Below are 115,254 nucleotides of genomic sequence, written 5' to 3' on the forward strand. Positions count from 1 at the left end.
ATATATTTGTAATTTTATAGAGCTCCTTATTGTCTTATTTTGTGAATATATATTTTTGTATCTTCTGTAAATAATAATTGTTCCAAATGGTATTTGCCTTGGTATTAACAGAACATTCAGATTAAGTTTTGACTCTTGTTGACTGGAATAAAGTTGGTTACATGCTTAAATGTGAACTGAAAACTTAATCCACCCTGAAAAAACTGGAAAGCAATATGTGTATTTAATACTGCCAATGCCTGCCAGAGTTAATATTAAAGGAATAAATATTTTCTTTTACTAACATATGCTTCTTGTCTTTATTTTGTGGCAGTGAGGTATTCCAATGTGCAGTTCTGTTTAGCTTCATATACCCTGTAGTTATTTTTGCGTTATCTCTCTCTCGCCATTAAAGCCTGCACATATGTGCATTCTGCCATTCACAGTATAGGAAAATGTCTGAAATTGAAAAAAATCTGTAATTCACACTGCATTTCCAGAAACTCCTCAAATCTATACAAAAATTGAACCAAATAAGAGGGTATTGATATCCCCTACAGGCCATGGATCTAACCCTAACTCAGTAGGTGTAGAGCCGCTGACTGGCTCAATTGGAGGGCTAACACAGTAGGTCTTTTTGAATGACAGCTGGCTCCTCTCAGCTCCTCTCCTCTCACTTTATAACCCAACAATGCTACCACCCTGGTCTGCCCTTCTCCCTTTCTCTCTGTGTGGTTCAATGAGCTGCAGGGCTTCCTCTGAAGTTTTAGCTTCCTTTCCAGGACCAAGGCTGACTTGGTGCTGACGGCACAGGCAGCCAAACCCAATAAGTTCAACATTTATTTTCTAGGCACAGTATATTTATTTCCTGGAATATGGATGTCGTTATGTACTCTAACCCACCGAAAATAGACTACATGTAATACAGTCTGAAGAGGTTGGACCTTCACTTCCTCTCAAGATCATAAACTCAAACATGTAACAACCCACTGATACTGAAATAGATATTACTTGTCTCTCACCGTCTGTGCCCATTAATCAATCACTCAACAAAGCAGGGCCTTATGTAACTAATGGAGCAACAGGGTCTATTTCCAGAGGTGGAGGGAGACGGGGTGTGTGACCCCGTCCTGGCCCAGCAGCAGGTGTGGCTGAAGTAATCAAATGTCAGAGGCACCCCTCTGTCTGCTGACCACCAGGGGTCAAATGTCACTGACTACAGGCAGATAAAATTCCATATTGGTACTATCATACCAGTGCAGTACAGGCAGTGCAGCAGGTGAAAAAAGATGATGGACCATGATCAAATTAATTCTATCCTCTTTTTTGTACTTGAATTTAGTATTTGGGCTTCATGAAGTTTGGGTACTGAGAGAGAAAAAATAATCAATATCTGTGCAAAAGAGATAAAGATATCCTGACTGTGTCTACACTATAAGAAATGTTGGGCTGTTTTAACAAAAAATTTACGTTGAACTGCTAAATCAAAATTTTAGTCGACTGAACTTGAGAAATTAAATCAACATCCCGCTGGCAAACACCACAAATGAATTTGATTTCCTTTTAGCATTTTCTCAGTTTGAAGTGTCAAGTCTTCATTTCACAATAGTGAAGCTGCAGTTGGTCCTTTTGGAGCAACTTTGTTCCAGCACTGGTACAAATACAATATATTAAACTGCCACCAGTGATTATTCTAATGCAGGAATACACCAGGAGGTAAAGACTGAATTCAGTGCTAACCTTTGTGATGGTGAACATTTTCATTTTTGTGACAACAAGCAACCCTGGCTTATCTTAAAATGTATGAAAGACACTTAGTTTCCATCAGATATGTTTTCTTAAAAAACTATGAAAAGCAATGCATGCTAGAAAGTCAAGTCAATTTTATTTAAATAGTGCCAACTCAAAACAAACGTTATCTCATGACAGAGACCCAACATCCCCTCATGAGCAAGCACTTGGCAAAAGTGGTGAGAAAAAAATGCCTGTTATTTTCTAAATGTTTAATTATGTAGACATTTTAATTATTTCACTTTAATTAATCTTAAAATGTCATTTTTCAGTCCACTTCAACTTCAGGTTTTTCTAACTTGACTTGAAATGATGAGTTGCATGAATATCCTGTAAAGTTTAGCGTTCAGCCAGCAATCAAAAATGCTGGATTCTAAAGTCTTTCTTCATATTCAGTAAAGGCAGTCTTTCAAACACTGTGGCAGGTTTTTCTGCCATGAATCCTAGTCTCCAAGTCGAGACAACTCTGCTTCCATCACTATGACATCATGGGGATTAAATTTCAGACTTCAGAAAGCTCCTGTATGAGCCACAAGACATTACACAACATATTTGAGAGGCTTTGTGGTACTTCACAGTAAACTGATTTTCATGTGTGAAATAAGTAAAGAGTTGTGTGATACTCTGTCAGTCTGTACCTAACTATGTAAAGGAAGACATTCTGCCCCTGCTTTCCTTCAGTCTATGACTGATTGCATCTGAACTGATTTGTGCTGCAGCCTTTGATATAGTTTCCTCTGAAGTCTCATGGTTTGAAGTGCTCAAACGAGACCTCAGTCCACAAACTGAGAGTGCCTTACAGCTGTGCATGGCTGCTGATCACAGTCTGTGGATCCAGCCAGCCTACTATCAGTGCATACCAGACTGTGTTAATCTGATGGCAGGAAGCTGGCATGGAGACACTAGTCTTGTTGATGTTTCTTCAGTACAGTTGGCAGAGGGAAGCTGTGGGCACTATTCCACTGTCCACCTATCTGCGCTCTTCTGCTCCATGGGTATGGTGTTTGGTGGGTTTACGACTGGTCTGCTGGCACGGACCTGAGAAACAGTGTTGACACAACACATGATCCCCTGAGGGTGTACGGTGGGTTGCCCTTTCTTCTGAAACAACCGTGCCACTTGGCAGAGGTGGGCATCTATTTGGCAGCATGGGTCAGTCCCTTCCCAGCGGACAGCCTGTATACATACAGGGTTGAAAGTGTGGGAATGTAGGAGACACAGGCAAGAGATCAGAGTGGAGTGGGATGGATGGAGGATTAAGGGAACACAGTAAGGAACCATTACAGATTACAAACCAAGGTGAACGAAGGAATGGGTAGATAGATGGAGAAATGGACTGAGAAAGACAAACATACTAAATCCTAAAACCATGGTTCAGTCTTTACATCAGGATGGATTCCAATGGGAGGCCCCTCAAGACTGCTGAAGTGGTCATTCTATGAATAGGCTGGGCAGAGACACACAGATGTGTGTCCACATCACAAAAAGACATAAATACACCGAGCCAAATATCAGGTTCAGCTTTCCACAGGGTCCTCCATCACTGGTGTCCAGATGTCCCTAATAGCAGCGCAAAGAGAGGAGAACATTTATGTGTTTGCATGGAGTCATGTTGGTCCCTTCAGATGTCTGCATCGGATAATGCTATTGTGTTAAATATATATTTACAGCATATACGTGTATTTGCATATGTGTGTGCATACATGTATTGTCTATTGAGGTGTACAGAGAGGTTTGTATGAATACATTTGTGTATGAGTGTGTCTGGACCTGTTCACAATGTTTACATGTGTGCATGTATGTGTGTGTGTGCGTGTGTGTGTGTGTGTGTGTGTGTGTGTGTGTGTGTGTGTGTGTGTGTGTGTGTGTGTGATGTAGCAGCTTCCTCTTGTGTTCATGTATCTTTCCTTTAGGTGTCCTGATTTCCTCCCACAGTCACAAGACAGCAAAGTCAAGTCCTAGTGAGTGTTATCTGCACCGACTGAGGCTTTGTCAGTGCTGTGAAGTGGTTAAAATCACACCAGGCTTCAAACATGTCCCAAAACATTAATGTTTTGGGATTTTGGAATTGCGAGAAAAATGAAAGATGGTCTGAGGACACCATCTCAAATAATATTCACAAAACTGAATACAGTTCTTGTGTTTATATGTTAAGTATGTTTAAAAGAAATACTGTCAATGCGAATCTTACACCATCATGACAGATGAGTCAAGAAAGAAAGAAATTAGGATGGGGGATAATTATTGTCTTTCCTTGACCTCATGCAGTCATCTAAAAGGCACCCTCATTCTGATTTTCATTCATTCGTCTGCGTCAGGTTGACTTAATCTTTGCCCTGACTGACAACGTGTGTGAGTTCTCATAATAAAAACAATGTAAAAACAACAGGATGGAGGATGAAGTATAGAGGGTTAATGCTTGTTAAGGATAATGAAGACACCTTCCTGTGTCCATGTTGATATCACACAACTTCTGACTCACTTCTGAGCATGATGAAATTTTGCCTCACATCCAACTTGTGAGTCAGGTCCCACTGGTCTATGCAGGCAGATGCCTCACACACACACATACCCACACATACACTGAACAATGTGTGGGTGTGTTGCAGCTGACAGAGCAGTGAATTTACTGCTGTGGTCTTCCATGCAGCTGAATAGAGAGCTCAATAGCAGGTGCTAGATGGTTTTCAAAAGGCTCACTTCATGAACACATGGATTGTGACTTGTCTGGTAACTAAGAAACAATGCTGAATGTGTAAACTGAAAAACATGATTCAAAACTGGACTAAACACACACAATAACACAGAGTGTTATGACAACGGAATTATGTCAGACTGTTATGTAATAGCCTTAAAGTGAAACTCTCACCAAAATGCAACCTAGGCTTTTTTTGTAAATATATATGAGTCAAACCTTCGTGTAAACGCATAATTACGATGAAAGAGGCACTTTTAAGATTTACGGTAGTTTTGTTTTTGGCTCAAACTCATTTTCAATGGGAGTACATGGGGCACTTTTACACTAGCATCAAAATTGCTATTTTAAAACACTGAGATCGCTTGACACAACCTAAGACTTTGCTCTGCTTTGTAGTATCACCAGGGTCTCTACACACGAACACGAGCATTGAGAACATTGTTTGCATACACAGAGTTTACTAAAAAGAGAGTTTTTAAACAATTCACGTTAGCAGTAGCTTCTTCCTCTAGTCATCATCATGGCAGCCCAGACATACTTGGGGGTTGGACACGTCTAGGTAGAGTGTATATAGTTCAGTTGAGCTTCAGTTGAGACCCTGGTGATACTACAAGCAAAGTTTCACGTTGAGTTGAGCCTTCTTAGAGTTTTAAAAATAGCTTTTGATGCTAGCATAAAAGTGCCCCATGCACTCCATTGAAAATGAGCTTGAGCCGAAAAACAAAAATACAGTCAATCTTAAAAGTGCCACTTTCGCTGTACTTATGTGTTTACACAAAGGTTTAAATCATATACATTCACAAAAAAGCCTAAGTTGCATTTTGGTGAGAGTTTCACTTTAATCATTCTGCTGTATAAAGCTGTGTTACATCTCTATTCCACTTGAGGCATTGGAATAGTTTGAGAAGCACTGGGATAGCCAATTTGAGAAAGCAGGGAAGTTGAATCAAAGTGAGACTTAGCATATCTCATGTTTGAGGGGGCAGGAATATATATTTTGGAGGGGGGCAGATCACAAAAAGAAGCAGTGGCTACGTATTCTTGAAGAGATGAAGGAGTACCACTTGCAGCAGCAATACATAAATTAAAGGAATTCAAACCAACAGTTCTCTCAACACAAAATTAGCCTATATGCTGATGATTTATTATTATACTTACAAACCCCACCCACTTCACTCAAAGAAACCTTCAGGCCTGGGGTTGGGCTCACAGGCGAGCACCTGGTGGCCAGGTCTTAGCCCACGGGACATGGCCAGGCTCAGCCCGAAAGAGTGACATGGGCCCGCCCTCCAGTAGGTTCACCACCCGCAGGAGGGTTCAGAAGGGGCAGGTGCTGTGTGATTTGGGTGGCAGTCGTGGGTGGGGGCCCTGACAACCCAATCCCCGGATGGTGACTCCATGGGGACATGGAATGTCACGTCGTTGGGGGGGGATAGAGCCTGATCTAGTGCGGGAGGTTGAGCAGTACCGGCTAGAGATAGTAGGACTCACCTCCACACACAGTCTGGGCTCTGGAACTCCTTGAGAGAGGCTGGACTCTCCTCCTATTTGGAGTTGCCTGTGGTGAGAGGCGGTGAGCTGGTGTGGGCTTGCTTATAGCTCCCCAGCTCAGCCGCCATGTGTTGGAGTTTTCCCCGGTGAACAAGAGGGTCGTTTCCCTGCGCCTTCGGGTCAGGGACAGGTCTCTCACTGTTGTTTTGGCTTACGAGCCGAACAGCAGTGCAGAGTACTCGGCCTTCTTGGAGGCCCTGGGAGGGGTATCGGAGAGTGCTCCAACCGGGGACTTTGTCATTCTACTGGGGGACTTCAATGCTCACGTGGGCAGCGATATTGTTACCTGGAGGGATGTGACTGGGAGGAATGGCCTCCCCGATCTGAACCCGAGTGGTGTTTAGTTACTGGATCTCTGTGCTAGTCACAGTTTGTCCATAACAAACACCATGTTCAAGCATACGAGTGTCCATCAGTGCACATGGCACCCTAGGCCAGAGGTCAATGATCGACTTTGTGGTCATGTCATCTGACCTCCGGCCGTATGTCTTGGACACTCGGATGAAGAGAGGGGCTGAGCTGTCAACTGATCACTACCTGGTGGTGAGTTGGATCTGCTGGCAGGGAAGGAAGCTGGACAGACTCGGCAGATCCAAATGTATCGTGAGGGTCTGCTGGGAACATCTGGCAGAACCCTCTGTCAGGGAGGTCTTCAACTCCCACCTCCGGGAGAGCTTTGACCAGATCCCGAGGGAGGCTGGGGACATTGAGTCTGAATGGATGTGGACGTGGCTGTTTGGAGCTGTGGCCGTAAGGTCTCTGGCGCCTGTCGTGGTGGCAATCCCCGAACCGGAAGTAAGGGATGCTGTCAAGCTGAAGAAGGAGTCCTATCGACCATGGTTGGCTCTGGGGACTCCTGAGGCAGCTGATGGGTACTGGCTGGCCACGCATGTGGCAGCACGGGTGGTCGCGGAAGCAAAAACTCGGATCTGGGAAAAGTTCGGGGAGGCCATAGAGGAGGACTACCGGTCAGCCTCGAGGAAATTCTGGCAAACCATCCAGCGCCTCAGGAGGGGGAAGCAGCCCTCCACCAACACTGTTTACGGTGGAGGTGGGGAGCTGTTGCAGAGTGGCGGGGCACTCCCTTAGAGATAGGGTGAGGACCTCTGTCACCCGGGAGGAGCTCGAAGTATGCCCCCTCGGACGCCTTCCTCAGGCAGTGTTCCTGGCATGCCCCCCCAGGAGGAGACCCCAAGAAAGACTCAGGATGCACTGCAGTGACTATGTCACCCGACTAGCCTGGGAATCCCTTGGGATCCTCCTGGAGGAGCTAGAGGAAGTGTCCAGGGTGAGGGAAGTCTGGGCGTCCCTGCTCAGATAGCCGTCCCTGCAACCCGGCCCCGGATAAGTAGAAGAAAATGGATGGATGGATGGATGGATGGATGGATGGGTTACTGGTTTGATCTCAGATTCCAATGTGTGATTTTAAAGATATAATATGAATTCTGCATTAAAATGTTTTAAAACAACTTGATCTTTGTTATATCTTTTGTAGAGATGTGTACTTAGATTACACAATGCAATGGACTTAGCCAGAAAATTTGAATGATACAGCTCCCAGGTCCCTCCCTCTTCCTCTCTCCTACCTGCAGCCCTGCCTTCAAAGCCCCTCCCCACAGAGGAGCCTGCTGTGCACCAGCATCGCTGTAAACAGTGTTACCACGTAATAATTACCCGGTGCAACATTTTTACCATGCTGCCTTTCTGAAGCCTGAGTAACGATATTTCTCTAAAACCAATTCAACCACTTCAGAGCGTACTGAACACAAACGTTTTAACTGGCTGGTCACTTGAAAGACACTTTTGCTAACCAGTAGCCATAGAGACAAAGCTAAACACAGGAGTTAGCATACAAGCTAACAAGCTAGTTTTACCGACAAGCTGAGTAGCTCGACTGCAACATCATAAGGCAATATACACTACTGTGAGTATTACTGTCCTTATATGTTCATCAGAAAAGCCTCAAACTCTGCGTTGCTCTTGAGTCTTTACAAATCCAGCATCTCCCTCCTCCTCTGAAATGACTCTCCGATATTTATCCTAGTTATCTCTCTGGCTCGGTCCATTTCTTTGTTTTTACACCACTTCTTTTCATCGTCTTCATATTTTTTCTCTTCGATGTTGGCAATGGTGGGACATTTTTTGGCTCTGGTGTTGTTGTCTGTTCTCCGCCATTGTTTACAGTTTGAGCTTGAACCTATCTGACCAGGTAAGAGCAGACACTGCTCGGGGGAGGGGCAGTGCCCAGTACACGTTTCCTGATGGAGGGGGGCTGACAGCAGCTTATGCATGACACTCCCCTTGGCTCTGATTGGTTGTGTTGATCTGAGTACAGCTTTAACTTAGAGTTACAATCCATTTCACTGGGTCATCTGTCGCTAAAACTTCAGGAAGACAGTCTGAAGGAAGTCAGTGAAGTGAGATACAGCATAACATGAATAAAATTAAAACTTTACCTAATCCATGAACACATCTGCATGAGACATAGATAGAATTTCATCAGCAATGGTGATTGTTCAATAACATGATTACCACCGACGAGGAAATGTTTTGCCTGGTGTTATGAGTTTGACTGTAGGATCAATAGTTAATTCAAGTTACTTGTGCAAGTGTTTATTTGCCCAAAACAGATTGCAGATCTATGTTATGTTTGGATGAATTAATCTGGCAAAACATTTTAATATTGTTTCTTAACGAAGAAAAAATGTTTTTTTGCTTTCTACAGCATGAGTCATACTGTCCTTGTGTAGTTACATTCAAGTACTTACACAATCTCAAAACGGATGTGTGACTGCTAAGTCATGTGGGAATTTTCAAAGACTAGTACTGACAGTATTGAATAATATCCAAAAATACATTTGGACATATTAAGATTGTTGCAAGTTGAGACATGAGATATGTTTGTTTGGTTTTCAAGGACTTCAAAATACAGTGTTTAGCAGAATATATTGGAGTTCCCAGAAAAGGTTTTTTTAGTCAAAATCATTGAGTTTCAACGTGCTTTTTTCATTATACAACATATAAGTGTAGCTCCTTCATGTTATATATACACATACTGTATATAAGTTTAACCTCATGCATTTTTATATTTGCATGGCTGAATGTATACAGCAACAATCAGATGATGATAATACAGTTTGGCATCAGGTAAACACTGTCCATTTAAGTTAACTGCATTTGAGCACAAAACATCATTGGCGTCCACCCGTGGTCGTCCTGCTGTAGTCCTACACTCTGTAGGCTTAAACAAGGTCCACCTGTCGAGTGCTACAGCTACTATTCTTTCAGCCATTGTCTTATTACTTATATCAACCCTACAGGTTTTCCATGTGGCTGTAGCAGAGTATGACAGATGGAACATGAGATGAGGAGATGTTGGCGTATGCTTCATGAATATAGAGATGGTGATGTGACTCGGCTGTAAGCCTGCTGCCTCCCCAGCCAGTGTTTGGAAACAGCTGTCTCCCTTGGCTACTCTCAACTCAGTATTGACTTCCTCTGAGCTTGGCTGACTCACACTGGAAGGGTTTCAAAGAGGAGAAACTGGAACACTGGTGTGCTCTAATACAACTTTAATTTTGATACAAAAAATGTTGAACATACCTGATTTACTGGCCAGTTAACAGTCGAGAGAGAAACACCTGGAGGAGAGAGGGGGTTGTCATCTACATGGTCACAGATAACCACAAATAGGCACCTAAAGTGGTTTAATTCTGCTATCATGCACCTGAACATGTACAGTAAATCCATTGTTGGCTTTGATAAAAAACAGACTCATTCTTCATTTTTGTGAATCATGCAGGATGTCTACGTGGCAGTGACCAGTTTGCAGACAAACTCTGAGTCAGAGTGCATGGTCTGTCAGTATAAAGGGGAGTGTGACCCTGTGTTTCCAAATCAATGAGTCACTGCAGTGCTGCACATATGATGAATGTGGTAGCCCCGCAACAAAATGTGGAGAGTGCAATCAGTTTGTCTGTGAACTTAGCAAACATCCAAATTGTGCATTCATCAGACACAGACTTCACACAGAGGTCATTTGTAAAAACGGATCACTGAAGAAGTGAGGGGTAAGTAAAACAACAGACACATCTTTATCCAGAAGTTGTTGTGAAGCACGCCCCACTTGACTTCCTCCGTGTGATAGTTCATAGTGCCACACAGTATAATCCCTCTGACCTACACTATCCCTCTCTCACTGTGTGTGTGTGTGTGTGTGTGTGTGTGTGTGTGTGTGTGTGTGTGTGTGTGTGTGTGTGTGTGTGTGTGTGTGTGTTGGACCAGGCAGGTCCCAGATGGCTCTCTGCTGTCATGGTTCTCCTTGCTGTTGTCAGACTGGTCTGTCTGGCTCCCATCTGTTGCTCACTCTGGTTCCTCCCATTTATCCCTCTGTGCTTTTTCATTACTCCTGATAAACAGCTCTATAATATCCAGTGTTAAATGCATCCCTTTAACTGTGCACTCCCCCCTCCTTCATCCTCCAAATCTCTCTACTGCTTCTTTTAAAATACTGTGAGCTAAAAACTGACCCTCCAGACTGTCCCTGGGAACCCATCTTTCATATTTGATCATTGGAGGTGTTCCACCAGTGTGCTTTTAATCTGTCTGAGAGCTGTGAGTTGGCACTGAAGGGAACTGACCTAGTTTATCTGAGCATGACTTCAAACATACTACACGGAACTTCTAAATGGTAATGAATATCAGTTTAATACTGAGGGCTCTATATGACCAGCATAAGCAAGCGAGACCACCAGCAAGAAAACTGTCTATTTCTGTGTAATTATTATAGTAATTCTTGTCTGTCATAGGGACATTTTTTGATGTATCCTACTTGAATGAGTAAAAAGACAAATGTAAACTATTTTTTAATGGTGTTAGTGCTGAGGATGAACTGAAGAGCTTCCCAACCTGTGGAAAGAAGCTGCCCAGTAGTGGTATGCATGTGCTGCATGAAACAATGTTGACTTTGTTTCATCCTTGTGCGTCACGCTTTGAGTGTGGCAGTCACGCACTCGACGTTCTCCTGCTTGCTAGAAGATGGACGGTAGGTAACTACCCAATTTTGTTCACTGTTGATTCACTGTTTCTTCTTGAGTTTCCTAGTTAATATGTACTGTTTTAAGGCTGCTATAAGTCTATCACTGTCCTGTATTTGTTGCAGACCTGTGTAACATTTATTTGCCTCTTCTCTTGGCCAGTTCACACTTGTGTCTGTGTCTTATCAATTTAGACCCCCTAAAGGAACCCATAGAATCCCTGGAATCCACTTTGAGAACCACTGTAAAACAATATTCAATCAAACAGTAACATGGAGCTATCTTTTGAAAGATGCTAGGTAAGAGGAAGAGACAGCAGAGAGATCTGCTGTCATTCTGGACATTCTTGTTACAATTTTCTTTTCTAATTTCTGATTAATTAAGACTAGCATTAGGGGGTCACAATGCAGGGAGAGCTGCTGAGTTTCTCCCACTGGCTCTGCCCTCTGTCCATTGAGTTTACATTGTGATGATGCCTCTTTTAAATCACTTTCCTTGGCTCGAGAGGGGGGAAAACGGGATCAAAGCTGCAAAACCGTGAGTGGCCACTGGGCAAGATGGCCTCTAAATGACAATATGAATTGGGAGCAAGCAAAAGAAAGGAAAAGTCAAAACAAGAGGAGGATCGTACAGAGCCCTGGAGGTGATATGGATGTTTTTTTTTAAATCTCGCGAGTGTGACTTACTGTATATCGCACACTCAAGATAGTAAGTTGCACTCGCAAAATAGTAAATAAGATGCAGTGGCACTCTGGCTCAAATGATTGAATGAAGTGAACATTGTGGTATTAACAACGATGGGACGATGGAATCATGAACAAGTGCCATTTACTTCAACAACTTATACTGCAACATTATTCTCAGTAGCAGTGTTGTATCGTACATAGTCACCATCTTGTTGCACTCTGACCTCTCTGCATGCAGTGTGTTAAAGTGAAACTCTCACCAGATAGAAACCTAGGCTATATTTGTGATTGAATATGAGTCAAACCTTTGTGTAAAAGCATAGTTATGTCGAAAGAGGCACTTTTCACAGATTTACTGTAGTTTTGTTTTCGAGCAAGCTAATTTTCGATGGAGTGCAGGGGCGCTGGCACACTAGCATCAAAATCACTATTTGTAAAACACCAGCATTGAGAACATTGTTTGTGTACACAGAGTTTACTGAAAAGAGAATTTTTTAACAACTCACCGTAGGAGCTTGATCTCCGGCGCGTCGGCCTCATGGCAGACAAAAAGTGTGCGAGCAAAGTTTAGTATATATAAGATAATCTTTTATTTGACCCACAATGGGGAAATTTAAAGTGTTGCAGCAGCAAACAGCAGTGTAGGAATATAGAACCTAAGTACAAAATTTTAAAATAAGCATATAAAAATATTGAAATATTGAAATATCCTCAAATCAAATTCTAATGAATATTATTATCAGTTGTAGTCGTATTTGCATTAATTGCATTTTAATCTTTGTGAGGCTAGTATTTACATTAATTTCATTGTGTAATTTACCATTAAGACCAAAACAAAACTTAATGATCTGCTTGTATGATGGATTTCTTGTCATAGTGGGTTCAATGCTCAAGTTTGTTACTAAGGGTGACAGGGAGCCAGCGCCCAGCACGTCACCAGGGCCATCGAGCACCATGTCATCTGTGTAAAATGCTCAATCCATTGTTGACAGAGGCTGTTCATTTGATTTGTTCCTACTAATAAAGGTTGTAAACCTAAATGGCATTTCATGATACAGTCATTTTGTATATACCCTAACCCTCAAAATAAAATTCTGCTTGGGGCCCTAATTTGGCCAGGGGCGACCCTGACCAGGGCAGTTGGTTTAAGTTTGGGGATGTGGGGGATGACAGCCACTCTGGAAGTATTCTTTAAATGTACTTAATGTACTTGATAAGGTCTGAGCATTCCATACTGTAGCCTCAGTAAGATTTACATGCTGTGTGACACACGCCCTCAAGGAATGTTATCCAGTGATGCAATTTGTCCCCTTGTAGTCTCGTAGTAATTTCCTAAATGGGCCTGTGTACAGCCACAGTGAGTTCCAACTTCCAAAATCCCTGCCCCGTTTGTTGGAACACACTAGTTCTAACATCAGGGTAATGATTTTCTTCAATGGCTTTAACTAGACCAGTATCAATATACAATATCTGGATATCGGATAGTGGCGGTTGTAGGGGTTGTGACATATCGCTGAAGCACTGAAAGACAAGCTGTCCTCAACAGTTTTGTTTAATTACCCTCAAACCTTTCAAACCCCAATCTCTGGGAAGACACTGAGTCTCTCACAGTGCTGTTAAACAACTCAGTCTCACAGAGCCCTTCATTCACAGCTGTTGATGCTGTGGAAATGCTGTGCAAGTTTGACAGTAATCTTCAACATCTTTATATTTTGAAAAAATCAGAAATATCAGAGGGGAATCTGCTGTCAGAGTCACGCTGCATGAAGCTTTAATTGACCTACATGTTTCTGCATGGCGGAGACTAGTATCTGACATAAACAGACAGAATAAATGCAATAGATGTAATGTATGTTTCTGCAAACCATTGATATGTTGCAACATTTCTTTAGGTCCGATTTTCAATTACAAGCTGTGGAAATGCAGCGGTTAGGGTACATGGTTAGGTTGAGACACAAAAAAAAATGAGTCACACCGTTTCAAACTGCAGCCACTGGCCCAGCAGCCTTCTCACTGAGCTGAACTCTACCACCATCAGCTCCAATTCCTGATATGAAAGCCAGCTCATACTGCATACTCATGCAGTGTGAAAGTACCCAAAAGTCTTAAGCCCCCCACACACCGCCCAGACGTCCGACTGCCTTATCGGACCACTCTCTGACCACTCCGTTGCCTCTTGTCTGACCCTTTTGGCAGAAAAGTTGCATTGAACACACCGCTTCGACGTGCTGCCTGCTGCACAGTAGCGTGTAGGTTCTGCAGTAAGCAGGTGGCGCTCGTGTTGTGAGTTGTAAACGAGAGGCTTATGCACGCAACTCTCTTTACTTTCGATCAAAACGAAATAACATTATTTCAGATAAAAACAGCTGCATACTAAACATGCAGCGAGGCATTACCAAACGAACACAGATTAATTCGTCCTGAATGGACATAACGACTAGTCTCATGCTGGTACTGCAATGCATGAAAACGGGGAATGACGGAACGGAGTGCATAGAAAAACAATGCGCACACAGTATTCTGCCCCTCCCACACACCGTGCTGATTCGCTAGCACACCGCCAATCAGAGAATCCAATGGTTCAGCCGTCCGACGGCCCTCCTCCATAGACTTCGCATGTTCAGTCGGAGCCGAAAACATCCGCGCGTCTCCGAAAGCTTCCGATGCAGCTGAACACACTGAACATATTTGTTCCCGACCTCGTCCGAGACTCTCCAAACGCTTCAGATGTCCAACAGTTGAGCCGGTGTGCTCCTGCCTTTACTTGAGTCAAAGTAAAGATACCGTATGAGTTTTTTATGTCAGTAAAAGTGAAACCCATATAAATAATACCTCAGTAAAAGTTTGATATGGTATGTAAAAATGTATCAATAGCACAATTAAATTTAAATTAAACTTACTAGTGCATTGCCCCTAGGAAGTATGTATTCCTATAGAAAAGTGGAAGGTGAAGCAGCTTTTTCATGGATGGCCAAATGAGGTTGTGTTTGAAGGTGGGACATCAGGGTGCATTAGTCATTAGTTGTAATGCAAATATAAATTGTTGTTTGCTAAATTTGTGCACAAGTTTTTGAAATTTACAAAGTTATATGTAACTATTTACATTTAAATGCAGGCAATGCCTCAGGCTCAGGGCTCCTCAGCTCATTCCTGCCTGCTCAGCATTCAGCAGTCTCCTCCTTGTTTTGACTCACAACAAAAAAACCCACTACACTACACACTAAACACACTACACTAAACACACTACACTAAACACTACATAACACACTAACTATACACTCCAAACACGCTATATGTCACAAATCTCTCAACTCTCAAAACTCGCCATCTCCTGCGCTGAACACCCGAATACCCCCACAGCAGCAGAGGAGAGCGACAGTGGAAACAGGCAGTGAACAACCCAGAGGTTGTGGTGGAGGGAGGACCAGCGGAGCAGCGATGGACAGCCCACAGAGCATCGAGTACGTCTGCGTATAAGTTAGCATTGCTATGCTAACAGCTGATTGGTGAGGCTAACAGCTGATCAGTAGAGAAAGGTGAGTCCACGGAGCCAATTCTTCAGGTGTGCAGGCTTCAAAGGTAGTAGCACAGCCTCAGAGCTTGTGAAGACAGCTTGGCTTTCTTTTTTGAACAGAAAAAAAAAACGTTTTGTCACGGATCGAGAAGCGGCAATATTCACGCCAGCGTCCTCTCGCATCCAGATTGAAACTCTCAGATCAGTCTGATGCTGATCTGTAGAGATTTTTGAGGCACACACACACAGACAGACAGAGATTCCTTGCTTTTATAGAGAGATATTTATATTTATGTATATACCATACATACTATGGGCTGACAAGTTATTGGCCTGGCTGATCATTGGATCTGATATTTAGCATTTCCGATCATCAGGACCAGTGATTCTATTTTCATCAGATTGTTAATTAGATAAATGATTTTAAAAAAGGGTTACCCTTTGGCTCTGATGCAGCATGTAATATGCAAAGTAACTAGTAACTAAAGTTATCAAATAAATGTGCTGATTAAAATGTACAATGTTAACTTCCATGTATTGCAGAAATGTCAATATGGTACATAGCCGATGAAACAAACAAATATGAACCTAATAGTGGATCTCATTTATTTGACATGCAAACATTTTCAGTTAGTGTTTGATGTCCAGGTAGCCATGTTGGTATCAAAGTCTTTATACAAATCAGCCTGCAGTCATTTAAAACTTCTTCATAATAATTATTTACCACTTGTTTGTTAGTGTACGCTTTATTTCAGTTATCATCAATGGTTTTATTTTTTTGTAAAACAATTGAAAAGATACAAATAAAGAGGGGAAAAAAAAGAAAAACTGAATCCTCAAACACAACAGTGCCCAACAGGAACTACTGCCATGCCACAACGTTATGGCAATGTTAATGAAAGATTAAGACATTTACATGTTCCTGCAAGTGATCATCACACTGTCCTGACCTAGAGTTATGCTTAAGAAAATACTTGGTCATAATGGGTTCAAGGATGACGGTTCAGCTTTATTGAAGTTTGAGTGTCCAGTATTCTAAATGCATTATCATGAAATATTAATCGACAGCTGCCGTGTAAATCCTGATCCATGTGAGTGAGTTGACATTATTTTAGCAGACACAGGCCATTGTTAATAATTAAGTTCCAACAGATGTTGACTTCTGTCAGGCCTCCTCCTGCTTTCACTTCTCCTCCCATCCTCTTGTTTTAGCTTTCATCCTCCTCTTCTCCAGCACCCTACTAAGCTCTTCCTCTCCACCCTCTTCTTTGTCTGAGCGTGTCTCCTCTTCACAAACAAACTGTCTATTGTCTTTTATAGCTTTATCTATCTTTCTTGTCCACACTCCTCACCTCACATTCTTTAAAATAGAGCTGGCTTACTTTTTCTGCTTCTCTTGACCTCTTTCCATGTTTGTCTCCTCCTTCCTCAGTGAAGCCTGCCTCAAGGCCAGGTTATAAAGGTGGGTCAGGGTTTAGCTTCAGGCCAGCAACAGCACCCTGTCATTAAGGCTGAGTTTACACGTGACCATACTTTTCATGGGAACTGGGGCCTGAAGGGGGAGACCTCACCTCAGCTCACCTACTTGATGGTGAGAACTTTCTTTTTCAATTCATTTTCTTACACACTTGCAAACACACAGTAGTTATTGTTTTCAGCGCGTGTTATGGATCGTGTACAGGTATGGGGGAAATCTCAACCTGGCATGGCAGATTTGTATCAGCAGCGGTTGTTGTTACAAGCAAAGGGAGTTTCTTGGCAAGACCTTTTGTGTTTTTCTCAAAACACAAATATAGAATTTGCTTGAGCGTTTATTTGCCTCAAACAGCCAGATCACTTTACGGTACATTAGCGGTAAACCAGTAAGCCATGGCACACACCAGTTCAACATCTCACTGAATTCAGCACTCACCAGAGACTGTGGTTCTCTCTCCTATTCCTCCCCTCTCCTCTCTACATTCATGAAGTAAAATACATAGAAACACCTAACAGTGGAGTCAGCTCTGTGGACTGCTGCTGCAGTCAGGTTGATAAACAGGAGTGAAGATTATCCTAAATCAAGGCTTTCATCAGTAGATTACAAAGAAATTATACTGAGGTTGTATTTTAATACAACAAACCTTGACTGTCTTTCACTACTGGAAATGTTTTTGGCAAACCAGCTTTGTTTGGTACTGCTGCTGGAGACATGAGTTGATGACACTGGTAAGACTGAACAATATGGAACATGCGCCGAGCAGAAACAATGTGCTGGAATTGTCTGAAAACACTGTACAGCTGCAGAGTTAGCTGATGATTCTGTTACAGTTTAATCATGGTTAACGTGCCTTCTGCATTACATTTGATCATTTCAACTTTGAACCAATAATACCAATAATACTGAACCATAATGTGTTCCACAAACTATTTGCTCCAAACATTCATTTCAACAGAGAGGTGGGCATTTTTAAAGCGCTTTGCATTTAGACAGAGTTACTACTGCAAGTGCCACCTCAGGGCAAGTTCTCCCCTTTTAGCTTCCACAGCAGAACCTAAAAGAATCTGTTTCATTTTCAGCTGAGCCTGCAGGGCATCAGTGAAATCTCCTTGCATAATTACTGCCCAGCATAGGCAGTGAAAACAAGTCAAACACTGTCCTCTGACAAACGACAGGGGTGTTCAAACTCATTTGTTTTAGCCCCCCTGGTGTGTGTGTGTGTGTCTTTAACAGAAAATTAAAAAAAAGTGAAGAAGATATTGTTTAATGCTTTCTTTCACCACTTTGTCCATTGCCCATATTTTTTTTAGCGAGAGTGGGACAATAAATCCGAGAAGGAAGAGCCTTAAAAATGTGAATCAGCCTTAATCAGGAGGATTATAGGTGTGTGAGCCAAAGCTTCATTCATAATTAACCGTGTTCCCCCCTTAAAACCCAAAACCCCTCAATAATACAACGGAGAGGAAACCAGAATTTGTCCTAAAATCCATCAGTTTTCCTTGTGCAAATGTATCGATCATCAGCTGAATCTTTGTAGCGGAAGGATGATAAATGACTGTCAAATTAAAATATTTGATTATCCCTCCTGTGAAAGCTGAGATCTCTATCTATCATCCCGTCCTCCCTTACACCATAAATAAACAGACAGAGAAAGTTTTACAAGATGCCTTAACAAGACACTGCATGCCTCCCGTCCTCCCGAGCTCGGCTGAACACATTCATCATCGATGGTAAGTTCTGTAGAGTTCAACTCAGAGAGCTGTAAGTCAGTTCATGACTGGAAGTCACTAATTCATGATGAATAGTGTTGGCTTAGGTAGAACAGCACTGTTAAATTACCTCACTACTGAATTGCAACTATTGAACTAGTGAAATACTTACTTCATGTAAAACTTCCCACAAAATAGCCATTATAAGTTATAGCGGTGAAATCACTCACACTGTGGATCACTTTCCAACATTTGTCAGATGACGATCTGAGCACCAAAACATTGTAAACTAGAGTTCATCTTATGATGGGATCACATTAACTGCGCTTCCCGTCAACATGTTCATGTCATTACCCATGAATACATGAGTAGCAATCACTACATTATAACAAGACCACGTCCATCTTTGACCTCAGTCTTCATTCTGATCCCAACGACACACCTGTGAAGTTTAATGAGCCCATCTTACACCATTCAAAAATGGTTTCTGTGTTAGTCTCCACTGTGAATGTTGTCTCCAGGAATACTTTTTGCCATGATGACATGCACACAGACTCACAAACTGAAAACATTACTAGCTGACGCTGTTGTAGCTAGTGATGCTCAGGCACGTACTGCAGAGAAGGTCAGAACCTAAAATGCAGTTTTTATACACAATATTTGCATTCCAAAGTAGAGTTGCTTTGCAAAGTGCAGCATAATGTAATATTCTTCTCTGAATGTTCATATCTACAGTATCAAAAACACATATTTGTGAGTTTCTGTTATTACCAATAGAAACACAGAAATATGTATTCTTTCCATAATTGAGTAAACAAGTTTTTCTCAGAGGGAAATAAGGTCATTCACACATATGAACGAAGTCGAACCTTTAAAACTGTGCTGTCCTTTAAGATCACTTTGTTTATTCAGTCATGAAGACAGAGAATGTGCTTGTTAGTTTAGTTTGTTTAGTCAGAAAATATCAGTCAGGGAAGGATTATCTTTCTTTTCTAATTTCTTTCCAAAACTACAAAGTGCACCTTTGATGAGAAACTGTGCCCATCAGCAACCAGTGAGTCTGCGGTGTGATCTTGTGCTGAGTTGCCTTCAGGAGCTTTGCTCAGGCTGTGTCAGTTGACAGAGAGGGAAACTCGTTCAGAGAGGCATTTCCTGACTGTTGAGGTAATTAGGAGCATCAAGCCTTAGACACACAAGATTCACCAAGTTTAACTGTGGTGCTGCTAATTAGACCTCTTTTATCCACTCTATCGCTCTCCCTCTCTTTGAAGAACTGCAGGTTGCCTACATTTATTTGGTAAAAGGGGGTTAACAGGAAACATATTAGTGTTACTCCAGCACCTTTAATTCCCCTTCTCATTAGGCAGTAAATGAATATTAGTGACTGTTATTCGATGAGAAGTAATCATCAGTAGGAGTCATTGTGGCTCTGATAAATGCAGGGAGGCAGGGAGAAGACAGGGCAGGGGGAAAAAATCCTCCCTTGTTATTCCAAAACAGATCTGCCTGTTGATGAACTTCCTGGCCTTTCTGGAGTAAAGGTCAGGAAAGACACATATACGTACACACAATCCTCCACTGTTGCAGTGCTTACTCTAAGATGTATGGGTGTGGGTGTGTGGTAAATTCAATGTTGTTTTCATTTCGATCGGGATAAATGCTCACAGGTAAGCCTCACTTGAGGAAAACCGCACCGTTTGACCTTTGTTTCTCAAACAAACTTCAGAAATCCACCTGTCACCATTTCACTGCATCATTCGTCATCATTATGGTCATTACTGCTTGTCTCCTCAGGGCGGTTGTTGGGGGATAAGCTCTGGCTTAGACAGTCTGCAGGACACTACAGCTCTGAGGTCAACAGCTACAGCTCCACCCTTGTTTTGTGCGCGTGGGGAGAAAAAGAAATGAAAGGCAAATGAAGCATGAACATACAAGAACACAAAGATGCAGCACGTAGGCTGAGTGAAGCAGTCTGTGTCTGAGAGCACAATGCCTTTCTACATCATTCATCATGATAGTAATGAGACATTCATTGGCATTGGTCTGATCTAGCAGAATGATTGCATGTTATCTCTGACATGCATCGGAAGAGAGATATGGAGATGGGGAGAGAAAGATGGAGGCCTGGTTTCTTACCAGAACAGCTTGTTTTGACATGGTGGTATGTTAGAAAGAAGCAGGAAGGAAAGAATGACAGTGGAGGAGGGACAGAGAGAGGGAGGAGAAGGAAACAGGAGAAATCTGCTAAACAAATCAGCGCCGCATCTGTTGCATACCCCCACCCCCCACCCCCCACCACCACACACACACACACACACACACACACACACACACACACACACACTCAAAGTGGAACAACTTCCAACTTCCAAACTGCAATGAACAACGAAAAAAGGTTTCTGCTGTCAGTCACAGCCTGTATCCAGGACAACACATCACTGTCCAACATGTGCAACATGAATGCACAGTCAGCAAGTTTGCAATTTTAATTCTCATGTGGCCGTGAGCTGATCAACTGTTTAAACCACTGGACTCAACTCCCGTGCCTTTTGACCTAAACACAATTGGCACATTTTTTCACCATGAGCAAACAAGGATCCATATGTGGCTCCACTGTAGCTAGCAGCATGTCAAAGTGGACCGCCGAGATTGTGAAATACATGTCAGGATCACTCACTCGTCACAGCTCCTTCATCAGTAGGTACTCTCCTCGCTCTTGTTTGCAGGATTGGATAGACACAGTGTTTCCTTTTTATTTGTTCAAGAAGTGAGGGGAACACAACGTCATCTTCACTGCTTGACCACTCCTATTTTGTCTCGTATTGGGAAGTTTCGCAATGACCAGAATACAGTTTTTACCCATTGTTTGAACACTATAGACACATGCTTGAACCAAAGTAACATAACTTGGAGCTGTTGTTACTGTTACTATACCTTAAACACAATGTAACCATACCTTAAACAAAAGCACTGCTTTGCACTTTAGTTGCAATTCTGTAACACTTGCACACTTGCTCCTTTCTGCAACACACTTGCTCCTGCACATTACACACTATTTCATACATAAGACACTTCAAAAAGTGAAATCTCAGGGTACCACTAGGAACACACTTTTATTCAAAATACAACACGCATTGGTTAATTGGAAATACTTAGACACACACCTGAAAATACTTACTTAGAAAACTTAGAACACCTATTAGCCAGCTACAAAGTTAAGCCATTTTAAGAACTTTGCTGTACAGGATAGTCCAGAGCAGCCTAAGTTTGTTGTAGTCCGGGATAATTTTAGTTTCCATCAGGCTGCTCTGGTCCAGAACTGGTTCACTAACTATGATCAATTTGAAGTTGTGTACTTGCCCCCTTACTCCCCATTTCTAAATCCTGTAGAGTCATTTTTTTCTGCTTGGAGATGGCGCATATATGACCGCCACCACATCCATCCTGTGGCCAGACCCCTACAGATGGCATGATCCACAAGCTCACTTTGCTTTAACTGAATTTACTGTACTGTAAAATACACTACTGTAATGACATGATTTTGAATTGAGTATTTCATTTTTTGGTTGTTGCGAAAATGTGCCTTCTGTGGAACGGAATCAAAACATTGAAAACGAAAGACGGCAGTGTTTTACATGAAGTAGACTAGTGTGTTGCTGCTGATCTGAAAGTGTATTCATATGATGCAAGTGGGTATCATTTTGTCATCAGAGTGACATTTTCACAAAGGATTGTTAGGTGTTGATAGCAGAGTTTCAGTTTGACGTAGATGAGAGCGGTTTATTTCCCAGTGTTGTGTCTTATTTGCTTGTGTGTAGAGTTTTGACACAATGAGCCAAGTTTTGCAAAACTGTAATAAGCCCATTGGACTCAGTGTGTAAGGTTACTGTGGGGTTTTTGGGGTTCTTGTTTTTTGTGTTTAAGACAGATGAAAAAAAACTTGCAAATAAATCAGATTTGTTGTGAAAAGGCCCTTACCCTGTCACCCAGCTGATGGCCACAGCTTGTCTGTTTACCCTGATCACATGTACCTTGTAGATGGCCATGAGAAGGCAATGTTCTGTGCACACAGATATAAAACAAGAAATAACATTATGCTTGCAACTTATTTTCACTGGAAGAAATTGGAATCACCAAGCCAGTTGACATAATTTCAAAATCTGTCAAAACCTGGCCTGGCCTATCAGGCTGGTTCTGGTCTAGTAGCCATGCTCTACAAATGTATTTTGGGTTACATTTAAGTGTGAGTTTTGAGACCCTTTTCACAGCCCTGATTCACACATACGTGTTGTGTTTCAGTGCAGGTGGGGAACATGGACGCCTGGATATCCAGCACATTCATGTGGATTTTCAGAATGGGACAGCTGACTCTTATTTTTCTGTGCACTGGAAAAATGCATTTGTGAAGACCATAAATGACTCACTATTACATCACACATATCTGTAAATCCTGTTTTCATTTGTGCATTGTGAGACATGCATTTGTTATACGAATTATTTGTAATAATAATTGGTTGAAGCTCCAGTGCCAAGTGGTGAACCTCCCTTTCCCACCAAACACGTTTCTTTTGAGTTTCTCTTTATCTCATTCTTTGGTCTAAAGATCAAATATGAATACAATCGACCTGTCTTGATTTTAACTTCAACTTGGTTCAACTGCAAAAGGAGTCTGAGGCAGAGGAAGAGGATGTTAGCCCTGCAGAGAAGGTCCAAGAATCTAAAAGAGCTGTGATGTTCCCCCCACAGCTCCAGGCGTGTCCTCTCTGTGCGTCTGCTCTCCGCCTGCCCCCGTAAATCAACATTTGTTAGAAGACACACACATATCCACACAAGGGTTGAAAACAGAGCACATAAAAAAATGCACCAGACTCTTAAAGTAGAAAGAATTGCTGTCTTTTGAACAAGCTAGTGGATTTTGTGGATGCGATTACATTTATAAATGTCATGGCAGGGCACATGTACTTTTTTGATATTCATTTGCATCATACATTCTTTGACATTTGTTCTTGGGACAATACTGATTCTGACAAAAAAAACACACAAAAAAATCCCCATATCACATGTTTGTAAAAAACCTAGAGTGTAACTAACAACACAGTCACAAGCACATAAACAAAACAATGTTTACCAGTTGTCAAGGAAAAACAGCATTATCATATCTGTTCTGAGAGCTGATCACAGCAACGGTCTGCAATACCACATCCTCTCCATGATGTAAGACTCATCACATGACAATGAAAGCTTGAACTATCTGAATGGGAGGCATTAGTAATGGAGCATTCACCGTGCTGGTGTCTGATTCCACAGGGAGTGTAACGGTGAATGATAGAAAAATATCCTTATTTGGCTTTAGAGAAATTGACAGCTTGTCAGGTTACACTTTTTTTTTTCACATTTCATTGCATTGCATTTTTTCAGTTTGCGAAATGAAACAGCAGTCTATGAATATGACTTGAATGGAAGACTAGAGGCAGACGTGGACAATTCAAGTAGGTGTAGGTTGTAAGTGGGTAGAATGTGGACAATGCCAATACAAAGTGGAAAGGTTTCCCATCCTTGTGCCTCCGTTTCCATTAGGAGGATATTATATTCATGGCCACACACACACACACACACACACACACGCATGCACAAACACACACATGCATGCACAAACACACACATTGCGTCTGCGTTTGTCCTTGTCATTGCCAGGCAGTTAAAGTTTCAGCAGATTAACACACACAGCCTCAATGGAAAAGTCATTTTGTCAACTGAAACCACGTGCTTAGTTGCTGATTAGCTCATGTAAGCCTTGCCTGGCCAAAGTGGAACGTGTATAAAGATAAGAGCCAGTCCAGTTGGCTTAGTGTGTTAAACTCTACCTAAACTACAAGCCTACACTTAAAACAACACTTAGTAATTGAACATCAACTTTGTTAACCATAAAATGTGTGAAGTTCACACTCATTTCATGTCTGTGTTCCCAGGAGAGGTGGAATATGTAATCTTCCTGAGTGAACCTGATCAGATGCTGGAACAAGTCTCCTGCTGTCCAAAAGGATAAACACAGACACCCTGCAAAGGAAGTTCTTTTTGTCCACATGTGCAAATATGTCATTTCATTATTTGTGATGCAACACGACTAAAAAATAGACAGCTCAAATGACATCAGAGGAAAAGAATGATTCACTTCAGAGGTGGCAAAATCAGATGCTATTCACACTCTTGCTGTGTCTAGAACTAGTGTCCATGAAAACTACACACAAGCTCAATGACAGGTAACTTTTTGACTGCAGCATTGCTCTCCACCAGGGAGATGGGCAAGGCTTCCTAATCCCTCTGACTCTACTTCTTCTCCAAAGGAACGGTGTCAGCTTAAATTCCTCAGAGAGCTCCAGCTGTTTTGGGACCAACCAAGAAATCCGTGACTAAGCTAATTCATTACTTCCTCGGGTGGTAGAGTGGGTAATCCTCTAACTGGAAGGTCAGAGTTTCATTCTCCAGGATCCTTGCATGTGGAAGAGACGAGATATTGGAGCCCAAATAGTTCCTGATGGCTGTTATATCAGTGTATGAGTGTGTGCGAATGGCTGAGTATAGACACGTCGTTAGGAAGTGCTGTATTGCTCCTGATAAACAGTGTGTGAATGTGTGCATGAATAGGTGACTGTTCTGTAAAGTGCTTTAAGTGGTTAGTGCTCTAGAGAATAATCAAACAAAGCTGCTGCCTTGTTTCTTGGTACATCTCCTATTATTCAAGAGTTTTCTGGGCTTATCAAGTCCAAATATCCCCATTATTTGATTGGACCACTGTAGCATCTGTAAATAAAGTTTTCAACATGGCCGACACAGAACAATCTGCAAAGCCACAGTATCCAGAAGAGAGCATGGCTATATCTACTATCCCCACTATAGAGGTGACATTACATGTGCCAAGACCCAGTTTGTAGAGCCAGGGATCAGTATAACAAGACCCCATATCTGATTGCCATCCAGCTGGCAGCAAGAGCTCCTCCCAGGCTGTGATCCAGAAGAGGCCTTGGTGTCCCTTGATTTGGAAGGTGCTCTTTCCTGAAGAAAAACTGATCCAAAGACATCTTTGAAACACTCTGGCCCCTCACCTCAGACCAAATTGCCTTAGGAGACGATAAAAGAAGCTGTTGCCTCTGACAACACAACTCCATGGGTTGTGGGGGCATGCAACCCCCACCACCACCACCACCAAAATAGGGTGGAAATTCTCACAGGGTGACATATAATAACCTATTTAATGTCTGGTAAAAGAGTGTATTGGGCTAACTGAAAAACAAAAGTTTTATTGAGACAGTGCTACAAACACTGTGTAACAACACATTCAAATAACATCGTATAACATATAACACTGACATATTATTAAGTTGTAGATTGTCTGCATGTTTGCCATAGTTTATCCTAAATCATCCTACAGACAAACTGTGAGAGCCAAATGGCGTCCTCAGCTCTAGGTGAACTTAGATGATGTGCTGAAATACGGCCTTGTAATCCTCTCTTTACAGCAGTTTGTTTTTCATCACCACGCTGCCTGTCTGACTGGCTGCCCACACATCTGCGGATCAGCATATCTGTGTGTCAGGTGCTCCGCCACTCTGTCTTTGGGTCTGTCAGCAGCACGACTCATAAGGCTCCACTCAAGATTCAATACAACTCAATTAGGACTTGACAGGGGCAGGTGTCAGGTGGTCACTTGGTGTGTGTGTGTGTGTGTGTGTGTGTGAGAGTGAGAGAGCAAGAGAGAAAAAGAGAGAGACAGAGAGAGAGAGAGTCCAAGGTGTGGTTGTCTGCCAGACCCATGAGGGAAATCTTTCAGTACAAATAGGCCAGTGTCTCTCTTTTTTCTTACCACACACCATTTCTCTCCACAGACTCAGGCACAGACTGATATTAAAGTCCAGCCAGTCTTATCACTAACCACATGGTGATTAACAGCACTATTGACTATGGACTGTTATTACTCCCGAATTAATCTGCCATAAAGCACCACAGGGGATTGACGCCCTCATTTATGTGCATCCATAACGGTATTGGGTCGACTTTGTGCCTGACATTATTAAATTCTAAATCTTTCTGCACCCACACACACACACACACACATACACACACACAGGTCAGCTACGAACACATGCTCCTGTTTCTACTGTTCTGACAAACACTCGGACAGTCACTCTCCCCTGTCTGTCCTGTGGAGTTGGCATGAGATCAGCAATCAATCACATTGAGCTGTCAGTTTCTCACTGTGGCGTCCCTCTGTGGGCTGTATGGAGATCAATCCTGGCGCAGTTTAGCCCCCAGTCAACACGAGATGGTCACACTCATTCTGTGTTTGTGTGTGAGTGCTAAACACAGGGTCCTGACTAAAATGTGATGTCATCAGGCAAAAGTACCCAAAAATACCTTGCTTCAAGTTTAAACTTTATGAATCACCAGCGCGATTTTGCAAATGTGACTGACTCATACTATATGTGAGCATGTGACGAAAGGGAGGTCACAAAACAAACACACACCTAACACTGACTAATGCATGTGCTACCCTGTTAGTCTAGACGTCTTATCTCCTTGTTGTCACCATACAAGGCTTTTAAGAGTAGGAACACCAGGTGTGCACTATGGAACTGTGTGTGTGATTAAGTGCCTGAAGTCATTCTAAGAGTCCGTTTGTCTTTGCAAACCGAGGTGATAAACTGTGTCAATAAAGCAATGTAGCACAGGAAGCATGGCAAGAAAGTGGTGCAGACAGTAACTCTCACCATACTGACCAGACAGGGCCACAGATAAGACTGTGAACAATATTGTGACGTATCCCCTGCCATGCCCGGCGGGGATCCCAGTTGCCAAAGTGGTCCTCGATCCTCCACTTGTAGGCTGCCTTAGCATCCCTGATGCTTCAGGTTTGCATGTCACCAGACCGGAAAACGGTGTTACAGGCCTTAAGCAGGAGTTGTATGTCCTTGGTAATCCATGGCTTGTTACTGGGAAACACACAGATCCCCTGTAGTTTACAAGTTAATGTAGCATTTACAGGTGTCATTTGTGAGAAATGGCCATTATTCGAGAAATTACACCTGTAAATGTTTTACCAAGTGACATACTGACCTAACTACAAGTTAATGGCAAGTTTTTTTTTTTTGTTGTTCACATTTTGACATTCTTAACACTAAAAGTCAGACATACCTTTCCTGGAATAAAATCCTCTTGCCTAAAAGAACAGACACAGCCGTGGGCACTTTTCAAGAGCTCAAGTAGCCAGTGACTTAACACGTAGATCTTTAAAATCCTCCCTTCTAGAACACTGAGGGAAAAAGACATTGAAAAAATCGACAGAAGTCTCTGTTGTCCTGGAGTGTGAAGGGTCGGATTAGACATGGTGTCGAGGATTTTGCGGAGGGAGCTTCAGTTGGAGAGGAGCACAGTATAGCATCAGCCTACATATTCCAAAATCTAAATTGTGAAGCGCTGCAGAATACCTTTAAAGATTTAGGTCATTCTTTAGTTTGTCTCAGGACTACCTGAAATAGGGCCAGTGGGCCATAGTTAGCCCACAGTGTTCCAGCTGCCGGATGTCCAATGAAAAAATAAATAAATACATTTTGCTAAATGAATTGCTGTTATAGTTTTTGTGAGGTACAACTGCTTTTTTATCCTTAATTATTACCAAATATGTTTTCATCATTTGAGCATGGTGGGCAAAGAAACACTTTACACAGGAAGTTAGTCAATTAAGAGAACCTGGTATCCATTTCCAGAGAAAAAGTTTGGGCACCCGGGTCTAGTATATTCAAAATAACACAACCTGCTGGTACATGTTTTCCCTCGGACAGCGGGGGCTGATTGTTACAAATGGAAACATTAAAATCACAGTACTCACACATACATACATCAGCCTCAGTACGCATGATTATTTTCATCAGTGTCCATGCATTATTCCATCCAAAAACTGTGGGAATCAAACGAGCATTATTAGCATGAATTTATTACAATTTCTTACAACACTTGTACAATTTTTTTCACACAGTAATTACATAAAATAATGTACAATTCGCTAAAACTAAAGAGATTGAAATCTATCTTTCTGTATATAATATTAAAATGCTTCTATGCACACTTTAAATTATACCCAAACATGAAATTTCAACATCTTTTCATGAAGGCAAAATGTCAATTTTACTACATCCTACTAATCAGCAGAATTGGAAAACAAGTAAGAGAGAGGGTCAAAGACAGAAGTGGGTTAATAAAAACACTGACAGGACCTCTATCAGAGAGGGATCAATGAACAATGGATAGCTAGAACGGCTGTTCTATTGATCCTGTCAGTGAAGCATAGTGAGGCGTGAACACCAAGTATCACAACCAGGGGCCAGACTGATACGCAGTTGGACACAGTTGGCACAGACAGGAAGAATTAATCAGACGGCACAGCCTGATTCAAATGATGCACACAAACACACACAACTATGCACACAGACACAGACAGTCAGAGAATTTTCTGCTAATTTGCCTTGTAGTGGCGAAGGTGGTCATGAGTATGTTTGAGAAAGAAAGAGAGGAGTGAGAGGTCTGGCAATAAAAGGCCATCTCAGATTCCTTGCTGGACTGAGACGAGCATGCGGTGTCACAAGGTCCAGCAGTCAGGAAGGAAAAGGCTTGTGCATGTTGACATAGATGCTTGGGGAGAACACACACACACACACACACACACGCGGCAGGGGCTTGGGCAACAGCGGCTGCCTTTAAAGAGCGTGTGCAGTCAGGTGGGAAATTCCCTGGTCACAGTCACGACATTCCAAAAGAGCCAAGTTACTGCCGCTAGCCACATCCAAGTGTCGCTCAGGTGGTGTGTTGGTGTTGCCCGTCATGCGTGTGTCTGTGTGCTTTTCTGTGTGACAGATGAGAAATGAGGAGGAAGTCCAAATAAGTGAGGCTGTTCCAAGTTCATGACCCGTCCTTTCTAAGTAAAGTTGCTCACAACCCAAAACAGGACGAGAACGTACGTGTGCGTGCGTCAGCACACTATCAGCCCAAAACACAAAACAACAATAGGCTGGACTATGTGCTTGATCCCAACATGGGGTCTGAGACAGGCTCCAGGCATTCATAATGTCACTGCAGTTATCAGTGCAGTGCGTGTCATTTGACAGTAATGCAGTCATTGTGCACATAATCACAGACCACACTGTACAGTTCTTATTCCCAGAGGGACGGTACAACACATCTAGATATTATTTAACTCTGTCACGCTAACACAACACTGTCACATTTTGACTGAAGGCTTCTGTTGAATAGTAAACATAACTGTCTTTGCCCTTCAGGCTTGTACAGAGGTGAGTCTTCAGACCTGGTACAGTCAGAGAAAGTTTTAGAATCTGATACAAAAAGTGAGTTATCACTCAACTCATTTGGAGGTTTGGACTGTGTGAGATAAGAAGAGAGTGTGTGTGTTTCTGTGTGCATGTGCGTTTTTGTTTGTGTCAGTCTCAGGCATTGGACAGCACTGTAGATGTAAAGATCTGCTGCAGTATTTGGGGGATCTGCTTGGTGTCCATGGCAACAAAGGATCTCCCAGCTGGCAGGGTCTTTTGGAGTCTGAAACAAAGAAAAGAAGACACAAGTGTGAGGTTAAACAGAGGGACTGAACTTTAGCAACAGAATCATTTCCCAAAATAAGAAGACACACAAGTCCTTGTTTGTTGTGTGAACTGGTGCTAGACATTTCCACAGACACAGAGTACAGTGTGTGAATGAAAGGGCTGTCATTCACATGGTGGAGCCACTTCAACTGCATCTCAGTCCTTTGTATGTACCACTTCCTCTGATGGAACTCTTTTCATTCTGTCATTCCCTCATTCGTTTACACAGATCTCTTTTCCGAACAGTAGTTTGTCCTTTAAATGAGGACAGACGCAAGCATACACCGTCAACAGGGATATGAACAGCATTCCCAAAGTGACCTAATGCAATATTATGTAACTGCATGACTTCATCATCATAACTGAGTTCCAATGCTTGTGTGCTTCCATGACAATGGAAATATAAACCCCTCATTTCTTTATCCCAGCATTCTGACTCGTACTCATAGTTAAAGTGTAATTTCGTCCTGAAGCCATTATCAAGAGTCAGAGGTTGTGTTCCTTTTCTTCCTAGAGTAATGAGCGAGGCTCAAACCAGGTCATTGTCATTCTGGAGTTCTGGAGCTCGTGGCTGCATTCTAATCATGAAGCCAGCAGTTCCTCAAAGCAGACTGAAGCATGTACTTACCCCTCTTTGTCCATCCCAGGACTTAATCTGGGATGTGACAACAAAGGTCAGCAGGAGCAGCAAGCAGGAACATGAGCAGGCCTCACCTCCACTAAATTGGAGAGTTCTACTCACTCTGAAGTCTAGTTGTTCTTCATTGGTTTTGGATGACCGACTACAGTCTAGACCAACGAACCAATTTAGCGTTTGAGTTTCTTTCGCAGGATCCTTAAAATGGACTACATGGCTCCTTTACAAGAGATGCTGATGTTTATGGACAGTCCACATTGAAATACCATTTGAGTTTTTTCTATCCTTCTCCTTTTCACTTCATCCATTCTTCTGCTTTGATCCATTACTACCTCTCACTCACCCTTTCTCTCCCGCCCTCTCTATCTCTATCTTCTCTCCCTCTTTACGTCACCTTTTTTTGACTTCCTTCCTGTCATTCTTATCCTTATCTGGCATCAGCTCTGATTACTCCCCCTTCACTAATCTTTTCTATTAGGGATGCAGTGATTAAAGTTTGCGTGGCTGATACAGATTTCTTAATGGTATGACCTGCTGATTCTGATTTTGTTGAATTCTGATTTTCTTTCCAAAAACCATAATTCACAATATATTCAAACATTTTTTTCAACTTTCTTTAATCTGAAATTCAATTGTATAGTCCTAATAAAACATTGACTACAATAACAATCTTACATTTTCTATAAAACTGCACCAGGTCACAGTACCCTCTCACTCTGATAAGCATTTACGTAGTGTATATTTTGTATCTTGCCCACCTTGGTTCAGACAACAGAGCCTCTGTGTGTTAAATGTATATTATCCTCAAAGAAAACGCACAATTAATGCCCTATGGATAGAATGTTTTACTTTCCTTAAAGAAAGCAGGTGCAACAGATTCATTTAATAACACATCTTGTCATCAACTGAAGAATTAGATATATCTGACACTGATCAGTGGCCACTGGTCATGGACAATCATGCTAAAAAACCCAATCGACGGCCAATCGACAACCATATAACTGTCTACAGGTTGTTTTAAGGTCAGTTTTCGCAGATAACTGCGCGTGTTGTGGTAGGCAAGACTCTGAATCAACGTAGTAGCGATGCAGCAGCCATGCGCATGAAGAATGCGTCTAATGCATCCAGTGTGAATGGTCTAACCTGTTAACACAGACGCTGAAATGAAAAGTAAGAGGTAACGCCGCACAGCAGCGCTGCACATGCATCCAGTGTGTCCGGCCTGTTATTTGTGCCATCGGCTATTGTCTCCATCTCCTCACCTTTCAGCCTGATCCCCAAGGGATCCAATGAAGATAGCAAAGGCATTGACCTGTGGGTCCGAGGTCAGGACTTGGGCGAATCGCTCGGGCCGGATGCCATAGCGTTCCAAGTTGGCATCGCTGAGCACCACCACAAAGTGCTCATCGGCCTCTTCTCTTGTCAGCTCCTTAATGCTGGCATCTGTGCCCTCCAGAGTGTAGTCACCACTCATGCAGAACTGAGAGTGGGCATGCATGGTCTGCGGAGGTGGCGGTGGAGTGGTAGGAGGAGGGAACAAGACAGGACATCATATTATTCAGAATATTGCACAGGTCGAAAAATAGTTTGTGGTGGCTGATCCTGGAAAGTGCTGGACTGGGGACTGCAAACAGCTCTGACCATTACACTCAGAGGCTACCTTTCAACTGTGTATTTAAGAGTCAGTTCACCCATGACACAAAAACTAAAAAAACGTTCCTGGACATTCATATAATTATCTGAATAACTACACACCACTGTTTAAGTGGTGGAAGTTGTTGAAGTGAAAACAACACCAAACAGCATTGCAGCCATTCACTTAATGTACACTCATAGCTGCATTTCAATACAGGCTTCGGAGACATAGAAAGTCACCAGACAATAATCAAAAAATGCTTTGCATGAATGTGCCGGAATAACTGGTGTACAGTAAAGAAAACATGAGTGGACTGATGATTACTCTGCACCTTGAGGACTTTGAGTCTCTGCTTGTTATTCTTGGGAACTTTGTCCGCTCGGACCAGCTCGATGTCGTAGCCGTCACCAGAGTGGCCCACTATGTCATACTGCCCAGAGAAAAAAAGTTTATATTAGACAAAATTTACTTAGATGGTACATAGGTACAATGTGTCATAAAGAATGAACATAAATAGCAACAATGACTAAATATTATTTTGTGTAGAACCCTTTTGTCTCATCCTCATGCAGGACCTAGACGCAGGTGTGATGGTGCAGAAACGTCAGATCGTAACTTACACAGAGCTATCCTCGCTCCAACCCGGACACACTCAGGTATGTTCGTCCTGTCATGTCAAAGTGTCTCACATAGGATATCCATCACAGCTGGCTTATGTAAGGCTAGGTCAGCCTGGCACTGTGGGTTCCACTCAGCTATTTCAGGACGCAGGTATTACGTATATGGGCTATTTCCAATAAGGGTGGTTATGGCTGTGGTGGTCAGAGGTATGCGACTGTGTGTCTCATCTGTCCGTGGAGCTGTTGCTGGGTAGATGTGTATTTTTTCAAAATGCTTTCTTTTTCTCACATGATCTATTTTGCACTTTTTTCAGTTGGGTTTCTAAACACATCAGTCACCAGGAAATTCTTTAAGTTAAGTCAAGATGTATATATATTTATATAATTAAAGCCGCTCAAATAAAAATTCTGAGGTTTTGTTCACAACACTGACATGTACGTTTTCCGTTCCTTTTTCGGCTTTTAAATGGGGGTCTGATGGCTGTTATAAATAGGACATGAAACTTATAAGTGACAAATTCTTAGGATTAATGTTTCATCCAGCCATCTTTATTTACACGCACTGTTTCAAATAGAAACCGTGAATAGATATGTTTGTTTGACCTACCACCATCAATGGATATCTTACATTGTACACACGCATACACACATACACACACACAGAGTAAGGTAGCAGGTAGCACAGACAAACTGAGGTGAAGGTTTCCATGTGTTTGTGTGATCAGATGCGCTTTAACGTAAGGGGTGTTATGCAAAGAAAGCCATAACACTGTCTTGTGATGAGAATCACTGTGTGTGTGTGTGTGTGTGTGTGTGATATTTGATCAGTTTTAGTTGGGTTGAGTGTCACTTAGGGGCCAAGAAGTCTGTCTCCCTTCAACTTTTTTACACATGCTCACATCTCCCCCTCCCCCGTCTCTCTCTGTTACTCTCTTTCCCTTCTTCTATCTTTGGCATTATCCTTGTTTCCTTGGTAATATGGGTCTACTCTTTCCCACTATCAGTGGCCCGTGACATGTATCAACTGTTGGGTCTTGTTTGCATGGACTTATGTGGTCAAAAGGTTGATATAAGAGCACCAGTGGTACATAAGGACATAAGGTTTAAACTAATGAAAGTCTAGCCAAAGCCGAGCCCAGTGTGGCTATCCATGTCAGAAGCCACACAAAACAACTCCTTTAGATGGCTGACCTCAATAAGGTTTCATTCACAAGACCACCAGGGTGAAGGGAAACATTAGTGGATGAAGTATATTGACCCAGGAATTATCCAAATAAAGTGTCATATTACAAAACTGTGTGAAATGAATTTCATCTGAGTAAGATAAGCCTGGTTGGTTATTATTGTTTATAATATGGTCACTGTACAGAGACGACCAGCTGTGGGTGGAAACCTGGTTACCAGTGTTTCTCAGGAGTAGTGTGGCTCCAACACATAGACCATTTCATTTGTAAACAAAAATGCTTTTCAGGGTCAGATTCATTCAGAAAACAAATGGTGACATTCTCCATGTCTCTGAATAAACAGATCCAGGATAAAGCCTTTCCGAACTGTTCACAGATTCATCAGGGCCGTCCTGATAAAACCAACATGTTCGACATCAGGATTTAAAATCTGAATGATTACTTTGGTACTTTACAAGACAGACCGAAGCAACCAGTGAAGGAGGCATCCTGGAGCAGCTGGCAGTGCTGCCAAGCAGTGGTAAACATTATTGTCCTTGATGCGACCAAAGATGACAAACTCATCCAGACTCATTTAACCTTATGCTTTGTTTTTTTGCTCACTGTGACGCAAAACTATAGCCAGTTGTTACACCACGTCGATCTTCTTTTTGTTTACGTCTGTTCCCCCTGAGATAATGTCAGAGCGATCACGTGTGCGCCCAGCTTCAGTCTGCAGAGCCATGAAGCAAGAGCATTGAAGGCAAGCCCCACCGCTGCACAGAGCGCTGTGTGCTGTTTATTCAAAATGTATTAACATCAAACGTTTTAGGTGTCCAAATGCACCAAATTTGACACTGCACTTCCTGTCGTCCTCAGTAATATACATGCCAAGTATGAAGTAGATCAGATGAAAATGTTGCCACATTTGTAAGGAACATGCATTTGTGGGATGAGCAGCAGAGCTGAGTATGTGGGCTGCACTAATGAAAAAACTTGAAACAAACTCCCAAACACACATTTTTCTGCTTTGATGTTTGATGTTTCTCACCTTGAACTTGTGCTCATAGCTCTCTAGAGCCTCCATGACCATGCACACTGCCTCCATGGAGCGCTCCAGCCTGCCATCCACGCCGTTGAAGCGGTACATGCTGCCCGACACGTCAGCTAAGACTCGTAAACGCTTGGGCTTCTGCTGAGGGCTGCCCAGCTGTAAACACATGGGAACATACACACAAAGATTAGAAAAAAGTATTAGCAGCGACTCAATTAAAGAAAGTACCTACTTTTGGGGAGTGTTTTGTGTAATATGGTGTGGCTTACTTAAAATAACATTCAACACAAGGCCAGGATTTCAAAACTGGCTGCAATTACTTCAGTGTAGACCTTCACGCCAAACCAAAACTATGCAATGCTTGGAGCTAAATAAGGTAAAAAGACATGGTATGCATATTATGGTTAGTGTGTGTTTGTATGATTAGTTTGGGAACTATCTCTGTGCTGTATGTGTGTGTGTAGTATAACATACATGACAGTAGAAGAAATGACTAGAGGCTGTCTGAGAGCTCGAGCAGAACCATGGGGTGTAATAATAATCTCACACACACCACTGGAATGTTTCGTCTGACAGATAAAGGTCAAAATGATGTGTGTAAGTCTGGCAGTGTATTTGGAGGTGCGGCTCACACTCAAGTCAAAGTGTGGTTTAAATATCTGTAGCGACACACACATAAACACACACGCGCGCGCACACACACAAACCTCTGGATCCAGTTCTCCCCTGCGTTTATATATAGCCTTCTCTCCAGTCAGTCCATCGATGATTTTAGCATCATCCAATTCTCCTAGAGCCTGGTTCTTCAACCATTGTCTTTCTTTCCCTTTAGCCTGAAAAAACACACACACACACACACACATTCGGTTTAGTGGGCTTTCAGAGGCAACAGAAACAAGAAACAGAAACAAGACAGAATAGGAAAGAAAAAACAGACAGTTGTAAATCCAGCCGACACATGATGGACAAAGAGAAAGATAAACTGTACAGACAGTATGAGTAATGACTAAAAATGCAAGATTTTTTTCAGCCGATATAGTAATCGATAAATGCTTCTTATGGTTGATATAAGATGGATAATGGAAAATTTCACATTTTTGTTTCTTAAAAAGAAGTTTTTAACCTGTACTACATGCATACCTACATCTTAGCCATAGTAAGAAAGGCAAAGATGTAGTGAACAAAGACAACAACATACTGTGATGACATAGTTCTCTAGTCCACACTGTGTGGCTCTTCTCTGAGTTTACTGATGGATTGTTAACCAACTTTAAAAAATGCATAGAAACCATCTACTATATCAGAATTCTGTAAATACTGTGGTTGTTAGGTCAGTGAAAGAATTTTGGCCTTCCTATGATCTGCTCTATTTTTCAGCTATCATAAGATACCAATAAATAGCCAATAATATAGTTTTTCTAACATCTAGCTGATAATTTATCAGTCTGTGAAGGTCTGACACTGTCTGACCACATTTTGCTGTGGTCACTAGACTGGGAGGGAGGACAAGAGAGGAAGAGAAATATCACTTTCTCTCATCTTCAGCTTGCTGCATGGCTGGAGCATGACTCTTTATGTACAAGGGTTATGGCATTATCTGTCACACTCAAACCATTACAGTTGCAAAGATGCATTTCCCTAATTTGCCAAAACGTGCCAGGTTGTGAGGAAGTAACAAACTGCATCTTGCAGATGGTCCCTCAAATGTTCTTAGATTTTTGACAAAATGGTATCTTGCAATAAACTCATTGTCATCAATCATTCTCCAAATATCTCTTCCCCCATGGGATGTCTCTGCATCACTCCAATCTCCTGAGAAACAGGCTAGGACACCTCTGAAGTTCTAGTGAGCTCTGGCAAAGACAGGATACTTTGATTAATGAAGCTGAATTTCCTCGGGCCTAAAAGCAGACGCAAAAATGTGTTTCCCTGTGATTCTTTGGCCAGTTAGAACCGATGTCTTACCATGAAACGCTTGATAAATATGAACCCAGGTGTTTATGTCTGGCAAGCCCCTCCATTGTTGAGAGATAAGTAGAGGGGGGGGAGGTTTCCTGTGGGTAGACTGAAGTGGGTGGAAACAATACACTATCAGTTTAATGAAAGCTTGCAAGCTATGGGTGGGTGTGTACAGTATGTGCGTGTGTGCGTAACTCCTTAAATCACTCTTCAGGTATGATAAAAGTAACATGACTTCACGGCGTCACGCCTGCAGGGATTGGTATAATCTCCATCAGCTTTACAGAGGAAAAGAAGCCTGTGGCTACAAGAACAAATACAAACAATAAGCAGCGTTCATGTTGAAAGCCACGGCGGCTGCAAACACCTGGATGGAAAACACAAACACACACACAACATACACAAACAGAGGTTCACACCTGGACAAGAGAATAATAGAGCAAGGCTTAGTGTAACTGCTCTGTAATCATCCTCACATGCTGCATGATTTTCCTCTTGTCAGAGACACACACACACAGACACACACACGCACACACACACACACCAAACCCTTCTTGAATGTATCAACACACATTTCCTTACAGAAACTCAAACAAAGGGAGGAAAGTCTAAGACTAAATAATGAAATGGAGACAAATTCACATCCTGGATTTTTAACACCACCCTCTATGCTTTTGCGTTTCATTCACTCAACCACTCAATCAGTGTTCTCCTGTGGGACAGCGCCCCCTTCTTCCTGCCCTCTTATCACAGGTTGTATGAGGTCAACCAATTGTCTTCAGTCTACTTTGTGACCACATGGCTTTTATTGACTGGCCTCACTGACTGACTGACAGTACAGTAAAAACTGTTCTGACCTGTCAAACGAAGAAGATTGACACTGAAATACCAATTAAGATATTACGTTTTCCAAATATACCAAATATAAGGCTGAATCTACATGATGATGGACATCAAATGTAGATTTTGCACTCGTACATCTTCAAATTTGATTGATGTAGAAACTGCAATTTTGCTGTAGTTTCAACATTTCATTGATTCCTCTATTTAGGACAGGAAGAGCGAGACAATTAACTGTCTGTGCCTGAACTCTCTGAGCTGTGACTTGTTCTACAGTGTTAAAGATCCTGTTTGGAGTGAACTAACCTGTAAAGTGTCCAAGATAATACGTAGAGACTGAACTTGTCTCCTGACAGCGTTAGAAAAGCGCTCATACGTGGCAGCATCGTACTCACTCATATCAATCTCCTTCAACCTGGAGTAGAAGGACAGAAAAAACAGAGACAGACAGTTTAAGAGTAATGACACTGCATGTAAACTATCCACTGTAATAAAGCACATAGTCGTTGTATTTGTAGTCTTCATTTTGATTTTTTGACAGAGGTGTGTTGGCCTCTATTCAAATAACTGGCAGTTTAATTGAGCACACTCAGGTTTCTTCCTACCTGTTGTTGGGCCTCAATGCACACGTCTCAAACAAAGAGAAAGCCTGTAGTAGAAATCAAAAGCCTAAACTACTAGGGCCTCAGACACGAGGAGCTGCAGAACATAAGAACAGAACCGAAGCCAATAGGTGTGAAAAACCTAACCCAGCGTTTTTCATTTTGCTTGAGCTGAGCTGCAGTTCCCTCCTCGCTGGATGAGTCCCTAACCCTAACCCTAACCCTGTAGACCGCATGGTTGTTGTGTTGTCTTTTTGTTATCTGCTAAGTTCGCTTAGCTTCTCCTCTTTTACTAACTCTCTCTCTCTCTCTCTCTCTCTCTCTCTCTCTCTCTCTCACACACACACACACACACACACACACACAGACATCTGTTGGAAACTTATAGTTAATAACACTGTTATAACATAAGACACTTGTGTCTAGTATATTCCCTTTCTTGACTTCAGAGGTGGACTCCTCCTTTTTGGAACAGTGGGTATTATCCGTCTAAATTCACCTCTCGTGCAACCAAACTGCACACGAGACCAAAGACGACATAATCTTTGTTCAAACCTTGCACGCACGTGTAGTGATCACCTTTGGTCGATATATTCACTGCAACTTGTGCAGCTGCACCAGAGCTCAGACGTCGTCAGGGGCCCATGAAGGAAGAAAAAACAAACAAACAAACAAAAAAAAAAACAGCTGTCCAGAATTGCCACAGGCCCTGTTTTTGTGAATGAAACAGCTGGGGCGGGTCGGTAAGGTAACGCCGAGTGGCCTTGATGCTTGTCAGTCATGATGAGTCGCGTCTTGTCACCTCTCTGCTGTGTCACTGAGCACTGTGAACCGAACCGATGCATGTCTCTCTCCCCGGGCCGGGAGAGTTATCATACCGTAACATACCAAATAATAGCCGGGGTGTTTATTTGTTTCAATCACTTAACAGACCAGGCGTTTATTTGGGACCAGGCGGCAATTTGGTACAGGCGTTTAATTCCTTCTTCTCAAAAATCCAGGATGAAAATGTCACAAACTTCGCCGGCCTCTCTGTGAATTCTCTGGCATCCTTGTGCAACTGAAGTTGTTGCAGCGAAGGAAAAGATTTTGTCAACCATCACTCGTGGCAAACTCCTCATCTCTGCTGTCACTCATGGTGGCGCACATTTGTTTGGCCACCGCCCTGAGATCATTTTGCGGGACGCTCTCTCGTGGTGTGCCTGTTTGCTGATCACTCATCCCCACATGTTTATCTCCGGCTCCTCGCTCGCCTTCTTCCTCCCTCCACCAGGCAGCCTGGCCCTGTTGCTGTCCTCCTCGGACAGACGCTGAAGCTCAGTTTGATTTTTTCGCCAATCTCTCACATTCTTGACTGCGTCGATAGAGAAACGTCTAGGCGCAGCAAATAAATAAATAAATAAATAAAACGGCCTTCCTTCGGCCCATTATTGATCGGCCCACCAGGAAAAATCCCAGTACTCCCAATGGTCAGTCCACCCCTGTAATAGCAGTTCTCTCAAGTGGCTGTGCGTGTGTAAAAGTGTGTGTGCGTGTGTGTGCATGTGTGTGTGTGCGTTCATGCGTGTGCATGCAGTATCCCCTCAACTGCATGGAGTTCAGGATGTCGTCACTTCATACATTTATCGCAAAAAGCTGAGGCTGACAGTGGAATCTACTTCTTCTTCTTTCTGTATTTTGCAAAATAATCCTATCCATACACCCTCATGCAGCAGAGCAGAAAAAAACATTTTAGCATTTTTGCTACATTTGAAGCTGCTGCTGCGTGCTTGATTTTACCAAAGAAGATCAAGTGAGTAGAGGAAGAGAGAGTGAGCTCATGAGCTCAGGACACCTGTGGCTGAACTGACACAGGGGTCAGTATTATCAAACATGGAGCCCATTTTTTGCACCTGTGCATGTGTGTTTTCTCTTCAAAATACACCTGCGGACATGACAAGACAGGTGGACTGTGCCCCCCAAGATGAGCTTATCTCTATAATCCCACTGTGCAGGTACTTTAGTATCGCTGACACACACAGACATAGAATAGTCCTCTGATGTCCTCATCAGTGTTGCACCGACTGGAGTGTGTGTGTGTGTGTGTGTGTGTGTTGAAGAGAGACAGGTGGGGGAAATCTCTGCCAGGTGTTGGAAACTTTTGGTGACAACCAGACCGTGACCACGACAGAGATACAGAGCAGCGACTTCAAAACACGAGCAGGGACTGAAAGATGGTGGAGAGACTCTGAGTGCATGCATGAGAGAGAGAGAGAGAGAGAGAGAGAGAGAGAGAGAGAGAGAGAGAGAGAGAGAGAGAGAGAGAGAGAGAGAGAGAGAGAGAGAGAGAGAGCAATAGAGATAGAGATAGAGATAGCAAGAGGCTGGTTGCATGAGAACAGTGTAAGATGGGTGTATTGTGTAGACTGCACTTGCATCAGCCATGCAATCAAACAGACCAAACACACATTCACACGCATTCACTCACAGAACATCTACATTTGTGAAGGGTAAATGAACTGACAAAAACGACCTCTGGGAAGCCACACAGTAACAAACAACACAAAGTGAAATGTTCAAAGATGCGTCGCATGGCAGGCGCGGATGGCTCTGCATCAGTCCATAATTTGGAGTTTGTCACCTGAAGTGAACGTCTCCAGTTGTGAAGAACATAGCGATCCTAGCTTATCAGCAGAGGAGTGGGTAAGGAATGTAAGCTTTGCTGTTCAGCATTGTGGGAAGTGTGTGCAGCAGTCATGTTTGTGATGTTTACCAAAATAACAAGCGCAATGTCTTAAAGCTGCTCTGTCAGAAACCTTAATATAGATTACAGCCCCGCAAATCTGATAAGATGCAATTTTTATATTGTAGACTTTTTGAATAAAAAGACAATTTAGAATAATCCTACTTCTTTTTTATGTTATGAAAAAATAGCCGTATGCAATGAAGAAGACTAATGACGACACACACTAAAATACATAGAGATGTACTGAGAATCAATGTGCAATTGAATCACTGACAGCTGAATCCAGCGAAGCCAGTGAAGATGTAGCAGTACATTTTTAGGTTGTTGGATGGATTTGGTGTTAGCGGGATTTGCTCAATTAAATACATTTCAATACTCATTTAGTTGCTTAATCTTACATTTTAAAAATGTATTTACATTTTTTATCTTAGCGTTAAGAGGCACTTTGTAGTTTTAGGGAAAACATGTTCATCAGCGGAGATGGAACAGTCAGGAAATGCCTCTCTGAGCGAGTTTCCTTCTCTGTCAACTGTCACAGCCTGAGCAAAGCCCCGGGTTCCTAAAGGCCACTCAACACAAGATCACACTGCAGACTCACTGGTTGTTGATGGGCACAATTGTACATCAAAGGTGCACTTTGTAGTTTTGGGAAATACAATTGTAATGAATTGAATTGAGTTTTAATTTCTCCTCCAAAACTACACAGTGCCCCTTTATGAAACTGTAAGTGACTTGTATTAAACACGAATGGCTCTTGATCTTGATCTTTACCAACTTATCCTCTGCTGCGACCACTGAACCAAGTCTATCACATATGGACAGATAACCTTTCACACATTTACATCTTTGGACAATTAAGCATCAGCAATTAACATAATCTGCATGTCTCCTGTTTGTACATATGAGGTAACAGACAAGGCTACAAGGGCTGATAATCAATAATATTAATTGCTTCCTTTGATGAATATGTATGTTTAATTTTAGCCCGTTCCTTTGTAGAGACTGGCCTTGCATTCTGACACACAATGTACTGTATCACACTCACAGTGTAATCCAGTTTTTTTCAACCTGCACACACAGTCTCCCGCTCTGTTTCTCAGCATTCACACCACAGCATGTCAACCCAAAAACCAGTACATAGCAGAGTAGTGTGTGTGTTTGTGTGCGTGTGCGTGTGGACGTATGAGAGTGTTTGTGGTGAGCAGACACTCTGGCAAGTGGCCGCGTCTATTTCCTTCAAATTCCAGAACTTTGACTTAAAGAGGAGAGAGACGGCAAGTTTGTGAAATTGTTCGCACAACGACCACAAAAACAAAGACTTAAGCTGACACTCCCAACGACTACACACACTAAACACACAGTATGCTTCCTTCCATAAGACCAACCTCTCCCAGACTATTATGCTTTATTGTTCAAATATTCTGTTTTGATTTTATTAAGCAAATGATGATGCACTCAATAAGATAAACAGACTGTGTAAGCAACATTGGTTTGCTTGCTGTCCATTGTGGTTGCCTTGCCTTTTGTTGGCGTTTTAAAAAAAAAAATGTGAATTTATGTATTGCAATGAAACAATTCAATTTGGTTGACACACAACCATAACAACTTATTCAACCACTCTTTGAGCAACGCTTTCCATCTCTGGGGGTCAGTAAGTATTTCATCATGTTGCTGTTGTGTTACTGAATAGAACTTCCATTTCCGAGTTTCTGAAATCCAGAGAGAATTTTTTTAACACGCTGTTTGACACATTTATCATAATGGAACTCGAATAAAACAAAGCTGCGAAGCAACGAGGAACTTGAGAGAACACAATCAGCATGATGGAGTGTTCCAACAGAAAAGCAACAGAGGTAAGTGGGGTGGGGTAGACACTGCTCAGAGCCATCAAGCTCCAGAGGACAGAGTCGGGGGCAGAGCTAGACCTTGTGGAGGAATAACACCCCGCGGTCAAATCTCTCTCTCTTGGGGCTCTGACTCGGAGCTGTTCACTAATGGGAGGAGAGCTCAGACTTTACTTTTAGCTTTTGAGATTAAAGAGTGGATTTATCTTAATTCTTGTTTATCAACCTGGCTGCAGCAGCGATTCGTGGATGTGACCTACATTGTCAAGTGTCTATGTTCATTAAATGCTGACTGGACCTGGAGGGGAAATGGATTTCATTTCATGAACATTATTTTGCAGAGAGGAGAGGGGAAAATAAGAGAGAACCAGAGGCTTCGGTGAGTGCTGAGCTGGCCTGAATTCAAACAGAAAAAACATAGACACACACTCTTACCACTCTTACTGCTGTTGCTTGCTAGCTTACAGGTATTTGGGGTGAGTAAACACACAAGTGAGTAAAGCAAATAAACAAAAATGCTAAAACTCATAAGAGTGCTTAGCAATCAGTATGAACACACTATAAGATAACATTTCTCCTGAAAATGGGGCTGAATTTGTACATGTTTTACTCTTGCTGGTGCCTTCCATCCAACGACACGCAGCCTGCGAGCACAGGACCTCTTGTGGATCATCTTTTGTGCCTTGCAGTGAGCGAACTGTGTTTCCAGGTAACATGTTCGTTTAGTATGGAGACACAGCCAGAGACCTATGAAGACATGTGCGATTATGTGCGTCTGAGTGCACATTCTCATGTGGGAGATTCATATTCAGGCATACCTAAGCCTGTTTTTACTTGTGTGTGTGTGTGTGTGTATGTGTCAGGCACTCAGGGGTTTACGGAGGGATCATAGTTTGATTGATGCCTGACCTGAAGTTAAAAAAACAAAGGATTGTGCAGACACAGCAGTGAATAGCAAGGTAGAGAAAAAGCCTGACAGAGTTGGCCTGCGATATTAAGAAAATAAATCAATCAACCTGGGCTATCTGAAGGCAGTTCTGTTGTGTGTGCTCACCTGCATGAAGAACAGTCAAGTACAGTGACAACTACTTGGAAGCAGAGTATCAGCATGTAGCTACAAGATTATTTCTGGGCTTAGTGGGACACTGATAGACAGGCAGAGGACAGCGAGGAGGGAAACAGGAAATGAGTGTCAAAGAATAAATTATAAAAGCAAGTGAAATGACTACAAATAGGAAAAGAAGAGATTAAAAAAAAAAAAAAAAACGACAGAAGAGTCAGAGAGGTTGTTCTTCTTGGTGTGAAAGAAGCCAGTGTATGAGAAGGGGCAAGCAAGAAAGGGGGAGGACAAGGGGGATGGGGGAGAAAAGAAAGTTAAGAGAATGAGACTGTTTGAAGCAAATGAGAACAGAGACAGCCTTCATGGTTGAGCTGGTGAAAGGGCTGGCCTCTAAACCCTCCGCTCTGAAGCAAATGTGTATGAGTACACACACACACACACACACACACACACACACACACACGCACCAGCTGGAGAACTGCAGCCTGTGGTTGTTTGCTCAGGATGGAGCACCATACAGTACCTGGGATTGCTGACCGATGGCCAAAGCAAGGCCCATACACACGCCTGTTACACATTACACACATAACACACTTCAGTTCTGGGTAGTTCCAAAGTGGAGAGAGACAGTCATTCAGACATTGTGGAGCTAACTCAATTAACAAACAAGTTCTTGGTTAAGAGTTGGCTGCACTTCCTCATACTGAGCAGGCATTTTCAGCAAGTGATCACTGGATTTTCCTGGAAGCAACGTACCTTTCTTTGAAGGCCTTTTCACCCATTTCACGTGCGGCCCTGCGCACCTCTTCTGGAACTGCGTCTTTCTCAGCCTGGGACACCTGGTACACCTTGTGCCCTGCATCTAGCCGATAGGGCCCCCCTTTGCCACCCAGCCCCGCTGTGTCTCTGCCGCCTGCAGAGAAACATTTTATGAGGAATTAGGGATGAATCACAGTTTGTGCGCTTTAGATAATCCATAACTTATATGAAACTACACATTTAAGACAGAGTAAAAAGTCAGCTTTCATTTTACTGTAAACATAGCACAGCGACTTAGATGATAAATGTTGAATTGGTTGAATAGTTGCACTGGTTACCTGTGCCTCCCGCCCACTGGTTTCCCCCAACGTGAGGAGCGTTGTTGGGGTCAACCTTGCCATGTTTTGGGGCAGTGACATCCTGGCCGCTGTCCCTCTGGACGGTGATCTGAAATGAGAGGCGTGAGGGCCAGTTTTTAAACATTCAGAAGACAAATAAGTGCAGATTCTCGTACATCTGTTCAGGTGGCCTCTGAAGTGAGCTATGGACAACAAATGCCTCAGCTTGTAAGGGGTGAAAGCATCAGTATTGTAATTGTGACGTGTATACAGTCTCATGGAGCTGTACTTCCTATTGTACATTACAAGTGATACCTCATATTGTACATGACAAAATGATAACGAACCCAGTGCCGTAAAAAGTAACCAAAATTCATACATTAGTAAAAGTAAAGAAATCGTGAAGATATCACTTTGGTTAAAGTGAAAGACACTTCAGAGTATCAGATATTAAATGTACTTAAGTATCTTAGTATACTATGGGTCGAACAGTTATAGATCTGTTATTGAGCATTTTTTAGAACATTTATGTTATTTATTCGTTTCATCTGATTGCTGATAAATTTACTGCTACTTTGCAGACTTTGCATAAAGCAGTAGAGCTAAAGTAAAAAGCACAATATTTTCCTCCAGAATGTAGTGGAGTGGCAGTATAAAGTAACAGAAAACCACCACTCCACACCACAACCACTGGGCTTTACTGTGTTTTTTTATTTTTATTTTGATGCTTAATAAACTGCATCTGCATTTAACCTGTGAGATGCTGATGAGATACCACAACAAGCATTTGTGCATTTGATACAAAAGACATATGCAGGCTACATATACAAAGTGTTTAACTAACCAGTTCTTTAGCAACATTCCAAACCACTCAGGAATCCAGTTTCATCAGATAGGCTGCAGTAAGTGAAATTAACACAGTATTACAACATCTCCCAGGAAAAGCTCACAACAGTCACACTCTGCCACTAACAAAGATGTGTTTAATTGTACTTTTTCCTTTTCTAAAGTCACACAACTTCTCTTGGAACATCCTCTTTCTGTTAAACCCCCTTATGTATTAGTATGTAAGACGATCATCAAAACACTCAGCCATGTGGCAAACAGTTAAAGCATCAACAGAATGAACTTTGTATCTTTAAGCTCTGAAGCTTTGGCAGGATGGACAGAATAGGTTCTGTCTCTCTCAGCAGGAGAGTGATGAGATGGAAGGAGTGGAGACACCAAGAGGTTCAAGCATTGGATTCTCAGGTCCATCTCAAGTCCACCTTCAGTGCCAAAATCAGCATGCTGGCGCTCACACTGGGGCAGGGCAGCCATCCAGAGTCTGGCAGGCATGAAGGATTGAGAGGGTGAGGGGTAGTTCAGTGGGATACTAAGTGTATCCCCTGCAGCTCAGCTGCATTCTTACATACTGCTGGAATTTCAATGGTATCTTTGGGGTTTGTGAGGTTTTGTTTTATACTGTGTGTGTGTGTGTGTGTGTGTGTGTGTGTGTGTGTGTGTGTGTGTGTGTGTGTGTGTTATCTTTTCTGTTTTTTATTGTTGCTTAGTTTGTCATGGCCTGTGCAGCTGAACAGAGACTTATCTAGCAGAAGCAGCAGTCCAGCTAAGAAGGACCCCTCCTCTCCCCCTACTGACCTTCTGTCCACACCTCCAACTGACACACAGTGGAGCTCAGCTCAGGATCTGTTCTCACACTTACATGAGGCTGCTGCATCAGCAGAGCTCTCTATATTTAGTGCAGATTAGGAGGGCCGGTCTGAAACCATGTCAGATTACCAAGACAAGACAATATTCATCATAGAAACCAGCTTGTCCAGTGGACCTACTGCAAGTTTCATGACTTGTCAGTTGGGTACAATACATTTGGTTGTTCACACTATAATATAAAAATGTTAAGCTTTATCCAGAGTCCATCCACCAGATGTTTATACCGTTTCAGTCATGCTTCATACCTGAAATGGTGTGCATAGGGGCACCTTGTTAAAAGGAGAAGGGATCATTTGCTTTTTCCAGAAGAAGAAGAAGAAGAAGAAGAAGAAGCTAGCATCTTTAACCTCTCCAGCAGAGCAAACACTGGGAGTACTGGGAGTAAAGAAAATGCTATTCTAATGTTAATTGGTTTTAACAAAACATTTGATAGTTTAATGATTAGCTTTGGATGAAAAAAGCTGCTTGGTAAAGCAACAATAAAATCTAATTTTAAAAAATAACCCACCCCCCCAAATCATCATAGACAATATAGAAATACTAAAAAACCAAAAACCTCCTGCTCCCCAGGTCTGAGCTCACCAGAGGCCTGCTCCTCTTCACCTCCATGCACATCTCAGACACTCTCTTCATCCAAACCTGTGTGTGGACTAATTGCCAAAGACTATTCACAAGTCTCATCTTTGTTGTGCATGTCAATAATAACTTGTTCACACTAAAAGTCTCTCTTGATTGAACTGTTCTTAATCTGAATTAAGCATCAACATATGTAGACTCATGAACTGATTTATCGCAGACGTACATCTATACAATGTGATGCCACCCAATACAACAGATCTGCCACATCTGCCACTGGCCACATTTTACTGTGGGAAACATGTTATGAGGGGGTTTCTGGGGGTAAAGATAATCACCAAAGATTTTATAACATTATAAAACATTTTACACAAACAAATATAAGCTAGCCAAGTATGTATGAGTTGTATTCATGTATTGTACAATAATGCAGGGATGGATATTCTTTCTGCTGACATCCAAAACTGAATGGTTGACTTTGTTATTGATTTAACTCATCAACATGACAGCAAAAGCCTATTAAAAATCTCCCATCTAAAATTAATTAAATTTACAGATTGCAGAGATGAACTGATTATTTTCCCTTTATTTTATGAATGACACACTATAAGTTTCCCTATTCCCCATTTTATGTTTGACCTTGAAGGTTTAACCTAGATTGAACATTTTCATAAAAAAAAAATAAAAAAATTGCTCACATTTTTAAATGAACATTTTAGATTTACATTGTCAACTTTCAATGAAAACCTCTGTGCAGAGGATGCTCTGAGCACTCTGAAATTGGAACTATGAATTTCTGAACAACCCAATATTCATAGTTCACAATAAACAGGCTAATGATTACTTTGAATCATAAACCCATGTGTGTATAGTTAACTTGGTGTGTATATACATAATATAGCTGAGGTGGATGGGGAAACAAGAGATGAGTAAGAGCTTGGCATGCAGCACATTTCTCCATCTGTGTGTGATGAGCTCTCGCTAGATGTTTGGAGAGATTATCAAGAGGTGTTTGTAATATTCTTCCCCCTCATGTTTTAGACATGGATGAGAAAAGAAACCCCTCTTAGTATACTGTGAAACAATCAACATCACTGCAGACTACAACCTCAATAGTCGACACGAAGATAAATTAACAACCTCTTGACAGGGGCATTAATATCATGAAGCATTAACCTTAAATATAAGCTATTCAAAATGATCTAAAACATGCTGCCATTGCATCATCTGTCAACCAGCAAAAAACAGTTTATTCTCCAACTGTTAGAAAGCCCACAATGTTCATATCCTGGTCAACTCCTTCATTAACGAATTTAAGATTTTCTTTTAAAAAAGGCATTTGTTATTGAGAACCTTGTGTGTTTTAATAAAAAATAATTAGCACAGTATAAGCTGATTTGTCTTCATCAAAAATGCAGTTAGTGGGCGCGCAGGTAGTCAAGTGGTTAGAGCCCATGCCACGAACGCAGTGGACCTGCACTGCATGTCGCTCCCCCCCATCTCACTCCCCTTTCTGATCTATCCACGGTCAAATAAAGGTGTCTATGCCTCAAAAAATCTTTAAAAAGAAATGCAGTCAATCAGTTTATAAGAAAAATACAACCTGCAGTATGGTTGACATGCTACCAGAATTTTAAAGTTTGATACAACACAAGAATAAACAAAGAATACTCAGAAAAACAAAGCTTAAGAGACCCAAAATAGGATTTTCTTCTTTTTATTTACAACCTGCACACAGTTGCTTTTGCACTATTGATACTGGTAAATGCAGATATCGTATCATGGTGTCAAAAACCTTAACTTGTAGAAGAGACGGCTCCTACAAATACACACAACATGATCACATCCTCTACAGACCAGCTGTGTTGGCTGTGGAGATTACAGATCTACATGAGAAAAATCTTCACTGGCCATCCCCTGCATGACAATAACCACTGTAGGGATGTGGGGTGGGGTTGCAAACAACGGGTCATTTAAAATGACAAAAGCAGTCTCACTGTTCCATACAGCTGCAAACCAACAAATCTGTGTATCAAGACAGATTTCCATTACTCTATTGTATGTGAAGAGCCACAGGAAGTGTGTGCGGAAGTGTGTTTGTAGATGAACGCATGTTAACCTCAGTAACCAGAGAGAGCTGGGTGCCATAGCTCTGTGGTGAGGTAAAGTGTCAGAGGTCTGAGCACCAGAGCTCACCTTCAGGATCATTCCTTCACCATGTGACCGCTCTCTGAATACACAGTAATGCATATGTGTCTGTATGCGTGAGTCATTCAACTGCACACATGCCTGTCCCATGATGGGAAATAGATTGATGCTCAGGAGTGGGGCTTCAAAGGCTTTGCTGTACTGGCGCGTCATATCATTCTGACTGAGTGTTTATCAATGTGATTACGATCACTCAATAAACGCCGCACTCACTCTCCCCCCCTTCAGACACAGCACCACTTCCGTCAGACCTGTCTGTGCATTTGCTGAGCCCTCATGCTCAGTTTAGGTGTCTCGGAAATCTGTCCATTAGAGATGAAGTTGAGCCATTAGGACTCCAGTTTCCTGAACACAGGCTTGTTTCGGTAATCCACCCTGTCATCACACTGTATATAGATAAAACTCTCTTGCTGATGACAACACAACGCATGGATGTGTCCTAAATGGCCTCGTGAGGGCCTCGCTTCTGCCACAGTCACAACCAGTAAAGGGGTGACTAATGCTCTACTTTTGGTTTTAGTAAAATGATGAGCTATGCAGCTACAGGACTGTGTGTGTGTGTGTGTGTGTGTGTGTGTGTGTGTGTGTGTGTGTGTGTGTGTGTGTGTGTGTGTGTGTGTGTGTGTGTGTCACATTACAATTTCCCAACAGTGATTCTGACAGCAGGACCATCAGTGTCACTAACTACATGAATCACATAGCAGAAAAGTCACAGCCCTGCAATATGATAACTTGATATCTGATTCTGATGGCCACCACATAAAAATTATAAAGGAAACATGATTTCTTAGAAACAAAGCTACAAAAATTTTACTTGCTGGCTATAACATAAATCTATATAATAGCTACATTTTTGACTCTATATTCAGTAACACTGAGTATATCTCTAAAATTTTGACTGGAAAACAGAATGGGAAAAAACACCTCAGGAACAAGCAGCTCCTCTCACTCCATAACTCAATATCTATTCTTGATATCAATATTTATCTATATTTGATAACAGTTGTTGAGCAACTTAGTCACTTTCAATGAAATGTCATCAAATTTCTTCTCTCTAAGCAGCAAGTTAAAGATGGCACCTTAACCCGAGACAGGGAAGCAGACAGACAGAAAGAAGGAAGTGGAAGAGGGAGAGTGGGGCGGGTGGTGCAGTTGAGAAAACTTCATTTTTATGACTGTGGGAATCAATGTCTCTACCCCACCCTCCTCACTCAATGAGTTTTTTCCCCCCTCTCGTCTTTTCTTCACAGTGTTTCTCTCCACCATTAACTCATCTGCAGTCCACGCCTTGTCTTGTGGGATTAATAGCCTCATAAATTTCTGATTCTCCCCCTAGATGCCTAAAGACAGAGTGATTTAAGAGGGATGGCATCTGTGTGTGTGTGTGTGTGTGTGTGTGTGTGTGTGTGTGTGTGTGTGTGTGTGTGTGTGTGTGTGTGTGTGTGTGTTTGAGTGCATTTCTCTGAGTAAATGTCTGCTCATGCACTTGGGTGCTTGCTAGTGTGTGTGGTATAAATTCATGGTTACACAAGTGTCTTCAATGTGAATGTTTTACTGATTTCATGCCTGAGCGTGAAATATTCTTCAATTGTGTGAGGTTATGTGTTCAAGATGGCCTACGTGTAAATGCAGCTGTGAAAGAACTAAAGTCTAACTATAGTTTTTTGCTAGTAATCGGTGCACAGTCCAAGAAGGTTACTGCTAACTACCACTGTTTGATAGTGACACAAGACTGCAGAGCAGTGCTGCAGACTTGGGTGTCAAAACAGCCATGTTGTACCAATGAGTGACTGTATAAATTTGACTGTATTACGTTGGATACCTGCAAACACATATGTGGCGCCAGAAGCACCAGTTAAACTAAAGACGTGTGTTGTGTGTGCAGCCGGATGATGACTGACTGATGTCTCCTATGCATCAATGATATCAACAGTGCTGGAATTATATCAGACTGACACTAAAGACGGAAGAGAGGAACTATTGAATGCTGAACACCAAACAGCCACAGACACCTGCATACACACTCATGTCCAGAAATACATGAGTAAAGATGCTGAGCAAGATCATTATGAAGGCAATGAACTCTACTTGTGTTTTTTCCTTTGTTCTCATGATTTCTTCCTTTTAATCACCCCTGACATCCTTCAGTTGGAAGATTTCTATTATTTCCTGACTTTTCTTTTTCATATCATACTTTGGTCAACAGCTTCTTTGTTAGATTCTTTAAGTGTGTCATAAAAACAAGGTATTTGGCAAATAATGTTCATGTGTCATATGCAAACAAGTAAGCTCGTATAGAGGTGAGGTGTGTAAACTTGTTGGCTTAGTGGCATATCTGAGAAGATATACATAGAAACTTTTACACAGGGATGTTTAAATACAGTAGTGCCACTGTTGTTTGCAGAGAGCTTACAGAGAGCACAGAGAGGGTCTGTCTAAGTCTGACCTACAGTGGACTCAAGGTGCCCCATCAAAAGGGAGGAATCTAGACCAGAAAGAAATGCCTTATGGTGTGCAGGTGTATGGAGTATGTGTGTAATAATGAAGTGATTCTCAGTCAAAGGCAATGTGCTTAATTTTTAGTCCACTAGGCAAGTATGTATACATTCTCTTCAGAAAATCTACCACATACACAATAATTACCTCTTGTCATGTGTTTTTGCAGGAGAAAATATTAGAAAATGGTGAAGACTGACACAGATAATGTTGTCTTACACTTTCCCTTTATCAATTCCTAAAAAATATATTATACAATAATAATATAGACTTTAATAATACATTGTTCCTTGTCGATCTTCATTTCAAGACACAGAACACAATAATCAAATTCTAAATTTTTATTATTCAATATTCAACTGTGTGTGTATATATATATGCATGCATGTTTGTATGTATGTATATATTTATGTATGTATGTATGTATGTATGTATGCATGTATGTATGTATGCATGCATGTATGTATGTATGTATGTATGTATGTATGTATGTATGTATGCATGTATGTATGTATGTATGTGTGTATGTGTGTATGTATGTATGTATGTATGTATGTGTGTATGCATGTATACATGTTGGTGCACAAACCACAGATCTGCAGATCATGCACCCTACATCTGGAAGGCTTCATTATCTAAAGAATTTGTCTGCCTGTGTTGTGTATGTGGGCACCTTAACAAAGACTCTTCAGTATGCCAGTCTAAATATTCTAAACCACACCAAAGGCCAGGCATCTGCACAATGCCCATCCATTCATACACACCCAACCCGGGTACAGCTGGGTCATACATTTTGGGCCTGTAAACATTCCATTTAGCTTATAATCAGAGATGTTTCAGCAGCTAATATATTCTGTCAAAGTGAGGCAAGCATGCAGACAACTAGATGAAATTGTTCACAGCAGTTATATTTAAAGCAGTACTGCCCCTCAGTGGTGTTGAGAGAAACTGCAGTCTGCAAGCATTTTACCAGATCCCTCCAACCTCTCATCTGTTTCATAGTACATTGAGGTGTTCAAAAATGAAGCTTCTCCATGGACCATTTAAGATTTCCAAAACAAAGTGTTGATGTTACCTGAATAGGTCTGCCATCCTCCGTCCCAATCATATTCCTCCATTCCATCAGTGATCGCTGCAGGGTGTCCAATCCCGTCTCCCAGAGACGGACATAGCCCCCCATATCCACTGTGACCACACCTCCAGTACCGAGAGGAGTCATCAGCACATCAGACTCTGAAATCTTGGACAACCAGCTGGTGTAAGGCGACACAGACATTGACCTGCCGATCAAAAATATGTAGGAAAGCGCAGACATGATGAATTAGAGAAATCATCCATTGTTAAAGAAGGTAGTCATGCCAGGGTGTTTCCTGGCTCAACATTCTGACCTTGATTAATTGTGTCTGTTTGATGTTTACCCTGAGAGGTGGCTCACTTTGGGTTTTTGAGACAGTTTCTGTACTTCAGCATAAAGGCTGATATAAACACAGTTTATTCTATAGTAATACATAACAAATTCAATGACACTGAAAATCATAGTTTAAAATAAGTCAATTTAGAAAAGTTTAAAAACACAATAGGTCATATCAGACCTACTCACCCAGGATCTCCCTGTTCATGTCACAGGGAAAACAATCCTTAAAATATACAGTAAAAACATGCAATAGAAAGATTTAGAAGAAGTTAATTTGTTTTTTGAGCTTTGAAGCTTGAAGACACTCAAAGTTTATATTCAAGACCAAATAACTTCTGAATGTTACAGACCTATAGTAATACTAAAGAGAATTTAAGAAATGATTTTAATAAAGTGATTGAAAAACTAGTGGAGATAACCTTTTGAAAATAAATCATTCTTCATTCAGGTAAAAAAATATTTATTTGTATTGATTTTATTACTGTAACATTACGCAACACAAGGTTGTAAGGTCCCATGAACTAGTTGGGATTTTCACTTTTTTAAATGAAAACTTAGTTCAGGTTTTTTCATGACCTGAAGTGAGAACAATTCTGAAATATGGGTGAGTTGGCCTGGAATGCACTCTGTAGTGAAACAATTAGTCAATTTCTCAATGTAATGCTGTCTGTGACCACTAGATAGTGCTAGAGGGTGCAAAATGATGTTCTTCTTGTAGTTGTACTGGAGAGTAAGACACAGTAAGAAACAGGTGTGTTGTGTTCACCTTGGGACAGGAATATATTTGACTTTTTTGGAGTTAAGATCTGTCACTTCCAGGTAAGCCGCTGTCATTGGAGGTGTGACATCTGTGTGACAAACAAAGACAACAAATGTTTACACACTGAAGAAAATACATCCACTGTTTAAATTCATTTGCTGTGTTGTAAATAAAACTTGTCTGAGCTCATTTGATCTGAGCTCTTACCTTTTGGGTAGACCTCCTTCAGAGGCACTTTGTTTGGAGGAAGGGCCCGGACCACCTGATTAGCTGAGAGCAGACTGACACAATTGTCCCTTTTGGCTGTGCTGGACCGAAGCCCACCTCTGAGGAACATGTGACTTCCCTTCTCACCACTCTTCATCTCTAACAGATCAGCAGGCCTCTTAAAGCTGTAAACCTCATTAGGGGACTGGACAAAAGAAGAAATCAAGAGGACAATATCAAGATTTAGACATCCAGTTCATTAATATTGATCAGTTCAGCTCTAGCACCCGCATTAAAGTACCTGATCCAACCAAGCTTCCATGTTTTCTTTCATGTTCTTCACCCATTTAATTTTTGTCAGGTACACGTTAGTCTGACAGTGGGGACACATTGTATATGTAGCCATTCGATTTCATGGTTGAAGGTATAATTTGTAAAATGTGGTCAGAGTATAAAGGTCACTCTAAAAATATAGCATTTGCTTGCTATCCTTGGTTGTAGCTAGCTACCATTTGCCAGTAAACTAATGGCTCCATTAGCTGTGAAGCAATTAGGCCAAGAGTTTGCCTGAATTGCTACCTCGGATTGCAACAAGGCTCAGCTCAACCAGCTTTAGCCGCCTGAGAGGTAGCACTGAGGTGGGACTGAATGCAGCCTTCGAGACTGACAGAGGTCAGCTTGAAGACAGGGGAAACAGTACGGAGGTGATTTACAGCAGCTCTTACAAAAGCAATGACACCAGGGACATGAAGACAAAGCAGGAGGGGACAGGAGAGGCATGAATCAGCAGAGGAGAGTCTGGCATCAGCGGTGGGTGAAAAGTGTGCGTGGTTGTAGTGTCTTCACATCTTACTCTGTGAATTGAGGACAGCAATTGAGGACTTATTTCAGCCAAACCATGGGTGATGGGGTAAAGACAAACCAAGACTGATTGGATCCATGCTGTCCTTTCAACCACACATAAAATCCATAGCAAAATCAGCTTTTTATCCTCTTAAAAACATCTCCAGACTCAGACCCTCCCTCTCTGAACCTGTGGCTGAGACCCTTTTCCATGGCCTCATCACCTCCCGCCTGGACTACTGTAATGGAGCACTGTCCGGGATCCCCTCCAAAACCCTGGACAAGCTCCAGTATGTGCAGAACTCTGCTGCCAGGGTCCTCACTCGCAGCAAGCCCTGGCAACACATCACCCCCACTCTCATCCGCCTTCACTGGCTCCCAGTCAAATCACGCATCAATTACAAAATTCTCCTCCTGACCTATAAATCTCTCCATTCCCTCGCCCCCCAATATCTGTCTGACCTCCTCCACCCATATACCCAGTCTCGGACGCTGCGCTCATCAGGCACACATCAGCTCTCCATCCCTCACACCAAACTACAAACCCTCGGCGACAGAGCCTTCTGTGTGACAGCCCCCACTCTCTGGAACACTCCCCCAGCTGAAATCTGCAAACAGACTTCCCTGGAGACCTTCAAAAACTCATCTCTTTAGTAAGTCCTATCAGCTCTAGGTCAATCAATCAACTTTTCTAGTCCTTTATCTTATACTTTTGTTTATCCATCTATTCTTTGTTTCATTTTCCCACTCTGTTAAGCATCCTTGGGTGCCCTGAAAGGCACTACATAAATTACATTATCATTATTAGGGCCTGAGCAGGGAACCTGCAAGGACCCTATTGCTTTTGAAAGGATTATTTATTTATTTATTTATTTATTTCTTCGGACGAAATGATTGCATTTTTCACTGCCTGGACATACCCCAAAACTCACCAAATTTGGAATATAAGTCACACCTGGCGAAAAATTTTATAATCTATTGTCGTCCTGAATTTCCACCACTAGGTGGTATCCACGCGTTCAGTGCACCGTGCTGAGTCTCATGGTATAGGCCACGCCCATTTCCGCCTACCGTTTTTTTCTGCTACGTCGCAAAATATCGAAAGCCTACTTTTTCGAACTCCTCCCAGGCGATTTCACTGATTTGCACAAAACTTGGCACACAGCATCTGTGGACCCTCCTGACAAAAAGTTGTTAAAAGCATTTCGATAGGCCAAACAATACTCAAGTTATTAAATAAGCAATTCCTGCGGATTTCCTTCCAAACAGGAAGTGTTGGATATCTCCACAACGGTGTGTCCAAATGACATGAAACACGAGATAATAATTTGACATGACTTACTGAGGATGTGTCCAAAAGTTAAGGCGATGACCACAAGGTGGCGCTCTTAAAATTCGAATAGTTTATATCTCCACATCAGTTGGGCGGATTGACACCAAACTTGGTATAATCATTGCCACTGCCCTCTTGAGGATATCTGACAAAAGACTTATCAATTGGACACTAGGTGGCGCTCTGGTGCCAGTTTAATTTTCTATTTGGCCCTGTGCCCACACCTTAACACTTATGGAAATTAAATTCATAGGCGTGGTATAGACTAGCCCCTGCAACTTACATACCAAAAATGATCAGAAGGTGGCGCTATTTCCCACGTGAAAGTCCAAGTTTTTGGCCCATAACTCACACATAATGTGTCACACATTGTTAAACCTTATATCTACATGTTCCCTGCACTCAGCTGAATTATTTGTGTAGGCCACGCCCACTTTCGAGCTAACTTTCCGTTCGCAAAATTGTGACAAATGCAAAACCTACTTTTTCGAACTCCTCCTAGGCAATTTGACCAATTTGCACTAAACTTTGTGTGAAGCATCTATAGACCCTCCAGACAAAAACTTATCAAAAGAATTTTGATAGCCCATAAAACGGCCGAAATCTAAAACAACAAACACCTGCATATTATGTTGAAAGCAGACAATCTTGTACATCTTAACAAAATACTGTCTGATTATCATGTAAATGTTCATAATTATGTTCCATGGACTGATGAGGCTTTGTGTAAAATTTGGTGCAAATTGGCCAATAGGTGACGATTTGGTCGCAGTCTAATTAGTTTGAATGGAAAGTAAATGGGAAAATCTTAAAATCCTCTTCAAAACTCATTGCCTTTCAACCTCTTCTTGTGCTTCATGCTTTGAGCTACAGATACCATTCCACCTTTCATAGAGTCAGAAGACCTTGAACTGTTGGGCATGTATTCAGTTTCTAAAAATCTTTCATGGTTTTCAAACCATCACAGTTTTGGTTTTAAAGATTTTTAGGCCGTCTTGTGATTTTATAATGGGTGTGTATTGCGTGAGCTAGAGTGCGTGACATCATCACTAGAGTGTAGAGCAGCTGGAAGAACTGGAGAAAAAATTCTCTTCAGCTACTGGACGATGATACTTTCAGCTTCTTCCTGAAACTATTTCATTGCATTATGCCTCATGTGGACATTTTCGTCAGCCAGCTCCAGAAGCGGACCATCAACTCAGTCTTTGTCCCGGGAATCGTGCAGCAGTACACGCACTTTTTCTGACTTCAGCGTGCATTACTTAATACCAGCGGGAGCAGGCCACCAAATTATAAAGAAACAGCTTCTTCAAGGCGTTGCATGCGGAAGCCCTGACGGCAGCATGCCCCGAGGTGCGTGGACTGCGAGGGCCCGACCAACGCTGCTCGCAGCTTTAATTATTATTATTATTATTATTATTATTATTATTGTTATTATTATTATTATTATTACGACTGTGTTGGGGAGTTCTATTTTGTTCATGTTGAGTTTAAATGAAGAGTGCTTTATAATGGTTTAATGACGTGATTAATTTTGTCTTAGTTCAGCAGAAGAGGGAAACTTGAATTCTGAGGGTGTAAGATTTTATTTTTCTCTCTGGAAAGTAGATGTAGAATTCATAAGAAATAATTATTTATCATTTATCTATTACAATAAAAGCTAAGACAGCTTGTGAAATTTAAGAACTTGTTGCTAGCATACATCTCCCAGCTGAAACTACAGGGGCTGTCAGACTCTCCCACCTACTGAAGTAAATATCACTGCAACACAGTATACAGACGTCTTTGACACAATGTCATCACTTTTGCTTCACTACACTGTGTAGATAAGTTATAGTTTATTAAATGTTTTAAACTAAAATTCTGGCAAATGTCCCCTTAAACATGGATACTCATTCACATACGGTATAATCCCAGTCATAAGTCTTTGTATGTAATTAAAAATGGTGAGCTTCAATATGACCTTCGGAACAAAGCATCTGATCAAATGATGCTCCATCTTGCAGGGTAACAGCATAACAGCAACAGTTGATGCTGTACACACAAATCGACTTCAAAGTGTGCAATCTCATTATCCAAATGTGCAATTTCTGCATCTCAATGTGAAATGGTGTAAATACTTTCATCAATGTACAGTGTGCAAATATTTTTGGAGTTTACTGTCTATTATTTAGATTGTTTATATTGTTTCTACTGCTTTTTTATGGACATTTTCTGTATTTCTATATTTTAAATTGATGTATTTATTGCTATTGTTTTAAATTGATGCTCTCTATTTTTGATATCCTCTTTGCTGCTGAAATATTGTACATTTTCCCATTGTTGTACTAAAAAAAGGTTTAACTCATCTCATCTTAACAGGGTTTAACACTAAATTAATAATAATTAGTTAATTTCAGCCATTTAAGTGCTGCTCTCTAAAGCTGGCTAATCTGAGTCTGAGAACTACAATCAATACTATAAATAATACTATTAATACTATAAACATGTAATCTGAACAGCAACCCAAACTTCTCAAATTATGCCAAATTATGCCAAATTATGCCTGTTCTGTAGGTAGGAGAAGTCTTTTCCCTTTGTACAAAGAAGGTACACAACCACAACAGTGGTTAAACACTTGAAGGGAAATAGGGAAGAGGATAACACTGTCCAGTGCAGCTTCAATATTAAATGATAAGTTCCTGAAAAACTTTACACGTGCGTGACATTACCCCATAATTTTTCACCATGACGTCTTATAAACTCACCACGAGGTCTGGAAAGCCCACCACGACCCGCGCAAAGGAGGCAGTGTCAGCCAGTATACGGTTAGGTGAAACAATCTTCTGGTTCAAAGCGGCACTGAGGTTCTCATTGGGCAGCTGTTCACAGGACAACATCTGGGGTAAGGACACCTCAGCTGGGATGGTAGGAGTGAAGGGTCCAGACGGGCCAAAAAGGAACAGATGAAGCAAAGGAAATTAATAGAAAGAATGTAAAGGAAAAAATCAAACACATATGTGAACATACAGGAACATCAGTCTGAAGAGTACTGTAACTGTGTACTTCATGTGAGTCAGTGTCCATTATACCATTGAGCTCACTGCACAAAAACCCTCTTAGAGGCTCATATCTTTTTTTCTTATAATAACATTACAGGTCAGGGTCCTCAGTTAAGTCTAGTGAGTTATTACACTTATGACCTCTGTCAACTCATTTAGTCTAGATTGTTGAAAATGACTCATGATGTGACGTTTTGTTCTCCCTAACTGTGACATTTAGTGGAGTATTGATTGAAACATGCATGGTTCTGTATCTGTAATGTGCCTTAAGGCCAGTCGACAGATGAGCTTAGAGGTCTTCTTGAGGCAGACATATGGCTGCCTGGGGCCGTTCCTGTGTCCATTTGCTTGGTTTTGTGAAGAGTTGACAGAATGTTGTTATGTTACAGAACAGCTGGCTTTAACATAAAAGTGATGTTAACCTTTTTGCAGAGCTGTCGAGTGTCTTGATTTTTATATATACCTGAGGTGGCTCCATGGCCTGTGCTCACTGAGTCCTCACTGATGCTGTGGAGCTGACAAACTCCAGAGTCTTCAGCTGCCATATGCATGGGCTTGGTCAGCAGGAACTTCCTATTCAGTGGCACATTCAACATGTGGCATTAAAATTCAATCCAAATTTTGAGATCTTCACGGAGATTTGATCAATCTGTTTCTTTCTTACTTGTTAGAGTTGCTCTCCAGCAGCAGCCAGCGGTCCTCTGCCACCAGGAATACAGACTTGAGGTTAATTGGAAGGGATATGGAGTGAACCCGGCCCTCCAGCACATCCAGCACGTCCAGCTGATTGCTGCATATGTACAAGCACACAGATCAGTTACTAATACCATTATATAGTCCCCACTGCTTTATATAGTAACTTCAACTTGTTCTGATGTTAATGATTGCTTAGAAGCATACCTTCTTTTACTTGCATTGATGATTTATTTCTTTTAATGCAGAACTTGGACGCAAACTTTTCTGTTACAGTTAACCTTGTGATTCTCTGGGGAAAATATCACATACACACTTGAAAGTTGAATAGTAGTACTACCTCCCTTAACCATGTTTATACGCATTTTTGCTGCCTACTCAAATGGAAAGAGATATGGAAAAACAGAATAAGGCTATAAACTGCACACATCTTTATCTCGGTCCTTGCTCTCCTAAAAATCTTCCTGGCTCCTTTGTGCTCTCCTGTTGATCACACTTTTTTGTTTCTCATGTTTTATTTATTATGTTTCATAAAGATACTTTCTCTTGTCTTGCAGTATGAAGGTACTTCCATTGTCTGCTGTTTCGGTTCGATTTCTGCTCTAATATTTCATCTCCACCACTGCTGTTTGTATTGTATTCCTACTTTCATATAATGGTTCTCTACCTGGTTTTGAATAGAGTGGCTTACCCATTCTCCTTATAGAAGAGAAGCCAGTTTTTGTGGGCGAAGTCATGACACATCTTATGGCCCCCCTACAAACGACAATCCATACACATAAGAAATTAGGGTCAGACTGCTTTGGAATGGTTTATTCAGTGATTATTCTTTACTCCTTGAAATGTAATTGGGACAAACACCTTGAGAAACATTCTGGACAGGAGAATAGATATTAAGTAATCACGTGAAAGATACACAGTATGTCAAGTGTAAATGCTTTCTAGACCTTATTCTAGACTGGACACAAAAATATGTCTGGTCTATGTCTTGAATTAATACTAAAAATGTTTTCTGAGAGCTACAAACCAAATCAAATGCTCTCTGGAGACACTGAAACCTCTGACCTGTTGTTCCTTACTGCTCCACCAATTCGAGGTGCTAGTTGAGGGCTGCTCACTGTCTGGAGACAACATGAGCCTCCGCACGGCGCCTGTTACCATGTCCAAATGAAGCACTGTGTTACTCTGTCAGAGGGGCAAAATAAAAAGGCAAAATGTTAAATAGACGTAGAATGGATTAACATCATTATGTCAATCATTAGGCTACTAGGATAAAAATGCAGATCATGTGCCAGGGGAAAAAAAAATTAACCAGCAACATATTTCCATGGACAGAGATGGGAAACAAATAACTAAATTGTATGAACTACTTAAATTATTTATTGACTATGCCCTTAACTGTTGGTTTTAACCTCAAATCATTCATATGTTAAGTATTGGAAGATACAGTGCATCATTTTACATCTTTTTATTTCTCTTCATTCGTTATTTTAAAAATCCCTTTATCACAATCCCTTTGTCTATGTGAGTGCAGACATGGTCAAAGTTAAGAGCTCGTCACACAACAGAAGAGATGTGGCCTCTGTCTTTGTGAAGGTAATTGTGTGTGCTCTTAAATCCATTTTCTCATGACAGTTATAGTGCAATGTCAGGTTCTTTTTACCATTGTCTCTGTATTAACGGTTTGTAAGGACATGTTTGTAGAAGTAAAGCAGTGGCATACACATATATATACACATATATGTATGCCACACACACACACACAGACACACACACACACACACACACACACACACACACACACACACACACACACACACACACACACACACACACACACACACACACACATATTCATATTTTGTTCACTTAGGTACTTTCAAACAATTACTAATGATGAAGGAGTAATAGAACTACATTAATACAACACAGAATCAATAATGTAGATATTAATCTTTAAATCATTACAAATTATCAAATGCTGTTAATTTGATTGCTGTAAACAGCAGTGACTGTTTAAATGCATATATGTTTCATAGTATCCTCATGGTTTATCAGATGTTCAGGACAAGTTTCAGTCCAGTCCAGTGAAATGTTGGAGGAGAGGCTTGATGAATTTAGCTCTGAGGGTATGGATGACAACTACTGGATTTTGCAAGTTCTCATGAATTTAACAAAAGTTTTAATATGATTTTTATTTTAGAAAATAAAGCCACATGCAATACACTGTATACACTTAATCAGCAGCATATAATAGTGTTAACTCCACTGCTCTGCAATTTAGACTGCTCGACCACCACCAGCAGAGGGTGCTTTTTTAGGTGGAGAGCCCTGGACCTGAGAGCTGATGTCCTGTTGAAGCAAACTAATGTGAACCTATTGTTCTGTGAGTTTGAATTTAGATCGGCATATTGTCTGAATGGATATGATATCTGTGTGTCCTTGTGTGTGTGTGCGTGTGTGTGTGTGTGTGTGTGTGTGTGTGTGTATGTGTGTGTGTATTGGATGAACTGTGCAAAAGGTTGTGACGCACTCAGCTTCATCTTCAGTTTTATGAGAAAGAGCCACAGGGGAGCTGGCTTCGGCCCCGGCTGCCCTGCTTCACACTAATGGTTTCCTTATGGTCTCCCATTCCTGACATACACTACTGTGCTGAGGACAGGCTGAGCTACTCAGAGAAGGCAAAGCCCATTTCCTGATTCTAAACACACACTGCCATTGGAGGGAGTGTGTACATGTGTCAGCACATGTGTATGTACTGCAGGTATCTTCTGACACAAGTGTTTCGCTCAGGTTGTGTGTGTGTGTGTATGTGTGTTGGTGTGTGTGTGAGTTTGCTATATATGTAATTGTGTGTATATATGTAACATGAGATTGCTTTTGCATTTTCTTGAACACAGCATCATTGTGCGTTTGCATACATTTATGTGTCAACGCCAAGCAGAACCTGCATTTTGTATGTAAATGAAAGTGTCTGTGTGTGTGAGTTTGTGTGATGGTTTCCCTGATTTCCCTGGAAGGCCAGTGACCCGTAAATGAACCTTACATTGTCTGGATCTCTTCATTTTTAGACAGACGTAACATGATCCATCACAGTGGTATTTTTAGAAGTCCTCCTCTTGCCTAATATGCACCAGCTGTAGCAGTGTTCTGGTTGGACAAATAGCTAACATGCATTGTTCTTGTCTTACACTCTGCTGTCATAGGCCAGGGTCTTATGGGGTAAGAGAGGTTCAACAGCACACAACCACTAACCATCAACCATTTTAAGAAACTCTAACAGACTTGTGCACAGCTATTTCAAATCTGTGAGGAATCTGTGGTCCTATAAACCTATAAATACCAGTGTTGCGTAAGTGTCATATTACATGTTATGCTAGTCAGTAAACAAGGACATCAAACCAGAAGAGACTGGACTGAAGTTCCTTTGGAAACACTGAAAGATAGTGTGTGAGTGAGTGTACTGTTGGGTTTATCAATAATACTAATAACATCTTGTATGGTGTTCCACTTAACTCACAGTTAAAAATGACATTTATAGTATTTATGTGTTCTCGTATGGGAAAGAGTAATGACTCATCCACCTCAACTATAGAGTGCTAACCATATTCTTTTTTCATTATCTTTGTAATGGGATTACTTATTTTTTTTATGTTTTAATCTCCAGGACTCTCTTGCCATGTGTGTCTGTAGAGAGCAGTCACAGACAAGAGGCAATGCAGTAGCTAGCCTTTGTTGTTGCTGGGTCTTTGATGTTGGTTTGGTGTGTCTGCTTTATAGGCAGCCTGGCCTTCTGGAGACATGTGCGCTCTCTGCTGTGTTAGGGGTCCAACTCGGGGTGCTACTGAGATATTCTCACAGAGCCTTATTCTTACACTGACGCAACTCCCACACCACACCTAGCTTGATTTTACAATGACCAGTAACTGTAGGTTCTTTGGGCTTCAAGATTTCCAGCAAAACACCAAGTGTTTGAGTGGTGAAAAATACAGTATATGAATCTTATGAAACCTAAACAGTGTGATCACGCAGTCATACAAGCTTGTCTTGTGCATAAGGGTGTATGTGAGTGTGTGCTAACCTGCTCCTCGTGCAGCACCACCTGTCCATCCAGGGGACTCCCAAGTGGAGCGATGGTGACAAAGGGCTGCCAAACACCACTGATGGTCCTGGGGAAGACGTCATAAAGCTCCATGCAATGAATTTTGTCCCCATGCTCCTTCATTGAGTACAAGGACACTGGATTACAGGTTGCCACGTACAGAACATCTGCCAATCAAACACAGAGGAAATGTGGGATTGAAATTCATTCTTTAAGTCTGTCTGTGTTCAGCTATTTCAGTAGGTAGATCTCAGGAGCATCGTGTAAAAGTTACATGTGAGTGACTGAATTTAATTTAATGCATGTTAATAGAAGTAAGTGATTGATTCTATCTGCCTGGATGTAAATTCGTTGTCAATGAGGTTGAGAGGGGTGGTGTAAACCTTTGATTATCTAATTACCATTTTAACACTTAATCTGATCGAGGTGATGTTGCCTCTGGGAGAGACAGGCTGTGTTTTGTTGGAGATCTTAAGAGATTCAACAGTTGTTGAGAAGAACACGCAAACACAACAGACAAAAGCTTGGAAACAACAAGTTCTTAACATCTGTGTTGGAAATGATGAACAAAGCCAGAATCCAAAGAACCAGAAGTAAAATATTGTTTCCCGGACACAATGTGGGTCTATATTGAAAATTGCATTAACAGGCAAAGCAAATTAATAAATGATGAAAACTGTTTAATTCTGAAATCTTCAGAGGCATCTTTGCTTGGTGTTCCAAGGTCTAGATTAATTCACAAAGGTGAAAGAGCCTTTGCAGTTAGAGCTCTGAGACTCTGGAATGAGCTGTCTGAGGAGGTCAGGGCACTAAACTCAGTCCCATCCTTAAAATCACTCCTGAAACTCCTTAATGCATGTTTTACTATTTTATATGTATTTGGTTTGGATTTCTTTTAGCTTGCTATATTTGCTTTGGTTTAATTTGGTTTTGTAAAGCACTTTGTTACGGTTTTGAAAGATTCTATATACATAAAGTTTATATTATCATCATGTATTACTATCATTTAATATGATTTTTTATCATTAACTTTCCGTACATGTCAAGAAAAGTTACATTTCAATTAAAGGCTTTGGGCCAGATCTTATTGGTTCACTTTATTTAGCATCCATGTAAACAGTTAAGTTGGAATCTCTTATCAGAATGACTTCAATTGGATAGAGTAAATATTGTCCATGTAACCACAGCTAGTGTTGATAGTGTTTGTGTGTGAGTGTATACCATCTTTGGTGGTGACATCGCAGATGATGTTGACCTCACTCATGGGAATCTGCCAGTGGGCTTTCTCTTCGCTGAAACTCAAAGCCCTGCTTTCCTGTCTGTTGCAGGGGTGACCCTGAACACGCAGAAACACTGGACCCTGGAAACACAACACACAAGTCACAGTTGTATGTACATAGAATGTAATTTTAATGTTTAGAGTTGAAAGTGGCTGGATTCAGATGAGACATCTAGAGCAGGTGCAGAAAGAAATGCACATCTCAACTGTCATCGCCTTCTGAGTGTGATGGATTGCTGACTGACTGCGCCTTTGTACAGAAAAGCATGTGTGGTCAGTTTAAACTCATGTCAGATCGAGGGGTCTCAGAAGTTCTCATGATGGACAAGAAAAATTTCCAGGGAGATTTTTTTCAGTATAGTTATGCAACAAGACAGCAAATATATAGTATTATGTAGTAGTTGTAGTATACAGTTAGGAAAAAAGTATGAACGCTTCAAAAAGAAGCAGTGTATTTTAGCACAATATAGCTTCTGAAAAAGTTAACATATTCCTTATCTGCTGTGGAAACTCGTCATTAGAAGCAGACTTAAATCCAACCTGACCACGGCCACTTTTAATAGCCTAGGTAGGTTAATAGGTTAATTCTGAGGGGAATCATCACATGATGAGCAGTGATTGCTAGGTTCACGGCCTAAGGTAGGAAGAAGGAAAGTTGTAGTAGTAGTAGGAAAGTTACATAACTCTTTTTCAAGCAAGTGCAGTTCAAGGTTTTGAGTGATTATGCAGAATGTTTTAAGTTTTAATTTTTGTGGTGTTTCTGTTCCAGAAAATTAAAATTTGCAAGTCAGCACTATCTGAACAAATGGACGTAATTAAGAGCCTGGTAATGGCTGTCATCTAGGAAACACCTGCCTGAAATTGTTCAACACCTGTCCAAATCACATGATATGACACCCTTAGAATGCCAACTCCTCCCAAAGATTAAGAAGGAGCTGGTCAGAGGTCACCATTAGGACAGTGACGAGGGTGGCTGCTGTGGACCAATTTCTGGAGGTCCAAGACGCTGACGAGTGTGTAAATGTAGGAGGGGAGTATGCTCAAAAATAAAAATGAAGTGAAATTAACTCCTTTTACCTCGGCCATGAACTTATCAATCATCACCATACCTCATACTTTTTAAGCACTGAAGCACTTAAAAACAATAGATAACCTTTCAAGCTTGTCTATCTGAGTGTGTTACGCTTGTGTGTTTACCTTGATGTCTATAGGGTGTGTCTCAGTGGGACAGAGCAGTTTGCGACGAGCATTGCCTCCTTGGTTTATTGTCCAGTACCCCGTCATCTTAACCTCTGGCAGCGGTAACCTAAAGATTGAAGGTCACATGGTGACAACTGTCTGGTGATATCTGAAAAATGGTGACTTCCTGAGATGTAAATATATCAAGCTGTGAAAAATGATGCCAATGTATCAGTAAAATGAATTAATCTTATAAGAGGCCCACCACAAAGTGACATCAGATGGAAGCTATATTTGGTTGTGAGTGGGATTTCATGAAAACAAAGGCATTAATTTGATCCTAATGTCTCTAGTAATGGTAAAGCTAATATATGTGGGGAAAATGTCTGTGTGGATTTTTTGTGTGCGAGTCATGGCTCGACTTGTTGTGAGTGGCCAGATGTTTACTGGTCTTCCCATGAATCACAGCTGGATTGTAGGCACTGTCTTACTGGCTGCAGGTGGTGTGAAAGATGCAGCAAAACACAAAATTCCAAGGGGGTTAACAAGTTGGAGGATGGACACCACCCTAACCATAAACAGTTCTTTGAATTGAAAAGCAATGTAATACATCTGACAAAAATTGTTCAAGATGAGCTTTAAATCACAAAACACAGATGTTAGAACCTACAAAGGATCCACTGAGCTCAGAGGGTCAGACATAACTGAACAGATAATCTATACAATCAGCTATGAAACTGTTCAAGGAAAATACTTGTTTCTGCCCTGCCCTGTTCTCAAGATTTCATTTAAGAGATTTATGAAACTAAATTCAAGAATGGCAAAGTCAAAATAAAACCACAGGAGACGGACGAAACAAATATTTTCCTTTATTTAATAGACAAAGCTGTACATAAGGAGACAATGTAGTTGATATTAGAATTTTATCTTTCCTTTGTAGAAAAGGTGAGGTAATGTGACTGACCTAGACAGCCATTAAATGAACACTTCAGGAAGCAGTGAGGAGACTTCATGGAAGCCTCACAGTTTAATCAAGTCTTAATCCAGCCACAGTGCTGAAGACAACATCATCCGATTTCAAGCACTTCTTTTTTAAAAGTTACAAATAATCTTAAACTGGACACTGATGTCTAACAGGTACATTGTCAACAAAATGGTTTGCAAAAAAAATATTTCTGATGAAACTGTTGAAGCGTGAAAAAAAATTCTAAATTACATGTTGTATTTGTTAATTTTATGTTGAATATCAATCTATAATAAAATAACAGAATAACAAGAAAAATCAAGGTGAAATAAAGCTAATTCAGCACAAAAGGTATCTTGGTTATAACAACCATTATTAATTAATAAATAATTCTTATGTCATCCTGAGACACTGACATAGATTAACCTGTTATTATGAGATAACAAAAGGTGGTTCCCTCTTATTACTTAAAGTCTAGTGTTTTTTACATCAGCAGTTTCATGCCAGCATGCATAGATGGTGTCCTGACAAGTGCCAATTGTTGATCAATGTATCAGACTGAACTTAAATCTGACTAAATAATGTACATCCTTTATTAGCTTGTACCATTCAACACCCACCAGTGTGGGTAGTTTCTTCTACCAGTGCCAGTGAGAGGTTTTAGTCTACTGGGAAGTAACACATCTGTTTCGAGTTGATCACTGTATGTAAGCTGTTGTTTCATTCTCTCCTGACTCTACACAGGATGGATGATTAAAGCATTTTTAGCTACTTCCTACACTGTTGTTATATCCGGAACAGTCTTACATACATGGTAGAACAAACACTCTAGCCAGCTATTTCTCAGTCTCTCACTTTAAAAACTATCAAACAATGAAATGCTTTGTAAACAATTTCTTAAGCACTTGTAAAGGTTTTTAAAATTTAGTCGCAACTGTGTAATATTTATAGATAAACTATACAGTATTACATCTAAAAAGTGTTATTAATACTGAAGTTTCATAACAATTGCTTAATAAATGTTTTTTAAAACAATTCATTGTTTGTTAACAGTGAAATATCTGTTCTCTGAATTTTAATTCACTATAAAGTAACCAATTATTGATGATGGTTACTATGAAGTGTTACTGGAATGTTTCCATTGTCTGTAAAGATGAAACTGAAAATGAAAAGCTGATTCATAAAAATCTTTGATAATAGATGATCAGTACTATACACAGTAGGTTATTGTGGCTTAGAAGTTCATGAGGACTTTTGAAAGATAGTTGGAGAGTGTGCAACATTATCAATGACTGTCAAGTGTGCCTGTCCATGTTGGAGGTATGATTAGTTGACTTTGGCCTGCTCCATGAAAGCTTTCACTGGGTTTGGCCCATCCAGTTATTGACAAAATGAAAAAAGACTGGGGGGACTAAAGCCTTGCTGCGGTTGCTCACTGGTGAGGATCTGCAATGTCTTCATTTTAATGGCATGCACAACATGGCCAGGTAGGCTGTCAAGTAATGCCCATTTATAATCAGCATATTCCACTCTAACTCCTTTCTGACTGGTCTCTGTAAACTGTGTGACACTAGCCCAATTCACACTGCCCTTTCAGAGTGGAAGTCATGCACATTTACTCCACCTCGACTCCTGTCTGTGTCTGTGCATTAGCCAGGTACTGCATGGATGTAGCTTTAGTGTGTGTGTGTGTGTGTGTGTGTGTGTGTGATCTGAGTGTATTGTGCCCCTGATGCCTTACTCCTTAGCCAGTTTGACAGAGCTTGGCTTGGCTCCAATAGGAATCCCGTGCTTGTGCAGTGCTTCGATCAGAACCTCTCTCACGTCTTTGTTGTATGAGTCAAAGTCGAAGACATTTCGCACCACGTTGGCCAAACCCTCGTCAGGGAATTTCTGTTGAGAGGGAAAGCGGAGTGGTAGACGAAAGAGGATGGGGAGATGGGAGGGACAGGGTAGAGAAGAGAAAGTAAGAGAGTAGGAAAGGGTGGAAGAAGGAAATGGTTAATAAAAAAAAGGGAACAAGACAGAGAGAGCAAGAACAGAGGGAGAGGAAGAAGGAGAAGTAAAGGAGAGAAGACAGGGAGGACAGTAAGAGGAATTAAAGGGAGAAAGAAAACAGATAAAAGAGCAGAAGAGAAGAGGATCAGAGAAAAGAGAAGTTAATTATTTACAAGTCCACAACAGGGGTCATTGCAGGGGCAGAGTCTGGAGTAAGACTTACTATTTCATATCTAGACTCTGACCACAACACTGTAAAAAAAAAAAAAAAAAATCTCTTGCTGAAGCCGTTGCTCATAGCCTAAGTTATTGTGAGAGCTATGAGTAATACTGCCCAAATAATGTCTGCATTATACAAAAACTGGTGACACTTTGGTAAATATTCAAAAACACAGAGACAGAGGCTATACTTTAAACAACCAAGAAAAACTATACTATGTAAGAATGTTCAAAACATTATCCAGATAACTGTAGGTCAGTTCCTGTCTGCAGGGTGGAAGTCGATACATTTATTTCCTAAATGTCACAAAATATGCCAGATAAGGTTTGTCACAAAGGTCTTGGACAAGCTGTTTTTGTGTCAAGTCATTAGGATATCATTCATGCTTTCTGGAGATGAAAATACATTTGAAATTTAAATATAACCATGTTGAAGCCGTTACCCTTCTTTCATTTCATCTATACCAGCCAGACCATGTGTGTAATCAGACACATTTGGCAATGTAAAGGCACCACTCCAGACACTGCGAGTTGAATGTATATACACATTTCCAGACCAAGTGTTAAAATGTATTTACACTGTCAGGCCCATAAATTGCAGCGCAATCAATAACAGCCTCATCCCAACTGTTAACAACTAAAACACAGATTGAATTTAAAGAGCAGTAGGCTGTAATGATCCCATTCCCATCTACCACAAAGGTACAGTTATGACCAAATGTGAAATGTTAATTAGGCCTTACGCTGGCTGTTGCCTCTGAAAAAGCAATTTAGACTTCGACTTAATTATTCTGCATCAATCACACTCCTGCCGCTGTCAATACCGGTGGTGATTGATGAAAGACGAGGGTGGTCAGTGGGGAAATCAAACATTAGGTCTTGTCCCTGGGCACTGAATTATTGATCAACAGTTGTGCAAGCTGGAATCTCCATTTCCCTCTTCTCCAAGCAATGCTCTTCTTGTCTATTATTTATTCCTCTTCCTCAGGTTAAAATACTGTGTACATTTATAAAGATTTAAGAACACACAGATATAAGGTAACATGACAACCCTAATTATTGAATGCAAACAAAATAAGTAGCAGCGCTGTGTTCATACAAATGCACCGAAAGTATCCCATGTTTTTTTCCCCTTTCCAAAGTGAAGCTACTGGTCACCTCAAAGAAGGTGATGTGGAAGGGAAAGGGAAGAGGAGGTGTATATGGCGTCAGCAGCATGTTCTCTATACTATGACTCCACAATGTTTGTTTGGAGAAGGATAAATGATTGGAGAAGCTGCTTACTACTAAAACAATGAAATTACAGCGGCAAAAAAACCCCAAAACAGAATAAAAATGTGGTAACCATGGCAACAATGCTCTCTGCTTAACAGTCTACATTCATACAGATTTAATCCAACATAGGAGAGTAGGAGGATCATGGTCAGTGTGAAATATGTTGCTTTGATGATGTCAGACTTCCAAAGGACACAGAAGTGAAACATGACCATAATTACTCACAGCTATCTGCTAAGTTGGCTGGATGTTTAGAGGTCGAATAATGTGGGCTCTGAATAATGAGGGAAGTAGACAGATAAATGGTGAAATTGGTGGGTGGAGGTTGAGCAAAGCGGAGATCAGGATGGGGTTACTTTGAAATCAAAATGGAATATGGTGATGAATTCTTTGAGAACACATACAGAGCAGTATTTCTATCAACCCCCACCCCAGATTTATTCTTTTTGCCTCTGCTTAATGTCTTTCTCTGTGTCTGCACCTCCCCGCCTCTATATTTAACCCATGCAGTTCATTTTATTTAGACTTCCAGCACCCCCATTCACCTTTCCACTGTTGGAAATATGGCTGGGCTGTGTCCAACAATTTCTGTAACAAACCAACATTAATACCCACTTCATGCAATAATTGGTGTGTGGAGCTATCAGTCTGTCTTTTGTCATTTATTATACAAATATTGCTGTCACTTTTTGCCTGTGCAACTAAGCCAAACACTACGTATGCCTTTTGATAATACATGGTTATCATGCCTCACCCTTCTCTATGATGGCTAACTCTCCTTTCTCCCCTCAAGTGTAGTAATTCAGACCAGCTGCAACTGTGCAGTAACTCTGTTACAACCTATGCAACTGCATACTTTTGCTTTCAAACATAGTTCTTTTCCTACATAACCAGGCCCAGGACCTGTGCAAAGAATCCCTCTGATAATACTACCATTCTTGTGCACTGCCAACAGTGTATGTTGGGGCGTGTGTCCATATGTACATGATTTCGTTGGTCTGGATTGTCTGGGAAAACAAAGTCCCCCCCTCTTTGTCTCAGATGTGTTTTGAGAACACTCTCTTGCATTATTAACGTACCTAGCAGTTCAGGATTAAGGTCACATAATCTTGATGAATTATTGATAAAAACAGTCTGGGACTAAACCTGAAGAAATAACAGGAATAAAGATGTAGTACTGTTTAAAGATATGTATCATGTGTCTTCTTACCTGAAGGTGTTTGACAATGTTGACCACTTCTCGCGTGGAATAAGGGTAGGTGATGGTGCCCTGGTCGGCCATGGACCTCAGCTCTCCAAAGGCGGCCACCAGTTTCTGCAGAGTAGCTTCAGGAACATCAGGCCCATACTGTTGAAGCATTGCTAGCTCAGCCTGGGGCTTTGGATTGTCCACAGCATGGCAGCTAAAAATATCACCTGTTCAGAGGAAGATAACCAGTCATCTATTCCTGTAATGGTAGTTGCTCAATTTCTCACCAGATTGACACAGTGCTACTTGTTCAATGCGTGTACTTTGCTAGGATCTGCAACAACAGCAAACAGTTGATAAAACTGATAAAACCTGAAACCCTTTGCAAAGAATCAGCAGCAGAGGCAGAACTGAAGCTTAACCGGGGAATCCCACTGATTGCATGTACGTTGCACAATGGCTCCACTTCAGTTTTGCTCTGTGGTCTGTCGTCAATCAGCTCCCATCAACTGAATTTGGAGTCCAGCACTGGACACTCGCTGATGATGGCAGCACAAAAACCTCAAAAAAGACAAGCACTTCTTCTAATCCTTCGGTTGGAAACACTTTGTGTTGTTGTGTTTATAACAAATACCTATAAGCTATAAGACTATAACACAGTGGAGTCGAAGTGACCTTTGACTACCAAAGTTCAGTTCATCCTTGAGTCCAAATGTACATTTGTGCCAATATTGCAAAAGATTCCTCAATAAGTTTCTGAGATCTCACATTCAAGAGAATGGGATGCCCTAAGGTCACAGGGCCCTTTGACCAAATTCTAATCAGTTCATCCCAGAGTTCAACTGGACATCTGTGCTAAATGTGAAGAAATTCCCTCAGTGTTGAGATATATTGTGTTATCAAGAATGGGATGGACAAACCAAAGACACATTGCCTCTGGCTCCGCCTATCGCTGGCATGGAGGAATCATAAAAGACTAGTCCTTTTCTGCTGGCTGTGGGTGTTTTGTTCATATGTATGTACCTAGAGCTCCAAAAAAGTCATTGCCAAGGAAAGGAAAACCAGGTCGGTTAGCCAGGACAAGCATCCTGAAGTCTGGGTGCATGGCTATGGTGTTGGACTTCCCCTCAGCTTCACGTGGATCTTTGGAGGAGACACAGTCATAGTTAGCACATGAATGACAAGCAAACACATCATAACAGACAACTGTCAGTGCTGTATTGCAGACAACTGGACATGTTTCAGTTTATTGAAGATGTTCACCTCTCATCCAAGAGGCTTCTTCAGTTCTAACTAACTGGAGGGGAGTTGCAGGCTTTTAAACTCTGTGTGGGAGTGTCCTTACAGAGTCATAAAGAACAAGTGTTAAATCTGAGTCTCAGAGTCATTAGAGCCACTTGTGGGTTGTTTACCTAATGGCCTTTAGGTGGGTTGCTAGGGCTAGGTGAGCCTAGGTTTGACTGGCTTTCTGGGGAGGGAAGTCTGTACAGCATTGTAGGTGGGTGATAAGTAGTGTTGTAGGCCACCTCCTCTATTCAAAGATGGTTGTTCTAGTTTGATATAGATGGATTTTTACACCTCTTTCAACCATCTGTCTTTTTGGCCAATATGTTTACATTGTTGTTCTCAAAGGAATGATTGTTCTATTTCAGATGAAGTGAACAGCAGACCTGAAGAGTTGGCCCTCCTGTGTTGTGCTATTTGTTTATAGAGAGGTTGTTTTGTCTCCCCGATGTACAAATCTGTGCAGTCCTGACTGTATTGAACAGCATAAACTACATTACTCTGTTTATGCCTGGGTGTTTTATCCTCAGGGTGGAAATGTTTCTGCCTCGGCCTGTTGGTAGGTTTGAAGTGAACTGGGATATGATGCTAGTGAAGATCCTCCTGAGTTTGGTGGTGTTGAGTGTTACTGACCGAAGGAGCTAGGATACTGGCTAAGTGCTTGGTTATTATAGGTAACTGAGTTGATGCTACTGATGATGGGTTTGAGCGGTGCTGCTTCCTTGTGTAGTCCACAGATACATAGACTATGGACTCCCCAAGACTAAGATGTAAGAGGAGACAGTCTGCCCTTCTTGGACATTGCAGTACACACTCAAGAAGACAGAAGCCACAACATTGAGGTGTACAGAAAACCCCTGCTTTCCATGTATATCTTAAGGAGAAGGAGTAAAATAATCCATCTATTTCAAGCTGGAATGACCATCTTTGAACTGAGGACATTTATCACCAACCTACAAGGCAATTATGAGTTCTCTCCCCAGATGGTTTAACAAACCATTCACACCTGGGCTCACCTAGCAGCCCACATGAAAGTCTGCTGGATCAATGACCAACAAGTGGCCCTAACAACTTTGTAAGGACACTCCCACACAGAGTTTTAAAGCCTGCAACTCCCCTGCAGGTAGTTAGAACTGAAGAAGCTTCTTGGATGAGAGATGAAACGTCTTCAAGGAACTGACTTAGAACCTTCATCAACACAAAACAGACAACTGTTTCAGCAACTACTTTCTTTGAATTCTTACTGTTTTGATTTGTGTGACTGAGTTTCACACACACCTCTACTGTTCTGATAGCAGGGCAGTGTTAAGTGTGTTTATGAAGTCTTAAGGTTGTGTTAACATTCCTCTGGGAAGAAGAACTTCTTGGGAAAGGAGAAGCTGTCAACAACTAGTATGACTACATGAGACGGTTACTTGGAAAAAGTACAAGTTTACAATCTGGCATAATCCAAAATGGTACTGGTACCTGTCTGTAAAGGCTTTTATCCAAAGCCTCCTTTAGTGGCCTGCATCTCATGCTTAATATGTGTTTGTCTTTTAAGACATCCAATCCTCATTCTCATCCATTTTATGGTCCTGCTTCTATCTATGAACTGCATCTGGGACATGCCTACTGTTAAGGTGTGCGTGTGTGTCTACCTGAGATGATTCTGCGTCCATCGGCCAGAATCATCTCTCCGCTCTCCACCAGGGTTTTTAGGATGCAGGTGACATTAGTGGGAGCTTTGTCGGCCTCGTCAATCACTAATATGTGACCCAGTTTCACTGCCTTGACCTGAACACACACACACACACACACACACACAAACAAGCACACAAACCATCCATATACAAATGTATGGTTAGAAGGCATTTCCAAACCTCCTCTGTTTGGTGTCTCTTATTATCAAATAAAAAAGGAAACCAACATGAACATTAGAGAGACAACATCTGACTTTAACATTTCTTCGACATTGAGGAAGTGTAACAGATGATGCGACCATCATGGCATATTGGTCTTTAAATGAGCTGTGGTCAGATGCATTAACAGTGCATTGCTATCTTGGGGCAGCTGAAAGAGACTGCGTCCTAGACAAAGAAAAAATCTGGGGTAAAGTCAAGAGTGCAGTGTTTTCCTGCTATTTAAAGGGCTCATTATTCAGATAGTAAGATGCACATCATAGGTCACAGGTCAGTTCATAATATGTGTACACTCTTCTTAAATGATTAGAAAGGCTGCTTTCAGTCATTTTTAATGTTTCCATGTGTGCAGTGATGTCACTGCAGCAAATATCATGGTACATTTAATTCATAAAACTAAAGGCCATAGTTATAAACTTGACAGGACAGAGGAAACTCTGAGACAGGCTCTCAGGATTTATTAGGAGGAAGGCTGCTTCAAGCTAAACTATTTTGATGGATGAATCTGGACTGTGTGTGACCTTTTAATATGTAGAAGAACACAGAACAATAACTATCATGAGATACTAACCAATCCTCCTGGCGAGTGAAGGGTTTTATATCATTTATGAAGGAGGAAAACCCTGCACATGTGACATTCTTTAAGTGACTGACATTTCTTCCATCACCTGTCAGACCTGAAATGCTCTGTGGGGCACATAACCCTGTTGCCAATATGGACAGGGGTAAGGAGTTATGCCTGAACAGTTGTTTTTGTGTTTCTTGTGTTATATTTCTTATGTTGTTTAGGTTGTGTGCATATATATAAGAAAACCCACAAGAAGACGTTTTGCACCTATAGCCAAAAACATTGCATGTTGATAGCTGGGGCATCCACTTGCAAGTATCTGAATAAAGACAGACTAGGTTATCATGACAATTTACATCTTTTTCAAGAATTTTTTCTATTGACTGTTCCTTGTGTGCAAATGTTAAGGAACACATATATTGTTTCTGCTGCTGGATGATCGCTGCAGGTAATGTCAGTAATGTTTACCTCATTGAAGACAAATTTAATCCACCTGCATCCCACCCAATACTGATAACTACACACTTCTCCTCCTCCTCAGTAAAATATCAATACATTTGCTAAAATGCAGTCCAACAGAGTGATAGGACAGATGACTGTGAAGTGACAGAGGGTTGAGATGCCTCTGACCCTAAGTGAATACTGGTGGCACTCGGTGCCATTGAATAATGTCACTGACATGGCATCAGTAGGTAAAAACCATTAAATAACCACCACTACTAATTAAAACTATCTGTAATGACGATGGCATCGCAAATGTGGGCACAGATGAGGTAAAGCTTTATTTTTATTCACGTTATGTTTAGCCTCATTTCCCAACTTCCTTCCTTGACTCTCTCCTGGAAGTTAAAGCAAATGGTGACCGAAATGATGGACCGTTTTCTCGAGTAAACTTGTGGATTTCTCTGGTTTGAAAATTGTTGGAAACACCTGGCATAATGTAAGTACAGAATTCAACAAAATATATACAAAATGTCTAGTTGTTTTTAGACATTTTATTGCAGAAATATACTTATATGTTTGATGTCATAGGTTAGATTACAGGTGAAGACTGTGTGTGTGCATGTGCATGTATGTGTGTGTGCGCAAGCGTGCGCTCCTAACTGACCAGAGGTGAGTCTTCATACATGATTATGCCATTTTGGACTGAGGGCTGCAGGGTCAAGGTCTGGACGGTTGTATCCCTGGGAAGCAGAGATCACAGTTACACTCACAGTGTAGATATTCATTTAAAAAATCAAAACCATGCTTTAATTTACATAATGTAAAAAAGAAAACTGATTGCCTTCAAGCTTTCACACACATTGTAAATTAACTTTAATTAAACCGATTTCTACCTTATAAAACATGAAGTCAAGATTTCCTTTCTCTCTCTAAATAGTTCACTAGCTCCCAGCTGCAAGTAACCTGGTAACATTTGATAATATGCCTGCCTCCCAGGATGTTTGAACATGTGTGCAAGTGAGAGTGTGTGTTTGAGCCTAGGTTGAATGTATAGTAAAGGTAAAGTAGTGGCTAATGTCTCCAGATGCAGGCCAGTAAACAAGGGTGTCAGTAACAGTGTTCTCTGCCCAACAACTGTGATTCCCTAGCGATGTCCCAAATTCTCCCTCTCTCTTTCTCTGAATGTCTTTTTCTCCAAACCAACTCTCAGCCCTCCCTCCAACACCCCTTTCTCCTCGATATCTCACAGTGTGACCCAGGAACTGTCCTAATTTCCTTCCTGGCTGTATCTCTCTTGCTTTTCTGAGCCACATCTCTGTAGGCTTTCAGTCACAAGCTCCCAAAAGCCACATGTACAGATCTTCCTGCCTCTGTTCGTGTCTAATATTAGCTGCTGCTACGGTAGCTAACCAGGCCACATCCATACTAAGCTCCACTTCGACTTTCACAAGACTTTGACAAACTACACATGCACTAGAATATGCATGCACGCACAAACACACACACACACACACACACACACACACACACACACTTAGAAGGCCAAGATGAGGAATTGGTTGAGAATGGAATTTACTGTGAATGTTTGACCACAGATTCAATCTGATTGCCTACCATTGGGTCTGCCATTGCTGTAGAATTGAATTGAATCTTTTTTACGTTACTTCAGCTTTTTGGGGTTTGTACATGTGATGACATCTATTGGCATTCTGTTTGTTGCCCAACTCCCATCACAGAGTCATTGACTCCGGAACATTGCCTTCTTATTAGCACCAGGATCAATACAAGACCCATCTCTGCCTCTGATTGATCCAAGCTACATTCGACAGCAAGGATGACTTCACAGCACACAACAGATTGATCTATGAAAGAGCAACCCTGACCTAATTTTCCTGAGGTGTGATTGTGTGAGTATTTATAGGAGCAGTGAACCCAAGTTGACAAGGACGTCTTAAAACAGTTCATCATTAATATTGGCATGTGAAGCACTGTTCGGGTTAAGGATGGCCTAATTTACTGAGGACCAACATAGTCTTTGACACCCTTAGATGGGAAATAGAAAATACTGGCAGCTCATATCTCCCTAAAGTGGGCTCTGTTCACCTTATTGGAAATAGTACTTTAAAGAAATGTGATTATTACTCCTAAAAATATTCAAGTTACCATTAGCAATAAAAAGATGCATGGTTAAAATGCCACACTGGTCCGAACCTGAGACTGTAAAATTTACACAGAAAAAATATTAAGATGTCCATCTATCAATTCGACAGTATTTCCAAAAACATAGGGGGCAGTATAACACCAGAGAAACTGACAACTTCTGCTCTTTGCTAACCTTGGCTGTAGCTAGCTACCTAAATAGCACATTGCTCAGTTAGCCATAAAGCGTCTTGCACTAGAGCTTGCCTGGGCATCATAGAGGGAGTCACAATATGCCTCAGGGCTCAGCTAAACCGGGTTCAGCAGCCTGAGAGTAAACATGACTGGGCTATGAGCAAAGATTGACCACAACTTGCAAGACCTACTGAAGTCAGTTTGAAGACAGTATGGAGGTGATTTACACCGGCTCTGACCAGGATTGTGAGTCTAAGGCCTTGTCCACACGTACCAAAACAATCTTTTTTTCCGCCGTCTTCCTCTGCATTGTTTCAAGAATATTTGCGTCCACACGGATCCATTGAGAACAACTCAAAACGCTGTAGTTCACATTCCAGGCCTCTAAGTGGCGCTTGAAATTGACCAAAAACGGAGAAGAAGGGACGGCGCATGCGCATAAAGCTTGCGTGCTGTTTACAAATTTTTGACTTAGTGAGACTGTTCTGTTCATTTATTACATTGACATCTAAAGGCCCCCACACACACCGCCCAGACTCAAACCAACAGCCAACTGCCTTCATCCGACCACTCTGTTGCCTCTTGTCTGGCCCGTTCAGCATAAAAGTTGCATTGAACACACTGCTTCGACATGGTGCCAGCTCCACAGTAGCGTGTATGTTCTGCACTTGTGGGAGATGCAATAAGTGGGTGGCACTAGTCTATAAAAAAGACACTGGAAGAGAGGTTTATGCACGGATCTCTCTTTACTTTCGATCAAAACGAAACTTAATTATTTCAGACAAAAACAGCTGCATACTAAACATGCAGCGAGGCATTACCAAACGAACACAGATTCATTTGTCCTTAACGGACATAATAGCTAGTCTTGTGGCAGAACTCCAAAACATGAATACAAGAAATGACAGAATGGAGTGCATAGAAAAACAAAGCGCACACAGTATTCCACCCCTCCCACACACCGCGCTGATTCGCTAGCACACCACCAATTAGAGAATCCTATGGCTCAGATGGCTGATAGCCAACCTCCTCAGACTTTGCATGTTGAATCAGAGCAGACAACTTCTGTGCGGCTCTGAAAGTTTCCATTGCAGCTGAACACACCGAACATATTTGATCCCGACCTCATCCGAGTCTCCCCAAATGCTTCAGACGTCCAACAGTTGGGCCGGTGTGTTCCTGCCTTAAAGAACTTCAAAAAGTAAGCTAATGGTAGCTAGAAACTATCTACTAACTGAGGTACAAAGTGGTATTAGAAAACAGGACAGGCCGGGGCATGCTAGTTAGCATACTCATTTCAACAGATATCTCTGCAACACAACTGCTTTCTCTTCACATACTGTTGATAATGTTGGTTTACTCTTAAATGTTTCAAACAAAAATGCTGGCAATATCTTGTCCGGGAGCTGCCTGGACAAGCTAAAAAAAACATTTCTTACTAGTTGTCATGTAAGGACTTTAGTCGTTTAGTTAAGATGTGACTTAAAATAGATCTTCTAGTTCCCTCGACTTTTAAGCGGTACACCTATGGAATAACACTTTTGTTCTCCTCACCTATGGAGCTGTAAATATTCTCGGGGCCTGTTCAGAAGGTGCAGGAACCGGTCCACTATTTTATTCTTACCAACGCCCTATGGAAGGACAGAAAGAAAAAAAAACATTCAGCAACCAGTACAATTTAAAAAAATACATATATCAAATCTTAACATACCAACTATATTTCAGTAACACAGGTTATAAAGAGAGATAAAAGGTGTCTGTTTCATCTTCAAAGAGGCAGCACTGAGAGGGAGAGCCAAGTGTGTCTTGTTAGTTTTGATGATGCTATGTTGTGACAGGGGTTGCTCTTTGGGACTCCCACTGGCTTCCCATGGAGTCTTCTTCTCCTGGATGGCTGCTGAGTTGCTTGGCCAGTCTGTTAGACATCCTGTAAGCTGCTCTGACAGCTCCTAATGTCTCAGCTTCTCCCATGCATGGCCATGTACTCAAATTTGCAAATAGCTTTTCCAACTCAGTCTTTGTCACATGCATAGAGACACATAGACATAAATGCAAAAACACAAACAACCAACCTCCCCTGGGATGCCGGTACAACATGTCACTTTCACTCCCTCCTCCTTCTCCTTTAACCTTAACCATTAGAATCTGACTAGGGGCATCGAGTGTCCCCAAGGAAGTGCTACATGGTTCCTTATGCCCACAATGAGTCAGAGGGGTTTCGGGGTGACATCTGGGTGCAATGAGCTTGTTTCATAACTCTTCTGTCTGCACTCATACAGGGTTGATGTGTGCAAACTACTTTACTGAGACCCACCGCAGCAAAAAGGAGATAGACCCCCCTCTGAAGTCTAAGCTCTGATCATTTTACATGACACCAAAGCTGGATCGGGACAGTGATCACAATTGGACCTCTGTGGATAAAGGCCCTTGCAACCCAGTCTCAATGTGGTACTTTTCTAGGTACAGTGATATAGTTAAGTAGTAAGTTGTATGTTTCAAAACTTTTTTGTATGTCACTCACCTGGTTGCCCACCAAGAGGAGGTGCTCTCCTAAGATAAAGTCTTTCAACATGTCTTCCATCACCATCATGTGCTGCAGAGAGAATTAAAATGGGAAAAATATCACTTCACAATCGTCAATCAAACCCAGACGGACATTTAGATGAAATGCATTTCACATATCATATATAAAAATAAGCAATGCTGTCCTTGTTAAAATTAGAATTCATGTAAAACTTTATAGTTTTGAGAGTTTGGGGGTTTGCTTTGTCCTCTTCTCTGTGTCCCATGTGTTTTAGAACTGAGTGTCTACTATGAATACAGAAAACAGGTCATTGAAAAAGTAGGGCATCCTCCTTGCTCTCAGTCTCCAATATAAGCAGGCAGAGGAAAGGGCAGAATGAGGACAGGGAGAAAGAGAGTGGCAAAGAGATAAATTTGGGTCACATACCATCATCAGTATTGCCACAAGATCTAAGTGAGTTGTTTCCTTAGCTGGTTCCTCCCTAGGATCAGATACCAGTGTCCAATTTCCAACAGCTGAAATCTAAAATGGGCATGTTATTTTATCCAAACTAGTCTATTCTTTTGTCACAAAATAATCCAAACCTGCTAGTACATAAAAAAAGGTTAAATGCTCATTTACAAAAAAAAAAATATTTCAAACTGTGGCAAGCAGAGGATGAATTGGGTAGTCTCATAGCCTGAAGAAAGAAGCTACTCTGTAGCCTGCTTATATTGCAGCAGCCACTGCTGTATCTTTTACTAAACTAGTGCATTACCCGTACGAAGTCTGTATTCCTATTGAAAAGTGGGAGGTTAAGTAACTTTTTCATGGATGGCCAAATGAGGCTGTGTTTGAAGGTGGGACATCGGGGCTATTCAGGTTTGTTGTGAAATTCGATATTCCAGGGTATAATTGGCTATTTTTGACTTTTTTTGATTTTGCCATTGTATTTCACCTTAAAAACTATTTAAACTTTCTTGGTGTCATTATTTTCAGCACAACCTCACATGTGTGACTGTACAGTTATTTTTTCATTTTGACATACCGTATTAACACAATGGACCTAAAATCACAAAAAACTTAAAATCGGAGTAGGAAAAAGTTAGAAAACCACAAATATGTCTAACGAACCATTTTTATTACTTATAATGCAAATATAAATTGTTGTTTGCTAAATTCATGCATAAGTGTTGAAATTTAGGACTCAGGACTCAGGACTCCTCAGCTCATTCCTGTCTGCTCCACATTCATCATCTCCTCATTGTTTTGACTCATCAAAGTCATTAAAAAACAACTCCACTACACACTAAATACACTACACCAAACACTACATAACACACTAACTACACACTTCAAACACGCTAAATGTCACTAATTTCTCAACTCTCAAATCTCTATCGCTGTCTGTATCACCGTCACTGTCGCTGTCACTCTTTCGCCGCTGTCCCTCCCACAACTTCCCCCTGTTCCTCAGCAACCAAATCACGTGGTTTGCCATATAATTTTGTGATTGGTTGGTATGGTGCCTTTTTCCACCAATAGGAAAGGGAGTAGCACAGGTGTTTTTGCTTGCAAACACTTCCTGTTTGCGGACACTTTCGTGAGAGAAGCCTGTTTTGTCCGTTTCTTCCTGCACCAAACGTGCAGCAAACGTGATGGCAATGTTGTGAAAAAGCGTAGCGGACATTATTTATTATAAGTCCAGTTTTACTTGGCCTATCAACATGATTTAAAAACTGGTATATAGTTTGAAGGCCACACCAAGACATACGTCGGAACCGAGACTCACAGAGGCTGCGTCTTGCTGCTACGTCATCTTAAATTGGTTATGTGATTTGGACGCACCGGCGTGTCTGTCGACTCAGAAGGTGGGGCGCGGGGGTGGGCTCTACAGTGATTGGCTCTGGTATGCACGTGGCTATGGTGGCTATGGTTGACAATGCTAGCGGAATTGGTCAATCATTTATGAAATCATTTATTAAAAGTATCATTGTAGTCCAAATAAATCTGATGTTGCACACCCTTAAACCACACACACACACACACACACACACACACACACACACACACACACACACACACACAGATTCCTTGCTTTTAGAGAGAGCAGTTGGTTGAACAGACTGTGACTAGGGTGAGTGTTGTCTTCTATCCTTTGGGCTCTATGCTGAATTCTCATTTCATCATTGCTGATGCTCTATAGATGGGTACTAATGAAGTTCTGGGTGGTTTTCATCCATCACTGTAGAGCTTTACTGTCCTGGGCCATGCACGAACAATACCATTGATGTTTTCCAGTCAGGATGCTTTCTATCGCTCCTCTGTAAAAGTTGACAAGAATTTAGCCTACTTAAGTTTCCTTATGAAGCAGAAAATTGTCTTTATTTCTTCTGTTTGTTTTGTACAATGACCTTGACAGCTTCTCTGTGACATTGACTCTCAGGAACCTAAAACTGTTCACTGGCTGCCTGAAGCTAGTAATAACAATCAGATGGCACTTATGTTGATACAGATCAATAAATGTGAACCTGAAATTAAAACACAACAGCTTACAGGTTGTTTAATGTCTCTGATGTTAGTTCAACACAATAAGTTGAAGTTGCATTTAAAAACATGATGTAGAAGGAGTTTGTCTAAGTGTACTGGCTATGGCTGAGAACTTAATTCCAATTTTGGTTCCTTGCATTTCGCTAAAAGAACAATACCTCTAATTACTGCCAGAACAGAGAGAAGCCCATTACAGAACTGAACAAGGACAGTGACAAAAGCAGGACTGGAAGGAATGTGGGTGTACTTGGAGTTCTGCCCCTTTTCACACCTACAGCATGCACACTTAGACAAGTAGACAATAAAGCAGTTGTGAATGTCTTCTGGGCCATGTCCTTGAAATAAGTATTTTTTCTATCTCTCTTTTACAATCACATTAGGATTGGTAATTGTATTGCAGTTACAGATTTGTTTTTGGTGAGATGTTCCTTACTAGGTATATTATGTATTATGAGCTGTGTGTGTTAGTGTGTGTGTGTGTGTGTAATTACCTGGGGATTATCGTAGAAGAGCACGTCTGGAACCTTAATTTTCTCGTTAGGCTTGTAGACGGGAGCAGACACACTGCCAACAGTCAGCACACCTTCCTTTATCCTACCTGGAGAAATATAGTAGAGGTGGTCACTCAGTGTATATGCATGATTGTGTTTTAGTGTGTTTGTCTTAAATATGGTCTTTTGATTGTCTTAAGCAACTACATTATCAGAGTAGCTTCTTCAATAAAATTCACTGATGGGCCTAAATTCACTTAACTTGAGGCAGCTGGATTCTCAAGATCAAGTGATGTGATCTTGCAAATCCATCTTGGCAGGTCTCAAGCTATCGTATGCGATCAAACCGCAGTCACTGACAGCTAGAGACGGCCAAAAACAACAATGGCGGCTACTAAATAAAGGCTGCTATGGCACTGCCTGAAGAGGTGAGCGTACCTGCTATTGCAGTGGTTATATTGACATATATTGAAAGATGAGGACTGACAGCTTTTCTTTATATAAAACTTAATATTCTTCTTCAAATTTTTCCTCTCTCTACTGGCTTTAGCCAGAGTTTTGATTTTCCAGCTGTCCCCGCTAGTGGTACCTGCAGCTATCAGATTGTCTGAACTACGCCTGTGATAGATAGTGATAGACAGATTTGTTCACGGTTTGTCCAATCACCTATCAATGATTTGTTCTAGTCCTCATCCAAACAGTTTCAAAGGATGACTTCCTAGGTGGTTTGTTGTTACATCACTGCTATCTGGTGTGTCACGCTACGGTTACCCCAATTTCAAATATATGTCATCTTCAAATTTCAGTACAAACTGACAGGGTAGTTTCTAGTAGCCCACATTACTATTAATGTAACTGATACAATAAGGTTTCATAAGTAATGCAAATGTATTATCACTCTTTTAACTTCAATGAAGGTTGCTATAGGGTTACCACAATTGATAGAATTCATATCTATCAACAGCTTTGTTAGTCCAATGCTAAGCTGTACATGCCATTCTTATTTCTAAGGAAATTGAAATTATTTTGGTTTGAATGGTTTATTTTCTCATCTTTTCTCATACCTGCACCTTTTAGAAAAACTATATTCTAAGCTGTATGTGTTTAGAGTCAAAGGTGGGAGTATGATACGAGGAAATCCATCATGCATCTGTGTGCAAAAATGCCAGTAAATAAAAATGTAATTGGCTGACTGTATTAACGAGAAATCAAACATGACAAGTGCTTGTTTGCAGACTGATTATAACACACTGAAATCCAACTTAGGTTTGAACCTTGAACTGAATACAAGGTTTGCACTGTCACACAGATAATGATCCACTGGGTCTCCCATCAAAGCCTCAGACAAATGAATGAACTGAAATGCATTTAGAAACACTGAGTAGCTGTAAAGGTTTCATCTGGACAGCTAACTGGAACTTACAGCTGAAGTCACGAGTGTCAGCAGGATCTGGTGTGTCCGGTATAGAGCAGTTGTCCAGGCTTTTTTCGAGAGAGGCACGGGCCAGACTAGGCAGGAACCTGAAATACACACTGACACACTTAATCACTGGTGCCTGCAATCATACAGCACTAAAAATCACCTTGTTTGGCTGGCACTTTTATCAAAAATGAATAAAGAGCATCACAACCCTGGGAAAAAACACAGAAAAAGAGAATTTGAGTGGGATGTGCGTATGTGTGTATTTATGTGGACCTGGAAAGACAAGCCTTATTGACAGCACGGGCGATGCTCTCCTCAGGGTATTGAGAGAGACGGCGACAGATCCTTAACAGCTGTCTGGTGGAGAGAGAAGAGGCCAGAGACTGTGCCTGATGGCACGCACCACATACAAATGAATGACTTTATTCAGCCACACACGTAAACAAACTGGTAGAAGAGTGCGCGCACGCGCACACACACACACACACACACACACACACACACACACACTAGTACTTACTGTGGGATCGTTCGTCTTGCGAAGACTGTGAGTGAGGTGCAGCAGATGCTCTGCTGCTTCCATTGGAACATTCGGAGTCTAAATAGTGAGGTCAAAAGAAAAAGAGAAGGACTAATAAACAAGATGTATTCAGTGATACAGAAGAGAGGATTTAGTTTCAGAAATATTGTTTTAGAATAGATGTTTTCAGTTCAAGAATTTATTCAGCCAACTGTCATTACCATAAATGGGAATGTGAACAAAAAAAATTGAACACATCTCTAAAACAATTTTAAAAAACTTGACAATAGATGAATGTACTGTACCGAGTTCAACCAAATTATTAAAACAAGTTTCTAAAGCAAAATGATAAGCACATCAAAAGTCTTCCCGGCATGCAATGCTTGACAGTTAAAACTATTCTTTGACTCCTATTTTTCATGTTAGAAGAAAACATGCCAGATACTTGCTAGTATAGCTTAAGATAAGTTCTCAATGCTGGTGTTCATGTGTAGAGACCCTGGTGATACTACAAGCAAAGTTTCATGTTGTGTCGAGCGATCTCAGTGTTTAAAAAACAGCGATTTTGATGCTAGCGTAAAAGTGCCCCAAGCACTCCCATTGAAAATGAGTTTGACCCGAAAACGAAAATACGGTAAATCTTAAAAGTGCCTCTTTCATCGTAATTATGCTTTTACATGAAGGTTTGACTCATATACATTCACAAAAAAAGCCTTGGTTGCATTTTGGCGAGCGTTTCACTTTATTTATTTATTTATTCTGAATCCAATGGTATATAACCTATGTTGTATGTTATATAAGATGTTTAGAACTGCTGTATGTTTTTTTTGCCTGCATTCTAAACTGATCTTTGTGTACCTGTCAGACATTCCCAGGACCACGCAATTAATTTAAAAAAAAAAAGAAGAAGAAATGATTTAAATCTTCGTATTTGTTTTTCCAGTAAAGCAGTAAATAAGTATGACATGGGGAGGGGTGGGGGGTTGTTTTGGCATTGGCTTCTTTTGTGGCTGGTTTGTAGGGATTTGGGGCTCTTCTGGGACAGTTATGGCTGTATTTTGGAAGTCCACAACTAGTTTTGGGTGAAGTTTGGCTGCCTTTTGGTGATTGATTTTGGCTTGCCTAATTTGGGCCATTTAGGGCCCAGAAGCCCAACCATAACCTTGCCAGATTTGGGCCAAACTGAAGCCAAAAGGTTTTGCTATCTGGGTAATCCCACACTATAGTTTGAAACAACGTTCAAAACACAGCCAGTGTCACTGAGCAGAAAGTCCGCTAGCTTAATGCTAACGTATAATGTAAAACCTCACAGACGGGCTAACAGAAATTAGCATTACTACCACCAGTTCGCGGCAATCGAAAGCTGTTTCTGGCTTTAGCGCTGTTAACACGTCACAGTTTTAATATTTTTTCCTGCGAGAAAGTCACAGTTTAATCCAGTGCAGAGTCTATGGGAGCCGCTACCGGGGACCAGGGCAACGGCTGGCACAGCGGCAGCAGCGGCGGTCTACTGATCTGATCGCCCGGGGCCAACCTCCATCGTTATCCCGGGGCAGAAAACAAGCCAAGTTATCCGCACGCTTTTAGAGGTTTACCGCTGGCTGGTTAAATTCTTTTTAGGAGATTAATGTTGGTCTCATTGATGAAATCTAACAACTGTGGCAGTTGCATTAGTTTGTCCTGAATGAAAGGTGTGCAGGGGTGCCTCTGGGCTGATGTTGCATCAATCTCTCTGGCTACGTTGTCCGAGGTGGCTGAAAACTTAAGGCCCGCCCTACTCTGCTCTGACTGGCTAGAACGCCCTGGTTACCTTGAGTACCACTGCTGTGGCAACTTGATGTTGTGCTGTGGCAACATGATCTAAAAAAAAAAACACAAAACAAAACAAAAAAAAAACACTTCACCAAAATATTGCTATGCTGGTTTTCCGGCACCATGCTGGAGGTCTTAAAGCCCTGCTTACAGCACCTCTTACCCTGTGCCCTGTGCCTGTCAGCAAGACTGCCAGTGGCCAGATGCAACAATCTAGATAGTTTGCATTTCAAAGGCCAAAGAGCAATGAAGTTAAAAAACAAGCAAGTTAGGATATATTCACTCCCTCTTTTTGTGTGTATGCGAGTGTGTGTGTGTGTGTGTGTGTGTGTGTGTGTGTGTGTGTGTGTGTGTGTGTATGAGAGTTAAGTTCAGAGGTTTTGTCTCTCAGTATGTGTCTGTGCTTCTCACCAGTCCCTGTATGAGGCTCATCTCCTCTGCTCTGGCCAGGGGGGTGACTGTGTGGTAGAGGAACATAGTGAGCAGTTCTGGGCTCAACCACTGCTGACCTCTGTTGCTGCTGCTGCTTGCACTGGCACCCACAACGGGGGGCTCTGCCAAGGCCAGCACCCTGAATGATGGATGGATGGGGTGGATTGACCTGAAAATAAACATACACACATATACACACACACACTGTATATCAGATACACAACAGCAGTAGAAGATACACATAGTTGAACACCTGCCCTCAGGTAGATGTAAATTGCAGGTGTATGTTTTTTTTTTTCACGTTTGTCATGTTGTGTGTGTGTGTGTGTGTGTGTGTGTGTGAGTCCCACCCAATCTATGTCAGGGACATGAGCATGACTTTTGACAGCTGGCTGTGTAATCCTCTGATTCAAGAGGACAGCAAAGTCCATCTCTATCGCCCCACGGAGACACCCACACTACAACAGGATATATTTACTCTACTGTGGGCGGAAGCAGGCGCTAAATCATCATCGTTGAAACCATCATCATCTCTGAATGAGTTACTGAAAAGATATTTCATACAAGATGTCGGAGGCTGTTATTACTGGGGTTAACCATGCACTGTAATCCACTATCCATCCCAAAGGCCTTACAAAATAAAAGCTTTGTTTGTCTCAGGTTGTTTGCATTCTGTCACCGTTTTTTGTGCTCTCTATTCAGTCATGTAATGTAGTCAGTTACATGAATTCAATTTAAATATGAATTACATGATTTAAAAAGCCCTCATCCAAATCTGATTGGTGACTGGTAACAATTTCACTGCCACTGTAGAGTCACACACGACAACATGTGGTACAATTTTTTATTCATTTTCATTATTTGTGTTGCTGAATCTGGAGCGACAAAAAAGCTTTATATGACCCTTTTTCATATATATGCAGCTGTACTCCTGCAGAACTGTAACCTTTAATGTGTAAAATTGGGGAAGTTATCCTTTATATAAAATTGGTCTGCATGTGACTAGATTTCACTGCGATCAGAATCTCTGATCTCTGAGTGGTTTGCTCACAGTTAACAGAAGAGGAGGCAACATAAGTGCAGTTCTTAGTTAGCTGCAAATTCACAATAAAATTATACGATTTAAGTTATTATTATCTCTCACTATGCAGTTCTTGGCATAGCAAATACAGATATGACAGGGATGGATGTGAAAGAACCAGCAAGTTGCTTGGCAACTGACAGTGTCTATCTATAGCCCTTTTCACAGAGACTCCACATTATCAACGCAGTGAAAGCTCGCCATTTCTCTGCCTTTGTTTGTTCACACTGAACCAAGCAGCGTCAACCGCGGAACCAAAAGAGGCGTGACGGCACACAACATGATGTTGACATCCGCGTGTTTTGCTTTTTTTTTTTTTACCTGTTTCTTCTAGTTTCCACCTGTTAACCTAAACATGTGTCCACCCTCTGTTTATATCATATGGATGCTGTTATAATGTGTTGTTTAAGATCCTGACGCACACAACACAATAGTGCAAGGGGCGGAGACATGGTGAGTTCAAGTTTTTTGAATCGCATCACATAATCACCACCATTCAACTGCGAGAGCCACCTGGCTCTGCAACCGGGGACTGATGCTGTTTTGTGATGCAGAAATGTGATGAAGAGCTGGTAGGACAGACAGGATGACAGGCACTTCTCCACATATAACTGCAGTATTTTTTGCCTCATATAAGTTGCTACTAGTACACTACTAGTTACCACATTTCTGTTGTTTAGTCCTGTGTGGGACATTTCTCTTTTATTAGATGGGTGAAGGATCTGTTTAGTTATCAAACTGTGAACACCATCAGACCGACACACCCCTGATCTGTGCCTCTGGCTTTTCCATTCACACAGTGCGGCTCGCCTCTGCTGCTGCTCTGACACTACCTCCAGATGCGGATCAGAGCCGCAGCGAAACTGTCCCCCCCGTCCACATAATAATAATTCTCACACAGACAGAAAGGGCAGTGTGAAAGGGGGGGGGTTTATATCTATGTATGCAGACAGAAACATGTATATATAGAAAATATATATGAAATAGATTCTAGATAGGGGAATATTTATTTGGAAATTTGGTCATATCTATCTGTCTGTCACACACACGCACACACTTTGTCTGAGCCACAGGAGTAAAGGAAGAGGAAGTGGGTTATTTCAGCCCAGACGCCCCACCACAAACATCCTTCCTGCCAGCTTAGGTGGGTTTTTAAGACACATGCACACCCACAAAAACACCTTACTTTAAAAGAAAATGTAAAACAAGGTCTCACAGTTGTACAAACCAGTGTGCAGTGTTCTATTGTCTCTTATGCCTTCCAGCTCATTAATCTATTACTGAAACTAGCCTTCCCAGACTTTTCTATTTTCTCCTACCATTGCAGACGCAAGCACTCTTAACTTTAAGCTCTTTTCAGTCTGCACACCTGGTAAGACTCATGTGATTCAACAGAAACATACAGAATTCTACCATTCATTATCTGACTCGTTATATTTTAATGAATGTTTTTACTCACCCATCTCTCTCTGTAGATATTCCGAAAGTGTGAGATGATGACTCTATTCTATTCTATGTGCTATTCACTTTGTCCACTGTATAGCTGAGACACAGCGCCTTCAAGATGCCAGCAATACAAATCAGAATCATTCCATTCAACTCTTGGTTTACCTGGAATACTATTTTTTGTCTCTACTCTCTACTGCCCTCTATATCTCTCTTTGCCCCTCTCTGTGAGTCTTTCTTCCTGTTATGTTGCTAATGCTGAATGGAGTCATTGTTTTCACTGGAAAGCCAGGGACTGAAAGTGTTGTTGTCCATGTTAAATGCAAATACAGATTCAGAAATCGTCCTAAAATGGTCATGACCCTTCCCACACATAATTTGTTACTCTGTGTGTGTGTGTCCATGCATGTACCTCTCTTGAAGTTGGTGGTCACTGAACTGTAGTTGATCCTTTAGTGTTTGGTACCTGTCCCACCTCAGCAGCCGGGTACCATCATACAGATCCAACTCCCTGTCATGGAGCAATCTGGTACACAGAAGACAGTGAAATGAGCTGAAAAGTGTGTGTGTGTGTGTGTGTGTGTGTGTGTGTGTGTGTGTGTGTGTGTGTGTGTGTGTGTGTGTGTGTGCGTGTGTATGTATGTGTGTGTGTGAGCGAGTGTGCGTGTGTGTGTGTGTTTGTAATTTACAGCATCAGATGGCAGCAGTGCACAACTAAAACACAGAATGCAGAAGATCACACAAGCAATAGAGCATTCTAAAAATAACACAGTGAGTAAATAATGGAAATTCTATATTTTCAGCAAACTGAAGTACCTAGACAGCACTGCCAGAGTTCCCAGGTTGACCCTGTGTATACCGTCCAGAATAAGCAGCTTTCCCTCAATGGCAGCAGTGACTAGTGGAGACGGCCTCCATGCTGTGTCTCCATTGGGGAGAGTATATCTCTGCTGCAGAAGGTCCCTGGCTGTCATGTCCTGGAAGTGAAGAGTGGGTATAAGGGATTTAGAGCAATGCAGGGAGTGGTTCAGTGTGTTAGTAAGTATAATGAATTAGATCAAAATGATCAGTTTTTCTCCTTCAACTACATCCCCATGTGATAAAGCCTTGCTGCTAAGTTTGATAAATCTGCTTTCCAGATAACAGCTAATAGCACATTGCCTCTTCATGGGTAACATCTGTGGAGCAAACTGTCATTCTCACTATCACGCTACAGTGTCAGGGCTGAAACAGAGGGCAGTGGAGGGAATAAAAGCGTAGTTGCACAATTTATTCCAGGCAGTGATTACCGAACTGCTACACAGCAAGAAGACATTTTTCATTAAGACAATAAGAGGCTCTATATTTTCCATTTGGTGCCATCATGAAGTCAGATAATTTAAGGGTAAAATGAGGAGCCATTACACCAAGAGCAGGCATGACCCATTAAATGTAGGCGATAAATGGACAGAATTATTTAGCAACCACTGTAAAGTCAGACAGGTTGAGTCTGTGAGGACATCATGGATGCTCATTTGAGCGAGCTTCTCTGACATCCAGAGTGCCTGGTATACTAGGCCACAGGGACAAATGACTATTCCCATCTCTCTGTGCACTCAGTAACCTACAATTATCATGAATCTGTCAGTTTGATTTGCCAACTTGCAGAGTATCAAGGTAGACACGGCCTACTAAAACAACTGTCAAAAGTAACTGATTTGTCTGATATATATTTCTATCCATGTCCTGCTTGGTCCCAGGGTTGGACTACAAATTTAGGATTTGCCTACTGTATTTTGGGGCCCTATCTTACTCCTGGCTGACTCAGTGGGGTGTGGCTATCTTAAGGCAACAAAAAATGATTCCTCCATAGATCAAAGACCTGGTTTTGAGTCCATTTCACAGTATTTTTCCAGCTATTTTAGCTTTTGTAACTGGAAACCACTGGACAAATGTATTCACTATCGAACCTTGGTGAAGGAAAGATGTTTACCTGACAGCTGAAGCACACTGCACATTGAATGCTATAGTAGTAGTAACATTAATTACAATTAAAGTTGCAAGCAGCGATGAACAGGCCCTCACAGTCCATGCACGTAGATGCATGCTGCCGTCGGGGCTTGTCCATGCAATACCTTGCAGTGAGGAACTTTCTTCCTTTATAATTTGGTGGGCTGCTCCTCCTGCCAGTATTAAGCAATGTATGCTGAAATCGGAAGAACTCTCTGCAATCTACATAAAGAACTAATAATGAGAGGGGTACACTATGTGATCCTACAGAGGTTTGTAACCTTTCGCAAGTCTGAATTGTAAAGAATTTGCAGAAAAAGCTGAACTCTTCAAAAGCTGAAAAGGCAAAAAGGCTGACAAGTAATAGCCTGAATGTGCTAACAAAGTTGACCATTTTTTGATAGCTGAACAGTTTCTCCAGCTGAACATCTCTCTATAAAAGCAAGGAATCTCTGTCTGTCTGTCTGTGTATGTGTTCCTCACATATCTCTGCGGGTCAGACTAACCTGAGAGTTCCAACATGGCTGCTGCTTGGTTCAAGGGTGTGCAAAGTTGCATTTGTTTGGACTGCAATGATACCGTTAATAATTTATTTCATAAATGATTTACCAATTCTGCTAGCATTGCTAATGATAGCCACCACAGTCACGTGCGCACCAGAGCCAATCACTGCAGAGCTCAAACCCACAACAACAAGCGGATTTAGACCTGCAGCGGCACGAGTTGGACCAGGATTTTGCAGGCGGTTCGGTCCTGTTCTGTTCTGTGCATCTAAACTGACTGTTGTGGATTAATGAGACTAAACGAGTCTGTTCCGGTCTGAGGAGATCTGGAGACGCGGACAACAAAGTGGAATCGGAATCTGTGGCTGTTCATGTGTAGCTAGCTGCTAGCCCACCCACACGGCCCACCTCCCGAGTTGACGGATGCACCAGTAGGTCCAAAACCGGACTTAAGGTAAATAATGTCCGCCACCCTTTTTCGCGAACTTTGCCGTCACGTTTGCTTTGTGTCTGGTGCAGGAAGAAACGGTACAAATGGGCTTTTGTCACGAAAGTGTCCAAGCCGCAAGTTTGGTTGTTGAGGAACAGGAAGTTGTGGGAGGGACGGAGGCGGATGAATGACAGGCAACGACTGTCATGTAGAGACAGCCAGAGATACTGAGAGTTGAGAGATTTGTGATTTTTAGCGTGTTTGGAGTGTGTAGTTAGTGTGTTATGTAGTGTTTGGTGTAGTGTGTTAAGTGTGTAGTGGAGTCGTTTTTTTGTTTAATGAGTCAAAACAATGAGGAGATGATGAATGTGGAGCAGGCAGTACAACTCCTGGTTTTACAAATGATTAATGGTACTTAAGACTTAAAATGAGATGAGTATAAATGGGGTCTCATCCACCTTTTCCTTTCTTTGCAAAGCTGCTCCCTATAACATAAAATCAGGCTGTGTGGATTTGCAAATGTGAGTGGCTGTACCTGCTTGTACCTGTGTTGTACATCTGTAGAGGGAAAATGCAGATATTCCTACCTGTCTTGCTGTTAATTCATAGATAAATATCTGTATAATAATGTGAAATATTGTCCCCCTGTCGTCAGTTATCCAGGGAAACTGCTACTCTAAAATATATTGCTTTTTCAAAGATAATTGCTCCATTTTTCTTGCAGAACAGAGAAAGGAGCTTTGTTATTATTCGGTTATTAAATGTTTTATCAAAGGACACACACCGACAAGAAATGAATTTATATTCCACTCAAGCCTTACGTGTCACTCTGTTTTCGAAAAATGGGATTTTCACAGATGACAAGATGAATTGCCCGGCATAGGATTCCTCAATTCCCGCAGCACAAGTCACCCCTGACCTCAGCCAGCTAAAAATAGCAGCAGCATGAGGCATTAATACATAAGGCTTCAGTACACCCGTTTCCTGCACAATCATCACCCTGCTGACTACATTCCACAGAATTCCACAAAGTCAAACACACTTGTGTCCACACACATACACAGTGAGAGTTTTTTTCTCAAGCTCCACATTCATGTAGAAATGAATTGTAGAAACCCTCATTTGCTCTCCATCTTCCAGTCGTTGTCAATTTTTGGCCTAACAGGTGGGCTAAGACTAGGGCTGAACGATATGGACAAACTGTCATATCTCGATATTTATGCCAGATATCTTGATGTCAATATGATACAATATGACTATGGGTTCGGTAAAAACCAAGCATTTTTCAGAAAAATAAAGAGATTATTTTAAGCCATATACAAATGGTTGATAGAGAAATCATTACCAAATTATCACAAACTCTCTACAGAGACAAATATATTTAAAGCAACAACAGTAAAGGGAGGGAGAAGATCAAACGAACTATGTGCATTTTTACAAGATGAACGATGACATCCTAATCTGGAGAGAAGAGTGAAAGTGAAGATCGAGACTCAGCAGCTTCAGGTTATCGGTAAAGTACCAGTGGAATCTAGAGAGAAGTCAGAGAATTAACGGATCAACAGAGTAAACGGCAGAGCGGCCGCGGTGTCGCTCCTGCTGCCCCAGCCAGCCCCCAACACACCGGCCTGCCGCCTGCACAGCCGCTCGGGAGGGGAGAGACCCCGGCGCTGCTGCAGAGGAGCCGTGGACTGTGATGACTCTGAGCAGCAGAGAATTACAATATAATATATTTCTCATCTTTCCCCTGATGATCTGGATAAGTCGCTAAATTTGTCACTAGTCGCTTTTTTAGAAATAAAGTCACTAAGAGGGTCTGAAAAGTCTCTAAATCTAGTGTATGTTTGTCATTGGTTGGCTTAAGCTGTCGATCCACAGCAAGCATGAAATGAGGTTTGTAGTTGGCTGGCCTTAGCGGTGCATTCAAGGGCAATCGTAAAAATTATGTTTGTTGCGACTGCCGGAGCTGCACATGCAGGGTGAGCGGGGAAATCTATATCGTTTATATCGTTTCTTTTTTGATATTAATATCTTGAATGTTCATATCTAGATGTAGATACGATAACGATATATCGTTCAGCCCTAGCTAAGACCCAAATAACGGAAGCCAGATGTGGGTCTATTCAGCCAAACTACTGTCCTAAATCTACCACAAACAAGCTCCCATCCCGACATATACTGTACCTATACCTGGTTTTACATTTGTGCTCATTCAAACTCAAGAATGTCAAGCGCTATATCATAGGGCAACTGGACTTGTTTTGGCTACTTGATGATTGATGAGAGGTGATGCGTCTTCAAGAAACTGAAACAAGAATTATCATAACCTGGATGACTGAGATCCTTCAGATGATACTGGTGATTTGTACAGTATAATGCAGAGGTAGATGATCTTGCCAAAAAAATCACAATTATTATTATTTAATCGCAACCATGATCCATGATCTTTAATTCTAGGCATCCTAGAATAATAACAGGTGCAATAGTTTAAAAAAAACATACTACATTGTAATCATGTTTATGTATTTCTCATTTCTAAAATGACCTGTAAACTACAGCCAGACCTCACCATCTCCATTTGCACCATTAAATACTAACTGCCACTGAATATAAATTGTGCCATAATTACATCAAAGACAGTTCTTTTTTGGCAGATGCTTCTCTATGCCACAAACTCACATACTAGCTATATCACTCTGTTGGTATGGTCACATAGCACAGATACGCTAGTCAGAGGTTGTATGGAGTTCAGAAACAGAAGTAAGAGGGCATTAAATACTGTGCTCTCTCTGAAAAGTATTGCAGACTCCTTCAAGATCAGTCAAGATCTAAACTTGTCAGATTGCTTACCTTTACTGAATTGCATTTTAAACCAATACCTTCATGATCACTTTTAAACTTCTATGCACAACTACCCAACTGATCAATTGATCAGCTGATCAGTTCATTATCTTGCATAATGAATGTGAATGGTGTCTTACTTTTGCTACAAGTGTGACACGAGTGGAGTTCATCCTGGTGAAAGGGAAGAGCCTTTCCTTCTGATGAAACACTTATATTTTAGAAGGTCATCTGTCATGAAACCACGCCTACCCTCCTCAATATTGGTTAAAGCATCCTTCATGAATTCAGAGGTCACAAACTGTGAGAGTTTCTGCCAGTAACACGCTTCCCTGAACACAATAAACACCTTAAGCTATGGCTGTATCTCATAGCTTGATATTTTGAAATATCCTCAGAAGCACTTCTTAAATGCTACGACGGGGAGACAAAATCAAACTTTGCAATATGAAAATAGGAAATGCTTCAATACTGATATTATGACTATATATATATATATATATATATATATATATATATATATATATATATATATATTTAACAAGCATGGGTATCAGATTGGTACTCAGGATTGGCTGTAACCAAATGTCAAGAACATCAGAATTAGTATCAGGAAGGAAGAAAATGGAACATCTCTAGACAATATATTTGCAGGATGGCTACTGGTACCTTCACTAAATATTAACATTTGTATTAACAATCAATAACGTGAATATAATGACTAAGTTGGTAAAGAACAAGTATTACAACAAGTAGAAGAGTCTGGTCAAGTTTAGTTAATGGCATCACTTTACTGTAATGCAGCCTTTAAAACACCCAAAAAAGACCACACTTATGACAAGTCACCACATAGCCATATCCACGAATTTCATTGCATGATAACAAAATAAATGAAGATGCAGGTGGCACCAGTCATTATAGAAAAAAAAAGACTATTTGAATCTTTAAAAGACATGTTTTCATTTACCTGGTAGAGCATGACTGGCTCTATGCTGTAACCCAGGATCTCAGCAAACTCTCTCGCAATCACGGACTTGCCACAACCCTTGAAAATAGAAAACACTCGTTATTAAGACATAAGATCACAATTACCACATGTACTGTATGTGTATATTCTGTACATTATGTGTTGGCTACCTTGGCTCCTATCAGACATATGTCTTTTGCCATGTGTGACTGCATCATCTCAGCCATCAGCTGCGAGTGGCTTGGCGTACTGATGAAGGTAGGGCTACTGCTGGGAAGACGCAGCTCCTTGGTGCCTGCTGGAACCTAAGGTTTGATGGAGACAAGACTTAACCATGAAAGAGCAAGCGATAACTTTATTGTTCTATAAGTTGTGGACAGTATTTCTTTAAAATAACCCAATGTGTGATGTATTATGATAATGATGTATTTCTAAAAAAAACCTTGAGCTGTATTGGAAGCCAGAATAATTACTTCCGCACAAAGAAAATACATTTTCAAAGAGTTAATAAAAGTGAGATCTTTTGTTTGGCTGGAGGATCAGTAAGACTATTCTTAGAAGTCTGGAATATCTCTGTTCTCGCAAACCCCACACACTGACTCATTCACAAACACTGTTAGTTTTTCATCCAAGAGGAACAACTGATCCAACAACTGATAAAGATGTTCCCCTCAAAAACTTAACAGAGTCAACTATCAGTGAAAACAACTGATACAGTGTGTCTGCCTATCTGCATGTGTGAGGCCTGAATGGCACAGTGGACATCACAGCAAAATATATTTTAGTTCATAATTTGGTTATGGCCAAGTGGTCACACTCATGGATACAGTCAGATTATCTACTCTTATGATATAAATAACAAACGATTCTTCTTTAACAGTATTTCTCTGTCATGTATTTTGTCATTTATCCATTTTCCACATAACAAAAAAACAAATATACATTTGAATGAATGCATTACATGCAAATTATGCAATAGCTTGTTTACATATGATATCACAACATTCTGTAGCTATGGTGCAAACTACAGATGGAGGGCAAGAAGTGATTTATGATACAAGTGATGCATGTAGGTACCTAGGCTACACAGAGAGCACTATCACAGTCTCTCAATATGCCTCTGGTTTGTGACATGTACAACTGGCCAAACCTTTGTTTCCAATGAGGAGGAGCAAAGTTGGATAGCGCTAATTTTTTGCAGTGAGTACTTCATTAAGGTAACTTTGTAACTCTGTGACTTCTATACATCTGTTTTCTTACTTTGTAATGTTTAAGTGTTTGTTCTTTTCATGATCTCCATTCATCTGCATTTTACCTGCCATCTTAATCACGTGACTGCAAACAACCAAATACAAGAAAAATTCATTTGACACCTTAACAGTGGCAGCAGGAGTAAAGTTGTCCTTAATTCCCTGATGTACGATCAGATTAAAGCAACCCTTTGCCCCACACATTGCTTATAGTGCAGTTCAATGGTCTGCTATGCAGACTGACTTTTTTTTTTATACTGCGTGTAGTAGTAGTTTGTTCAATCATACCTGAAAGGTGATGTCTTTGTCTGCGACACGTAATGTGACATCTGCGTGCCCCTCAAGATCCCTTGTCCTGGACACATTCAAAATGGTGCTAGGTGCTGGCTGACGATGACCATCCAAAAGCTCAAATCTCTACAAAAGAGTGCCATAGAATATGTATCTTATCTTACGTTCAGACCATAACAAGCTTGCTCATGACACCAAATACAGATGACAGAAACATTTAACTAGTTGTTCACATTTTGACTTACACTGAGTACACCCTCCACAGCACTGCGCCCTTCTTTGCCCAGGATGCTGCTGTAGGGGTAAAGTCTCTGGAGCAGCTGCTGGGAGGACAGCATGGGGAAAGCATTCTGCAACAACACAGAAAATGCCATTAATTTTTTCTTTATACCTGTTTAAGGAAGGTGTAGGGTATCTGGATTCTCACCAGCACATGGAGGGCGGGAAGCAAGTTGTCCACAGGGAAGTCAGGTAGGCCAAGGTTGGATGATTCTTGGGAGCACAGCGTAGTGGCTAGTGACAGCAGCTGGGACACTCTGGCACAAGAGTAGTCAAAAGTTTAAAAAAAAAAATACAAAAAATAATAATATAAATATTTTATCATGTTTAATTTACCTTTCTGCAGCAATGTTTGGTCCTGCTGTGTACAGCATCTCCAATTGGTCCTGAAAAGAAATCAAGATGAGAATATCTGCAGGCCAATACACTTGATCTATGGAGTACTTTTGCTACTTTGGGAAGACATATAGGAGCACATTTAAGGACAGAAGTTGAAAATCTTAAAGATTTATTGTTACAAACTTTGCTAAGAGGGTAGAAACACAAAGTGGCAGCCTATTAAGGATCACACGATGTAGCAGTCAGAAAATCAGACATGCAGTGTAAAATGTGAAATGCTAATGAAATGTGATTTGACACATAAAATAAAAATAATAATCTTTTACAATTATTTTCTCACAAACTACAAAATATGAAAGCCAGTTCCCAAAATTACAAACGTAAAACACAAAATCCAGGATTAAAGCTGTTACTCTAGATACCTTATTTGTTGTAAAAAATTGAAAATCCCTGAACATATTGACAGCAATCAATGAATAAAATCCCCTAACAATTAAAAGAATAAAATGATAGTGCCTGAAACTGTTGCAGGCCTCTAACAAGCCCATCCAATAATTTCATGGGGAATGAATGAATGGATTGGACCACCTACTTTCCTGTTTACCTACATACCAGTCTATGCATGCATACTCTGCCTGTGTGCATGACCACAATTTTCCACAACGAAAGAAAAACACAGGAAACAAAGAGTACTAACAATAGTCATGTTCACATTAATCATGATAATGTGTGTTTTCTTACTGTACATGTGAGTGAGACATGGGGTAGTTGGATACAGTTAGCAATGATAAAGATGTCCTGTGCTCACAGAACACAGCCCCTGAACCTGGTCTTCAGCAATTTAGTAGCACAAAGCACACAGTCCCGGAGCCAAAGAAGTTGTTTTGATGTATTTATTAGACAAAAAACCAAACATATTTCCCCACTAGCCAATGAGAACTTCAGGTCAGTCGGTGCCTAAGTAGACAGGCACGATCGTATGTTTTGTAGGAGTGGCTCTCAAAGGAGGAGGTGAGATTATTCATTTGGATACTTTCAAAATGTATCTTAACAATTCTGGCTATAATAAGTATTTCCACTATTATGTCCCATTTCCTTTGTGTGATGCACAGAACATGATGTGATCATTTTTAAAGGGATTACTATTAAAATCATTATTATTATTATTATTATTATTATTATTATTATTATCATTATTATCATTATTATTATTATCATTATTATTATTATCATTATTATTATTAAGAGGAAGATGTACTCATTAGCAAAGCACCTGAAACAGCTGTTGATTACTTTCAAACCCTGCCAGCCAGTTAAAGGCAGGAGCACACCGGCTCAACCGTTGGACGTCTGAAGCGTTTGGAGAGACTCAGACGAGGTCGGGAACAAATATGTTTGGTGTGTTCAGCTGCGTTGGAAGCTTTCGGAGCCGCTTGGACGTTGTCTGCTCTGATTCAGCATGCGAAGTCTGAGGAGGAGGGCTGCTGGACGTCTGAGCCATTGGATTCTCTGATTGGTCGAGTGCCAGCTGAATGGCCGTTCTGATTGGTGGTGTGCTAGCAAGTCAGCGCGATGTTTGGGAGGGGCAGAATACTGTGTGCGCTTTGTTTTTCTATGCACTGCGTTCCGTCATTCCCCGTTTTAATGCTTTGCGGTACCAGCACGAGACTAGCTGTTATGTCCGTTCAGAACAAATTAATTTGTGTTCGTCTGGTAATGCCTCGCTACATGTTTAGTATGCAGCTGTTTTTAACTTAAATCGAATCGAAAGTAAAGAGAGTTGCGTGCATAAGCCTCTCGTTTACAACTCACAACACAAGCGCCACCTGCTTACTGCATCTCGCGCAAGCGCAGAACGCACACGATACTGTGCAGTAGGCAGAATGTCAAAGCGGTGTGTTCAATGCAACTCTTCTGCCGAATGGGTCACACAAGAGGCAACGGAGTGGTTGAGTGGTCTGGGCGGTGTGTGGGGGGCTTCAGTGTTCAGCAGTCAATGGCAATTCAGCACAGTCACAGATGATCACAAGACACACGCACGCACGCACACACACACACACACACACACACACACACACAAGCACACCAAATGTATGACCCTCTCCAGGCTTATGCCTGGCAGAGATAATAAAGTGTGCTTACTGTGTGTTTTTCAGGTTAAGAAAAATAGGATCGGCTGGGAGAACAAGTGAGATGATCTCCACTTTTTTCCAAGAAATGTTTACCCCTTTGTGAGACATTTTGATGAAGGGAAATTTTTGATGATTGCTATTCTGTTAATTCCTGGACTGACCTTGAATGGTAGGTAGTAGATGTCTCTGGCCTGGAATCGAGAGCGAAGAGGAGGATCCAGTGGGTTGCCCTTGTACTTGGGGACAGGAAGACCAAGAGCGATCACCCGAAAGTCCTCACTTACACGGACAATCTTCCAGCTGTCCAATTCCTCTTTGGTGTGTTCCTGCAGTGCATCAAGGTATAAACACTCCAGTCCTTTTATATTGTTTAGAACACGCCATTTTACACTTAATGGATTTTTAAATGCAAGATGCTACAGGAACATGGCAACTGAATGTCACACAGTATTATGGCTATAGGATTTTTCATCTTAATACAAGGGGAGCACTGTACGGGCCAAATTTTAGATGGTCATGGTCTAAAGCCCAGTACGCTAGTGTCTTTAGGGCTTGTCCAAGTCCATTTTGCTGGTTAAACGGTGGAAAGCATGTGTGGTGCACAGCACTAAGAGGTGAACACTAGACTTTTCTCCCTGTATACATTCAATATCACTTGAAGAACTTTGAACCATCCTAAGTGTCTGACTTTTGTGGGCGAGAGTGTTGTTCTGACCTGCAGCAGCTTGTCATAACGCTCAGCTGACATAAGGAAGCGTCCATCCTCCAGTTGCATCTCTCTGTTTTCCAGAAGGTTGTTGAGGACAGGCAGTACATTTCTCTCTGCCTTCTCCAGCCCCTCCAGGACCAGGACTCGACCTTGTGTTGCTGCTCTAACAGCGCACTGTGGACAAACACATGAAAAGCCGAGACCAATCAGTAAATTCAACCAATACTCCAGAAATAATTGGGTGGGGGGGTGGGAGATGTTGGTATATAAACCCTAATGTTGCAATCAGTTCAATGTTCATTGTCAGCACCATTTCTTACACTGTCAATGTTAACAATGCGAAAAAAATTTAGCAATCTGACTGTGTATCAGTTCTCACTGCCCATGCTCTAGTGACTGCATGAGCTTACCATAAAGCCTTTCCTGAGGATGTCCTCAGGTTATTGTGTTCAGAACATCCTCCAAACCAAGCTTCAACACAGTCTCAGCTGTTTTAGGAAGGCCTATTTTCTACCACCAAATGTGGGATGAACAACATAGTTCTTCTTGGGTTAGTTTATACTGTGTGTGTGTGTGTGTGTGTGTGTGTGTGTGTGTGTGTGTGTGTGTGTGTGTGTGTGTGTGTGTGTAGACGCAAATTTCAGCATCAAAAAGCACATCTGACGTCAAAAGGCAGGAAACTTTAGCTGTCTGGGTGGACCACAGAGCAAGTGGCCATATAATTAGGTTAACATGTAAATGCGTGGCAGGTTGTGTGGGAAGCAGAGCCATAAAACTATAGTGAGGACCAGATGCTCTATATTTAACTCTTGATCCATTTTCGGCACAAAGGCTGTAATCAGATAATTGTTAGAAATGTAAGTGACGCAGGATGGTAAGGGGACGGGGAAGCACAGATAGGCCTTGTGTTCTGCCTGAACCAAACTGCACAGAATTAAGAACACCATCCCTCCAGATACCGAGAAGAGTTTAGTAAACAGTCAGCAATACAGTAGCTGAATGAAGACAATATCGGAAAGATGATGAGTATGAATATCAAGAGTCATAGGCCTACTGCAAAATATAAAAGCCATTACCCATATATTTTACTGCAATGACTCTGTATTGTTTAATTGACATTCTATAACAAATGTCCTGTGCGCTCTACTAACAACTTTTGTGGGACTGGGATATGTTTTGTTTTTTTCGACCCAACTTTGCAAGTGATAAGGAGGACCAAAAGTGAAGCACTGCATACAAATCCTTAGTCAAATCATTACTGTATGCTTTAAGGCAAGCTGTGAGCCATACAGTATAATAGCGATTTAACCACAGCTGAGATTTAAAATGATGTGAAGCATGATTTATACTAATAGATTTAGGATTCAATTATATTGTCTAAACTCAACGGTCAAGCAGATTTGAATATTTTTGGCACACTTGACTAAAAGGCTTTCAACCAAATTGAACCTTAAGGCGGGCCAGGGTTGGCCTGCCGGCCCCACTTTGGGTAGTCCTGGTTATAGGTCTGCTGAAGTCATACAACTGATGTTTTAGAATTGTTCTGTTCCATTTCTATGACCCAAATACCTGGTAACTGTTTTTTTTTACACAGACTACTGCAGTTTGTACCTTTACAAGTTATGCATCATTAACCATGCCAACCGTGCTGACACTCTCTGTTGTCTAGGCCCACACCACTGCAGTTTTTGAAGCTGAAATAGTAATTGTTATTCAAAAACTTTGTTTTAAACAATGTTTTTTATTAATTGCTCTGCCTGGTTTTGCTGCTAATCGTTGTGCATGGCTGAGAGTACTTGCCCTTGAATAGGGTTAGGGTTTTTGGTGTTTGTTTGCTACATTAGACTGACAAGGAAAAGCAATCATTTTTTAAAAGAACTTAAAAAAAGGCTAATAATTGGTTAGATGTGCACTAATTTCAGTTCAAATTCAGCTCTGGAGGAGATGGCAATCTTTTTTATTACTCTAATAGAGTCTTATTTGCTGTGTGGGTTTGAAGTAAGCTGCCTTACATAAGAGCCTGCTAACTGGAGAGAGGTGACTGGAGATGTCAAAAATACAACAAGCATGCAATTGCATCCATGTGACTGAGTCTTTCATACAAACTTGCTGGGACGACGTGAATTGATGCTTGGACTGAATGAGGAAATGAAAAAAAAAAGGAACTAAAGTGCTAAAGAGACCAAGAGCGAAGTGGAGGGAGGGGAGGAAAAGAGTAAGCACAAGGACTGACACGTTAGGTCTGAATATAGGGCTCCAAATCAGCACAGGGCCCTGTGGAATACTTGGATGTTCTAGATGTTCTAACACACAAACACACACCTCCTACGACACCAAACTATTCTCAAAGAGAAAGCTTGCTAATTTGCACCCACACAACTTCAGTTCCTCACACAAAATTAGTGTCAGATGCTGTAACGTGTACACAGGCAAATTAATGCAGACAAAATCAACTAGTTTTATCTACCAACTCATAAACCTACACGTCTCCAACAAACACACACCCTGCCCACATTTGAGTACATGGCCCAAAGTTTCATGAGATTTGAGGGAGACCAGAAATAAGCAATATTTTCGTAACTATTAGTACCATCAATAATGCTGTATCTAGTAAGATCATGTCAATTTCATTTAAATAGCCCAATATCAAATATAAGCATAAAGGGGCATTTCAATCCTCCTCCTATATGGCAAACAACACCCTCCGTCCTTAGACCATTAAAATATTCATGAGCTGCTTCCATGGAAACAATGGACACCAGTTTTCATTTTGATGAGAAGGTGCGAGACCAATGAGAATGAGGGAGCTGAATGGATGGGTTAACTCATCTTGTGACAGGAAACAGAAAATGTATCAACCAGCCATGGTAGATACATTACTGTGTCACCACTGGAGAAGGACGAGTGGACACGGGAAACAATTAATCACTCAGTGACAGCTTTCTGAGGCTTCGTACCAGAATATAACCGTTACTATCTATAAGTGTAAATCTCTACTTCTTTTGTGTTTAGAAGCAAGAGCGTGTGGCAGTCAACATACTGTATGTCTATATATAAATATATACTGTATTCTTGGGCCTTGTTTTCCTAATGTGCTAAAGCAGAAGATATTTCAACTTCATAGTGCTACCTCACTTGGCTATAATAGCAGTGGTGCAACAGTAACCCGTATGAAGTGCAGCTGTGAAGGGGGCTAGAATTGTCATTTTAAAAAAAAAGAAGGTGTTCTGGAATAGCCAATCAACTCAGAACACCAGTTCTGTTAGATAAATAACTATCAATGCTCCGGCTGTACACAGATAAAATCTATATTGTACTGGATGTGTGTTATTATGACTTCCTTGCTTGGTACATAGCCATGAAACTATTGGACTGGTTTCATTTTGATGATTATCTATACAGACTGTATGGATAATCACCAAACTGAAACCAATAATGCTGCTGAAAATTGCTGCTCAAGGTACTTTTCACAAAAGTGTGATTGCATGTAAATCTGACTTCTTAATATAACTAAAAGTATCAAATTAGAAAAATCTGCTATAGCCAAACACAGCTGCCAAATCTGCAGGATGTCAGCCCAAGACTTAATCTGCCCTGGCACATAAGTATGCCACCATATTTTCTATTTGATTAGAAAAGCGCTCGTAGAAATTACTGCTAAGCTGCAGTGCAGGGTTCCAGGAAGTGTATGCAGTACAGATACATCTTTTTCAGTGAGTAGAGTATACTTACATCTCAAGCTCCAATGACAAAGCTATACATACTTTATAGAGGTCCAAAAGCCTTGAGCCCATATTAAAAATCGCTAATATTTTCACCATAAATAATCAGGAAGTTTGAGAATTCAGAAAAGTAAGTTAAAGCGTCATAAGTCAAATCGTTATTCCAAGAAAACAGGGGCTTTCTCAGCATCATGGCTACACTAAACCATTTTCAAAATCACTTCCCAGGAGGGTAAACAAAATCAAAAGCTTGATGTGGAAAGGAAAGACCAGAATTTCCCTGTGGATGAATGGATAAAAAGTCATTTTTACTGATGAATACAAGTTAGAGATTTATGGCAGTAACACATGGGTGTATTTAAGGAGATGAACATTAAAGAAAATGATACCACAGTGTTTCAAACCAACAGTGAAACGTGGTGGTGAGAATATTCTGGTCTGGAGATGTTTCGCAAAATAGAAGTATCTTGACCAGTGACCTAATTGTATACACAGTATATGATACAGTGCTCAGCGTAAATGAGTACATCCCCTTCAAAAAGTAATATTTTAAACAATATTTCAATGCACACAAAAAATAATTTCCAAAATGTTAACAAGACTAAGTTTTATATAACATCTGTTTAACTTATAACATTAAAGTAAGGTTAATAATATAACAGTTTTACTCAAATTAGGGTGATGCAAAAATGAGTACACCCCACTGAAATTCTCTGGAGCAAGGCTAAATTATAGACTACAAATGTCTAATTTAACAATAATCAACCACAGTCGAGTCTAATTGTTCATTACACAGGTGTCCAGCAGACAGCTGACTATAAAAGGGTGCAGAAAACCCCTTCCCATTTCATGTTGGGTTAGGGTTAGGGTTAGGGTTTTACTGTAGGCATGGTGCCTACAGTGAAACATGGTGGTGGCAGTGTCCTTATGTGGGGTTGCATGAGTGCTGCTTGTGTCGGGGAGCTGTGTTTCATTGATGTCATCATGAATTCACAGATGTATTGCTCTATACTGAAAGAAAAGATGCTACCATCACTCCGTGCCCTTGGTCGTCGTGCACTTTTCCAACATGACAATGAACCTGAATCAGAGCATGTGAGCGGAGCTGAGCAGCGAGAATCTCCGCTCCCCGCTTAAATGGGTGTTCGCTCCTTCGCTCCATCGCTCAAAGTTATACCAGACAGCTCCGCTCAAAGACCGCTCTCACCTAAAATTTCATTCAGCTCCAGTGAAATCGCTCCACGCTCGCTGAAATTTAAAAGAGGGAGAATTCCTGATGTTTTCCACCGAATTAGCCTGGGGCACACTGCCTGATGTGGCCTAAACTGACGTGCAGCAGCTTTGTTGCTGGAGAGAGCCTGTCAATTGAAACCCTTTTCAGTTTGTAAAGAACAGTAGATTGTTTTAGGTTGTCATCTCGTCCTCTTTCTGTGTTCTGTCTGTTTGAGCCAGTGGATGGCCTTGTACTGCCAGCGGTATCCGAACGGAACTGGAGCGAAATGGAACCATCGTTCTGGCCTTTGGATTAAAACCCGCTCTGCACTCCGACTATATCTCGCTCGCTCCGCTCACATGCCCTGACCTAAACACACATCTAAGGCCTCCGTTGGATTTCTGAAGAAGAACAGGGTGAAAGTGATTCAATGGCCAAGTATGTCTCCTGATCTGAACCCAATTGAACACCTATGGGGAATTCTGAAGAGACAAGTTGAGCAGCACTCTCCATCCAGCATCTAGTCTCTAAAAGAGATAATTCTTGAAGAATGGAAAAAGATTGACGTAGCAAAATGTTTCCAACGTGTTCATTCCATGCCTAGAAGACTTGGTGCTGTCATTAAAAATCATGGAGGCCATACAAAGTACTAGATTTAGTAGTTTTTGTTGTGGGGTGTTCTCATTTTTGCATCGTCCTAATTTGAGTAAAACTGAAAAATGTGTAATCTAAGTTATGTTATTGACCTTACTTTCATGTTATAAGTTTAACAGATGTTATATTAAACTTATATGTATTCAACATTTTGGGAATTGTTTTTGTGTTCATTGAGATACTGTTTAAAATGGTACTTTTCAAAGGGGGTGTACTCATTTACGCTGAGCACTGTAGATTCATATTCATAGAATAGCACTTTCTGAAGATACCACTGAAGGAAGTGGAGTTATATTCTATAGTAACTGAGAACCTTCAAATTTCAGTCTAATCAGAAGAAACTCAAACTAATTAGCCATGTGTTTTCATGTTTCAGAAGATCCTCAGAAGTCTAAGGATAACTGTGGTAAGAATAACTTCAAGCAGTTTCCATGGAGTTAATATTTAAAGTGTTATGCAACTTTTCTTTTTTTTTAAAATCTTTTTTTTTACACACAGAGCAAGCCATGTGCTAATTAGCAGTATGTAATGACATGACTGAGTGAATGTTAATCATCACAGCTTATCATCATTTGTCACTGCTAGCTCCTTAAAGTCCAACCAATAGTTTTAATGCCCAGTTGTATGTGGATTTTGTTTTCTTTTTCCATAACTGTTTTTCTGTACGCACAAGAAACTAATGGAGATGAATGGAGAACAGAAAGTTCCCCTTAGAGAAGCCTGCCTGGATAATGAGGAACTGCTGGTCTCCGTGGTTACTTGACTTACAAAGTCAACAGAGTGTGGGGGTGTTTGTTTGCATAAAGCCTGATCGATCAAAAACTGGCATGGAAAGGAACAGAATGGAACGATAAGGGCAGGCACCACTGTTGTGATGAGAGTTTATGTCGTACTTTAACTGTGCATTTCAGAGAAGAATAGAGAAGATAATACAAATTCAATAATTATTCCACAATATAATTTCACAATACAATTTCTGTTGTGGAAAAAGTAAATTGTATATGTATTGGTATACAATTAGTATAAGTATAATCAATTCTTCACAGTGTTATACAGATATTTAAGCGGAATCTAAATGAAAGAATGTTTGTAATGACCTGTGCAAACCCACTGTCAGGTCTAAATTTCTTCCCCCTTCTGCCTAGTGCTGCTTGCATTCATTTGGCTCCAGCAGCATGGAAGCTCAGAAGCAGGTGGCGGCCGACAATTGTAAATGTTAAACTTGTTCAATATTTATGATGGAAAATCTTTATGTGTGTGGGGAAAGCCGACAACTCCTGAGTCACTACTCTGTGAAATGTGATGTGAAACGCAACGTAGCCAACCAGCTGACTGAGGAACACGGAAGCGGACGTAAATAAAAACAGAGGTGAGATCTAACTTTTCCTATCGGGGTGTTTGAATAAGCAATTTTTAATGGGTTTAGTGTCGGCACTGACGTTAACCGTTATGTGTTACCATTAACTGTCGTGGATTTTTTCCACTCTCTTCTCTTTTTTTTTTTTTTCGGATTTTTTCAGACAGGAATAGTCCGAGGACTACCATCATTCCCTCTTCTATGTCTTCCATGTCTTTAATGTTTTAAAATGTTTATTTAGTCTTTTTTATATACAGTCTATGCTCTTTTCTGTTCATGAAGAGCCCGGTGACGCTGTGGTTGTTGCCATTGGTTACTGTAGATCACGTGTGATCACGCAATCAGGAAGAATAGATTCTAGATCGGCCGTGAGACAGATAATCTTTATGTGTGTGGTGTCCCGTGCTGAGAATATTGGAGCACACCACAGTTCACCTGTTAGTCCTTTAAGTAGTGTGGCTGATTGGTTTAAATGAATAGAATTAACAATGACAGCATCCACTGAAAGGGAGGCCAGGGACATTGCAAGGTCATAAGTCTATCACAAGGGCAACACAAAAACAGACATTCACATTCCCTCTAAAAGAACATGTGATGCACATAACAATAACATTCAAATGTTACTGTCCAAATGTGAATGCACAGTATGAAAAATATTTTTTATCTAGAAACATAGTCGTAAAAAATAGTAAAAGTAACACGACTTGGGTTCATTTCAAACCCTGCTTGTCTGACAAAGTATAAATCCAAAGAACAGTGGATTTACCTGGTCTATGTAGAAGGCCGTCCCTGAGCGGATCTCTCTCCTCTGTTTCAGATCAGTCTCTGTAGTGTCCCTGGACAGAGCAACATACTCAACTTCCCGTTTGGTCAGCTCCTGGTCAAAGACAAGGGAAAAACCTTTGCTTCATACAGCACTTCAGAGACCCACAGAATTTTAAGCATTTGCTGTATAAAAAAAAACCATCTAGTCCAAAATACAGGTGAGACACTGTCTAAACATTCAGCGTAAAATCAACAAAATGTAAAGGTATGTAAAAATAAAAAAATTTACATGATTGGGATACAACATATACAGTTTCAAAATCGGGAAAAGGCTGAATAGTGGGCCGGAGTTTAAGTTAGGGTTAGGGCAATTTTAGGATTCGGGTAAATCTCCAGGAAATGTAAGTCTAAGCAACAACACCAAACGTGACATCAGTCAATGCACATGTGTGTTATGTGTGTACTCACAAGATACTGCATAGCTAGGGATCGTCTCAAGGGTCCTGGGGGACCAATAAGAAACACATCCTGACCCAACAGGTCTTTCTGCATAATCCATCGTAGGTGCTGTGCCACTGTCTGAGGTAAGGAGTCTGAAACTAGCAAATGCAAATGAAGAAACCTTTTAGTGACTTCAATTACGGTATATCTTTTGCCCCTCCTCTTCTCATTCCTTGCAGACGTATCACTAAACATTTACAAACAAAGAATAAGTTACATACTGTGCTTGACAGGAACAAGTTCTGGATTCCGGGGCGTTTTGAGTTTGTAAGATATCTCCCCAATCTTCACTGTGTCACCTGCAAAAATCAGGGTAATCAATATTTGAGGCAATTCTAGTAACAGTGAGGAGGAACTACTACAACAGTTTCTATTGATATTTAAGTTATTGGTAATACCCATGCCTGATACATTTGACACAGTCACAATACAAAAATGCAGGTGGCTAATATATTGCTAGGTGATAATGTATATAGCCCAAATTTGTGCCTCCTTTATTTTCAGACTTGAGACTTTTGAGTGAACATGTTTTATCTTTTTTTTTTCTTTTTCAAATGTGACTTTGAAAAATTATTCTTTGAGTAAACATAGCTTACTGCTGTAGTGAATACGTTTAAGCAGTCTTTCAATCCAGTTGGTATGAAAAATATCTAGACTGCTGCACAATTAGTCCTTTTAGGACAGTAGGAATAGCACATGTGCAAATGATAAAATGAGGGATGGCTGAATTCCGTTTAGCTGCCTCAGTTTCAGGCTCTTGGTATCAAGCATATGGACTCACTCACGCAATATCAAGCTTACACTTGAACAGTGGAGACATCTTCAATATCGTCAGACAATCGTGAATGTCAAAATGTCTGCTGTGAAAAAGACCTACACAGATAAACCCTTGAGTTTATTTGTTGAAACTTACTGCTGTCCACCGAGCTGCCATGATGGCAGTAGAAGTAGCCAACCCTGCTTGTTCTTTTTGTACAACGTATCATTATTGTATATGAAAATGGTGTGTAATAATATTATTTTTATGAATAAATATGAATGGCCCTGATAATAACAAATGAAATTTCGGTGATGCATCCTAGAAAAATACGATATGTTATTTCTGGCTGCCATCTTTATTTGTCCAATCAAGAATTGCAACATGGGAAGTGTGAAATACATTCCTCTGTTGCCAGCTCACGACATACTTTTGTGGCAAACTGATGAAAAAAGAACTCTTCGGGAAACAAATGTCATCGAAACAGCAGTAAGTTACGTTTTGATAAACGACCTGTTTCGCAGTTTGGAAGTTAGCTAAATTAAACTTTTTAATGATAAAAACGATTATATACGCTTAAATAACTATATGTTAGAGGTTAAAATTGGCGATAAGGGGTAATATGACCTGACGTTGCTAATTACCTGCCTGTAACCTTTAACCTAATTGTTAACGTTTGACTGTGTTCCTGGTCATGCTAACGTTATATGCTAAAGTTACTATCACACCAGCCTCACAGCGCTTAATCTAACATTGTGTCACTTAGCTACCACTGTTCCATTGCTCCTCAACATAGAAAAGCTAATGATTGGTAAAGGTTAATTTCTATCTAGCCATTGCCAGACAACATGTAAACGACTCGTTTGTGATTTGCTGTTTCAGATTAAAGAGAAAGACAACAATTAAACATTGTGCACTCTCTTGCATTTGTTGTGGTGCAGCTTGCTTTCAAATAGGCATGTCACCTGAGGATGTGTTGATAAGTTTGACCTCATGTGTTCTCCACATCCAGCCGTCTCTTCCCAGGACAGCACCCAGAATATTCCGCATTCTTCTCGAAGCGACGACCGCGGCTGTGCCGCTACATAATATCTGGGAGTGCATATCTAAACTATGCTTTTGACATCCAACACATGATAATAAAAAAAGAATAAAAATACAGTACAATAGCCTCTTTGCAAGTTATGTCCCGACCGGCCTTATACCCATTTCATAACTTCTGTCAGCTTGTGTTGTGTTAGTCGGAAGATAATAAAAGAGGGACAAGTGGGTCCGGGGCTAAAGTCTTCCGTCGTTGTTTCATTATTTGAGAAAGCTTCCGATCGTTCCGGCATTTTATAACATCATTATAAACAATCGTAGTTCTGCGTTCCTGGTTAATTAAAGAACACAACAAGTGCCTTCAAGCTCTAGCAGAGTATTTTTAGATGTAATATTGCCACATTCTCACCTTGTATTGATATTGATAATATCGACAGTTTATGTCAGTCTATTTTTGTGTTGATTGTGTGGATTGTTGTGTCTGCCTATGTGACATGAAGCCAATGCGCCCATGTGAAGCCTGTGTTTGAGTAACAGAACAATCCAAGACTAATATTAGTTATTAGTTATCAATCTCATTATCTCAGATGTTTAATACAAAAGCTTTCCACTCATTTTCAAATCAAGGACCCCTAAACTGACACAAATTAGACCGCAGTCACTTCTGATAAACATATTGCTTTTAGAGTTTGAGCACAAAACACTTATGAAACTCAAGACCAAAATGTGTACAATCTGTCATTGTGTGACTTATTAATGGAATTATAAATATACAATTTTTGCTGAAATCCCTACCCCCCGAAAGACCGGAGGCCCTGGACCACACAGAACCACTGGGCTATGTATAGCTATCTATAAGAAAGTGCTGATGTTTACATATTTTATATTATTTGAATTACGTCATTGCATTACCATATCCCTGCTGTCTGTTTCTATGTCACTAAGCCTTCTCTAAATACTTTCATTATGCTTTAAATATGGTATGAATCCAAAAAACAATTTCAAATAATATTTCACGTCCCTCTAACTCTCAGCATGTTATAAACCTGCAGCTTTCTATTTTTGGATATAATTTAAAAAGAAGAAAAATAGGGCTAATAAATAACAATATAGAAATAACAGGTACTTTAAACTGGCACATCACAATCTGGTTGTCAAGTCAAACTTTATTGTTAATGCTGTTATATGTACAGGACATAGACAGAATTAAAATAGCGTTTCCCTCAAATCCCTGGTGCAAACAGCAATAAACATCAAAATATAAAATATTGAGTAATAAATGAAATGAAATAGAATAAAAAATATGTACAAGTGCAAATTAGGTTTGTAAAAGATCCATATCCGTTGAATTCCATCATGATTACTTAAGCATTATTTTTTTCATCATCAGGTTTATGGTCCTTCAAATAAAGTGGTGCCCTGGTCTGCCTTTAACACCGAAAAATACCATATGACCTGTCAGTGTTTGCACGTTTGTTAAGTAACATGCATTAACCATTTTTGGCCTTTTCGTGTGACCCCTCAAATAAAGTCAGCTAAAGTCTATTCAGGTATCATATATTTGGAAAAATTTCAAGTGCAAAATGAGATCATAATTTTGGAGTTGCACTGGCTTTGGTTGCTCAGTTTGTTGGCCTGTCCCTTTAAATTCAGCTTTACCTGTGAAGAAGACATCAACAAAAAATTATAACTCAGGCATCATGATGATGACAATACCTTAGGCCTAGTTGTTGCATTGGTGAAGATATCGTTCCTGCATTAGGTCTAGTGAGATACTATAGGTGGATGTATATGACTGATTCTTTATGACATAATACTTAAGTGTTACCCTATAGAGTTTTCCAAATACATACCCATAAAAAAGATTTGAGTCAAGTAGTCAATTTATGTAAGAAGGTTTCAACAAATGTTGC

General features: G+C 41.0%; 1 protein-coding gene across 2 annotated transcripts; it reads right to left on the reverse strand.

Moving 5' to 3' along the window:
• Window positions 1-28,408: 28,408 nt before the first annotated feature.
• vwa8 (von Willebrand factor A domain containing 8) lies at window positions 28,409-113,559 on the reverse strand. 2 transcript variants are annotated; one of them, XM_037109561.1, is made up of 45 exons: window positions 113,266-113,559; window positions 111,765-111,842; window positions 111,511-111,641; window positions 111,044-111,154; window positions 103,338-103,505; window positions 102,784-102,948; window positions 100,488-100,537; window positions 100,300-100,408; window positions 100,118-100,222; window positions 99,870-99,998; window positions 98,502-98,636; window positions 98,332-98,409; window positions 92,418-92,578; window positions 92,014-92,127; window positions 89,054-89,243; window positions 86,831-86,908; window positions 86,584-86,699; window positions 86,311-86,408; window positions 84,888-84,994; window positions 81,865-81,936; window positions 80,898-80,974; window positions 77,674-77,749; window positions 75,737-75,872; window positions 73,836-73,955; window positions 72,834-73,039; window positions 69,873-70,024; window positions 67,186-67,294; window positions 65,931-66,069; window positions 64,689-64,876; window positions 61,673-61,792; window positions 61,299-61,363; window positions 60,579-60,704; window positions 60,378-60,487; window positions 59,621-59,772; window positions 54,698-54,902; window positions 54,497-54,578; window positions 53,392-53,596; window positions 45,324-45,432; window positions 44,983-45,139; window positions 38,302-38,410; window positions 35,904-36,029; window positions 35,194-35,352; window positions 32,691-32,789; window positions 31,986-32,224; window positions 28,409-30,042 (listed from the first exon to the last, which is right to left on the reverse strand). In XM_037109561.1, exons 1-45 carry the CDS (start codon window positions 113,402-113,404, stop codon window positions 29,934-29,936), a joined length of 5,709 nt encoding a protein of 1,902 aa, XP_036965456.1. In that variant the 5' UTR covers window positions 113,405-113,559; the 3' UTR covers window positions 28,409-29,933. The 2 variants fall into 2 exon arrangements, 1 of the variants encoding a protein (XP_036965456.1); XR_005076906.1 differs by lacking the exons at window positions 28,409-30,042; window positions 31,986-32,224; window positions 32,691-32,789; ... (14 more) ...; window positions 65,931-66,069; window positions 67,186-67,294 and adding an exon at window positions 63,071-63,095 and having other exon boundaries at window positions 69,811-70,024; window positions 113,266-113,404.
• Window positions 113,560-115,254: the final 1,695 nt, after the last annotated feature.

The sequence above is a fragment of the Acanthopagrus latus genome, chromosome 9 (assembly GCF_904848185.1).
Source record: "Acanthopagrus latus isolate v.2019 chromosome 9, fAcaLat1.1, whole genome shotgun sequence".
NCBI classification, from domain to species: Eukaryota; Metazoa; Chordata; class Actinopteri; order Spariformes; family Sparidae; genus Acanthopagrus; species Acanthopagrus latus.

Coding starts and splice junctions, on each gene's coding strand:
- vwa8 (XM_037109561.1), bottom strand. CDS start 113,404: ATGCACTCCCAGATATTATGTAGCGGCACAGCCGCGGTCGTCGCTTCG. Junction 81,937..84,887: donor TCTTCTACGATAATCCCCAG/GTAATTACACAC, acceptor TTCTCTCTGCAG/CACATGATGGTGATGGAAGA. Junction 35,353..35,903: donor GGGGAGAACTGGATCCAGAG/GTTTGTGTGTGT, acceptor ATGTGTTTACAG/CTGGGCAGCCCTCAGCAGAA.